The sequence below is a fragment of the Thunnus thynnus genome, chromosome 2 (genome assembly GCF_963924715.1).
Source record: "Thunnus thynnus chromosome 2, fThuThy2.1, whole genome shotgun sequence".
NCBI lineage: Eukaryota > Metazoa > Chordata > Actinopteri > Scombriformes > Scombridae > Thunnus > Thunnus thynnus.
This window is the reverse complement of record NC_089518.1, coordinates 13,980,823-14,090,852: the sequence shown is the minus strand read 5'-3', so window position 1 is coordinate 14,090,852 and position 110,030 is coordinate 13,980,823. Positions and strand designations below refer to the sequence as shown.

The following is a 110,030-nucleotide window of genomic DNA, read 5'->3' as shown; positions in this document are numbered from 1 at the left end:
ACGACAAATGAAAGAACTTTGTTTTTCTGCTGAAGAAGTATCTGTAACTTGGAGTAAAAGGGTTACCAAAGGAAAAAAAAAACTTTAGAGAGAAAGCTGCAAGTTTCATAGACCAAAGTGTTATCATAGACTGCAATGAAAGCACCCTCTCATCCCTCAAGTTCTTCTGGTACATACATCCAGAGTTCTGAGGATTATGGTTGAAGGAAGTGTGGGCGGGCTTTATGTTCTGAATTGATTTGTATAGCAAAGAATCTAGGGCAAAGTAAGAGTATAGTATATATGCCTAATCTGCAGCAACAAACCACGGTAATAGCTCACAGACACACACATGCACATACCCCAGTCTGCTGTGGAGGCAGTTGTTCCCAGCCACTGTTGAAGGTGAGAGTAATTACATAAAAACCTGGCAACAATGAGTTCTCTGCCTGCAAGGCGGGGGCAGGGCACTTTTTTCATATGCATAATGAACTGCCTCGCAGGCCCTCTGCTGATCAAACAAGTGTTTGATAGTGGCTTTGGTTTGAAAGAGGACTGAATATGTTTATTTGCATGTGGAGAAGTGAGTGACTTTGAGGTGGAGATCAGGCAGATTAGTGTTAACTGACAGAGACCTGTGCAAACAGACACTCCCCCTGCATACAAGCAGGGCAGCGGCACTTCCTCTGAGGACCAGTTAGGCTGAATACAACATCAGTCAGACCAGAGCATGGCAACCCCTGCTACTTTTCAGACATTGTTCTTTGTATGCCAGCCTCCTCCCCAAAGCCTGTCTCCTTTTTTTTTCATACATTTTGGCTCAATTAGTTCGGTGCATGTAAAGGCATGCACAGTGATAGCTGGCAAACAACATAAGAGATGAGAAATCTGATAACTGGTGTCATATTCTTCAAAGATATTTTCTTCGAATTTATTCAAGAAATTCCTTCAGAACCACATTCACAGCTAGAATGACTTTTGCGATGCATTTATGGGGAACTACTGAAACCCTGTGTGTACTGTAAAACATATGGAAACAGGTGTGAGGGGGTTTTCAACGGACTGTAAAACATATCAGGCAACAAAATCTCATCAAGAGATTCAATCTCAGTTCAGGCTGTGTTATGGTCTGTCACTGTAAACTTACTTTATAATGCCTTTTTTGTTGTTGTTTTTCTATTTCCAGTCTCCACCAGCCTGTGAAATAACTATACTGAACAGAAGCTATGAGCGCCAGCTTGGTCCACTTCATTGGGAAATACACTTATTCACTTTCTTGCCAAGAATTAAATGCAAATATCAATATTACTCTCAAATCTGTAGCCAGTTGGCCTATCTTAGCATCTAGACTGGAAAAAGGGGGAAGCAGCTAGCCCGCCTGTCTCTGAAGGTAACAAAATCTTCAATTTGGAGGTGCTGGTAGGCAGATTTTGTTACCGTCAAATAGAGCAAGGAAAGCTGTTTCCAGTCTTTATGCTGAACTAAGCTACCCGACTGCAGGTTGTAGTCTTCTATTTAACGCACAGATCTGAGAATGTTATTGATCTTCTCACCTAACTCCTCAAGAAAGAGAATAAGCATAATCTCCAAAATGTTCAGCTATTATTTTAACAAGGGATCACCAATCAAATCTACCTAAATCTGCAAGTAGAACATGATGCACATGTTCTCTACCATCACAATTTGACAGATATGAAACACTGAACACAACACTGTCAGATGTAAGGGAGAAGTAGTACAAGTAGCGGTGGCACCCATGGGCTGCAACGTGACTATAAAGGGAAGAGATTGTGTGGTTAAGAGGGATGTGAATAGTCTGGTGTCAGCTGGAAGCAAGGTTTTCGCCATGGTGACTTAGCAGCAGACTCTAATCTGCCACCTTCTTAATCCACACACTGCAAAGTGCTCTGATCATTTTAAAACACAGCAGAATTACAGAAGTGGGGGCAACTTTTCTTTCTGGACATTTTCAACCCACAAATGTGCAGACACACAAACAAATGTTTTCTGTTTATGTAGACAATATAGAAATTAAGAACTCAAGTAAGACTCAATTATTTGTTATATGTTATGTTAATATGACTCAATAAATTATTGCCACCTTTTGATGTTAATGTATGTAATTGCATGTGTAAGTGAGTGCATGCAAACCTGTGTGCCTGTGTGTGTGTGTGTGTGTCTGTGTGTGTGTGTGTGTGTGTGTGCCTGTGTGTCTGTGTGTAACCATGCACACGTTTATCATGTTGGTGGCATTTTCAGGGATGTTATGAAGGCAGTGACAGGATTGATGGTGAAGTGGAGAGAGCAAGCACAACAGGAGACTGTCTACATGTGTATATATTTTTGTGTGTGAGAGTTTACAGACAGTATAGGAGCTATAGAAGGATAGACAGAGGGAGAGGGATGATGATGGATCTGGCAGGGCTCATGAACACCGCTGAGAGAAAATGCCTGTGGTTCAAAGACACTCTCAGCAAACTTAACAAAGAAAAAAGAAGAGGGGGAGCACATGAAAGGAAACTACACAATCGACTGTCACATAAAGTTGGAAAAACATCCCGGCACTGCTGGCAGAATACACTGTATGCAGACATTTTATTGTTTTTACATAAACTCCATGCAATGGGCAGTGACAAAACAATAGCACATCTACTGCCAAAGATAATAAATAATACAGGGCATCTATTTATGAATGAAATTTTCACACCTTACACACTCGCAAAAGACAACACAAACTATGATAGCAGATGATATACACAAACCTTGTTTTCTATGCTTTATAACCATTTATTACTGATTAATAATAGTTCTTTAACCATTAATAAAACCAGCCATGACTTCTTATAAGCTATTTATTAAGTAGGGTGAAGTAGTGATAAATAATTATAATGCTAGCAGTCTAAATATCAGTCGCCAAGAATCTGATGGGCATTTGCAAAACAACAAGTGGTGGAAGAAGTATTCAGATCTTTGACTTAAGTAAATGTAGCAACACCACAATCTAAAAGTAATCCATTACAAGTATGTCCTGCATGCAAAATCTTACTTAAAATAAAAGTTAAATGTACCCAAAGTATGAAAAGTAAAAGTATTCATTATGCAGAAAAATGCACTTGTGAGTAGTGTATTATTGTATATTATTTGATTGGGTTATTATTACTGGTATATTAATGTATTATAAACAATTATGTATTTGACTATGCAAAACTAGTAACTAATGCTGTCAAATAAATGTAGCAGAGTGATATACAGTATATAATATTTACCTCTGAAATGTAGTGGAGTGGACATATTAATGCTGTTATGACGGCATAAAACTGAAACACTCAGGTAAAGATAAGTCTGTCAAAATTGTACTTGCCTGTTACACCAATGAAAGCAAAACACACTGTTCACAAGACAACCTGTGTTAGATTTTAAATCCAATCTATGAACAGATGCTGACAGCAGAAAAAATAACATGATACAGTCTGTTTTTGCATTTGGCTCGCACATAGTATCCAATTACTTGGTATCAGCATTTGCAATTCAAACTCTTTACCTTTAATAGTTGTAAAATACAAAGTAGCACACTGGTACTGTTTGTCAGCCTGCTTGTGTTTTTGCTGCTTAGGGTTTGGACACATTCTCTTTGGTCTTGCAAACATCCTTGCAGTTTTGTTTTTTTTTTCCCCCCTTGCGGCATCAAGTTAATATGAAAGGGCAGGGACAACACATAACATGTGTTAGTCTGCAGCGGTCCAAGTCAATGTCCCATTCTGCTCCCAGCTTGCTTTATGAAGTGACAGGACTGGAAGCAATTTGGGATAAGTACTGAGGAACAGTTGAGGGGATGATAAATGACTTTATTGTTGGGTTTTGCAACTGTATCTGATACCAGTGAGTGCATGTGTTCCTTTGAGTAATCAAGCTATAGCATGGCAAAAGAATCTCGTTTCGTGGACACTGGTGGCAGGCCAGATTGTCTGGTCCTGATAATAATAATGGGAGTGATGGCAGCAGCGCTTAATCTACACAGAGAAGGGGTCAGGACCCACTTATCTGGCCTGAGTGGAAAATAACGGACCGCTTAAAGGGCCAATCCGTGATTGCAGTATGACAAACCAGTTGAAACACTGTTGCTCCACCGCTGTCTTTGTTTACATACTGACTTACTGGCTTTGAGACATTTTCGCACACTGAAATGTATTTCTTGGGCTTTTGATGTAAGACTTGAGGCTTCTCGGGGTTTGTTTATATTCGTAAACTTGTCAACACTTAAAATAAAATGTATTTTTAGTTACGATAGGTTGGGAAAGTTTCCAAACAGAATTACTTCATTCTACATGTCAAAATGTGCAAGAACAGATGTGAGCAAAGCCAGGATTTACATGGCCACAAAAAACACTGTATTGTAGTCCATAAAACAGCTGTCAAAAGTGAGAGAGGCCAAAGCACCAGGCATGCCATTGCGTTCTGTGGTAAAGGGTGTTCCACAAAAGCATGCAAACTATGTGTCCACATATTTACCGCACAACACCTGCAATGTATGTTTATGAATACTCAAAATACAGTGTATCATAAGCAACAATGGCTGACATGGAAATGAAGAACTAAATTTAGCTCTCTGTTTGATCATTGCCTTGGGTCACGAACAACACTTTGAAGCAACATGGCTAGATTCACAAAACAACATAAAGACAAGCCTCTGTTCTTCTGGTCTTCAAAGGGGAGAGAAAGGAGCAACGCAGCAAACAACAAAATGTTCTATTAAGCAGGAAACACATGACTTGATGTAGATGGGGATTGAAATGATGAGTGGCGCCGCTGTAGTGTGCTGTGTAGAGTGCTGCTCTGGTTGCAGCCAGTACCATGAGTTTGCTCATGTTCTTAAAGAAATGTTTTGTTTGTATGATTAACATAGTTTTATGTTTATGTCCAAAAGATTTCCTCTAGTGCGGTGGTTCCCAACCTTCAAGTACCCCTTCAACCCCACCCTTCATATTCCAAATGTGTTCATTCCAATTGATTTTAACTAACATAACTACATTAAAGTGGATATTGTCATGATATTTTTTTCATAAAATGGAATTATTGGGTGACCTATAATTATTGGGTGAAATACGTTGTTTATCCATTACTTTCAGCTAATCATTTCAGTTGTCAGGTACTATAAACTAACTATTTCAAGTCTTTATCTATACTTTTGGGTAATTAGTATTGTTTATCCATTACTTTTAGCTAAATTTATTTCAACTGTTAAGCTATTAGTCAAGCATTTATCCTTTTAGCAGATTATTTCAACTGTTTATCTGTTAGTTAAGCTGTTTGTTCATATTTAGCAAATTCAACTGTTTATTCATTATTTTCAGCTACTATGTTTATCCTCTCTTTAACTATTTAAGCTATTTGTGCATTGCTTTTAGCTATATATTTTGCCTTTTCTTCCTGCTTGTTAATTAGTTTTCATGCAGTCCCTATGGCAACTTATGGCTTTAATGTGTTACAACTAACTCAGGTCAGCAGGAGGTTTGTCCTGTGTAGTCAGCTTCTTGTAGCTGGTAGCTTACAGGTTATTGCGATTATAAATATACTAACAATCAGCATCACACCGATTTGTAATTCTATTTGGATGTTTTCTCCCTAACACAAATATGACGAATTTTAAAATTAAATCATTATTTCAATTTTTCAAATTAGTTGAGCTACTCTACAGCACTCTTCCCTATAACCCTGCCAAGTGTAGAAGTAGCCCTGTTACAAGTACCCCTGGTTTGAAATCATGGCTCTAGCAGACAAGAAAATTAACTGAGCTGACTTTAAACTGGAAGCAGGAATGCATGTGCGCTGATTAAGTGTTGTTTAACCTTGTGGAATCAGTCTTCCTGGTCTGAAAGCGGCAAGAGGCTGGACGCAGGTCAGGAGAGGTCAGAGAGGACAGCGAGAGCTTCTTATGTGAGTCGGACACTTTTGAGGACCACTGCAAGGGGCACTGAGTCAGTTCATTGATATTCAAGGATTTGACCCGCTGACAACAGGGATGTCACTGAGGTTAAGACAGCCGTGCCTCTCCGTATTGTGTCGGGCCGAAAAGCCAGGGGGTCCCCCGGGCCCCCTGCCCCCCCTCTGCACGGTTGTCATGGTGAGCAAATCAGTCCGGCAGCACTATGTCACACTCATGTGGGTACATTCTCCCTTTCTTCCTCTCTTTCTTTTCTTTCTCTGACTTTCTATCGTGCTGCTTCACCGAGGGGGCTGCCAAAGAGAGCTTTCTGTCCGTTGACAATGCCTGGTGTGTCATGGACATCCCCATACATATACAGTGCAAAGAAGAGCAGGCTCTGAAAGTCCAATGGCTTCTCTTCCCAAAACACATGGCAACAGATATATTTCCTGTCTGTTGTGGGATTTGAGTGGGTGGATTGTGTTTTGTATCCAAGGACATGTCAAATCAGGTGGTGAATCCACGCTGTAGGTCATCAAGTCCAAATAACAACCAATCAAATTTCATCCCACAGCTGCAACAGTGAAGGACTGTTGCACCAGTTACGCCTACTGCCAAACAAGCTGGTGTCATGTGCTACTATTGTATCTTTACACTAGTCTGTTTAGACAACAGTAAAATAACCAGTGAGTAAAGCTCACTGATAAAAGTAAAAATCAATCAACAGAAATTAATTTGATTCACTCTCAGAACATACATTCTTCATAACCTGTACTTACCTTACTGTGTCTTCTAATGGAAAACAATTGACTGATGTTTGGCAGTGGGCCTCTGCGGTGTCTTGTTGTCACACAAATATGTTCCTAGAGCCAATGTCAAGGAGATTAGGCTGAAGGGAAAATTGCAGCTGTATTTAGCAGTAGAGCTGGCGAGTTGCTGCTCTCAGGTGATGGGGCATGTCTGTGCCTCACCCCATCTGAACCTGACGGCTGCTGCGGTTGGCGCTGTAATTACAAAGGTTAGGCATAAATCACAGAGCAAGAGGTGGGAGAGGTAGAGTGAGAGGGGGAGAGAAACAGAGAAAGTAGAGAAAGAGAGAGAGCGAGAGGGGGATAGAGAGAGACTAGTAGGCCCTGTGGCCTCGGGGCCAGGGGAGGCCCTGACACTCAGAAACACACTGTTCCCTCCTGAATACTCTCCCCCCTCTGTCCCTTCTTTTTCTTTCTTGCTTTTTCTAGGCTCTCCCACACAGACAAACACACACTTGTAGTCTGTCTCTTAGGGTTCACATCCTTCCTGTGGCTGTGGCAGTTGGACTGTACTGGGTATTTTACTGGTCCTGTGGGTTCCTGATTACACCACTCTCCTTCAAGCTGTACACATTAAAGCAGTAGGCACCAGACCACAGGAAATAATGGTTGTGACTGCTGATGTGGAGCTATGCCACTCTTCTTGTTTCCATCTCCCTCTGAAGGGAAAAGGCAAAACTCTCAATGCTGCTTTTCAACAAAATATGTTACAGCCAGTGACTGGTTTATTTGGGGAATCTCTTCTTAACATATTTGGAAAAACATGGTATACTGTGTACTGCTATCAGTGGTATATGGTGTTAGTATTAGACATATTAGTGGTCAGCAAGGTGTTATTCAATGATGAAATACATAGATGAATGATAAAAATGATTCTTTATTTAAATTAGTGGTTGTTTGCCACCCTTAATCAAAACCAGGAATTGATCCCACTAATGAGTATTGTCTATTTAGCCAAAGCATGATGTAGCTTATTATTCTGAGCTATAGAGCTCCATTGTTGTCCAGAAATGATTAAAAAACATAAATGTACTCCAACATTGCACTGTATGTTCCTTCATCACCATGAATACACACACTGTAGATTATTTTGAGTCAAACACCGTCCTGCTCCTGGAAAAGTAGTCCCCAAGTAGTCCCCAATGAATGCACTATTTACTCCAGTCCTGTCACTTCATAAAGCACTCTCTTTTTGTTTAAAGCAACTTTATATTTGTGAACTGTTTTTATGATTTACGTCTTTAATGAAAATGACTGGGGTTGAGACATATTGCTCTAGACAGGGGAGTGAAGTATTACAGTAAGAGACAGATGAGCGCATTGTTGGCCAGACTCAAACTAGATCCATTGCTGTTCATGTTGGTGCCTTAAACCGCTGTTCTAAGTATTTGAGCATACAAAACAATGTTAGATATGATTATCTTTAGCATGATAAAAAACAGATACATAGACAAAGACCTCTAATGAATACATCCCATAAAAGCAGCAAAAATGCTTGATCAGTCAATTACAGTGCATTAAAAATAATGTTTAGAGGAAGTCTTTGATCCTAAATGCTTCATTCTTTCCATAGGGGAAAAGGCTTTTCAAGATCCTTAAAAAATGAGGAAGAATGAAATACATCTTGATGTCATAGAAGCATACTGTACATAAACAATTACTGATGAAGTGAAGTAAGAAAATGTAATCTTCAGCCTGTCTGTGGTGTAAAATATCAATAAACATCGCTGTGATGTGTTTTTCCTCAAAGGGACTGCAATCAAACCCTAATATCCAGAGCTGTTATGTTTGGATATGGCTTTGTGGATAATTATAATATTTTAATTTGCTTGACATTAGATCTACAGTCTACAATAAACAACATGCAGTCAGTTGTTACTGAAGGACATGATATCAACTCCACAGAGAAGCTTCAAATGGGAGAAGCAATCTTTTCAGATTTCTCAGGTAGCTGCACATTTCCTATATATCGTCAAATCGTATATTACAAGCAATATCTTATGCTTGAGGGAAAACCTATAGCTTGTCACTACAAAATCCACTGTGTCTGAATCATTTCATCCTTTGAGCTGTGAAACAGTGTGAAATGCAGAGTCTGCAGCCAGCCGAATTAGGACATATGGAAATGAACATATCTCCGACGCAGCAATAAGCTCCATCTGTATCAGACAAAGATGTAGGCAAAGCACTCAAGGTTAATGCTCTTCATGTAAAGATAATGTTGTTCAGAAGACAATCAACACTTCTCATTGCGTTTAGAGCCAGCGACCAATAATATGACTTCCACTGATCCATAAATCATTACCAAGAAGCTTTTAACAGGTTCCAAGGACCATGGCTTACTTTTTAAATAAAATATAAACAAGGGAAAATATCAAACCCATTAATCTTTCATTAAGCTCGCCGGATAAAAAAGAATCGCTTAAAGTATCATTCGTTACCATCACTGCGAGTGCAAAAGCCCCCTGCCAACATCAAAGGCTTCTCAAAGAAACAGAGCGGGAGAGAGTCAGTTAGCTGAATTTGGCTGAGAACCAGCTTGTGGTTGGGTTTTAATTTCGACTGACTCATAATGGCACTGAGGAGGAAATGGGGACCCGATTTATAATGGTTTTTGTGGCATCAAGGCCTTTTGAGCAAACACTCACATAAACAATGTGCCGCCATTATTAAAAGAGAGGAGAGAATCAGACTGGATGTTGACAAAGGTTGAGAGCTCATCCTCATCTTGCACAAGTCTTTTGTGTAAAGATCAGAGGCTTTTCGTGGCCAAAGAATGGGGAGACTCCATTTCAAATACATATGCTACACACACACACACACACACACTTGTACAGCAGGAGGAGTGGTTGGCATGTTTGTGGGAGCTGTGTAACAGTACCGATCCTGCTGTGCTGTTTGGGTGGGGCCTCTTGGCACTGCAACTATCTTACAATTCTTGAATGGAGGATCATGGAATCATTTTAAAAAATTTATACGCAACATGTGGGAACATGTTGGAACATGTGGGAGCATGCAACATGTTGTTTTTATTAAACCATTAATTGGTTTGTTGTGGTTCATGACACATTCAACATACATGCAGGCCTACTATTGAACTGGCAATTGAAAGAGAGATAGGCCGCTGTTTACTTGAAAGAAAAACAAACGATGCTTTCGCTGACATCCTGTCTTCTCTCCATCAGCTCTCTTGCTGTCATTTGAAAGCACTAAAACAGCCTGGCAGTGATGCCAAGTAGGTTAATAACATGCAGTGGATTAAGGTTTTAGTATAGCTCTGCGCTGCTGCTTCTGCTGCTGCTGCTATATGAAGAACTAATTTACCAGAGAATAAAATATCCCAACATATTTTCCTAACCTGCATCCCTGTGCTGAACACTGTCAAAATACAGTGACGCATTCATTCCTGCCTACAGTACACAAAGCAAGCGAAAAAGCCTTCGATTGACTTCAGAGGCCCACTATATTACATGAGTTAGTCATGGCTCATACTGAATTAAACATGGGAAGAAGAGTTTCTTTTTATCTACAGCCAAAGTGCTAAATCTGACCACTGCAACCGATACTCGCCCACTTCAAATCCTCCCTTTGATAGTGAAGGCGTAGGAGCTTCAAATGTATCAGTTTGTCCTCATTTTTTAATGGGTTTCAGTCGCAAACACCGGTTGATGTTTGCAGCCGAAAACAAAATTATACAAAAGCACTCTGCTAAGTCGTTTCTGCCGTGTTCCCCGCAGAACAAACATGTCATAGTTACGTTTTGGTTATTCTCTCATATCTGTGTTTATTCTTTGTTTCATGCACAGGTAGATTTAATCAGCCAACAGCAGGGTGACAGTTTCCCTCCAATTCATCTCTGATAGGTGCAATAATAATTAAGGTGGACATGAAGAGACAGGCTCGCGTGGTCTCCCACTGTTCTTTGGAGTTGGATGATAGTTAGATAATGCTCTGTTCCGCTCAGAGATGTCACAGACGTGTGTTTTGGTTGTGCGAGACTCATCTTTGCTGGTGTGGAGTTGTGATATATTTGGACAAGCAGGGATGAAAGCCCAGGGTCCTGTGGCTAATGAGATACCGAGGCAGTGGGAATGATGGTTTTAATTACTGCCCAGGATTGGTCTAAAGGGGGCGATTGCTGAAGAGCATGCTGAGTGTCCTAGGTTGGGAGTTCAGCCCGATGCCAGTCATGCTGTGCCTGGCTGCCTTTGATGCTCACTCCCCTCTGCTTTATTCCCACATTGCGCTTATTAGATTCTTTGCTGCTGATGCTTCACTGCACCTTTGTTCAAACCAATGCTTCGGACAAAGAGAGGCATAACCACTGAGATTTCAACTTCAAACCCCCAGAAAGTTTCAGTGATGCAGAAGGCAACTTAATCTTTTTTTTTTTTTGGAAATTAAATCTGCAGCTCTCCCATTGTGTGGTGGCTCACTGGCACAGATGAGATGGATTGTGAGTTTGCTCGGAGGAGACGAGATATAATATTTATTGTTGAAGAGTCAAAAAATGCAGGAAATTACAGTCCAAGGATTAGTGTTTGACCATGTATGTCAACTAAAAACGAGTGCTAAAAATAGGAATTGCCTCTGAGATGATGAAAGCTGAATTGGGGGGAAGATTCCTTCCTCGCTGTCGTCTCACATTTCAAATCTACAGTAGATTTCAGATGCAGGCTGTGAGTCCTACATCTCCTCGGCTGCTCCCAGCAGGAGGGTGTTGCTACGTGTCTGCTCTCTGTTCTCCTGCAGCCCAGCTGTGGACCAACCCTTGTTGACTTTTCAGAGATCACATGGCATCCTCACTGAGGCTGGCTCCAAGGGGGCTCTGCCTCTGCAGGACTCTGCTACGGTCAGCATGGGCCTCCTCCACTTTCTCCTGCTGCCTTTACCCCCCCTTTCTAAAAAAAAAAAAGTCAGGTCAGCACTGGCTAATATTCAAATACACCAAACACACAACATTTTAAAAATTCTTTCCTTTCTCGCCATTACTTCCTCTAACTAGGAATCTGACACATTATTGACTTACTTTCTACCTTATCATCTGTGTCTGTTAAATCAAGTCTTTTTCTACACAGAATTCTTGTATCTGTCCATTTGAATAATCTTTAACAAGTCAAGGCCACCAGCCAAAGAAGGGCTTTTGTTATCAAACGAACAGGAAACCGTAGTGGCTAAATAAATGGAGCCTTAATGGAATATGTCCTTGGCACTCATGCTAGCAGGAAGTGTGGATAAAGGGTTGAATCATTTATGAAAAAAGAGTTCTGTGTTTTGAAAGCCATGGTGATGATGCATGGGAATTTGGTTTTATATATAGTAATTGTGGCATAATGTGTGTGTGTGTGTGTGTGTGGTGTGTGTGTGTGTGTGTGTGTGTGTGTAGGGGGGGGGGGGGGCTTTTGAAAGATTATTTTCATAGCTGTCTGATTTACTAGAGAGTGTAGATGAAAGACATGGAAGAGAAAGAAGGGATTGATCACAAGTGTGATTTAAAGCCTTGACATCACAAGTATATAGTGTTCTCTGTTCCAGGCTTAGCTCCCATTTAGGGTCACTGTGACTCACAAGCTCTAGTCATCTATCTGCACTATGTTACCCCGAGTTTCAGTTTCACCACGAACGACCTGGAGTCAATAGACCACACCCATTACTGTGAATAGTCATCAGTAAAACAACAAACATACAATCAATACCATAAGCTGAGGCAACATTACTTTACCACAGAGATAATTGAGTTCACGATAAATATTCTGTAACCAGGACTTAAAGGCATACTATACAGGATATTCCCTAAAAAAAACAAAACAATGTGTAGACTCATACAAAAATAATAAAGAATGCAAAGAATGCAACACACAAAATACACAGACAAATCCAGTTGCAAGCTCTTTGAGTTTATAAACAATCAAATCATATACAACTAAATATGTCAGTTTTGTACATATATAATAGTTAAAAAATAATAATAACTCAAAATCTGATAAATATCTGTCAGTCTTTTCATGTTTACATTGGGGGTGACGTTGGTGGGTGATGAGACCATCAAAGTTCATTCTTGAGCTTGGAAACAGAAGCTTGACAAAGACTCAACATCCACTTACTAGGTTTCAGTTGCATCCTGCGATCTTCCTTCCCAGATGGAGTTTGCTCAGTTGTCATGGAAATTATTCAGTTTTTATCTGATGCCAAAATTTTTGGCAGCTAATGTCTTATTTTTCTAAATGCACAACATTATTGACTTAAAAAACAAAAAAGTAGCAAAGTGTTATTACCTAAAGTGAGTACATTTACTTTCAATAATGCTTTTATTCTAAACCTTGTCAACAGTCTGGTAGTGGAGGCTATGATGCTTATGATGGATGGTCATATTGACTCTATTTCTTTTTTTCCACAATCATTTTCAGACATTAAATGCTGAGTTTAAAATGTAGTTAAATGTCCATCAGAGTCATAATCCTGCAGAAAAATCTTTGTCTCTTAAGTCTGAAAGTCTGCTGCAATTTAAACTTTTCCCAGTCTTTGGGGTTTTTGTTCTTTACTTTGGCTGAAGTAAATGTAGATATAATAATAATACAGTTTATTAATCATTCATGGCAACTTTTTATATATATAATGGTTTGTGGAAGAACACCATCTCTTAGGGTATTTTTCATTCAGAATCAGAGACTTCTTCTGATGGAGAACCGCTACCGCAAATAAAACTCAGTGATTCTGACACCAGCTGTGCTTCATTGCTAACAAAGCCAGTAACTATTGTGGCATTTTCTGTCTTCACTGTAAATAGTGCACTAGTTTGTTTTAGAGTCAACATACTGTATGCATGGTTTGCTTATTCTGCATGGGTTTAGAAACTCATGGTGCAAGTCAGTGTGTCTGTGTGTGTCTGTGTGTGTGTGATGCAGTGCCTGCATCATTTTAAGGGGGGAGCACACTGATGCAGAGCAGATTAGGTTCCACGGCAGGCAAAAGAATAATCTAATTTTCCTAACCCGCTTACTGATATCATGGCACGGTAGATCCTTATTATTCAGAATCCCCTCTTGTTCTGGTTTTGCAATCAGCAGTTCAAGCTTAATGGGGCCACTGTGATTTATGTAGAACGAAAGCTTTGATCCTGTTTTCTTTTTATCATTTCAAAACAGGAAGTGATGTGACATTGCTATGAATATCACGCAGAATACTACTGATACTGTGTATATAATTTTTTTTGATAAAGAAACATGCTCCTGACACAGACAGTGATGATGACACCACTGGTTGTGATGATAATAATGTAAATATGAAGGGTGTGCATTTTTGTAACAGTGCAGTCAGTTTGATACACTAACTGTGTTGCGTGTTTCCTTTCATCAGCTTTGGGCCTTACTACTATATCTCACAGAGCATGATTAGCGTAAGCGTGGAATCCACACCGCTGGGGGCTGCGGGGCAAGCTTGAAGCCTGAAGCGCATTCATCAACGTCCCTGGCAGGGTGCACCTTTCTCAGCCTCATACAGCTCAGCTTGCAGCCCTTTCCCTGGCCATGTTTCCTTCTTTCTCTTTCATTTCACTCTTTTTCAGTGGCCTTTGTTGTTTTTTAAGAGATAGCGTGGGTTTTTGTAGAATACGTTTCTTTTTTTTTTTTTATCAAACAGCTTTTACAGCTCTGGACTATTTGAGTCAGGTGCATATTGTTCAACTGTTTGACAATATATATTATGATGTTTTTGAAATGTTAAATTCCATCTGTAACTGTCCAGATGCTCATGTTTGTGTCTTATGGTGTAACTTTCCATTTTTACCCACAATCAGGAACTGATGACACTGATGTCCCTGCCTCTCTTCATCTCCCCTCAGTCTTCTTCCAGCAGGTAAACAGTGACTGAAGCAGGTCCTCCCAGACTGGTCCCTCAGGTCTGAATCTGTAATCACTCTTAGATCTCAGACATGAAAGACTTGCGTACATCTTCCTCAAAATGCCCTCTGAGGTGCCAAGTTCTGTTTCAAATGGTAGGATGCGGAGAGGAGAGGAAAAGTTTGAGAAGAAATAATAGCTTGTGATCAGCTGTGTCTTAAAAAGGATTCTTAGGAGAGATTTTTGAATTTGTGAAAGCATCCTTAACTCTTACACTTTTGAATCATTAATTTTTAATCACGGTCATAAGAGACACTTGATAAGAAAGTAAGTAATCAACCACAGACAGAAGGCGTTTGTGGAGCCATTCTTATCACTGTAGACATCAGTATCAAAGGGCAATGAGTAACAGCAGCATTAACCCATATCATTTACATTTCTTAATGAAAAATCATAGTTATTCTTTACTGCTATTCATACCATTGGCCTGAATCCATTTAGGCAATTATTTAGAGTCCCCTTCAGTCTCATTTCCTCAGTATTTCTACAATAGAAGAAAATAAGCATCAATAAATACCGTTTTGAAAATACTTTTTGTGTTGTCTTATGCTCACAAATTGAAAGTCATTGCCACCTTTCACTTTACCTCTACATTACTAATTAGAATCAATAGCATGAAGTTCAAATGACATTTTGGGAAATTTTGTCAATTTCAACACAAGCTAATGTAGGTTTTAGTAACCCAGACAGCCCCAGTCTGGATTTACAGGACAGGCTTTGCTGTCATCTAGTGGCCACAATTGATATTGCACAGTTTAAAAATGCACACACAACAATACATAGTTCAGCAGATCACTGCGCCCAAAAAAGTAGTTCTTAGACTTTTCTAATTACTTTGTTTTCCCACCACCCTTCACTAACATCGTCATTAGTTGAATTCTGAACAACTGCACATGTAGTAGATAACGATGCCTTATATAAGCCAATGAAGTGTTTGATGACAGTTTTAAAATAATTACAAGCGTAATAATTTTCTCAGTGAAGAGGCCTATATGTAAATTGCCGCATTTTTGTCGTACTTTTCATGGCGGATGCACCTGCGAGAAACTTTTTTCGTCCTGTAGAAAGTTACAAGAAAATCTTCTTCAAAAGTGAGTATGCCTGTTAAAATGTATACATCATATATGGCATTGTCAATTTATTTCAGGATTAATCTTGAATTCTTCAGATTCAAGTAGATGTAATCGAAATAACACCACTTTTCAGTCAGCCAGTTGGGTCGTATCTCTGTTAATTAACGTTAATTAGCTAAACTAACGTTAGCTGACACTCTACTAATAGAAAACACCGTAACGTGATTTTAGTGTGATAGTTTTATGCATCATTGTGTTATATCTGGCTAAAGATTATTTTTTAATTTGGCATCAACTTTTGATAGCGTGCTATCATTAATGTTAGCTAACGTTAGCGTGTTAGCAGGCGCCATCATGTCTGACCTTAACTTCAGTTACAGGACTTAAAGCTCTCTATTTGCGACTTTACAAGTTATTGTGTGAGTGTAACAGGCACCAAGTTATTTTAATAGCTTAAGTCTATGTTGGTAGAAAATTTAACGTCAGACAATCCCATCAAATAAATTGTTGTTTAAATAGTTGTTTTTTGGATTCATATATGTTGTTCTTAGTTTTATTTTTTCTATCTTTTAAATCCCGTTTGTTAAATTTCATATGTAAGTACATAGCTCCTATCTTTGTATAAATTATAGAATATGCTTTTAAAACAGGTGCACCGTTTGAGTCCGCCTGAAAATGACTGGTCGGGCACGAGCAAGATCACGAGGCAGAGCACGCGGTCAAGAGACTGCAGCACCTGGAGCGGTAAGGGAAGTGTGGTCATTGTCTGTCCACCGTTGCCTGTTTTAATATCCCACGCAATATTTAATTCAGTAATCCGGTCCGCCATTATTAAAAAGTGGTCGATGAATTTAAAAAAAAAATTGACATACTTGAACCGCTTGTTGTTTTTCAGGGGATAGTTTGGTTTCTCAGGTTTTGTAACATGTCTTTGAGATTTCCTTCACCATCTAATTCTAAAGTGGTGATGTAATTTCGTTTGTGGTGCTCAGCCATTAAAATACATTAAAAAGAAAGACTGTGTTCCTGCCATAAACTGTATGAAAATATGGACGTGGTTACCGTGACGTCACCCAATGGTTTCTGAGTAGCGGTTTTGAAGCATGGATGTATAAAGAGAACTGGATACAGGAACAGCGCCAGGCTTTGAAGCCAATTTTGACATAGCGGCCAAACCGTGTAATTACAACGTCACGTGATGCACACTGGCCCAAAAAGACTTTTTCCCATAGACTTACATTGTGAAAGAGACATCTGTAAATCAGTGGATACATTTTTCTGAGAGTCACAACCCCCGCGAAATGACTTTTCTCAATATCAGAATTAAATCCATTTGGTCCGATCACATTTCAGAAGCCTAGAAGAGCCGCATGATTGAATTGTTTTATCCCCATTCAAGATAGCCGGAGGGCTAAACCGGAAGTAGCCGACTCGGCCAGCTAAAGTCACTAGTGCGCATGCTCTATGGGCGATTTTTTTTTTTTTGGCTTCATGCGCCACTGAGCAACTTTCATAAGAATGAACGGGGCCCCGCCTCCGACGTTGTATCCGGTTCTCTTTATACATCCATGTTTTGAAGCTCAAAGTGAGCTGCCATCGCCATCTCGGCAGTACGTACGTGACTCTGCCTAACTCTCAGCCAATCAAAAATGGGCAAAGCATTTTAACATGGGGGTCTATGGGGATTGACTCGCTTTTGGAGCCAGCCTCAAGTGGCCATTCAAGGAACTGCGGTTTTTGCACTTCCGCATTGGCTTCATTTTTCAGCCCCGGAGGTTGCCACTTGGTTCCTGCTCCCGAGGGAAGTTGATCTTTCAGTTAACTTCAGTTATTTATTTACTTTTCATTGAAGAAATAGTTCCTATGAAAACTGTTAGGAGAGTTTCTGTATGACTCAGCTTTCTAAAGGTTGAATGACACAATGCCTGTTAACAATTTTTATTGTGAAATCTTACCCCCTAAAGATTTAGTATTCATAAATTCTCATAATGCTTATTGTTGCATGATGCTATCCAGATGTAATATGTATTAGATGAGCTGGCAGTGCCTGCTACTAGCTTTTATTTGAACATGCAATCCAGCTATCTTAAATAACAGGTTTACATAATTTTCCAGGTCCATCTTAAAACAATAGAGACATGCCCATATCTACTTAGACATTGTTATAGGTTTCTACCAAAGTACTTCTTTAGTATATGATTCCCTCTTTGTGCTTCTGTGGGCAGTGTTTTCTTGTTGAGCCACTGTGGAGGGATAGTAACACCAAGCAGGAATTTGCTTGTAAAAAAATAAGTATGAAAGATCTCAACTTGTTTTGTTTTGTAAGACTACTGAAGCTTCATATTAGCTTCAGCTGGACTTACGGAGTCATTTGTGCATGATTTGAATGTTACTGCCAGTATGGACTGAAGAAACCATTTCAGTGACCAATAACTCTTTCAATGTACATATGGGTTTGTAAGTATTGCATTAAGACCTGGAGGGAAAAAAAGTGAACCTATCCTTTAATCCATCTATGCCGCCATTCTGCTCTGAGGAGTAACAGCCGAAATACACCAGGCATGGGGGCTGTGCGACACATCTGCTGCAGCAGAGTGTTTCCATTATAATTAAACCAAGCTGCTACAATGACCACAGAAACATTGTGCTGTTAATCTCTTATTTTTACGTGGCTGGTCTTTTTTTCTCTCTCTCTCTCTCTCTCTCCCCGCACAGCTATGCGGCCCTCCAATAGGTAAAAATTACATAGAACTGTGGGGGGGGGGTTTTTGTTTTGTTTTGTTTTTTTTTTAAGTACAATCTGATTGTACCCGAATGATTAAAATAAATCCCCTATTGTAGCAGAGGTTGTGTGATGCAGCAGTGCAACCTATTAGGTTTTTTACATTGCACATTAAAATAAATCAATCACATCAATGTGTAGCCATGATCCTGTAGTTAAAATGATCTAGTTAATTAATTCAGTACCAGTTAATATAGCCTACACTTCCGAACCCTGCACAACTGCATTATTACTTTGCAAAATTCAATATGCACACAGTGAAGCTGATCATCTATGTGGAAAAATACTGGCAATGTAGCCAGCAGGAGGGATGCAAATGTGTTGGGAGTGGGAGAAATCTTCTTTGTATCCTTCGGCGTAATAAAAAGAGGGCAACCGCCTTCCTTCTATTTATAGTGGGAGCTGGTGAACAAAAATGGTGAAAATAACATAAGTAAACTATAAAGTACTCTGTCTTTTGCAGCCTCAAACTTCACAATGCTCAGTCAACTTTTTAAGTAACCTTAAGAGGCAATATGTCACGCACATAAGAAAATAAATGTACATTATAAATGTAGACAGGTCTTATTTTTGTAATAGTTTAAGTGACATAGTTTAACTGACCCATTTTTCGAAGTATCCTACAGAAAACTGACACGCTATGAAGACAGTTTGTGCAGCAGGTAAAACAACCCTGCTCCACCCTGCCTATGTGACACGTTGCGTCCACGCCTGGTGTATTTTGGCTGTAAGGAGGCTTGAGTGACGAAGCATTAGCAGAGACGCACACACCCCTTTATCTGCTTTATCTGCTGATTTGTTGGGGCAAAATGTAAATAGGCAGTTGAGCTCTGTCTGAAGAGTGTCTGGATAAAACCTCAAAAATTATTGGTGAGATACAGAAAATGAAATGGGTCACTTAAATTGACTTTCTTTCCATGAAAAGAATAGACTTTTTCCTCCAACCTAAAACTTGATTTCTCTTTTTTTATTCTTGTAGAGCCAGGCTCGAGAGCCAGCACCAGCCCCGCCCACAGAGGGAGAGCTGGTTGGTAGAGGGAGGCAGAAAGGGGCTCCAGGACCTTTTTCTGCAGAAGGTACAGTCTGACAGTTTTATGTTTGTTCTTAAAGGAAATTGATTTTCTTATGGCAAATGATTGTGGCTATGTCTTGCTTTTGAAAGTCTGTGTGGAAATGCAATTAAATATTTTCTGTACAACAGTACAGTTGACCATTACAAGGACTGCAGTGCAGAGGGGTTGGAAATTAAAATTTGGGATTTAAAAAAAACACAACACTGCACCCTCAACTGTGGGATGATGGGTTGATTTTACATGCCTGTTGTACCTTCTCAATCACTGTCCTATAATGTATTGCATTTTCCAATTTGAGTTTTTGCATTGAAATGTAAGCAAAGTGGTTCTGACTGTTTAGTTTTATTGTTACTTTAGCTCTTCTACAGATATCAGCTGGATTCCAACAGGTGAAACTGGGAGAAAGAGGTGGACGTCGTCGGGATTTTCATGATGCAGGGGTTAACACCAGGCAGGCTATGGAGCACGTCAAAGAATCAAAGTCTGGTCTGTCAACATTTTTAAGAATTCATGTATACCAACACATTCAGCCACTGCATATTTCATCATTGATGGAGAGGATTATAAACGACACTTTGAAATTGTTTCCGCACTTTTTCAGGAACTACTGGTTCTGCCATTCAGTTGTCAGCCAACTTCTTTCGCATCCTGTCCCGTCCTCAGTGGGTTCTGTATCAGTACCATGTGGACTTTAAACCCCCAATGGAGTCTCGCCGCCTGAGATCTGCTCTCCTCTTCCAGCATGAGGAAGCCCTTGGCTCAGCGCGGAGCTTTGATGGAGCTCTGCTGTTTCTGCCTCACAGATTGCACAGCAAGGTACATTTGGTTGCTACATTTTTGAATTTTGCTCTGCAGACATGTTTTCATGTCTTGTGCTGAAATATCTGCCCTTGTATTTAGGAGACTGTGCTACACAGCGAGACAAGAAATGGAGAGAAGGTTCAGATCACGGTCACCCTGACAAATGAACTGCCACCTACATCACCAGTATGCATCCAGTTTTACAACATCATATTCAGACGGTAAGTTTTCCAGTTGTCAGGTGTTAAAACAATAAGCAATAAGTTGTTGTGTGTTTATTTATTTATTGTTTTTTCCTCTTCATTTCTCCAGCATCTTGAGAATTCTCAACATGCAGCAGATTGGACGCAACTACTACAGCCCCAATGATCCCCTCAACATCCCACAGCACAGGTATATTGACTCGACTCACTATTGTTGCGTTTTATAAAGACGAATAACAGCTCTCTCGTGTATAAAGTATATTTTGGGATTTAAAAAATGTTATCTTCCACCAGTGCCCAAAAGAAACCTTGGCTTCTCAAATCAGTAAACTAATGGCAGGGTTTTAAATTAATAAGGTAAAACAACACATTTGCTTCACACTATTCTTCTAAGTGCATCCTCGACGTTGGAGTAATTGACTACATAGAATGAACACAGTTGAGTCACTCTCCTTCAACTTGAGCCTTTTTAAAAGTTTCTCCCCGGTCACTTAGTGTGATTGTTCAAAGCATGCCTTCACAGTAAATCCAAGGCCTTAAAAATATGATTTTTAAGATTTTATTTTAAAAACTAGGAAGCTGTATGTGCTCTTAAAATAAAACTTTGCCAACTTTTAATAAATTTGTTTAACTCCTGCTTCTGTAAATGTATACAATGTAAGAAAAGCAATATAAAATCTGATGGCTTGCTACCTACTCTCTTAGTAGTAGAAAATGAGATGTTAATCACTGTCCAGTGGGTTTTCTGTTCTTGAAAATAATGATGCTGGTGTTAAAAGGGTAAAGTGATGTTTTTAAACCCAGTGAGAAGCTTCAGCAGAGTTGTGGTAGCACAGGTGTGTGAAGCTGTGTTGATGGATGATCTTAAATGATGGAAAACAACTTTTTATCAGATGAGAGATGAAAAACGGGGAGCCTGTCCTTCTAAATATTTTATCCCAGACTGACCATCTGGCCAGGCTACACCACTACCATCTTGCAGTATGAGTCGTCCATCATGCTGTGTACAGACGTGAGCCACAAGGTGCTGCGTAGTGAGACGGTCCTTGACTTTATGGCCAACCTGAGGCACCAGTGTGGAAATCAGCGCTTCCCAGAGATCTGTGCTAAGGAGCTTATTGGACTCATAGTCCTCACTAAGTAAGATCCACATTTCACAGTTTTGAATTAATATGCAGAGGTCTTGAATCAGTATAATGCCTGGCTTGGATGTGATGTTTTGTCAGCCCAACATACCCTAATTTAATACCTGTGTCTTCTACTCCTCTCTCTGCTTCTCACATTCTTAGGTACAACAACAAAACCTACAGGATTGATGACATTGCATGGGATCACACTCCCAACAACACATTTAAGAGGGGAGACACCGACATCTCCTTCAAGAACTACTACAAGACTGTAGGTGTCATGCACACTAGTACTGGTGTAACTGGGACATTATTTGATGTAAACGTTCTTACCTCAACAGATGCATACTGACACTCCTGGCGCACAAATATAATGATTAACTGTTACGCTTTGTGTTCTCAGCAATATGGCCTGGACATCACTGACGGGAACCAGGTGCTTCTCATCAGCCATGTGAAGAAGCTCGGTCCTGCTGGAGGTCCTCCCCCCGGCCCGGCCATGCTCATCCCAGAGCTGTGCTACCTCACAGGTTACCAACTCGTTCTGCAGTTTGTGACTCTAAGACTCACATTTATGTCAACATTTAAAACACGCATTGGTTCACATATAGCATGCTTGTGTTTTAAATGTTATAGGTTATTAACAGGTATTATAACTCGCTGACTGAAAGAATCAAAATGACAGACACTGAAATCCCATGTGTGGTTACTGGTGACTGGTCTGTTTTTTTAAAGTGTTGTCCATGGTTAACTACAACTATACGTTGAAATTCGTCATATATTTAAATGATAACTTTGATGTGGTCGACAGGCTTGACCGATAAGATGCGAGCAGACTTCAACATCATGAAGGACTTGAGCACCCACACCAGACTGACCCCAGAGCAGAGGGAGGGACGCCTCAACAGATTTGTCACTAATATACAAAAGTAGGTGACAATCAATGCGTCTCTGACTTGTGTTTTTATCTGCGCACTCCTGACCAAAACATTCAAAAGCATCAGAAATGCTGCAAGCGCTGGTAGCACAGCTGATATCGTGTGGCCTTGAAAATCCTAATTACTTAACCTCCTGTTTAGCAGCTAAAAGGTTTTATGTTAACATTGACGTAACGATTCATTTCATTTTCCTGGTTATTTAAATACAGGTAATGTATGTAAGGGTTAACTGAAATGTCTGCAGCAATCATGAAGGTTTGGGCTCTTAACTGTGACCCTATTTGTACTCATCTCAGCAGCTTGTGTAATTAGTCTGTTTATATGCATAGAAGTTAAAACTGCAGGTTTAACAGGCAGCATAATCCAAGGCTTTGATTTTTAAATCCTGAGAAATTATTTCATAGGAATACTGATGCACAGGCAGAGTTGGACAAGTGGGGACTCAACTTTGATAAGCAACTCCTAAACCTGACTGGCAGAGTCCTCCCAGGGGAGAGGATTTTCCAGGGATCAAGATCGGTATAATACGCTTGTGGTTGCATTTATGTATTTTCACATTAATGTAATTTTATTTATATGATCTTAATTGAGCTATTAACATAATTTGTGTCACCTAGTACGAATACAACCCCTGGCAAGCCGACTGGTCGAAAGAGATGCGCGGGTTGCCTCTGATCAACTCTCCTCCACTGAATAACTGGCTCCTTTTTCACACCCGGCGTAACGGAAACGAAGCCCAGTCCCTCCTGCAAACCCTCAACAAAGTCTCGGGTCCACTCGGCATCCGCATACAAAGAGCCATGATGTGAGTGCAAGCATTCGAACAATATATCCTACAGTCCAAAAACAGGGTTTCTGTGACACCTTGTGATAAGAGAAAACTATTGCAGTCACACTGATGCCTGAAATTCTTAAATTTTGAGCATTTATCAGCATCATGGAAAATTTGTGAGCATGACAGTTATCACTAAAGTAATATGTGGGTATAGCAGAGTGTAGAACGCAGTTAAATATAACCTTGCAACACTTGGACAGCTTTTAAACATTAATTAGAATAAAGGCATTCAAATTTTCATTTTGAATTGGCTCTGGTCAAAGATATTTTTAGGATTTTGTTGACATTATAGTCAGTTAATTGTTTCCAAAGTAAGTTAGTTTTATTAATTTTTCATGGTGGTTATGTCATGTAACTATTGTGAGTTGTCTTTTTGATCAGGATTATGTATGACGATCACCAAGAGTCTCTCCTCAGAGCCCTGCAGCACAACGTTGGACCCCAAACACAGATGGTTGGTGACTAAATGTATATTAGATAAACAGAGAGGAGCAGGTCACAGTCACAAGATTGACTTTTGTGTTTTATTCAGTCAGTGCTGTGACATTTGTTGTGGGCCACGCAGCAAATTTACAATAAGAATAATGCAGTCACAAGTAAAATCTAGTAGCATTTAGTTGGATGTCGTCATGCTGCTGTTTGTGTGTTAGGTGGTGGTGGTCCTCCCCAGCAACAGGAAGGACAAGTACGACAGCGTTAAGAAGTATCTCTGTGTGGACTGCCCCACTCCCAGCCAGTGCGTGGTGTCCCGCACCCTCAGCCGACCTCAGGCACTCATGACTGTCGCTACCAAGATCGCTCTGCAGATGGCTTGCAAGATGGGAGGAGAGCTGTGGAGCGTGGAAATCCCTGCAAGTCACTCGCACACTAATGAATTTTACATTGAAGTTAAAAGTTGAGGTGTATTCTGGGAAAAGAAGGATTAAATCGTTCTGGGGTGGAGTAAACTGTCAGATGTTTCAGAGCAGATAAGAGCATGAACCTGTTACTGTGTAATGTTTCACAAATATTTGTCATGATTTTACATTTAAGCAAGACACTAAACAGGATGTTACAAGTCAGTGAATCAGTGGGCGTTTTTTTTGTTTGTTTGTTTTTTTTACCTTATACCTTCATAGAATTTCATCAGGTTGGGATAAAACCAAAAAAAGTCTACAAATGGGAAGTGCTGATGAATGTCGTTTGTGACAAAACTGGAAAACACTGCATTGATAACTTTTCACACCTCTGTGTGCAGCTCAAACAGCTGATGATTGTGGGCATTGACTGCTACCATGACACCACCGCTGGAAAGAGGTCCATCGGTGCACTAGTGGCCAGCCTCAACCAGAGCATGAGCAGGTCAGTATGTACAACAGGGGCAGCGAGCGTGTGTGATGAAGGGCTGAGTGTTAGCACAATTTCTTTCTATACATCAGTCTACAGTCTGAATAAAGTTGTACTCAACATCTAAACGTCTGCACTATAGAAGTTGTTGAGCACAATCAGCAAGTTGTAAATGTCACTTGTGTGATATTTCAATTTTATTTTATTTTCTTAAGGTGGTTCTCAAAGTGTGTGCTGCAGCACAAAGGTCAGGAAATCATGGATGGACTGAAGATGGCCTTGAGTGGCAAGTTTGAGTTTGTTTTTTTTAAGACTTGATTACATTTTTTTTTTAACTAAATGTTCTTAGATTGTGTATCAACAATCAGCAAATGTCAAAACCTCTGTATTTGTTTTACAGGTGCACTCAAAGACTACCTGAAGTTCAACAACTGCCTCCCTTCACGCATCATTGTGTACAGAGATGGAGTGGGAGACGGCCAGCTGCACAGCGTGGTCAACTATGAGGTTTCTCAGATTATGGACTCCATCAAGTCTATGGGCCATGACTACATGTGAGTTTTTCATGTCCAAACTTTTAACCTCTGAAAGCCTTTTTAAGCTGCTGTATGTAGAAAAAGGCAGTTAAATCTCCATCGAGTCACATGTATTTTAACACCTCCATGTCCTTTGATTTGTGAATTGAATGATGAGATAAAACATGTCTGATTGGCTTTTGTAGTCGCTGTGTTGTGGAGTCGCCAAAAGAGTTCACCAAAAGAACTGAAAGTGCGAGAGTTACACATTTCCAGTTTTTGATAAGCCTCCCCCCTCTGTTCAGGCCTAAACTGAGTGTGGTGGTGGTGAAGAAGCGCATCAGCAGCAGGTTCTTCGCCCACATCAATGGAAAGGTGTCCAACCCTCCACCAGGAACCATCGTCGACTCGGAGGTCACCCGCCCAGAGTGGTACGCTTTGTTCGCTGTTCCTGCATCTTTTTATTTATCGTTCCAAAGTAGATAACTTGCAACGTTCATTTGCCAGGTACGACTTCTACATCGTGAGCCAGGCTGTCCGCAGTGGAAGCGTCTCCCCGACCCACTACAATGTTGTGTACGACACCAGTGGACTGAAGCCTGATCACATGCAGCGGCTCACCTACAAGCTGTGCCACATGTACTACAACTGGCAGGTAGGCTGGCTTTGAAATCAGTTTGTTTCGTCCTGAATGGCATCATGAGGTTTCTTCACGGGTCTGTCAGTCTGAATATATGTAAATCTTGGAATTGAAAACTGGTATTACATGAGGTGTTATTAAATCTGATATTTAAGAATGCAGCAATAACTTGAAGTAGCTCTAGCATGTTAAAAGCTTAAATATTATTTAGTATCAATGTGTATAAAATTAATAACAATTTGAGTTGTACAAGAACCCTGGACTTACTCTAGTTTTTTTTCCCCCATATTTGCGTTTTTAGGGGATCATCCGAGTGCCTGCTCCCTGCCAGTATGCCCACAAGTTGGCCTTCCTTGTGGGTCAAAGCATCCACAGGGAGCCCAGTGTGCAACTGGATGACTTCCTCTTCTACCTATGAAGAGAGAGATGAGCAATTTGTTGGGCTCTGACTCTAAGGCGGGCTTGTAAAGAAGTGTATGTATGTAAAACTTTGTTATACAGGATATCTTCAGTTTAGATTATTGGAAGTTGTTTTGACAATTTCTCAAGTTTTTTTAAATTATTCTAGTATCTGGTTGAGTCAGTGAGCCCTGTGTATTAAGTTACGCAGTTTAAGATGTTCTAAATGGTATGTTATACATTTTGAGTCCAATGCAAGGACAAAGCCACATTTTTGAAGTCAAATGCTAGCACATATGCTAACATGATCAGTATGCACACTGTTGAAATAGACCTGAGATTTGTAATGTCAAGTGGGTGAAGATGTTCAGAAGTAATTGATCTGAGAGGAAGTCCACGTTCCTGAAAAGAGCATTACTTCAAAGAATACAAGCACTTATTGTATTGTCACATATATCTTGATTACCAATGTTGATGTTGGGTTTTGCCTTTTTTGAGTAAGAAAACATTTTTTTCATAAGGGAACCTAGAATCTTTGTTTACTTGTTTTATTATACCAGTGAGCCTCCTGGTGATTTGTAGACGATTCATAGCAGTGGTTGTCCTCTATAGGGGGAGTAATAACTTGCTGATATATTAGGTTTTTGTTAGTAAAAAGGCTCAGAAGAATCCAACATCTAGGTCCTAAAACTGTTGTTGCTGTGTTGCAAATGATTATATTAAACAATTTCTTTGTGTCGTATCATATTTTCTGTCTTTTTCTTAGTCAATCAGACATGCGAATGTTACAAAATATCAAATTTATTTAGTTTTTTTCTTTTTTAGAAAAGATTGCACATGCACACCCACACAATAATTTGTAACCATCAATATAGGCTGATAATTCTTATCATAAAGCTAGCACACAATTGCAGATTTTTAAACAATATGGTCTTCAAGACACCATGGGAAAAGCTTGCACTGTTTGATTATAAAGTTAAATGTACAAAAAAGGCAGTTTGAAAATCAAGTATAAACATTTAAAAACAATTTTACAAATGGACAAAGTACAAAAAGAGCAACAGTCACTCAAAATGAATAGAAGCAATGTCTGAGGATATGATCTATAAATAGGAAAAGATGTACATCAGTTTACCGCAGGTTAACGTGGCTGTTCAGCCACAAATTGTACAGAAAGTATTACAGAATGTTTTGCATACATTCTTTTTTGGCAGTTTCAGTTTAACTCGTGTGTTGTGTGTAGAAAAAATAGGCTAGATTTTTAAAATACATGAGAATGAAATGAGGGGGGGAAAAAACAGAACGGTGTGAGACGATAAAGGTGGACTGTTTCATTTCACGCACAAAGACGGACATCTGCACAATCCTTTTGGGCAGCTTTGAAAATACATTGGCTTTCAATTCATCATACATTCACTACTCTACATTTAAGGTGTAGATATATATTGATATACAGTACTTGTATCCTGCACCAACATAACTTGGGACACTCAACAGGCATCAATGACAGATTGGCTTGAATAAACATTTCAGATTGAGTAGATTTGGGGTTAGTAGGGGGGCAGCGTAGAGGTAGCCTTGTGTCTGATCGTTAACTACTGTGGAAAAAGTCAAACCTTTTAGTCTTCCTGTGAAGCCCAAAAGTGTTGCTTGTGAATCAAATGAGCTAACAGGACTTAATTTACTGATGCTATGTCACACAAATTAATTAGCGTCCATCTGTTTCTCTGTGTAGTACCTTCAACATTGTTTCCTTTTGTAGAGTAGTCATCGTTTTGAATCAAATGTGCATCAGTGTGGCAAAAACAGTGAACTCAAATAAAGTGCCTATATTTTCTCAGTCGCCCCAAAAATTGCTATGCAGGGAGGATTTTTGACCTTTTTTTTTTCATAAACTATTTGTTATTTTGGATGATGGACATTGTCACCACAGGAGTCTTGGAGGTTTATATGTAAGCTCTGGTCCTATGTAAAACACGACAGTCACACGATACCCTGCACATCACAAGTCAGGATTAACACCTGCAAACAGATCTTGTTTTTTTATGAAGTAACAACAGAAATGAATAGTCGGCATGGGACTGCACGCTCTACTGGACAAAGTACTAACCATTGTGCGATTATAAGGCAAATACATGGAGGTTGGATCTACGAGGCATTTCCATTCAGCTGGACAGAACAGGCTGATTTCACTGCAGAGACCCTGTAGTAAGTACAGTATGTGCTTGTTTTGGAGGTGTTGGACATGTTTGTTTGGGGCTTGGGTAGGGGGGGGGGGGGGGGGGACACTCGCCTCTATCGCAGTTGATGAAATAGGGCAGAAGAATAGCAATTAATTCTGCTGATTTGTCACAGTATTACCGCACAGCACATCAGCCACGCCGGTATTTATTAAAGTACTGCATGCTCCAGGTTCTACACTGAGCCAGTCGCACTCCATGCACTCTCGGGGCGGGGTCAGGAGGGAATGTGCTGAAGTAAAGCATGCAAACCTCATACCATTTATGTGACTGGCTGTTTATGAACGAGCTCAAGTTGAGGCCATCCAAGTCTTTTTTTTTTTTTCTTTTTTCTTTTCTTTTTTCCCCCCTCGGATTCAAAATGGACTCAAAGGTTTAACTGAGCCCTCAGTGCGTGAATGACATTCTGATTTCTGTATGCAGAGACACTGGTCAGACTCTGAGGCATGATGTAGTGTACTAAGTGCCATCAGACTGACCCCGGGCCCCGTCTCTGTCTACAGCAAAACTCCCATCATCTAGAGACTTGGAGGTAAAGATCCTCAGTACTACATCGGCCGACACCATGAGGTCTCGGGATCATAATATGAAATGTATTATTGAAAATATGTAGTTGATATGATTAAATAAATACAAATATTCTAGTATACAACAGATGTACAAGAATAAAGCATTTGCTAAGCTCACAAATGCCACCTGTCCACTGTATTCTTTTTTTTTTTTCTTTTTTTTTAAACACTACAAGGAAGCGGATGACACTCTCCAAGTATGTCGAGAAATTATTTTACAGCGCCAAGTCTTTGCAAAAGTTTCTTCCCTTTGGAGAGCAGTCCCTTTTTCTTTTTGGAGGAGTACATGTCCAGTGGGGCCCTGATGGGACTGCCGGGCCCCACGGTGGCAGGGCCAGAGCCAGGGATGTGTGGACGCACTGTGGGAGAGGCTGCTCTTCTGGGCGGACCCGATTTTTCCAATGGAACCTAATGGGAGACCCGTAAGGGACAGTTGAGGGTGTTAAAAAGCCAGCCAGCCGCCTGTCACACCTCAGTCACTACTCCCCCTTTTTTTTTTTCTTTCTCTTAAGTCCTTTCTGTCTCAGCAGGGCCACCATAGCTCTGAAGTCTACCTCCCTGGATGTTGTCCTGTGCACTCAGGTAATACATAACCCCTCCCCCTCCCCCTCCCCCTCCCCTCTCCCCCTCTGGCAGGTAGAAACAGCGTTTTATATGAAAGCTGCTATGAATAAGCTACAACACAGAATTTAAGCATGATTCACTCAAACATCAACTAACTTCCACATCAATGTAAGATGACAACATTTCCCAACAATGACTATCAAAGGCAGGGCAGTTCCTCTCACATAAACAGATACATTTGCATTTTGGGGACAAGTGGGACATATTTATATCACATTCACTTTCCTTCCTGTTATATATATATATATATATAGATATTTACTGATACAACTGGGTTACAGAGAAACTACTAGTCACTATTCCTTTTCTGTAATCATGAGCTAAAAGGCTCTTTAAAATTGCACTTTTGGGAAGACAGATGGTTAAAGATTCCATTTATGAGGCTGTATTTCTATATACAGTATGTGTGATTATAATCTATACGCCAGAACATGTAACATATCAAAAATCTTTCTGGTATTTTATTATGCTGAGTTTAAAGCGAGACTACGGCATGTAGCGTCTGAGAGAAGAAATAAAACATTCCTCTGTTCACAAGCTGAATTAATAAGAAACAAAACACACTGTTGCTAAATTCAATACACCAGAGGGTTTTGCTGCTACAGCCTTTCTTGGACTGGTATGACCAGTAGCTTGTGGTGGCTAATGTTAGAAAACTTTAGGTAAATATTGCTGTATGCGGGACATTACTGAGTCAGTTCACTGACTCGTCTCAACTTGTCCTACTGTTACAGTAGCTTATTATGTAGCCATTATAGCCACAATGTCCACAGTTCAGCAAAAACATTACCTAGTCTCACTTTAAATCAGTAATTTTGTTGACCTTGCTTCACAAAATTGGTGCTGATTTGAGCTGATTTTTGTCATTTCACGATCCTCAAAATGAGGAAAAACGTATTTTCTTACAGTTTCACAGTATTCCTTACATACAGAGAAAAAGTGTATCAGACAGAAACATTAACAAGGGTCCTAAATTTGGCTGGAGCAAAAAAAGCCAACTGACGTTAGAAATACTAAACCAAATGAACAAAATGTTGACACTTTTCTTTGGGTTTTTGCATAGAATTGGGAGGTTTTCTGTAATTCTTTACAGGATGCAGCATGTCATACTGCACTGAAAGTAGTCTAAATGTTAGCAGTGCTGTTTTTAATAATAGAGGGTAATTGTGCAACACTGGCCTTTTAGCTTACCATGAGTTACAGCAGGAGACTTATTTCAGGAGACGGACATTGTCATGTACAACACTCAGAGAAACAACTGAAGATACCATACTTTCTTGTCTAATGCATTGGCTGGGGTTACTGTCTCCTATCAACAAACAGCACTGAGTGTTTTGGTGAAACAAAGATTCCTAAAAACTACCTACAGGTATAGCAGCACTAAAGGAATGTCATATAAAGTATACATGTTGCATACCAGAAACTAAGGGTACCCATGTCATCTGCATTAGACGAGGGGAGCGTAATCTTGGTATCCTCAGTTGCTCACTTACGTGACGGAAACAGAGCCTTTAAGGTGTGAAATGAACACTCTTCTTCTGTTTTGCCAAGCGGGTGAGGAAAAGAAATAAAAAAATATGGTGATGGCATTTCAATAGTTTGCACTATGACAATGGCAAATCAGAACACAAGGAAAGAAATATCTGATGACACCTATTAATATTTAAACAATTGCATTATTTGTTAAACACAAAAATAACATCACATATTTACATTTTTTTAAATAATTACTTCTGAAATTATTCTCTGATGGCAACATAGGCTAAGTGACCTACTTTACAAGAAAGCAATATACAAAACAAGGCGTTCAGGAGCAGATACAAAAGTTGTACTACACTAGACTTATCTTTATATAAAATGTTCAGGAATTCATGCATCTGGACTATAGAACATGCTGAGCTACAGACTACATAGTTCATCTTTCAGTACATCAAAACTATTTACTCTATTAGAAATGATTTGAGATCATACACATAATATATTCATAAATCATCTGTTAGAATGCTAAATATGCATGTGCAAAAAGTGTTAACTGCTGTTTTTCCAAGACATGACAGAACAAGTAAAAAGTTACAGGAGCTTCTCCCCCCTCCATTTTACTCTCATTGAGAATGCTTTATGAATACAATATATCCATGTATTATACAATGCAGACCCCCCCACCCTTTTCACAGCAGTAAACATGAAAAATAAAAGTACCTCTGTCAAGTATTAGTCTTTAAGTTTCTCATATTTTTTTTCATAGATCTTAGACATCTATTTATTTACAGCATAAGTCAGAAATCCCATTGTACCAATGAGACACACACACACGCACAGACACGAAACTAAAGGAGATAGAGGGAACTGAAAAGAGTAAATGGATGACAGAGGGCTAGTACTGCGAAGGAGCATGTACCCTTTTGGTCTTTATCCGTGCTGGAGTGTCCTGGGGGTATCGAGATGGTGAGTCAGTGAGAAAAACCTCTACATCATCAGGCACTTCTTCTAGAAAGTTGGAAGGAACAAGTCCTTTGTGTCCATTGAGCTCGCCCTGAGGAACACACAAGGACAGTGAGACTCTGTCTGCCGTATTTAAATTGAAATGTTGCCCTCCAGTTGAACAAGTTGTCCTAATACTTTGAGAAGGCACCTCACGCTTTGAGAAGTTTCAAATGAAAGCTGCAATAGAGTTAAGAAGTGGGAGGATCTGCTGGTTCTGGAGGTATTTTCCACATTGTAATTATTTTTAATGATGGCTATAAAGCTGCTATAATTCATTTTATATTAACAATGAATCAAATGACTGTGTGAAAGGATCCACTCGTAGTGATGAATCTACAGATAATTATCACCTGCCCCATGCAGTTTGTCTTGGCTCTATGAAGCTCTTTCAGCCCATTGTCTTGGTGTTCCAACCCTAAAAGGGATAGTTTGTATTTTTTGAGGTGGGGTGCCAACCCAAATCTACTGCAGGTAATACACTGACTATGGATAAATGCCTCATACAACCCTACTTCAAAAAATGCGAACTATCCCTTTAACCTTACTGTTTTGATTCACTCAAAACACTCAGCGCTGTTTTCAGCAGCTTGCTAAAATCCTCTGATAAACATACTATACCCTACCTGTCCAGCACCAAACAAACAGCAGACAGACAAAATAATCGACTTGCTGGTGAACATAGAGGAGCTTGTAGCAGCTAAAGAAGCAGATATTTCCCCAAGGAGTTTGTGGAGACCAAAAACAGAGTCTGATGAATGCTAATTGTTGAACTGTTTCTGTTGGAAGTGTAAATAAGCAACTGTTTCCTTACAAGCCTGTCGTATCAACTTAAAAGCAGGGATGTATGAACCTGATGCACTAGTAGGAGTATCATTGCTGATACTGGCCAAATTAAGTGGAATCGGCCTAAAAACAGTTTATTTGTGAATACGCTGTCAACAGTCTTTTAAACTCTGATTAGATGTTTCACACTAAAATCCTCCTTAGAAATCATAGTTTACTTTTCTCCATAAATGTTTTTCTGCACAAGCTATACACCTTTGATTTTTTTATCAAAGAACCATATTTTTCTAAGATATTTCCTCTTCTTTTGAACTGTAAGTTGCCTACAAATGTCTATGTACAAAATTAAAGAGGCTTTTAAATCCAGAACCACTGTGAAATAACTCTTCCCACTCCACAACTCTATGGGTAAGTTTGTACAGATGTGTTTTTACGTAAAACTATGTTTAATACAACTGTAAGCATGCACTGTGAATGGTAATAACAGAATTGTTGGAAATAGAAATGTTTAGTACTTACATAGTAAAAGCCATCTTCATCTATTTCTCCAAAAACTGTGATGACATCACCGGCACAGAAAGTCAGTTCGGCCTGTCAAAGAAGAAAAGAGCCTTGAGATTCATTTGGCCTGTTGTACTTCTCTTGTTGTTTACAGCTGTTTAAGGGTGCAGAAGACTTTCCAAAACATCAAATTTACTGGGGTTTGATGAGTTTGAAATGCTGTGCTTCCTTCTCCAAATCAATGTGATGCATCTTAAACACGAGTGTCAATTCAGTCTCAGCAGACGGACTGTTGCAACTGTAAATGCATCAAATGTTGGAACTTTGAAGACAGGATTGCAACACACTGGGCACATCTCTCCTATGGGATTCTTGAGAACACACAAACCAAACATAGCATATGTACAGTATGTAGGAGACAGGTCGACACAAAGACCAAACCGAGGAGGGGAGATGCTAGCTCAGGCAATGCATGAGGGGCTGTATTCATAACCACCAGGGACAGAGGGCCGAGGCCCGTTATCCGAAGCCCACCTCCTCCCTCGCACTCCAACAAACGGGGGGGAGGAAACACACACAGAGCAGACAGTACCATACCCTCCTCACCCTCACTCACCTCCTCATTCAGTCTGTTGCCCTCATACTGTGTCGGTGGCAGTGCCAATAGAAAGTTGAGAGTAAGTGAAACCGGGTGGGGGTGGGGTTGGGGGGTGGAGGGGAGGGGGCAAAAAAAACAGCACGGGAAAGTACGTTCAATCCTCGCTTACACAATGCCAACTGTAACTCCTCATTCAGTCTGTTACCCTTATACTGTGTCGGTGACAGTGCCAAATGAAAGTTGAGAGTAAGTAAGTAAGTGAAACCGGGTGGAGGTGGGGTGTGGGGGGAAAAAAACAGCACGGTAAAGTACTTTCAATCCTTGCTTACACAAGTTACAAACTAACTCCTGATTCAAGTTCACCTGTGCACACACTGCCCTGAATCGAACTGAAAGGAATCAGGTGACATTCTGGGAAATTTGCTTTCTTGCCAAGAGTAAAATGAGAAAACTGTAATGTTTGTTAAAATATGAAGCTACAGGTAGGAGACTGATAAAGACTGGAAGCAGGGGAAAACCAGCACCTCAAAAATTCCCTTATAAACATGATATCTGTTGATAATCATTATATTTGTTTAATCCACACGAAAACTGAAGTGTAGAAACTCCCAATTTGTGGTTTTACAATGGTGTTATGTGCTGGACTGTTGCTAGCCAGGCTAGCTATTTCCCAATGTTACCACTCTGTCTCTAGGCTGTAGCTTCATATCCAATGGACAGGCATGAAAATTGGTATCGATCTTCTCATGTTACTCTCAGCAAGAGAGCAAATAAGCACATTTCTCAAAATGTTGAACTAATTCTAAGCTTACAAATTACAAATAGAAAGTCCTCACTGTAGTGCCTGTGCACCTCAAAATGTTTTGTGCTCTGACTGCTTTTATGCATTTATTACATAATGATGGTGACAAAATGGTCAAGACAAAGTGGATAGCTGGAGCTTATACAGGAGGACAGTACCTCTACATCAACGTTAGGGGAGCTCTCTCGTGGGTCATAGTCATACAGGGCCACCATTCTCCTCGTTGACATCGGGTGTTGACGCCCACTCCGCCTGTTCCTCTCTTGATGAGGAGAAGGGATCAAAAAATAGACATAAGAAAAGAGTAATCATTGGGAATAATGTAAAAAAACACTAAAGGATGTGATGACCAATGTCGCTACATAATAGCCTTGCAAGTTCAATGATCTTTGTGACCTGTGATCGTCTGGCTTGCATGTTCATGGTCGCGGATTGTAAAATACCAAGGGACATTAGCTACAAATAGTTTACAGACAGGGAAAGGATAGTGTGGAGTGAAAAAAAGCAGGGAAGATGAAGCAGAGAGCAGAAGGAAATCTCACTGGACACAGACCTCTCTTGGACTTTCGGGACCTGCGATTTATTGAGCGGCCATCTTTGAAACGGTCGCAGTTCACTTCACAGGAAAGCAGAAAAAAACATAATTAAGTGGGAAAGAGTTGAGGAAAGGAGAAATGTGTCAGTAAGAAAACAATTCAGTAGAGAATAAAGTTGGTCAGATAGACACAGATAGGGAATAAAAGGGCAAAGTAAAAAAAAAGGAAGTTGAGGGTAGGAAAATGATGTCTCACCTAACTTCTCCACAGGAGTGTTGAGTGGCAGGAAGCCCTGTTTGAGGAGCTGGCCCATCATCTCGTCATCCTCTGTTTGGATCTCGGAGACCATGTTACAAGGGATCAGGCCAACTCGGTCTCGGATTTCAGCTCTGTAGAAGCCATCCGTGTCTTTATTCCCAAACACCTAAAGGGACAACAAAGAGTCAGGGGAAGGACAGAAACCAGAAAACCTGCAACGATTGGCAAAGTTTTTTCTTTTCTAGTTTATTTTTTAGTCGATATCTAACATCCATCTGTATGTCTTAGTTGCGTCAAAGAGTCTTGCCACCACCTTGATGATCTGGCCCTCCTTGAAAGGCAGCTCCTCATCAGCAGCATCAGGGTTGGGAGACATGGACAGGGGGTCATAGTCAAACAGAGCCACAAACACACGGGTCATCTCCTCCAGCTCCGATTCCTCATAGTACTCCGGGGAGCGCCGTCCCCGCCCGTGCCTGCGTTCGCCATAGCCGTCTGAAACATAGAGGAGGCCTCTGCTGCTACTACCAGCCTTATACAGCCACGCTGGCTGTAGAGGCAATGAGAGCAGAAGATGTCTCTTTGTTAGAGCTGACAGGGGAGAGGGTGATGAGATGCATGTGTGAAAAAAGAGCCAGAGATCGAATGAAATAATTGCACTTGTAGTTTTAATCGGTTTTGCTTTGAAAACGATATTTTCGTTGTGTTCACGCACTAGAAGCAATGAATGCTTTTACAATATAGGCTCAGTCGTCATAGGACAGTAGGGTTCTTCGTTCACACATCTCTGCTTGCTGGGCGTGACAGTCACTAAACATCATAGAACACGGCACAACACAACACAGACAGGAAACACATGTCAAGCAGCTTTTGGGTGCAAGGGAAACTGAATGACTGTGCACATCAGGAGGAAACAAATAACACTGCACTATTGTTCATTGCTGTTTCACTGCCTTATCTCACAGAGGCTGATTAACATGCATGCTTTCCCGGGATCGGACACAATGAGGAGAGCATTCCTACATCAAATGCAGGTGTAATGTCATGCTTTTAGGCCACATCTGGAAACAATGTGCAACGAAAAAAGGGCAGAGGGGGCACGTTCCCGAGGGAGATAACACATCAAATGCCCCAGCAGTTCTTGGTAACGTAGATATCAGGGACAGTGAGGGGGACGGGATGAACCTGATATCAGTCCCCCATGCTTCTTATGGATCACCATGTTAAATGTTTCAATGGCAGAAAGTAGTAAGTCTGAATAGTGACTCAGGCGTATCGTGGCAAGCAACTGAAAATATGCTTTTTGGAAGGTAAAATGTGCTTTAACAGTGTAAAACTTGTGTTTGATTGTGATGGCAGCAGAGTTAATGAATGTGCAACCAAGTAATACCAACAAGGCAAGAATGCACTAACTCATCCAGTAATGTATCTTTCCTTCTCACTGTATTGTAAGCGGGTCATGCAAAAATTAAGGCGACTGGCCCGGAAAGGTGGGAGAAGGAAAAGAGGAGGTGGTGGAGAAGCTAAGGAATAGGAGGGTGGGCTAAGTTGCCGTGGAGTGGAAGAGTGGTCTGGATATGAAGTGGTGAATGGGAAGAGTGGGTGGGTTGGGGTTTCTTGGGATTGAAGGCGTAGGAGTACATACAGGGAAGGGATTTTCATTCTCCAGCAACGGGAAAAGTGGCCAGTCTTGTCTTCCCCCGTCAGCTTATTCAGCTAAGCTAAGCTAAGCTAAACAAAAGCAGCTAACTGTCCAGCAAAGAACAAAGACCACCATTGATATCACTGCATGTGTTCAAGAACGATTCTTGGCCTTTTCTGGCATTGTCAAGGTGAATTGTCATCTTGGAGAGAAGCTGCACCACATACCATATTGATCCTCTGAGGACATAGATCGCCATATCCTTCGCCGAGCTACACTGCCATAGTAAACATCCTCCTTGACGGGTGAGAGGTTCCCCTCACTCCCCTCACTGTTACTGTCCATGGTGATCTCTACAGAAGACACCAATCACAACGTTACGGTCAGAGATCCCCCGCACACACACTCTGCTCTACCCCATGGCCCATTCAATCATGCTGAGACAGTAGGATGATGAGGTTGCCCTGAGGTGGGGGGTGTACAAGGCAACAGGTTTCACTCTGGAGTCACTGGGTGTAAAACAGCAATGCTTGCACTGTTGTGGGGAGGTCAAATTGGGTGGTCATGTAAAACATGTTAACCCACAGTAAACACAGGCATAGGGGATAACTTTCCTGCAAAACTGCATGTGAACATTTGGCGAATCCAGCTCATGGGGATGGACAGCTACAGGGTGTGCAAACACCCCACAAAAAAAGGGTCTATGTGGTTGTTTAAGCTCTATGGAAGAGATGTACAGCTCGGCTCACATGGGTAAGGGATACACATGGTATAAATAGCACAAACATCAGTGGCCCTGCAGGTGGGGATGAGGCGTCTCCTCATGTGGTGACCTCACTAACCAATGGATGGGATGGGCCTTCGCTGAGGGGGGGTGCCGATGTGAACCGGCCTCCTCCCCGAGTGGTCCAGACGATCAGCGCTTCCATGAGACGGCGAGTTCCCAATGATCTTTAGAGTAAAAAACAACAAACAAGAGGTTAGAACTATACACTGCCTGCATTGTGAGGACAACTAAACATTTAAAATCATTTAAAAGAATCCCACATTCCTGTTAAAACAACTAAAACACCATAAGAGCAAATGATTGGCTTCCATTTGTACTTAGGGAGGCAAAATAATAGTAAAAAAAAAATCCATAAAACAATAAAGAAACCCAACAAACCATCAAAACAAGTAAATCAAACCAACCCCCAACACAACAACATGGACTGGGGGTTAGGGAGGGTCAGATGCTTAGCTAAAGACCATTTGTTTGGTTTGTTTTGTTCTGTGCATGTCAGCTCCTTGATGAGAAAAGGAAGCAAATGATGACACAAATGACATAAACGATGAATAAAGAATAGAAAGAAAGAGCAGATGAGAAGGAGAGTTCAAGTGGAAGGCTGAGTGTGAGAGAGAGAATGGACAAAGATGTGGTTAGCTGAGCAAAGCCATTACAGCCTCAGCCTGGGGCTTGTTATTATCAAAACATTTAATAAATGAGAAATGATGATGAACAAGAGAATTTTTTTTTTGCTGAAACAAGTAAAAGAGACAATCAAAGAGATGATGGACTAAATGAGTCACCACAGGCTGGAAAAGACTTAACCTTTGTATGTGAAGCAATGAGAGGTAAGAGATGCTGAAACAGAGCTCCAAGCACAAGGCGGAGCCATATGGATGCAGCTCTACAGGACGAGACATGAAGAACGACATATGAAACCGGCAGCTGGCAGGGAGAAGGCAAGGGAGAAGACAGGGGCAGCACATCCCCATGCATTGCACAGAGAAACTGCTGCAGCTGAGCTGCTGCTTTTCTTTAAATGGAACCTTTCCCCTCAAAGACATGAGAAGTCAAAACTTAGTTAAATGGCCTTTAGGTAATTAAAAGCTTTACTTTAAAAATCCACCTGACATTCGAAGTACAAGCAAAGTAATTCACACAAAATAAAACATCAAATCAGACCAACCATGAACGTGTGATAACTTGTCATCAAATTAAAAACAAAATGCCAAATGAAAGGAAGGGGGATAATCATAAAGAAAAACAGACAACATTAAGAAAACAGAATGGCTGCAGCTTGCTGATGGAAAGTACAGCAGAAAGTCTGAATCACACACCAGCGGCTGGTCCCGGTTGAGCCTGGACAAAGACTGGGCCCTAGCCTCCCTGTGGGGACTGTAATAGACCCTGTCCAGCTCGTTCAGCCTGCCCTCGCTCAGGGCCCCCTCCCTGGAGTAGTTTCGTGGCCTGGCCTCCCGAACAGGCCCAAAGTGCTCCCTGTTCCTAAAGTCACCCGTGTGTACTGACTTGGCTGCAGTCACTGGGACGTCAGAGAACTCCTCCTCCACGCTGCACTGGCGAGTTAGAGTTCTTTTACGGCCCATAGCCAGCGCCCGCCTTTCTACTGGGCCTTCACAGTGGATGATGCGCACAGGCCGCATGGGGCTCCCGTGCGTATAGTACCCTCGATGACCCCGGCCTAGAGAGCCTTCTTCCTCACTGCCACAGTCTAAACCGCTGTCAGGACTCTTGGTGTTCTGGCGGTTGGGTCGTATCAAGCCGCGGTCCTCTGCACTGTAGCAGTAGCGGCTGTCGGAGAAGCGAGGGAAGGAGCGCTGGCGCTGCAGATGGCGGGAGTTCTTGCTGGGGGTGAGATGGTTGTGCATGTGGGTGTCTGGGGGGTACATCCTCCGCTGAGTGTGTGGCGTTCCCGGTCGCCCGCCATCTTCGAAGCACAGGCGCTGACCCATGCTGTCCACACTGTCCGACTCCTCCTCAGCCACCTCAGGGATGCTGTGAAGACGCTTGCTTCGGAGTGACTTCTGCTTCACCACCTCCCTCTGGAGGTCCCAGCAGTCTCTTTCCTCAGCAAGGTCCTGACGCTTGTAATACGCCTTCAGTCATGACCAGGAGGCAATGTTCCCCATTTTTACAGTTCAGTTAGTCAGTTCAATTCAAAAGGTTCAGTTTAGATTTTTTTGAAGGGGAGGGGGGTTGAAAAGTTTTTCGAAGGTTTTAGAACAGGCAGGAAACAACACAGTATGTGAATAGAATAAATGGGGGGGGAAGACAAAATAAAGACAGAATTAGTTATTTGTGGCAATGTAGCAAGACATGCAGTCTCATTCCGTGAGGAGGAAATGGCATGCTCTGAACAGGAATCTGGCTAAAATATGGAGCGATAACTGATAAACTGAGCATGGGCACAGAGGTTAATTGTGGAAAAGGGAATTTTGCTCGTGAGAAATGAGAAATATCCAAACGAAAGTTTTGTCGGTGACAGGCGGTGTTAGTGCAACTGGTGAGGGTTAAATCAAAACATCAGTGCGGATGAAAACAATAAATGAATCTTTAAGAAGCCAGAAATTAACAATGTGAAGCTTGAATGAGCAGAAGAACCAATTACTAAGGATATATTAGGACACTTCTTTGCAACAATTTCACATTTTGCAACATACGCAGAACTTCCATCTATGTGCTCACAGGAAACAATAGCCAAAGCAAATTCATCTTTAACTATTCCACCCTGAGCAATACCTAATTCAAGCTTTTATATCATTACTATACATGCTTCAAAATACTAATTTTTTTACAGAAATATAAAGGGGGGTAGATGATGTGCAACAGTCATATACAAATATATGGTGATGACAAAAAGGAGATGCAGCATTGGTGTATTTAAAGTAAATACAAAGTAAATACACCAATGAATAGACCTCAGGAACACAACATTACTGCACAGGGAAATTTGCAGTGATTTTGTATTGACTTCTGATAGCAGGTCTACTACAATACAGAGGACCAATCAGCCACTTAACAGTACCTCTCACTCTCATAACAGATCGGCTTTACATCCACACATCCCCACTAACAGACCAAATGAAGACAGAATCATGTACTGACAATGTCAACATCTACATTGACAATAGAGAAAGTAAACATTAGGACATGACAGACATAAACAAAAGTGAATATTTCCATTTAAGTACTCACTTAAATGAGATTCCCATGTGCACTTAATATGCCATGACCCTTTGATACAGTAAATTTAATTTGAATATCACATTCTAATATTTGATTTTAACTTGTAACACTCCTTCGGTGCAGTATAAAGAACATTGAAATACAATACAAACCAGAAAAAACATTATGCTTCTAGTTTACAGGCTTCCCCTCTCGCATGCCATACAGGTATGTATACACAGCCATTCCTGTGAGCTTAGCCCTGAATGAATAAAGCAAGTGCTGGAGGGGCGGGGTGGAGGAGAAGGTTAGGGAGGGGAGGCTGATTCAGCTAACACAAAGCAGCTCAGCCGGGCAAAGCCACGATGGGCCTGCTTGTAGAGCCTGTGAGAGAGAGTAGGAACCTCTGCAGATGGCATGACCTTCCCTCCCTTCCTCCATCCCTCCATCTCCCCTCCCTCTCTTCCCCGCCTTCCTCTTTCCTCCCCCTGGCCACTACAGGCTGAAGGTGTGCGGTAGGTACCTTTAGAGTGTTGTGAGAGTTGATGCTGCGCCTGCGCCCCTCCTCCAGTTGCATCTCAGAGTAGAGATCTTCCTCGTCCTCCTCCATGATGTCGGACAAGTCTGAACCCCGGCTGCTCTCTGTGTGGTACTCCTCGCTGTGGCTGTAGTGGTGGTGATGGTGCTGAGAGAAAACAAGAGGGAGTTAAAGGCAGCAGAGTGTGGCCTCGAGTTCATAGTTTTATTTTATCTTTTCGTCTTGGGAACATCTTTGACACTGTCATGTCTGATTTTTCTTGAAGCTTTCAGTATGGATAAATAAGCAAATAGTTGATTTCCAGTCAAACCCAAAAAGTGACGCTCTCAAAAGTGTGTGTGTGTGTGTTTGTGTTGGTCAAAACTCCCTTACAGCTACACTATGTGCACTGAAATGTTGAAGTTCCAGTGATATGATTTTGCCCATGTATTACCGCTGACTCCTTAGAAACAAGTGATGCGCACACTGACTGGCTGAGCACAGCTTGTTGTGTTTTGTGGAAAGTACCTGTCTGCCCAGCTCCGAGCCTCTGAGGAACTCATCCACCGAGGCTCCTCTCCTCCTGGCATGCGGGGAGTCGTAGCCGTCCTCCTCCTCGTCAGAGTTGAGTGGATGCAGGGTGTTACCACGCTCACTGAAGATGTTCCTGTTCTCAACCTGATAAGAGACATGTATTTATGTTAGAATCGTAAAGGGGTCTGAATATGTTTGTGTAATATTTCTACAAATCCAATTTTCTGCAAACCAAGTGAAAAAATTGATATTTAATTAACAGTATGTTTAAATTTTCAACTTTTTGCCAATGTAGTTTTGTTTTCTAGAGACAAACAGTTATATCCTGAAACCAATAAATGTTGTGTTGATGGTTTTAAAAGGTATCAGATTTTCATATATAAGTGAAATGATCATGATTATTATCCTGACAGACACTTTCACTGTGAAAAATTATGTCGAGATGAGTAATGCTTTTTAATTCCTACGCACCCTGTTGCCTTCAGCGAACACTCTCTGGGCAGCTTCCCTGGCCATGGCCTTGGCGATGGTGTTGGGGATGGGGACTCCCTGAGGCTGCGGCAGGATCCTCTGAGGAGAGGGCGATCGCCGTGGCTGGAAGTGCGGTGGCTCCAGGTTGGGTCCGCGCATGGGAGGCAGCGGAGAGGGGGAGCGCTCCCAGGGCTTGCCTGGCCGCAGGCCCACCTCGTGCTCTTTGGTTTCTGGCTCTCTGGCACTTACGAGCGGTTTGGACTTGGGCATGGGGTGGCGCTGGAAATGAGGCTGGGGAAGAGGAGGTGGGTGGCAGACGGGCTGCGAGTGCGGCTGTGCATGGGGCAGCGTGTGGGGCTGTGCTCGAGGCAGAGGCTGCACCTGGGGCTGAGGGTGATTCGGGGGGTACGTAGATGGGTAAGGAGGATGGGTTTGTGTGTGTGCTGGGTGGGGCATAGGGTGGGGAGGTGCGGTGGTTCGGTGGGAGAGGCGTGGAGAGCCCAAGAGATTGTGCGGGATGATGGCCACTGGTGAGTCCTGGGACTCTCCTTGTGTTGATAACGTCCTTACAATGATTTCCCTGGCCTCCAGACACTGAATCCTGTTTAACTCCACCGTCACATAGTCTGCTGTGGGGTACAAGACCTCTGCTATCTGCATTCACAAAGGAACCAGACAGTCCTTACCAAAGGGCTATTCAGAATGTCAGCATGCACAAACACTTATTCTGTAACCCTACATCTACATTCACTGGTTGCTCTCATACCTATTAGCTGTAGATGAATACCTGTTTTCCTTAAAAACTATCATGACAGACAGATTCATAGTCTTGGAGATCTAACACATAAAATGAACATGTTTAAACTTTTAACTATGGCTCCCACTTCAGGCCTGTTAGAAAATGGTCAAATATTAATTTGTGGCAAACGCAATGACTCTCTGTGGAAATGGGATGTGGTGATGTAGCACAGTGGAGCCTTTTAAAAACTCTCTAAGTGAATTTATGTTTAATTCTCGTCCCTGGGGGCTGGATATCAACGTTATTTCATTTCTCCAGGAGATGGCAATAGAGCACTGCTCACAGAAGTCACCACTGAGGATGGCAAAGACAACCTTTTTTTTTTTTTTTTTTTTTTTAAAGACCTGTATTGCAAGACTTACAGAAAAATGAGTTGTTTTGACATTTTGGTACCTTTTGTCCCTTTGTGCAAACAGCATAGCCAATCACGCTGGCCCCATTGGAGGTCCCTGCAGGCGTCAGAGGCGGCGGCTTCCATCTGACCTGCAGGACCCCGGGCGTCTGACCACACTGGACCTGCACCTCCTGGGGAGGGAGAGGGGGCCCTGGGGAGCACAATACACACACTGAATAAGGAGAGAAAGAAAGAGTGGCTGAACAGTGGCTGAACCATTTCTGCCTATTTGATCAAAAAATAATGTGCTGACCTCAGTACAAAGCACATTCAATAACCTTTTCACAGTGGTATGGAATGAGGATATTCTCATGCGGTGGGAACTGTACTATATATCTTAAAGTATACAGCTTAACCTGGGGGTATCAACACAAATTGTATTTCAAACGCAATGTATAGTAAAAGGAATAACTTTAATACTATCTGGCAGAAAATGAATTTAAATTTATAACATTTCTACAAGCATTTCCACTTTTACTGCAATGAACAGCTGGTATGTGCTGTGATACAATGAGACAGTGACAGCTGATTGTAGCATTCACTCTATTTAAATATTGCAAATTTGCAGGATGATTTTGTTATATTTTCGCTCATCTCTGTGCAGATTCACGGTGCGTGTCCCGAGGTTCATTCATATGCATGCTGGGCGCAGTCAATAACGTTGGTTGAAAAAGCCACGTTTGCCAACATTCAGCCATCACTGTATGTACAGCAATATCCTGTTGCCAGATTCTTGCTGATAATATTCTATGGAGCATAAAAAAAAAAAAACAACAACAAAAAAAAAAACACAGTTTGCTTTTTCCACAATCTGTCCGTGCTGCCTGCATACTAAACAACAAACCCATCTGTGCAGTGCTGCTGCTCCCCTGCAGTCACACAGTGAGAGAGGCTGAGCAGATGCAGTCAGCAGTATCTCCGAGCTGCAATGTACAGCTGTGCACGTCTGAGAATTTGCATCAAATGCGATCTTAATCATATTTCTACGCCGTCCGTCAGCAGACAACACACAGAGTCTTGGAACAGCAGCGGTGACTGTTTGGAGATTTCCTCGTGTCATATTTAAAATATGCCCATCATAAAAAAAAGGACTCTGAGGACTGAAATGAGTGTTTAAATGAATATTTCAGTGCAGCTGCTTTTATTAATACTGGACACAAACGGCAAACAGGACAGGCAGGAAACTGGGGGCTGCCCCGTAGTGAGTAATCTTAATAAAAATGTATCGCTAGGAACTAATGAAGTCGCTTGTATGAAGAAAGCATGCAGAGTGTGAAAGCCTAATATAGAGCCTCCAGACACTGTCCTCCTTATTGACAACAGTCGTCCACCACAGATACTGAGACTATTTCAGACGCCTCTAATTAACATGTTCAATAGATGGATCATTTAATGAACTCTCAGCATGTGAGCTCGTCAGCTGCCAACAGAAAATGTCAATTCAAACTTCAGCCTCACTCCCTCTCTGTCCTCCCCCTCCCTCTCTCTCTCTCTCTGTCTTCCCTTCATTCCCTCTCTTTCACCCTTTTTTCTATTCATTATTCTATCATTTCTCTGCAGTGTCCTGTTTTTCTGTAATTTTAGAACTGCTGCCCTCAACGATACATGTGTCAGTTATATTTTATCTGCCAAACTACACTGTATCTATGCACTGTCTACCACAAGAATGACTCTCATTACATTCTCACTTTAAAAGATTTCCAATAGCAGGAGAGTCAGGCTGCAAGACCCAAGTTAGTGCTGGCAACAGCGGAGCGTCAACGAGCCCCCTCATGGGAGGTCAACGCTCACTATTTACACTAATTTGGCTTCGAAAGACTCTTGTTTCCAGAGTTATGTAGCTCTATTCTGTGAATGCTTCTTGGATGTTTTTCTCACTGCACTTGTCTTTTTTGGGTTTTTTTTGTTTCTACCATGCGTGTCTCTTATCGCAGTCATACACACAAATCCTTCGGGGCAATCTAAAAGTGGCTGAGGAAAAAAAAAAGAAAATGGCTGAGATGTTTGTCAGGTTTGTAAATGTAATGGGCCTGGAGCGTGTCGCTGGGTAAATAAATAGATTGCTGTGTGGGATGTAAATTATCAGATGGCTTTCATTGTGGATTATCAGATGACTTTGAGACAGAACAGAATATTAGACTACAAGAGTGGCAATCAGATTGGGGAGGGGGGGACTAGAGAACAACACCGCCTCTTTATCATAAATACAACTTTAACCGAAAATGTACATGTCTGGCTATATAAACAGACACTTCTACTAAAAGTCACTGAATTGCTGTCAAGGACATAATTTCCTCTGGGGAAGGGGGCGGCTTGTCCTCCTCACTTTTTTATCCTACACACTTTTCCAGTTTCGGATTGAAACTCACTAAAATCTCTCTAAACAGCGTCATCTGACTGTCCAGCTCTCAATATCCAGATGAGAGACCCTCTGAGTTCTTGATACACTCATCAGAGTCGTCTTCAGTTATTACAGTGAGCTCACAGCAATTACCTTTTACCACTTAGAATTATATAATTATGCTTACACCAGCAGAAAGTGCTGTGAAGTTTTTTTTTGCCCTGGGTTTTGCTTCTCAGGCAACATACAGCCTGTACTATGTTATTGGTGGAGGTTGATGGAGCAGTATGCAGCCTAAGAGGAAGACTGCAGACACTACTAAGGGCCGAAAAAAGTATGTCACCTTGACTGCACATTTTTCGGGGAAAAAAGAAATTTAATCTCTGTTTTCATTTACAATTGATATTTTCCAAAAAAAGATGATAGAATTGAATATCAATCATCAAAGATAAGGCAACAACACATAGTGCCTTTTGCAGTAAAGATGGAAATACAACATTGTTTATCATAAAGTCGAAGTCTCTATAAAGGAAACTAAATGTGATTATAGCATTAGTGCATTAATAATACAGCAATTTACATAGAATTTTCCTCTAATACCATTATTAAGGAAAGCACAATAACCAATTAAATTATAATTTGTATTTTTACTGGATTGATATAAATGCATATGAGGGAATTAGTATCAACCTTTTTTTGGTTGAAGAACATCTGACTTTATTGTGTGCCCTCCAACCAACAACCTTTCTTACTGTGTTAAATTGAACAGATAAAAGTCAAAATGTGACTAACGTTTTGGAGGCTGACCTGCAGGCTGAGTGCAGAACTCCACAGAGATTTCCCTCTTCTCCCTCTGGTCCATCGGAAGCTGCCAAGGCACCTGATGCGGCTGCGCCACAACCTTCACCTTGTAAACCGTCATGGGCTTCAGGTTTAAAAACTTGTACTTGTAGCCCCCAGCCTTGACCATGTCGTACTCTGCACCGTTGAGGAAGATGGTGTGACTGTAGTTGCTGTTGCTGGGCATCCAAGAGAGCTCAGCAGACGCCTGTGTGATGCTGTCCACACGCAGGTAGTAAGGTGCCACCACCACGTCCTTTCCCACGAGCAGAGTGCACCGGAGCTCGTCTGACGGGCCCCGGTCTGTGATGCTCTGCACCGAGATCCGGTAGGTGTTTGTGGCTAGATTGAGCTTCTCAATAAGAGACTTTGTCCTGCCCCCGTAGGGGACACTCATGCGCACCTCCTTATCTACCAAGACATTGTAGCCACTGATGGAGCCCCAGCCAGGTGGGACCACAGGAGGATCCCAGCCAATAATCACACTCTTGGCCAGTTGTTTAATCAGGTTGATGCGGCGGGGATAAGGCACAATGTCTTCACCGACCTCGTCAATGCTGACATCCAAAGTTCCTGTCCCATTGCTGGAGGAGCCCAGGAGGTCCATGCCCAAGCTGCTGGTGCTTAGACAGTCTAGTTTACTGTCCGACAGCAGGCTGCTTATGCCTGTCCCAATTCCCGTGCTGACCCCCAGTCTCTGAGTCCCCAGGCTACTGTGGTTGAGGTAGCCAGGTTCTTTAGCCACTGTGTCCCTGTGTTGGACGGAGGGTGTCTCCTCATCTTGGACAAAATCCACAAAATTGGAGGGGACAAGCCCCCGCTGTCCATCCAGCAGCTCTCCTGAGAAATTAAAGGGAGAAGAGATAGTTGGCAATGTGGTGATATTTGAAGAAGAGAGAAATGATAAGGGATGCCAGACCTTCGTAAAAGCCATCCTCATCCATTGTTCCGTAAACGTAGAGGTACTTCCCTGCCACCAGGGGGAGCTCTGCCTCAGGATGCTCATTCGGCCCGTCATAAGGATTGTAACTACAGCAAAAAAACATGAACGATTTGGCTGTCAGTGTTATATTTTACACATGTTTTTTAAAAAAATATTACATTTAATTTTTTATGTCAAACACTGCCATCCCCTAATATGTATATCAAGGAAAAAACTATGTTCTGATTTTAAAATATGAAGTTTGTATCAATGGCTTTTTATTTATTTACTTAGGTTTTTTAAGTAAGAGAGAGAGCTGAGGACCATGTGGGTTGAAAGCTCTGGCCCTGTTTCACACATTTGTGCTCTGAGGATTCCAATTATTTTTTGTGCTGACAGGTAATTTTCTTTAGATATGGAAACACTGAATCATCTTTAAGACCACAACTTAACGCTCTGTGAGAGAAAGCAAATAATCTCAGCAAGACCTGTCCATCACTTGTCCACACTGAGCGGCCAGTTCATTTTAAAGAGGTAGTTCAGGATTTTTGGCCACCTCTCTTGTTGACCATTGCCCTCTCTTGGGACATTCAACTGTTTCACTTTGATTTGAGGGGTTTCTGCATTGTTAGCACAAGGCTCCTGGTAGCACTTACTATGCATTTAAGCCACTTAATATATTTCTAAAGTGAGTGAAACACTTTAAATCTATTAAAAATTATGGAAATAGGACTCAGAAAAAAGAGCTTGATGCTATGCTGTGAACAGTGGGTGAATAATACAATGTGTGTTTATTATATAGGATACACACCTGTACCGCGCAATGCACAGACGAACCTTTCCTGTGAACCTCGGTTTCGACCTGGTGGTTGAGCTGAGCTCTTTGTCCATCTAGAGAAGGCAAATAAAGCACAAATATCTAATTTTCAACATCAAATGCTTCTTCTCTGTCTTTTCATTTGGACCTTCACCTTACAGTAAGAAAACCAGAGAAGTAAGCTTTCTAAGTTTAAATGATCTTGTGGAGGAAGAGGCTACTGAACTCATTTGAACGTTTTGTATAAAAATGCCAAGATGTTAAGAGACAAAGTGCAAAAGTGCAGGTAGTGAACTAGGGTATCACTAGTTTTCAAAAAAAAAAAAAAAAAAAGAAATACAAAATTCATATTTCATTTGTTTCAATTTGTCATCTCCTGCACACTAAAAATATTTTGCACCAGTCATCAGTCTCAAATATTCAGCTTGAATGGGTAAAACCAGGAGGCGTCATGCATTACTGCTGGGTGGATTTTCTCTTGTTCAACCCAAACACATTACTTAGATTAAAATGAAGCAGCTTTTTTTTTTCAAAATTGTTACAAAGGATTTTATTTAGGTAAACAGGGCAGAATAAAGCATCATTACACAGTTCAGATAGTCTTGCCTTACGCAGCTTCAAGTTTATTACAACCCATTTTGCTCTATATACACAATTACTCTAAGGGTGTCATACAAAGAGTAAATGGAGAAATGTGCCAAGCGGGAGCCATGTGAGATACAAACGGACACTATCAGATACCTCAGAGAGGAAAGCCCGTGCTGGGCTGCTGGCTCGACTGCGAGTGAGGAATGTTGGCTTGACAGAGAGGAGCTCGGGTTTGTCTGCGCTGATCTGGAGTGGTCGAATGAACTCAGATATCAAAGATCTGCTGGTTGGAGCCTCATTGCCTGCGGAACAAACAAAGCTTCTTGTCAAATCCTCACATGAGAATATAACAGAACTAATAGACAAATAAAATCATATTAGAAGTTAAGAGTTCCTCAACTAAACCATCAAATATTTCCAATTCAGAAAGAGATAAAGAGGAGAAAAAAACATACTTGACATTCATATATTAAACAATCTACACTGCTTCAAAAACCATAAAAAACACTTGAAACTTTCAGATACTGTATAATTGATGCATGTTGTAGAATATTTTAATCATTTGAAAGGTTCCTCTATTTGAATAAATGTATTTTTTACAAACATATATATTAAGCAGGCATAATTTACGTACATATCTTACAGTACTATATTCTGCAGTCTGTAATTATTTGTAACCATACGAAATAAATTAAAACGTCATACTGTAGCAAGAGCTGAACAATACATACTACTGTAATTAATGAAGCATTTGTGTATTTTCAAAAACAAACAGAGAACAAGTTTTGCCAGCTAAAGGCTATTTCTCACTATGATTGATTATTTCATTAACAGTTAGTGTTTACTACAATTTCAGTCAGAAACTTTGCCTCTCAGACCTCTAATTTCTGCTGTGGTGTTTTCACCTGATTATAAGTTACCAACACCATCACAGCAAACTGACTCTTCTCCCAGCAGCCCCCGCATGACGGTAATTACGCATTTATTCAATTGCACAACTCTCTGCTAACAGTGGGCTACTGTACATCAAGTAAAATGCTCTTTTATTTGTTCAATTATGTTTATTCAGTCCGAAATGAGATCTCAGCCACTTGAAAATGTGACCCCTTATGTTATGTAACACTTGTCTTATATTAATATTTATGGTTTGTTTGCTATATTCTTATACTGAATGCCCTGAACATACTGTAAAATGATATTATGGTAAAAATTCAAATGATCAGCATCAATTAGAACCAACACGCACCTTTTCCTATGGGGGCAGCCAGTCCATTAAGGAGCTGGGATAGGGATTTGTTGGGTGACCCAGGAGATTCACATAAAGTTAAGGGTTCAGTGCTGAGGATATCAAACTTCCCAGCCTGGAGCCGGAACTTCTCCAGCTCTTTTGACAGGAGGTTGAACTGTTCACTCTGAGTCCGACATTTCTCCTCCAGCTCGCGGACTTTGGCCTGATGAAGGTGGGGGAGGAGAGTAACGGAGAGAGGAGTGAGAGAGACAGACAGACAGACAGATAGGGAGAGACAGGATGAGGGAAACAAAGGAAAACAACAGAAGAGAAAATAAGAAAACCACAGGATGCAGGACTCAGTATTCTGCACACAAAAATACACGAGCACACACATATGTACAGTAGGTACGTATATGATGCTATACGTCAACTGTCTACACACAAATAGAATATGGAATGAGATTTACTGTAGGGTGTGGATCAGTCATCACAGAGAAAAACATCCTGAAATTAACGTAGCTACTACTGACAGTTCACTATATAAAACACATGCACGTCTACAGCTAATACTAATAACTCTGCAACTAAAGAAGCTCCGACGCAGTATGCATACCCAAACCACACCGTGTTTTCAGAGCAGGAAACTTCTACAGTAACACTGTAAAACATACTTGTTTGGGCAGGTGTAATGGAAATTCCAGGTGCTAGAGCAGGATTTCTTCACTTGAATAATGGTTTGTCAACAACAACTCCTCAATCTGAACCAGAGATACTCTGAAGGTCACTGCAGCTACCATGGAATTTTTTTTTTTTTAACACCGCCCAACACAGAGTAATGCAATGCCGCTACTACAGTACTTTCTATGCTGCTCTGTTAAAACACTTCCATGCACATGTTGCTTCACATAAACATGCTGTTAGCAAAGGAGCGACGGAGGAATTCCTGCATTCGTCAACTAGAGTTAGTGTATTGACACAAAGAGGAATTAGTTGTAATAGCATCATACGGCTTTGTATCGTACGACGAGTAGAACACATGCTGGATAACATGTAGTACATGCAATGAAAAAGGATCACATTCATCACTCTTTGGCTATGTGATCCTTTGATAATAAATTACAGTGTTATATATAGTCAGAAAACTACTGTAAATTGTATGTAATCAACATAAAAATATAATACCTAATACCTATGTAATCTAGATGAAAGACTTAAAAGCATTTAACTCTACCTACAATAAAAAAAACTTTTCAGTGCAATTTGTTGATAAAACTGACGAAATACATTTCCTGCATTCATTTATTCTTGTCTGGTGCTGTAATTGTTATGTATGTAAAAAATATGTTTTTAACAACTTTAGAAAATCTATAAAGTTACATTTGCACACGGCATCGTGTTGATGGGCTTTGATTATGTGGAATTGGCCCCAGGCAGGCAGCTGTCTGTAATTGAAGTCGATGCATATTGTAGAAACTGTATTTTATGAGTCGAATCTTTTCATCAATTGTTCAGCAAGTGTAGCTGAATTTTTCTTTATGATCAAATGAGAGACCTCCACTTTATGCTGTCAGTCACGTTCAAGCCTGTCAAAAAGGCCTCCCACTCATGAGTTTGCTTCGATGGAAAATGGAAACAGAGCTGAGTGGGTAGTAAAGCCCGATGAAAGATCGGTCTGAAGCAGCTCTGAATAGCTCTGAAAACCAAAAAGCAAAGGCTTCACATCAGATTAGCTCTTAATTGATGTATGCTTCATGTTACCTTTTGAGTATCATTTGTATATTTATTATCTTCATCCTCAATACAAGACTTAGATCGGGATGAATAATTCTGTTTGCAATGCGGCGTTACATCATCTTACCTCCAGTACATGAGGGTACTGTACACCCTATTGACTATACTGGGAAAGGTGTAAAAATAAATATCAAGTAAATAAATAAAAACAATTCTGAAATACCTGCATGCTGTCCAAGTGGTTCTGTATAAGCATAAACACACACCCATACAGTGAAAAGAGATGTAGGAAAGAAATAAAGCACAATTACACATGTGATCACTCATACACATCTTGAAAGAAAAGCACTCTTTAAACTACCCTCTGCTTTGACACTCGCGCACATGAATCACTTTACTACAATGCTAATAGGAAGATGAAATAATAGAAAGATAATGAGCATGTGTGATTCAGGCTATTTACACAACTCTGTTCTGTTTAAAAGTGTACTGCATAAGTCAATTTAACAGTATTGTGAGAGGAAATTCATATATTCAGCCAAGGATTTATATTTTGATGCATGAAAACTTTAAAAAAAAGAGCACAGTGGGGTCAAAAACAGCAGGAAATGGCTTTAGGTATACATAGGTCTGCCCCGGGGGCTGACTAGTCTGTTTTCTTCCAGCAGCAGCCACATAAACACACTCACTCCATCCCCCTACCCCCCCCACCCTCCCCTCCCACCCTCCCACCCCCAGAGTCCAGACGCTCACCTCTAACAGATGGACAGCGCCTTCATGTTCCTTTTTAGCCTCAACCTGAGCCTGGGAAACACAGGGTGCAGTGCTTCAGTTCAGTTTCATTTATGTCGCAGTTTAGTTGCAGTTTAAAATACCAAAGAAAGGGTGAAAACGGTTGAAAAGAAAGCCACTGTTTCTGTTTGCACTCCTCTGATGTTTTGAAACTTATCAGCAAATTCTTTCTTTTCCCTGTATTTAATACTCCCAGTGCCTTGGTCTTTGCAGAAGTATATTCTTGCTTTACCACAGACAGCACAAGGAACAACGTTGCAGCTTTTCTTACACCATTTTCACCTTTTACTGTATATTTTATGTTTTTTTTCAGCCTAATTAATTGTCAAAACAATTAGTTACATGAAACAATTATGGGCATGCAAGACAGTTCATACAGTATAATTGAGAATGCATTTGTAAGTTAGTTTAGTACACTCACCTGAGAAGAAAAGAGCATTTGCCTGAGAGCCTCTAAACCAGGGGTCTCTCTAAACCAAGACCCCCACATGTTTAGATTTTATTGTTATATCTGGCACACAAATGTATCATTTCCTTCCCATCTTGATTTCCCCCAGTCTTTTATTTTAGAGGAATAATTTAGTTTTCTAGCAAAGTTGAAAGAGGCTCTTAATTCACATTTGTAAATGCAACGTTTAGCTGAAACATTTAAGCCAACAGCACTTAATGACCGACAGCACTCTACAAGCAGATAACAGTATTCTCCAGCAAATACGATGTCAAACGGCATTCCTCTACAAAAAATGTAGAGCAGTATAACGGGTACGAGGGGGAAGAAAGGAAGAGACAAGGTGCTCGGCCTTGGAGTATATACGTTTTTTTCTTTCCTCAGTATTCTCAAACTCAGCTGGAATCTGATTTACTGTATGTAAACTGACAATGCAATCCCACATACTTCGTACTTCCACTGAAACCAGTGCTAACATATATTTGTGGCTGCAGTACATTGCAGTGCAGGTCTCTTTATATAGTGGTAACTTCCAAGTAAATAGTCAGAGAAACAGTGTTTCCTGCATTATTTTTGACTAAGGTTCTCTGCAAACAAAAATGATCTTAAACAAAATTTATGTTCCATCAATAATAAATTAATAAATCTAGTGCATTCAAGGGGAATAAGGTTTGTGCATTATAGAACAACTCAACTGTATAGAAACATAGCATAATAATTTTTCTTTTGGGAACTAGGAACATCTGTTGAGAAAAACAAGTGTTCCACATGAATATGAAGAGCATCTGTGGACTTTACAATTTCATAAATCTACTTTGCAGGCAATTAATTTAGGAGAATGCAGAGAGCAGCCAGTGTCTGAAGGAAGATAAGGCAGTAATGAGCTTCTGCTAATGAGAGAAAAAGCTGAGAACCCTGCCTGTGAAAGGCTGACTGTGAAGTTAGAGCAACACTGCAGCAACAGCAACACTGGGGTACACACACAAACTGTTTTTGGAGAAGGCATTGGTGACAATTCTTATCACGTTCACACTATCAGCAATCTCAGACATTGCCGGGCTTGCTTTGACATTACAGTCAGCTCCAGCGCACAGAGGAGGAAGCCCGACCATCAAATGGCCTCGGCCAGCATTTTTTGTTTGAGCAAGCCTCTAAAAAGTGTCATATCTACTCTGGGATTTGAATGTTTGATTTGCTCGCTTGTAACAAACAAGAGGAGTGTTCCTGAAAAGTTGAGCACTCAGGGTTTGGAGAGTGATAGACAGCTGAAGGATGGGGTTAAGTGGATCCAATCCAATCCAATCCACTTTATTTATACAGCACGATGGATAGCTCTAGTAGTGCCAGTGATGAAAATGTTGAGAAAGGTGAGTGCCACAGCCTATGGAGAGTGCTACTCTCTGCTGTGCTCTTAATAATAAAGTCTTTGAGTTGACTTTCACCTTTGTTGGACTTGTATGTATCGCACCGATGCCCGACAAAAAGCTCTTTGACCCGTGACACAGGCACAGGCTGGGCAAACAAGAAAGCCTGACCCTCTGGTGCTGTTAGTGTTATGTAACCTGAGTTCCCTTACCTTCTGAAGAAGGTCAATCTCCTGCTGCTTTGCATTGAGTACAGCCAAGGCCTGCTCATGCTCCAACTCTAGCTGCTGCCTCCGCTCCGCAGCCTCGCGCATATGCTGTCCGCAGGGGGTGCAGGGGTGGAGAGCCGGGGAGGGAGGATTGTGGGGTGGGGGGGCATAAAGAGGGCTGCTGTTAGTGGAACTAAAATCCAACGGCACGGAGCCAACACAAAATGCATCTCCAGTCTTCTACTCCACATTCAAGAGACAACACAGGTGTTACATGTGCACACACACACATCACACACACAGAGGCTGGTTAACAGTGTACTGACCTTTAAACCCTTTAAAGACATAAACTATGCCACAGCAAATGCCATGTGGCAACAGTTTATGTCAAATGATCTACGGCAGAGATCAGGTCAAATTTTGCACAAAAGGTGCTTATGGATGAGGACTAGAGATGCTTTGCTGTGTGAACAAAAAAAACTACATCAATCCACAGTCAGGTTTGCTGCCCCCTTTAGGTAACATAATACCTGTTAGAAGTCTTGTTACTGGGACTGTTTGAAAAGCTGTCCTCAGCGATGTTGTCTTTGCATGATCAATACAGGGTTTTAAGTTACATGAAAAGGGTGAGCAAACTCTGCAGCGTGCTCACTTATCTGTGGTCATCCATAACAACAAAAGAAGCCATACAATACAAGGGACTGAATGCTTGGCTCTTCATAACACAATATGCCTGTGTCATCCAGTCACATCACTGTTCCCACTATATGTGAATATTTGCGACACTGTAAGGTGAAAGAAGCAAATGACATTTTCATGCCAATAAAAATTAAGGTCTAGGATAGGTAATGTCATCGAACTTGTAGGTGACATTATCATCGCGAGGGGTGACCCAGTCTCTCTATCGTCTCTTCCTCCCCCTCCTGTCGTCATCAAGCCAAACTCTTTGTCCTGCCTCATGCAAAAAATCACATTCCACAGTGCTGTGGTCTTATAGCCAGGTGACCATTCGTATGTCTGGTAAGCAGCCCACGGATAAAGGGAAAGATAAGCACAGCCACTGAGGTGGACAGAAAGCATTCAGAATGGGACTGAACAGGACTGCTCCCTAACAGATAGACGTAGCAGTGATACCTTATAATTCTAGCAGGGGGGAGTGGGGAAGGTGGGAAGGGACAGACCAGGGAGGGTGGGAAAACATGAAAGGGTGGAATAGGAAGGGAAAGGGGAAGGGCAGACTGCTCCAAGCTTCTACTCTTTCACAGCTCCTGGTCAGACCTCCCAACACGACACTGGAAGGCAACAGACATGTCAGGGACATTAGACAGTATAGCGGAAGATAACCAGATGGAGGCAGTGTAGCACAGGTAGGGGAAGGGCACTGGCAAAGGGTTAGGCTCCGTAAAAACACCTGAATTAGGGTCCCGGGATAGACGTACTACCAGAAATGCACACAGTACTGACAGGAAGTGGGGTCATGCCTGCCCTTGGAGCCGGGTTCCTCACCTTGAGCACCTGCTCTAGGTTCTCCAGTTTGCCTTGGAGCTGGTTCCTCTCCCACAGGGCTAAATCTCTCTCCTGCGTCACAGCACCAAGGGTCTCTTTGAGCTGGGCATACTCAGACTTCACCTGTGCAGACAGAACATGCAAGGAGCAAAGAGCCTGAGTTTGAGAGTGTAGCTTCTCTACTGTTTGTTTTCCTTGGGTCAAAACCAGGGTGTTTCATCAGTAGTATTTTTAATTTGGTTTCCACACCGCTACCAAATATCCAGTATCTGTCTTAAGATAACTGGGACAATTTTTACCCTTTTTAGGAATATTGGCATGTCCATGTCTTTCTTTGTAGGTATGAGAGGTCATTCCCTAATTCCAGTGTTTTAGGTCTCCTGTGCTGCCCATTTTTTCAAATTCTTCAACTTTAATCACAAGTTTAATGAGCCAAAACTCTAAAATTTCCACCCCTCAGTGTGATAAAATGGTGAGATATGGAGTTCACCCTACAAACCTGAAGAGAATGTGGGCACAGAAAATGGATAAATGGATATATTTACTGCTACCTTTCTCTTTATAACAAGCTGTTATGTTTTGTTTTGGATCTACCTTAGTGTATGTGTTCTTTTGCTGTTTAAAGATATTAAAGGTGCTCTGTGGAGTTTTTCTAGCAAACAAAGTTCAGTTTACATTCAGTGTTTTTCACCAAAAGGAACAGTGTGTTTCTTTAAGGCCAAACAAATGTCTTGAATGCATTTAAACTTGCATTGTTTACATGCAGTCTGCTTCTTTCCTGCATTTTGCTTGTGTCTGCTGATTGACTGCCTGTCAATCAGTGGAATATTATGACACCATTAGCAGGAATATGTATTGCATCATGTTTGTGTTATCAAAACTTTGGTCCATAGCACTACTAGCAGTCAAAGCTACAAAGAGTACCTTTAAGGCTGGCTCAAAATCTGTGCCACCATTACCCAATAAGACCATGTTAGCAATGATAAAACCCGTTTCATGAGCTTTACATTAAATGCATCACTGCCGACTATAATTGCAACAGTGTACTCACTACAGGGTGTGCTGGGCAAAAGACAATGTACCAAAATGATACATGAGCTAATTAGCACAGACCAAAAATGACTTTATTCACATTAAGGAACTGATGATGGAATAGAGAGTGTTAAGTGTCTGCATCTTTCAAAAATAACTACTAGTTAGGTGAGTTAAGTTAGGTTAGTTGGTTATGTAGTGACTTTAAAAGTTGTATAGCCAGCTGCCTTTTATAATTAAATAGCTGTGTTATTTTAAATGAAACAATACAGACAGATTAACTAGTGACCACAATATCCACACACTTGCAGCAGTTCATTTGGCCCAATCCAATGACACCACAAAGCTTCATAACTGACTATAAAGTTGAATCAACTCTTTAAAAGCTTTATAAAGGTAGAACGGTTGCACTGGATTGTATTCCATTATACAGCTGTTCCAATTTTTCTGGTATTCAGTGTACATTTTAAGCACCATACTGTAAAAAAACGATTTGCTTTAATGCCACCCAAAGCATTCCAAGCATTTAAGACAGGCAGAAATTGTTACAAGCCAGACAGACGTCGGAGCTGTCTGGTTTCGGTGATAAAAGCCTTTAAATAATATAATAATGTAAGGGTAACATAATTCACTCACTACCATGGCTGTAGACCAAAACAGTAATAAATTATTCATGCTTCATTGTTAACCAAACACTAAGCATTCAATTGAATGAAGCAGACGTACATTATATTATTATAAACTGCTATTATGAATAATATCTGAAAAATGTTTCTATTTTTTCTTATTGTTCATATTCTGTCTCCCCACTCACAGACCAGTTGTATCATTATTTCAATCAGCCTTTGAAAGGCCCCTAATTGGCAACAAGGTGATTGGTTCCTGCAGCCATAATGTGGTAAAGTCTCATCCTCAGAGCAGCCATGAATGACTAATGATTCCTAGAGGAGGGCGTTTCAACAAACACCAGCAAAGCAAAACACAAACAGAAACCAGTGAGTCTGTATCTGAATGGCCCGCCTCCACACAGTAAAAACTATGCGCATGGATAGCAGTGATTGTCAGACCTAATGTAGACAGATCGAACGAAACTATATTGGATTCAGCAGAAGCAGGTCAATAGACTATAATGGGCAGAGGGAGATGCCATTTGCAGCCCCTCCTAGTTCATTCAGAGACGATATGGATCAGAACATGGGGGTGTAAGCGAGGGCTAATATCCGCATTGCCCTGCAGAGTGCTGCTCTCATATCCGTCAGCGTGATAACAGTTCAGGATAGCTGCACCGAGAGCCACCCCAGTCCTGATAAGACATCAATAACCAGCATCCCAGCCCTTCTTCAACCCCAACAGCAACTACCTGCCAATCAACTCCTTCAGGAAATTGCTTTCCTGTCCATAGAGAGACCTGGTGCTCTTTGTTTGTTGATCTACTTCGCAGTGGTGTTATCAGCTCAGAAGACTTTTGAGGTCTTCGGGCTAAAAGGAAGGTGATGGTGTTTTTATAGAATTGGAGGCTCTTTTGCTTGCATTGATATGCCGGAAACTGGAAAAACGCCTCCATCTATATGCTATCCAAGGGCAGTTTTAGCAATGTTTGACTTTTTTACGTTTTACATCTGATATACAGTAATGCTAATGTAAAGATGCCAGTCTATGAAACAAGACTTAGTCTGCAGCCATGCTAACTGCTCTGTGAGGCTGTACAGCAGTGTTTGAGCTAAATGCTAACACTAGCATGAAAACATACTCACAATGCTAACAGGCTAATGTGCAGCTAGTACTAAAAACAACAAACAACAAACTGCAATTACAAACTACATAGGTTGATGGGAATTTAGTTTTGCAGGTATTTGGTCATGAACCCAAGTATTAGACAAAGTCCAATTCTGATCTGTTGATGGCAATAGAGGAAAACTTCACCAAAGTTATTACATTTTATCCTGAGGGGGAAATTATCATTACCATATTTCTTGCCAGTCCATCCAATAGTTGCAAAGACTTTTCACTCAAAACAACAGATGTCAACCTCACTGTGGTGCTAGAGGATCACCAAAGTCACTGGGATTCATCTTCTGGCCATCATGAATGTTGTTACAAAATTCCATAGCAATCCATCCAGTAGTCGATTAGATATTTCAGTCTGGACCAAAGTCAGAGGACTGACCAACTGGCCAACCAACAATGTCATCCAAAGAGCCATGCTGCTGGCATGCTTAAAAACTGGTGATTTAGCACAGATATGACACAGCTTAAAACCTGCAAAAACATGTGCAGATGGAGTGCCAGTGAGATGTGTATGCAGTCAAGACATCAAAACCACAGCCTCGTTGTCTCTTACCTTCTCATACTCAGATGCCTTGTGGCTATTGCTGAACAACTGGAGGCTCAAGTGCTTGTTCTCCTGGAGAAAATCTTGAAGCTCATTCTCCTAGGCAAAAGAGGCAGAAAGAAAACAGCGTTTAGAGCCAAAGAAGTCACCATGATAAGACCAGAGCACAGCACTCAAACCCAGCGTGTTGTTAGTGATAGCCTGTGCATTATTCATCTGAGGAGACAGCTCGAGGTTCTCTGGTATGTTCTAGAAAGCATGCCATTTTAGCAGCATGAAAGCCGCCACTACAGCGGAACAATAATATTAGCTATAATATAGGCTCAGTGTATTTAACATACTGGAATGGTTGTAATCAGAAGTCACGAAAATGTTCCTCTTTACCACTTTCTGTGAGTGGATGTAAATCAAACATTCATTCTGATAACCTCCTTACCACACACACACACACACACACACACACACACAGCCCTCAATCCCTTCTCTTTCCCACCAAGTGTATTGAGCTGGAGGGGGGGGGGGGGGGGGGGGGGATCCTTCATTGCAGAGGAGGAAAACTTAATTACATTCAATCAACAGTCGTGAGGCATGCCGTGGATGCAATTTGCAGTGTCAAATGGAGAGTTCTCTGATGTGCAATTCACTGCAGCTACGGCAGCATGTAGGCCAAGTGTTGTTCTTATGGGAAGCCAAGAAACCTACTGGCTCATGCATGATACATTTACAGTAAATACAGTGGTTCTTAATGGCCCGTGCTCCTGTTCTCTTATGTTTTACTTATGAAGGTTGCTTCAGTGGGCAAATGGAGACAGGAGTAAACATAGAAAACTAACATGCATGCAATTGTAAACTTGTTAAGAGACTAGAGAAATTTTAAGCAATTTTCCTTTTCCCCACTGATGCTCTTAAAGCATTATAACTCAGCGTGAGTTGTCTGGCAGAAATGCACAACAAATTAGAAAAAATGATGGCAGTGCTAGTCAGGGCAATATGCTATTTTCATGAAAGACAATTTGAAATGTAATAACTGGAAGAGCACAGGTGTAAATAATAACATTAATGATGGCTGAATTCCATTTAGTGGCTTTGGTTTCACGGTCACTGTATTGTGCATGCTAGCTCGCCGTCACAATGTCATGGCTTACTGGGACACTTGAATAAAACAGATCCATCATTAATGTTATTAGTAACACCTGTGTTTCTCTTACAATAAATGTCTGCTGTGAAACCGGCCTATTGTTTGCGATGAACTCAAGTGTACCTTTTAATTGTTTATGATGTCACCAATTGATTGTAAATTTGCTATTGGGTGGTGTATGTATATATGCAGTACATAAAGATGTATTTGACACTTGTGTGGTCAGAACATTGGTGATAATTAAATAAATCAAGGGGATAAAAAACTAACTATAAACTACATATCATTATTTCACTTTGTACAATAATATATATGACTAGGTTTCCCACTACAGGTACTACTACAAAAAATAATAGCAATAAAACAACAATACATTATGATATGGACCTCTGATATGGCTCAAACATGAACAAAATGTGCATACACACACCACAGAGGATGCATACTGTCAAGGACAAGCAGTCATAAGTAAACAACAGCCTGAAGACAGAACCAAAGTCACATCTGAGATCTGCTGCTTTTCCATTAATTTCATTTCTGTCACATCCAAAGAATTATTGGCATTTCAACCTGCATCAACTGTACCCATTTTAATGCTTCCCGTACAAGCACTAGATTGCATTGACATTCCTATTCATATCCATTGATCCTTCAATTAAGAGCTAATGTGGGCTGGCTAAGCCTCCAGGTGTTCATTCTGAAGGACAAACAGCCACTGAAAAAAAACAGAAGGCCTGCGTTTTACTGTATATACACTGACAGAATCAATCAGCTAAAGTACTTTTTGAAATTCAAGCCTGTTGTTGATTTAAGCATTTCAACATGACTGCCATCCTCATTTGAAATCCTTTTTGCAATTTGGATCCGACAACACGCGCATGATGATGCACACCAAATTGTCTTGAACACAGAGAATCAGCTGTGTCTTTGTCCTGCATTGTTGATGTGTTAACGCTTTAAACAGATCAGCATACGTCATAATCCCTTGGCAAGACACATTTTTACGGAGAGAGCCTGTGTGCCCAATGATGAAGAGAATTCCATGCAGAATACATTGTGGCCTATATTGAGCTGTCTCCAACATTATTCAGCTGAAAACCGGAGATTTTCCTGCTGAGGGGAGATTTGCAATTTGAGATTTGAATGATGCAAACAATAGGACATAAACAACATAATACAAGTGAAAAATCTGTGTCAATAGATTATTTCTGTTCATTTAAAAGGTACCCTGTGGAGTTTTTTTGTGTAAAACAAACAAAAGATACACCACAGGATATCTTTAAGGAAATAATTTCTAAAGATTAATAGTACACCTGATGTTAATAGAGACACATGCATGCACATACAAGCTGCCGACAAAAGCAAAGCCATATGTTATGATGTTACCATATCAACTGTATGTCAGGAGCAAGTGTAAGTGACAGAAACAGGCGGGTCACTTTGGCTATCACATTGCAAAGGCCATGTATTTGACCATTATGAATGTGTAATAATAAACTGGAAATTCTTTTAAATGTGTTCTATTCATTCCTGATGAACCAGGGTCGTTTCATGTATAACACACAGAGCGCTTTGAAACAAAATAATTAAGCCGATCTAGTGCAGAGTACCTGAGTTACTCCTCTGTATGAAAGCAGTGCAGAGGCAGCTGTATGTTTTGTCCAGACACGGTCTGACTCAGCCTGGTATGCCGGAGCTGTGCGTTTAATTTTCGACAAGCCTGATAGATGAATCAGCCGTGCCATTTAACACATGAGCAAAGCAAACATTTCACCCACTTACTCTCTGTTCTGTAAACTCAGCTAGTGTAAGCAGCATCAAATTGCTCTTGTTCAGTATAGACAACAACCAGCCAATCACTACTGTACTGTAGACATAGTATATACAGTATATATGGTAGTATTTCATTTTATGTACATTTGTGGACCGGCAAAATGCCTAAAATGTAATTCAACTGTTTTTAATTGTGCAGTGAATTGAACTCACATCAGATGCACAGTGCACTATAGAGTATGAGTACATGGTGTATTTCTCTTACACATGACTTGTCCTTTGCATCACCTTAAACAGTACACACCGGTGTTTCCCTCCAGCACTACAAAATGTGGTGTACATGAATGAACAAGCATACAGTACAAAACCATCTCAAAGGGCTGCAAAACATCTAAAATACTAATACATGTTGGAATTACCAACATTAAGAGAAAAGAGTCAATCTTGAAATTGAATTCTGACATTGGCTCATACAATGCATGCCATGTGCCCGAGTAACAAGAGCTGCCAATCACACTTTTGACAGAAGGTGTTTGTGTTTACAAACAGCTCATAATGAAAGCCAAGCTGACCACAGAGGCACTTCACACCAGCTATTGAGCTCAATTTGAGAGCATAGCGACACAGTCCGGTTCCTGGACTTGTTGAGTTTGTCTGTTGTCTGCCTCAGCATTGATCTCACTGTGTAACAAGTTTTTACTTGTTTTTTTGTTCCTGGGTAGTAAGTGTTATTTCCTAATTTGCTTATGCCTAAAAAGTATAAAAAATGGCTATTATTCCCTTCAAACTTTGCTTTTGTGACCAGGACAGTGATATTTTGAAATGTACCTATTTCCAATGGGAAAACAGTCGAATTTGCAGATTTTCATTCACATAAAGTCAGAAAAAACAACATATGAATCAGCAGATTTGATGATGGGAGACTATATTTGGAGGCTGATTCATGAAAGTCATTTACAGTGTAATTGTAAACCTTGAAAAACACGTCATTCTTTGTGGTCACTTTTGTATAATTTTAGTATAAATACATGTACTATTTTGATTCATGTTGTTTTTCTGACTTTATGTGAATGAAAATGTGCAAATTCGCCCATTTTCTCACTGGAAATAGATTAATTTCAAAAGGTCACAAAAGCAAAGTCTGAAGGGAATAACAGCCATTATCTATACTTTTTAAGCACAAGCAATTAGGAAATAACACTTTCTAACCAGGAACAAAAAATTGTGTTACATGGTGTCTTGTGATACATATTCGAGAGACACTGGCAAAGCTGATGCTTGTCGCCATGGTAACAGGGTAGCACAGTCATACTCAGCTGATGGTCTGTAGTTATACACTCGATACCCAGGAAGGTGGAGGTGCCAGATGGCTATGCCTGTGTTTACTGTCATTCACACACTCACTCAGACTATGTGTTTATATACATGACAGCTGAAGTCACTCTGAGGAGACAAGGAATTAACACCAGCTGGAATTTCAACACTTGGTAAGAAAAATCTATGTATATTCCTGTATAGGCTGTCAGTGTTTGGTGAATAGATTGTTAAAAATCCACCGGCAGAGCAGTTGCACCGAGCAGCCTATTCTGTATGTGCACTCTTTACTTTAACCTGAGACGGAGAGGATTAAGAAGGAGAAAAACAGAGGAGAGAGAGAGAGAGAGGTAAGCCAGTTTAGACCAAACAGGGAGTGACATTACTGTCAACTCACCATCCCCTCACAATAGTGCTCATTGGTCTTGTCTGTGTTTGCCTCTGTTCTCAGGGCTCAGTGCGGGAGGAGATAAGAGCTGTGCTGCAGTCTGTGGAGACCAGCCCGCCGTTTCAGCACGCCATTTGGGGACAGTTTGTCCTTTGGGTAGCTTCCCCCCGGACTCAGCAGGCTGACAATGGGCGAGGAGGGAAGTGCTGCTGTGGGCAGGGAATGTGAGAGAAGGGCAGCAAAGAAAACAGTCCTAATGGAGTGTTTATTTGGGGCAGAGAGCCACACACAAAGACAGCTCATCTAAAGAAGTGGGCTTGGGGGCATGAGGGAATGAATTCAAATGGTCTAGGACCAAACAGTGCCATTTGAATTACTGCTAAATCCCTCCAGCTCCTGCCTTTCATAGGAAAAATCTCAGTCCAGGACACCTGCGCTACTCGGTGCTGACTTCTGCTCCTACAGGTTACAAACATGTATCATTTTTACACAAAGCTAAACTTCCAACTTTCACAATCATACAGCACCCTGTGTTGTTCTTCCTGCCTCCCAAACCACAGACCGTAGGCTCTGTATAAATCTCTACACTTACATATTCTCTAAAATTCTAGTCAATTCAACTAAAATTAAACTCAACATCTTGCTGCCGAGCCCCTTGGGGACCCCACTTTGAGAACCACTACTGGAACATCATAGCAGCAATATGTCATTCTCTCTCAGAATAAACTATAACAGAAGCTGTGTGCTGAGCAGACCTCTCCATCTCAGTGTAATATAATAATAATATAAAAAATTGATTTGTCATTCTGCTCAGTGGGACTCCCATAACTGTAATAGTAAAACCCCTAAGATCAGAACCATTCACTTTATTTATGCTGTGATTTACTTCTCTGATGTGCTCCTGCTGTGAGAGACTGATAGAGCCTGATGACTCTTGTCTCTGACTAAAGTAATACAACAACACAGGGCAATAATTGCTGCTGTTACCTGAGCTTACAAGCCTGATTCTGACAACAAACCCTCCACTCAGCAGCACCAAAGTTGACAGTCTTTCATGATCTGCTACTCAGAGGGGATCCAATTGAAATGTCAACATAGGGCTATTTCCCTATTTTGGGGTAGAAATGAGTTTGACTTACAGGATTACATTGCATACACTGCACATACATGTATATTTCATAATTTCAAGCAAATTATCCTCTTTTCTTTACAGAATGACAGAATACGCTGTCACTGATCAGCACTTAACTTTAGTTTATTTTAAGCCAAAACTATACAAATGTGAAGTCAGATATTTCAGAACAGCTACAGTAAATATGAGTATACTGTATCTGTGTCCTGTGGAGTTTCTACTGTAAATAAACACAATTTTGTCTATATTCAGTATCATTAAAGCCTTATAAACATGTTACATACATTTCCTGCCACATAAAATATTTTCAATTATTTGTTTTTTTGTTGTTGTTTTTTTGTGTGAAACTTGTATTGTTTACAAGAGATATACCCCCTTGTCAAAACATTGTTCTGCTGCACTACTAGTGGCCAAAAGCTCCACAGGAAACATCTAACTAGAGGCATACTGGTTGATTAGTCTACAGTTCTGATAATCAGCAACATCACTCAAAGGGACATCTGAAAGTGAAGCAAACCTGTGCAAACAGTGCAAACATACAGAGAAAATATTTCTATGATTCAAACCCAGGACACTGAGGACCCAAATGCTAAAAAGTCAAGATTAGACATGTAATCAAGAACTTTTTTTTTGCTTTTCCACTTCATCTTTTTTTTTTCCCTTTTCTTTGCCTTTTGTCCTGAATCAAGGCCACTCCAGCAGGCAGAATGACATTTCTGGACCATTGTAGGAAAAAGTCCTTGAAGAGGCACTAAACACCATCTGAAAATATAACACTTGTCTAACACATCTCTGATCCTCTTTTTACATGTAGAACACACATAGTGTGCTGTATACTTAGAGAACAGTGTTGCACAGAGCTCCATGAACTGCACACCAAAGAAACCAATATAGCCACAGCCTGAGGGCAGCACTTTCAATGTGCACATTGTTTGTATACTGTACATAGCGGCACTACTTTATTTCTTCACAACAAAAAGAGAAAATAATGCCACAAAGTGTAGCTCTCATTCTCAAATGCATTCACGCTAACAAGAAAATCTACACAGAGACACTGTATATTACAGTTAACTGCTCCCATTTTTCAATTTCAGTCATCACCACCTGTGAACCAAGCTATCATTACAGTAGACCGCCACTCATTTTCTCAGGGGACATTTGTGCATGATGATAGTGAGCAAGGCTCTCAGATACAAATCAATTGTAGCCTCAGTCCTTTCACTCAGAGGCCAAGGTATATTTTTGGAGCACTTACCAAAGTCTGACATGTTTGATTCTTTTTCTTCACCTCTGCCTCAAGTGCTTCACACTCCTTCCTTCTGGTGCTGATCTCAGTCTCCTGGGGAGAGAAGAAAGCAGAGGGCGGCTGCTATGGTTTGTCAGGAACAGAAGCTTCCTGAGAGAACTCAGTGAAACTAGGCAGGGAGAGAGAGAGAGCTGGAGCATTTCATTATTCAGCAGTATTTAGGCGTGTGGGCGTATGTGTGTGAACATGTGTGCGTTCATGTGTATATGTATGTGTGTGCGCAGACAGAGAGAGATTTTCAGAGATTATCTATCAGATATTACAAAACGTTTTTGTTGTCAGAAAACAGATAGGAGGCTGGGATTCTAAAGTTCAAATGTTGGGAGGATGTAGGGTGTGGTCTTCTAGGAATAATTTGATGAAAGAGATCAAACAAAGTCTGCCTTTAATCAGTCTGGTCACTCTTGAATTAACAAGGCAAGGGCTTACTAGCAGCTCTGTGCTAGCGGCTCCATAAGGCTGTAATAATGCTGCATTCCATGCAAGTTGGAGGTTGGAAATTTGATAATTAGCACTACACACAGCACAACACATGAATATCTGTACAAAATTTAATAGCAATCCATCCAAAAGTGACCAAAGTGCCCAATCATTGAATGGATCCCTTGACAACACTGCTAGCATGGCAAAAAACATCAACTAACAACTAAAAGCCTTGCCTTGGATGTCTCTTGTTTCCCCATTTTTCACATATTTTTATTGTCATTTGTCCATTTTTTTACAGCAGAAGTTTCTACTCATCATAGCAGGAAAATCTCAGGTGCTACTAATAACAATAAGCCATACCACTGAAACAACTAGCATGCACATTATCAGCACCCTGTCACTGATAAAGTAAAAATACAGACGAAGTAAATGGAATGCAAACGTCATGTTAGTTACACGTGTGCTTTCTCTGCTGTCACATGTCAAAAAGTTTACTGTTTGAGAGGTTTATTCACTCTCCCATTTAAATGAAATATAATCTCAACAGACCAAACTTTAATTCTTTAATAATGTATCCTCATGTACAATACACCATATAAACTGTATATTGCATTCTCTATCATCAGTCATAGTCAGTATCTAGCTGACACCTAATATTCTCTTCCGACATTTTTGAATGCCTGTTATGTTTCCATCAAGCTGCCATTTAACTGAGCTGACAGCTGAATGCTGCGTTAGCTGGAAATACAATGAAAAGAAGTTCACCTCTTTTCACAGTGTGCGATTAGAGCCACAACATGACTCAAATCTGACTTGTTTAGTCTATCAGTGTTGTTCAGAGAAATCATCATCATTGGCTTCTCACTAGGAGCAGAAAGCTAGATATGGGATATCCCCATCAAAGCTGCCTGGGTGTTCAATCATGCTCTGAAGATGTCTTATCACATTGAGATTGTTAACAAAAGTTAACACTTTTTTGGCAAGTTTGGATGCATTCACTAGTGTAGGTTAATCCAACTTATACAGAAATACACACCTTCTTTATGGGCATCAATTTCAAGTATAAACCACCACTGTACTGCTTTTACAGTTCAAAATACATGAAAGTACATCACCAACCAGATCCTCTGCACATGAATATACAAGGAACATTGTTGCTATGGATGGGAGTGAAAGTGCAGCTGGATGTTCCAAGATTAGCGTATAGAATTAAACAGAATTTTATGTGTGTCTACCAGCGTGCACACACGCACTATGGCACTGTAGCATGGCACCACGTGTCCCTGAGCAAGACTAAAATAAGCACCATCGGAGAGCCCACAGCACATAATACATACTGTGTGTGAAAAATGCGTGAATGTGCATTTCATCGTACCAATGCTCACAGCTTGGTTGGATTTTGAATATATATTGGAATCCATTCAAATGGAAGACAGTTTTACTTTGCTACATCTGCTGGTTCCCCTCTTGACCTCTAAGTGGTGACAATAATTAATAAGACAGTGAGCAATAACGTCAGAGAACTGAACAAGCAGAAGGAGGAAGAACAAGCTTTGACCCTTTCCTGATCTGTAACCTTGTGGCGTTTCACCCCAAGCAAGTGACAGTTGTCATGATTAAATCTTTGACCCCTTATCTGTCGTAGCTTGTCCAACAGTGATCCTGCTCAGTCGTATGTATGTGTACATTTGCTTTACACATGCTTTTATCATTTTGAGAGCCAAAGCACTCACAAGGACAGAAAAGGGTGGAAAATAAATCTCCTGGTAAGTACAGTAATTAAATTTAGGATGGAGAGTAAAGATAAAGGTATGTTTAATGTTATGATTTAGAATTTAATTTATGCTTAAGGATCTCAAAATATTGTTTTAAAATGGTGGTTTGTTTAAAGTAAAGATAAGAGTAAGGGTTGAGCATGAAATTAATAACATTAAAGGGTACATATTATGCATATTTCCAGGTCTATATTTTAATCTGGGGCTCTGCTGGAATATCTTTTCTATGATTTACAGTTAAAAAAAACTCCTTATTTAATTCATGCTGACCCTTTATGCAGTCCCTCAGTTCAGCCTCTGTCTGAAACAGGCCGTTTAAGCTCTTGTCTCTTTAAGGCCCCATCCTGAGTAGCCCATTCTGTTCTACTGGCCAGCTTTTGGAAGCTGCCCCTCTGCAGATATCTGCTAGCTGTGGAGGCTATGTCAACAAACCATGAAACAAACTATAGTGGTAGGATTTCATTACTTTTTCTCGGTCTTTACTCGAAGACCTAGCTTCTCAAATCCATCCATACATATTCAAATTGAAAAATATGCAAGTGGACAAAGCAAACAACACATAGAAAAACCTTGGCAACACCCATAGCAACAAAGGCTACGGAAAACACAGCCGTTTATGGGCACAAGTGACTAGACGACATCAGCTCATCAGCAAGGTAGAAAAAAACGCTGCAAATGTAGCGTTCAGAGCAGGTTAAAGCCCTGGATTTGGACTTGCAGGGAGCAGTTCTTCATACATTAACCTTGAGTTTTGGAACTTTGACCATGTTTAGCATAGATATCCAACATCATAACAGTATATAAATGATAGAAAATCACAAAATGCACAATATGTCCCCTTTAAGGTAAGGCTTTTCAACAATGTAATCGAGTAAAATTCTTAGTTGAGTTAAATTAAATTTAACTCAAGTTAACTGAGTTAAATTAAATTTAACTCAACCAAAAGTTGCAAAAGAGAGAATTTGAGCTTAGAATCGCTACTGAAAAAAGAGACACTGCTGAAAAACAAAACAAAGACACAGGTCAGTCAGTCTGGTTTCTTGTTATACAGTCAAAGAAGAGTAAAATGTGAAAAAATAGAAAATGATTGAAAAAAATTGGAAATGTTAAAAAAAAAAACATATAAAAAATATAAAGCACACTACCATGATTTCCTTTCAGTGAATCACACAAAGCCTCCGCAGACAGCTTGCCAGCTCCCATGTGGGCTGGTATCTAATGTGTACAGTTTTCAGAAGCAGACGGCTACGACGTCGCACTAACATGCACGATGAATATTTCACTTGCGCACGGAAACACACACACACACACACACACACACACACACACAGCTCTCAGGCTTGCTGAGGCCCATTTGTTTGGAACACATTTGCCAATGTTCAATTAAAAATCCCTCTGATAAAAGATTCAAATGGCTGCCATTGTGAGTAATGAGCTCCTGTATAAGTGAAGAGGCGTTTACTGCACAGCACATGAAGACAGATGAGAAAGACCATCCCCTTAGGCTGGATCTAGCACTCGTGCCTCAGTGACACTAATGCAAATGCATGCACGACGAAGGTGCATCCACAGCGATCTATACTGCCTCCATGTCTCTTATACAGTGTATGCAGCAGGAGTTTCACATTCTGTTTAATAGCAGAACATCTTTAAAAATCAATGACTTGACAACTTTTTTCCCAGGTTAGTGAGTGGTACAAGCTCTCCAAAAACAGTTATGGTTTTACTTTAGGTTGTGGCAAGATTCACAAATGTAAAATGTAAAACTTATCTATTAGAACTTGTGATTGCTGTCTGAGAACTTGAGAACTAAATCATTGACAAATTAATAAATAATAAAATAATCATTGTTTGTAGCTTTACATATCTCGCTTGTCCAACTTTCAACATTTCACTCTTTCTAGATTAAAAGTCATCAGAGTTATTACAATTTATCCTGAGATGAGCACGCCAAAATATCACAGTGACGCTTCAGGAAAAGTCAGGGGATCACCAAAGTCAGTAAGATTAATTCTCTGGGGATCATGAATTTCTGTACAAAATTTCATGGCAATCCATCATATAGTTGTTGAGATATTTTAGTCTGGACCAATGTGGACAGACATACCTAGAGCGATGCCGCTAGCGTAGCTTAATAACAGAATGATGATGCCAATACATAATGTACATCCTAAATTTCCCTCGGTACCAATAAAGTCAATAAAGTTTCTATCTATATTTCTATCTATGTATACTTCTTCCAGTAGCTCTTTTGCTGAAAGCGACTTCCCCAGTTTTCCTTTTTCTTTCAATTAAACACAATCTCTAAATCAATACTAATATTGAATAAAATCCAGTCTTGACAACTTATTACTATTTACTGTACTAGCACTGATTCAAACTACAAAGCCTCAGCTGTGAGCTCTGAACACACTGGTCTTGGTGTTCAGCACCATGGACAGTTCCCCTGGGACGACAACAGTAGTATGTGGTATATATATACATACAACTTCCACTATTTTTGTTGTTGCTGACTCTCTAATGTGACTTCAATGCACAGCAACATCTTGATGAAATGAGGTTCAGATACTATTATTTCAGCACTAACTAATTAACACAGGAGGCTTTCCCCATCCTATTCTCAGCGTTCGGTCTTCTGATCTTTTGTAGTTGGGAAAGCTCTGTGCATAATCTCTGGCGAGCAGGGGTAACCTCATTACTCTCTCTCTCTCTGTCTTTCATCCCTTGTTGTGTTGAATATGCATGGTGCGTAATGATGGCTAATAATCCTGCCTATGGCTGAGCAAAAAAAAAAAAAACTGCCAACGTTTTCTACCAGAGGCCAATTCTATGCAAACAGCAGATATCTGATGGAGATATCAAATATAGACAGACATTCACAGGCGTAAGACTTGCTCCAGGATGTGTTTTAAAGCAGCCTATGTTCTTCTTGCTAAATCTTTTAGGTTAACTTCACATCTAATTATGACTATGAATGCTTATCCTCTAAAAAATATATGCAGTCACACAGCATGCTACAACTCAGCTGAGCTATAATAAAACTGATGTGAAAACTGCCACCCAAAAGAAAAAGCACTTCACTTTTTACCGGGAGTAGTTACGCTCAAAAACAAACAGTACGTAAGCTCAGGCTGTGGCACATACTGTAGCTTTACAGCTAATTTGTTGCCTCTCAAAATGTCAGTGGTGCTGTCTAAGATACTGTGTGTGTATATATATATATATATATATATATATATATATATATATGTGTATTGTCCAGAGACACTTTTTTCTCGTTATAATGTGTGTTTGTTTCTTTTCTCCAGCCGAGCTGCAGCTACTGGAAAGGCCTTTAGGCTGACAGAAAGGCTAACAATGTTGAGTGTTAGCAAACCATTGTCTTGTCGAGGTCTTTAAGAGAGGATTCCCCTTAGTTACTATCATGAGACCACCAGCTTCCCAGCAGTACTGTTTGTAGTTGCTGACTATACTGCACATACTGCTGGCCCAGACACGCAGTAATCTAGTCCAGCATAGCAAACCCCTGTGATTTCAAATCATTGGAAATGGCAGAGTAAGTTACATAACCCCTACAGCTTAAGTCTGTGTGCGCAGGCACAGATGCTTGCACTCCACTAATACTGTACTCGTCTGCCGCCTGCAAGTGTGTATCTGTGTGTGTGTGTGTGTGTGTGTGTGTGTGTATGCTCAGCAACATGCAGACTGACTGCTGAATCACAGATTTACAGGAAAAACAAGTGTAACTCCCAGAGGTCAACAAGTACATCCATCCACACACACATGCAGACACACACACACACACACACACGCACGCACACACACACACGCATAAAGGACAAAAGAAATGACACACAGATCAAAGAGGAGAAGGGTAATGAGTGAGGTGAGAGGAAAAAAAAGACTGATGGTGAATGGATGTATGATCATGAGAGAGATACGTGAAGGCAGCGAGGCCCTTGATAGGAATGCAAATGAAAAGGAAGGGAGAATGGGCAAAATGAAAAATTGGATGGAGGCAGGATTTACCGTCTAAGCTCCTCAGCTCTGCAGCATTTTGTCCCGGGTATAAGACCTCAGCGAGGCATCCTCTATCAGGCATATTAAACATCATGCAGCAGTGGCAAAAGGAGTAGCCTAGTCTAGATTCCACTTCCTCTCCTCCTTTCTCTCTCTCTCTTTTTTTTTCTTTCACACTCTCTCTATCTCCCCACCACGAACCACGAGTCTCAGCACGCTGCAGAATCAAAAATGAAACTGCCACTATCGCCGGGGTCTGACCTCTCTGAGCCACCGAACGCTACGCTACCTGCATGCTGATGTCTTATGAGTCTAACACACTACTGAAGAGCACATAGGGCGGAGGAGGAGAAGAAGAGAAGAAGGGGAAATACTGTAGAGACAGCAGGGGAGGTGAGGGAGGGAGCTGATCATGAATGAAAGATCAAGAAGAAAAACAAATAAAAGAACAGGAAGAGGAACTATCCTGCTACTATCAAAGGCCTGTACAATAAAGAGTGATGAAAGGGGAGTGACGGGAAGCAGAACGAAAAGGATGAACTATAATAAAATGTAGGGCTGTAGGAATAAGGGGCTAATTTTAAAAGAGCAGGCTCAATGTGTATGAGAGTCTCTGGGGAGAGGACGGTAAATCTGATAATCCCCCTGCATGAATACCAAGATGTCAGATGAGACTTTTACCTTGATAATAGAAACTAAACAATGACTCGTGAAGCCACAAGAGTCTCCTACAGGGATGAAGGAAGGTGTTATGCATTGCTGTGATATCTATTCATCTGCCTGTGTGACACATGACAATGCTGGATTCAATAATGCAGCGTGATATAGAGAGAAACTACAGTATGATCGGAGAATAAACAGGTTTTATTTTTGTGTTTTGGCAGCTGAAACCATTTCGCTGACTAAAAGTCCACAGAGAACATCTGATGATTACTGCTGCAACCAAGCAAATGCTGGAAGCCCACTGCTGTTGCCCACTCAGACACAGAGGCTTACTCATCCCCAGCTGGATTTTCTGGCCAGGATTCTGCAGACTGTCATTCAGTTCACATGGTAACCTTCATCTCTCATAGCAGAGCAGTAAACGCCTCTTAACAAAAGACAGTTCACATAAAAACCTGTATGACCAAAACATGAACAAAGTACAAGAGTTTGGGCGGGAAATTATGTTCTTTATATAGACTGTAAATTTGGGGATTGACTCCCTGCATCAAGACAAAGTGATGTTGTTGTTCCATTTTATCAGAGATTGCAGAATAATAGTGCAATAGAGATCCACAGAAGTGCAGAGGATGACTTAGTCACATAGATACACACAAAAGCTTAATTCTCTTGAACAAGAAACATAACATGACAGGTGAATATGCACTTATCCCATTTGACTCTCCTTCCGAACATCTATACCCCATTTACACTTGGCTATAAAATGCCATCTGTATGTGGGTAAGGAAAAACAGTGAAGGTGTAAATGCACTCAGAACGCATTGTGATCGGAATGCGATCGGATCGGCCGGACGCATTTGGAGGTGGTCAGACTCGCATTGTGATCGGATCTCAGCCAGGTGTAAATGCAATCTGCACAGCATGACAACATTCATGAGAAATAAAGTAAGTTGAAAAGTACCTAGCTCCTCCTCTTCCTGCCAGCTAAAGGAAGCCCCACAATAGCTACAATCATCCGCCAGGTCCGCCTGTAACTAATTTACATATTGTGATCCAAGCATAATGGGGGTACAATTGAGAAGACATTTTAATACCAGCTGTAAATGAAAAGACCTATGGATCAGATGTCATTATCCAGAATTTATCCAGATACAGATTACATGTCCATACCAGGTGTATATGGGGCCCTACATTTAAGTCTCTCAAGGAATATTTGATCATTGAAAGAATTATTGCAAATGTTCCCACTCACTGTAATATTTCTGCAAAAAAAATGTCAAATTCCCACAACTTTTTCCACTGAATGCCATTTTCTACAAAACAATCTTTTATTCAAAATATGTAATTAACCCAGGTTAAATAAAATCAATACTCAACCTCAATAATCCAACTTCCTTGCCTACATCTGACTTTTTTCACAGGTAGGACTTTCTCCACCAAACACTTCACATTTTTCCCCACAGCTTTGCAATTTCTGAACATTTCCACAATTTCATCTTTCTGACAAAAAAATCTGCAAATTGTATTCCAATTTCATTTGGGGCTGAAATCACAATGAGGTATCCTGTTGGGACTGAGATTTCAGAGAGTAAACATCCCAGCAAGCATTTAATATGAATGCAGGTTGTGATATCCAGGTCATAGTTTACTAGGCTACAGAGCTAGACTATCAGCTTGCATTCACATTAGATTCTAAGTGCTGTTAAACTTATTATAGACATAGTCATATCAACTTCAATTCAAGATAAAAATGTTTACATATTATATTGGAAAAAGGCTATAGCGTTGCTTGAATAAATGCTGCAAACCATTCAAGAGACATGTGTAGTATCACGCCTCATGGCCGGCTCATTCTCATTAGAGCGGCCAGTAGCCGTGCAGGTAGACGAGCTGCTGAGATGATGGACCGCTCTCTGAACCGTCAGGACAGAGTGTTCAACCCTCAGGAGGCAGTGTCAACACTGGTAACTGAGCAGGGGAGCAAACACAGGAGAACAAATGAAGACTCACTAATATGAAACTGTACACACAGGAAATCCAGGTACTTGACGGCCGCAGCAAACTCATTATCCGCAGTAGAGGCCTCTGTTTATTCATTTTAGCAGCCATGGACACACTCACAGAGAGAACAAGTTGGCATTAACAGCCTGCAATTAGGTTGCTCATATGAAATCATTACTTTAGACTGCCCATAGATGTAGGGCATCAGTTTATCTTGGTTCATATTCTCTTTGTGAATATGGATCTACTGGTTCATCTGTGAGCATCAAAACAACTCAAAGACACTCTACACAACAAATCATTTCAAACCATTTCACACTGTAAAAAAATAATATGGAGCCATGTTGAAAGCTTCAGTACATTATTCTACAAGATGTTTTTAGCAATCATTACCTGAAGGTTAATGGCAAGTGTCGCACAAAATAAATATAAATAAAGCAGTTAGGTTAGACCAAATAGCAGTTGATCTGGCCACATGTGTCTGGAATGCAATGATTTTATAACATAGTCTTGCAGGTATTTAAACTCATTTTTTTTCCTGTTTAATAATATATATGCCATATAAATCACATAATATTTAGCGGTAAAAGATACATAGCATTTCATTTATCTTCTTATTTGGCACAGACAGACAGAAGACAAACTCCACCAGACAAATCTGAAAACAGCAATGCCTCGGCAAAAACGAGTTAAAGGAGCAGCCATCTTTCCCTTCATGCTGTCATGACTTTGCCAGAATCACTCACTCCTCTTCTATGGGGAGTTGTGCTCTCACATCTGCGTCCCTCTCCGTCAGAAGCCAACAGAGAAAGAGAATCTCGTAAACCTGCCATGATCAAATTAATTCACATCGAACCAGGCTGCCTGTTTGTCTGCACACTTGGGCCCCAACCAGATAAGCTGATTATAACACAAAATATTACATGCTGTCCTATTTGTTCTGATCCAGTGTTATCCCAATGTCCCTGCTGATGCAAAATCACTGACCTATGAAATGTCAAGGTAGACTAAGATGGATAATTACGAGCTATACAGTGATCCTTCAGATCAAAACTAGTGCAGCCTTTGGCCCAGAAAGGATTGTTTATCATTAGCTGTGACAATTATGTCCAGTAATTTCACCAACACCTATCATTTATGAAATGATTCAGGAGTCACAGCAGCACAGGGACTCCCTCTTTCACCCACCGGATTACCAGCTGTGCTCTACTGTATCAGATAGCAATAACACGTCAGTACTGATGCTGTTCTCACATCGTGATTCATAGCATGACGGCAGCAGACTTTGAAGTACAGTCTGCAGTATCTACCAAAAGCTCTGGTGGTACATCCCCTTTCTTTGCCTCAGTTTAAAAGGCATATTCAACAAAATGTAATGATAAACTCTTACTTATTCTACACTGGCTGCTGCTAATTTAACCGTCTTCCTGCCCCACACAGAGAGAGTTCAGACTGTTTTAGGCAAAGGGGCTGTCACCAGCTGAGGTGGCTTGTCTCCCGCTTTGATCCTGAGCCAGAGCCACAGACATATGCTGCTCCATCCTGCAGGGAGGAGCTGTACTGGTTGCAGAGAGAACAGCTCTCCATTCCCTTTCCATTCATTAACTACATTTCAACAGCTGGTGACCAATTAGTTTGCTCTCCAGATTGCAAAGCCAATATAATGAGTACACCTTAACTTTCATATCCTTTGTCAAAGGGGGAAAAAACTTAATTTTGGCAAAATATAGCGTGTACAAAGCTGCTGGTAAACCGTTAGAGCTGGCTGTTACAACACAGGAGTTTTCCTGTTTAATTTAGGTGGAGATGAAACAGATCCTTGCCTTTTCTAACCTGAGTTTCAGCACTAAGCTTTCACATCCCTCCCTTTAGTCCGACGCTTGCCAAGAGCTGCTGTCAGCCTGACCCCGCAGATGTGTCCATTAATGGCTCCTTAATGCCAGAGAAAGCGGAAAATGGAGAGGAAGGTCGTAGGTAGGCCTGGTGTCGAGGATCATCTGGCTGCGACTTAGAAAAGGCTTTCTGTGTGTGAGTTGATTATTATGAGGTGTCAGACTTGGCTTTTGGCCTTAGAAAAAACAGACAGTGAGGAGTTTTCAACATTAGGGTGTGGGTGAAGGGATCCTGTGTCCAGTAATGGAAGACAGGTGGTGCCCAGGAGGAGATAAAGAGTGAGGCTTTCACCCCACAGGAGTCTGGCACAATCGCACAAGAAACAGACGCCTTTGCCTCCCATCTGGGAGACACTCTCTAACCATCACTGCCAATTTACAGGACACTCAATTACTGGTCATTACCTGAGTAGCAACACAGGACCTGCTGCCCACAACAGCAAGTGCCAAATCATACAAGTGGTCAGATAATGCAAGCAACAGATACACACACATTCCATTCAGCTCTATTATTATCACAGTGTTTGCAATGGACGCTGTGGGGAAAGCATAACAACAAAACAGGCAAGAAGGCGAATTAAAAATAGATCAGTTACTTTCATTGTGCTGTCAAGGACATTTTGATGAATGAATTGATCAGCAGCATTATATAATAATTAGATCAACAGTTAAAGCGCATAAAAATAATTCTAATATGAAAAGTAGTATTTCAACTCATTTTATATCAACATAAATGCTTGTGGAATTTAGTTAATGGAGCAAAACATACATGTATGAGTAACAGAAAATCTACCTGCAAATTTTCACAGACATTTTGGTCATACAGACATAGTAGCACAAATAAGGAGGCGTCCCTGCTGAGGCTCAATTGAAAACAAATTACTTATCTTTACAGCAGAGAGCCCCATAACTCCAGGGTAAATGAGGACTGCAAATCTGAAACTAATTTTGTTTCAGTCTGCAACTCCCCAGAAGCCACAGTGAAGTAAATTTCGCAATCAGCGCACCTTTCCTGGTAAACTAAATTTAACAGATATCAGGATCTCACAGACATTCTGCACAAAGGTGTCACTTTTAGTCCAACTAAATAAGTTAAGATTGATATGAGGAGCTAAAGCCTGCTGTGCACGGCCAACACCACACCAGAGAGTGAGGCGGTCGTGCGAGAGCGAGAGTCTGGCATTAGCATATAAACAACAGCCTGGAGTAGATGGCTGCGGCTGCACAAGGCTCAATTGTCAATATGCTCGCTGGTCCTCATCCAGGGATCAGAAAGGGGCTGTCAGGATTTTGATTCCTGCACATAGGGGAGAGGATAAACAGCAGAAAAACAATACTCCAACCTGTCAATCATTGGACTCTCCATTTCTAATACTTGAAACTCCAATTTGAGTATTCAGCAGGACAAAAAAAAAAAGAACTCCAATTTTGCTTTTGCTTTGGAAAAATTGACTCTGAAGTGTCCAAAACAGATAGGTGGGCGAATGGAGGCGGAATGGAGACATAGAGAGCTAGTCTAATGTCTACATGACAATAACAGTCGTAATGGACTTTTTTGTTTTCCTAGGTTTAATTGACTGCAATGCACTGGATTTTTACAGGCAGAGAGATTAATTATGAAAGTTATTAGAAGAAGAAAAACATCTCGTCTCAGGTCAATTTAGGACTGAGATGCAAATACTGACTCTTATGTGAATGGCCACCCAAAAAAAGGTGACAAGATATACCTGGAGACCGCCAGACAGAGTAGACGTGATTAAGAGCAGCCAAGAATGTGTGTGTGTGTGTGTGTGTGTGTGTGAGAGAGAGAGAGAGAGAGAGAGAAAGAGAGTGTGAGAGGGTCAACACAACTCCTCTGACATTCTGTTTCATTCAATTAAAACTCTGAGCTACTTCAAATATCTGTATCAGGCTCATTTACCACCTTAATGGAGTCTCAGCTGTGTGTTGATATGCAAGGTTCAGCTAGTGTGAGATGTCACAGCAGACATCCTCTCCACACACAAGTGGACTTAAATGGAACATAATGTGCTTTTAATTTCTAGAACATAATTTGCTTGTAATTTCTCTCTACAAACTCCATGGGTATTATAATATGTGTTGCTTATATTGCACAGAATATGCTTCAGTCAGTATTTACTACTCAGACAAAAGCAATTTAACTTTTTAGGAAAAACGCTTATTTGCTTCCTTGCTGAAAGTTAGATGAAGAAGATGGATGCCATTCTCATATCTGGCCCTTAAATATAAAGCTACAGCCAGCAGCGGATTAGTTGATCTTACCACAGGGGGAAACAGCTAGCCTGGCTTTGCTTCTCTTTGTAAAACTTGTTGTTAGTACACTTTGGTTTATGTACAAATTAAACAAAACAAGATACAATGTGTTAATTACTAAGCTTAAGACATGCTGGTTGGTGGGTTTTTGTTTTGGTTTTTTTTAACTTTTGGACAGAGTCAGACTAGCTGTTTTTTCTGTTTCCAGTCTTTAAGCTAAACTAAGCTAAGCTAAGCTAAATGGTTAGCTAGCTTCATATGGTGTAGTCAAGAGAGTGGTATTGATCTGTCTGTCTATAAGGAAGTGAATAAACAGCTATCTCTTTGAAAATGTAACAAAATTTAAATGTGACTGAAGTGTAAAAATGATAATTTGCTGTTTTATTTAGGAAGTGCCAGACTATTTATTAGCTGGAAGCAGATGTTAGGTGAAAGACAATCCAGTTGTTTCCTGTCTTTATGCTAAGCTAACTGGCTGCTGGCTGCTTGCCTTCTATTTAACAGACAGACATGTATTAATCTTCCCAACTCTCCACTAGAAAGCGAAGAAGTGTTAAAATGTCAAACTACTTAACAACTAAATACGTCTTCCACTGCTTTTGCAGTATTTGTATTATCTACACCAGCTCACCAATCTGACTCGTAAATGTACGCCTACAGTACACTTATGAAGCTACATTATATACTGAGGTAGTGAGAATACACAAAATCTTAAACTCATCTGTTTACATGGCCAACAGGAAAAACATCAAACAGACATACAATGAATCTGCCTGGGTACTGTGTGAATGTTTATCATGAGAATATTTCAATGATCTGCATGTTACACTTTATCGTTATCAGTCGATGGCACATTAAGAATTCAAGGCACATTCAAGTCTCTATTAAACCTGCCAAGAAGCACTGTGCAATATGGCAGATCAAACAATTAGTGGAGTACTGCAGACTGTGCCCATTCGAGGTCCAACACTTCTGAAAGTACAACCTTCTACTTTGCATTAAGATGAGGAAGAGCGCACAGGAAGCCCACTGACAACAAAGGACAGATCATCCTCTCCTCTTCCGCTGGCCCCCACTGACCTGCCTTCACACTCCAGTACACCAAGAGAGAACCACGCTGCATGCCAACGGCAATCCACAGCTTTTACTGAAACCCTAAAACACAGACTGCTGTAATTTGGTACACACAAATCAGTGCACCACGCATTCTCCTTTACCTTGAAAAATATGAACTAAGAAGGGAACTAAGAGAGGGGTCAGGGCAGAACAGAAAGACAGACAAGGAGACAAAAACAGGAGGGAAAGAGTAGATGAGAGGGAGAGTGATTGGTAGCTGGCTGCGATTCTGGCCCGGTGGCCCCGCGGCTGATGCAAAGGGTTGCGTAATGGCTCTGCATGCAGTGTGAAGCAAAGCAAACAGGGCTTCAGCACATGTAGCTGAAGAGACCACTCAAGCCTTCTGGGGAAGGGAAGTTATTTCAGTGCGCACATACACAGGATGAGACAGCCGTGTTTTGACACAGTGCGCTAAAAATAGCACATTCTTAATAGAAAAAAACTGAGTGCCAGTCAAATCCTGCCTGGCACGAGGGGGAGAGATAAAACATTTCTTCCAAAGACAGTCCTGAGAGCTAAACTAGAGGGCATGGTAAATAAGAGGATAGCGACCCATTGCGGGGCAAACCACTCTGAATCTGAAACCGCTCACATCTCACTGTGATCGTGATCCCACCTGACACGCATGCGTCGCACAAGCCCTCGCAGCTGCAATCACATACAATAAATGAACTAAAGCAATTAAGAATCAGCATGAGCAACTTTGCAGATCTGTTACGTAATTACGCCTGTGGGGCCGTGTGTTAGGAGATGGCGGCAGACAGGCCTGTTGTGTTTTCAGCTGCACATATATGGCCATTAATCACGCTCGGTCTCTTTGCTCTTTTTCTATTTCCAGAGAAGCAGAAGCCTGAGGGTAACGGACCTACGGCACTGCAGCACGTGCAGGCCGGACTTCAGCATCACTGCAAATGTCACACAATGTTAGCTCCCTCACTGGAGGGCAGCCTACGGTGAGAGGATCACGAGGAAACCTATAAATGGCACCTTTGCACCCAATACTTTATGGATGCAGTGTTTAGTAATTCTGATCTGATGTGATACTCAACTCCTGTAGAAATAATGAAGCCTCAAATTGTGCTTTTTTGCCATTCAGGGTTTGGCTTCTCTTTTTTAGAGGTATTAAATGCATCTAATGAATGTAAATGCTCTCCTGAAGCCCCTTAGTTGAAGGTAAGAGAACAAGTTGCCCGAATAAATGCAAAATACACTCAAGGGTTTAGCAGTGCAAAAACACCAGCTGCATTTCCACCCTGCAGGAAACCATGGAGAATACTGATGAGTACAGGTATTTCTGTAAACAGACAGGTAGAGCAGGACACATGAACAAGTATTGTGTGTGCGTCTATGTGTGTGTGTGAGAGAGAGAGCTACATACATAAAGGGACATCTCTCTCTCTCTCTCTCTCTCTCTCTCTCTGTCTCTCTCTCTCTCTCTCTCTCTCTCTCTCTCTCTCTCTCTCTCTCTCCGGTGCATGAGAGGAGATTTCTGCAGGGTGTGTTGGAGTGTGAGTCATCATCAGTGCAGAGAGAGAAAGAGGGGAGAGGCATTCTTTAAGTGGAAGACGGTGCTTATGGCAGCAATGCAGCAAGGAAATACTGTGCGCCCTATCTCACATGAGCATGGTTAAAATACACCACAGTTATCAAACAACAGCAGGTAAAGGACTCCTCGCTGGTAAAATGTACATGCAGTTAAAGTGTTATGCAACAAGAAGTCAGCACAACAGCTCCTATGTAGCATACTAATTGATCAGGGGCATTAGACACTACTGGGTTGGGCCAAAGCCTAAGCTTAATGTTTGAATAATGATGAGTGACTTTCCATTGTAGTCATGTTACAGCCCCTGCTCACACAATTGTAGTTTATAAGGTATGAAATGTTATAAAGTATAGGGTTAATGTAAAATAACACAAATTCAATAAATTACTCAATTATTCAATACATTATTCATTTTTTAGAGCTGAAACAATTAGTCAATGGACAGAAAATGTATCTGCAACAATAATTATTTTATCATTTCCATCAATTATTAAGTGAAAACTCACTTGATAAACTGGAACCTGAAAAAAAAACTCTCTGGTTTTAACTTTTCCAATGTGAGGATTTTTCGCTTTTCCCTGTTTTCTATTATTGTAAACAGATCATCTTTGGGTTTCAGGTCTGATCTTTAGAACTGATCTGACAACGCGAGACATTTCAAGATACCATCTTGGACCTGTCTCGGACAATTTTCACTATTAGACTGTTAGGTGGACTAATCAAAAACAATTAATAAGTCAGCTCTAGTCATTTTTATAACTACAGTAGTACAAAAAGGCACAACATTTCTTTAAAATATATCAGAGCTAAGTGGTGTAATCTTGCTCCCTTAAAGTCCATTTATACTGTAACCAAATCCAGTCTCTACTGTAGAGATCTGCCCATTTTTAAGTAATGATGCTAGTTTCTAGAAATTTCCAGAAACGTTCAGAACATTCTTGAAGGACAGCACTGGACGGAGGTAAAGCCACTGGCAGAGTTTCTCAAAGGCTTTAAAAAACATGGAAAAACATGGTGGTGCAACATCGCGGGCTCCGCGGAAGAGGACCCGCTCCCTGTGTAGATATAAATGGCTCATTCTAAAGTAATAAAAACACGACAATTCTTATTTTCAGGTGATTATACACTAAATAAAACCATTTCCATTTCTGCCAAGTCCGTTCCACTAGATGCCACTAAATTCTACACACTGCACCTTTAAGTAAAAAATAAGACTTAAAGTCCAAACATTATTCTAAATTACTTGCTAAAATAAGCGCTTGTCATCAATGAAAAGTTGAATTCTACAAGGAATAATTATTTTGGTACAGACGAGTTTAACACCAGTAGAATCCCAGTAGTTAATTTTGTGTTATGAAAGAGTGAACACTCAAAAAACAGTTATGTCAGGAAAAGTCAGGAAAGGAAACAGACTGGCCTCCATTGGGCTTGTGAAAAACATCAAACAAGCAGAATTTAATTCATTGGGCTGAACTTTCCCCTGACCCCCTGAATTTACTCACCCACATCATATAAAGGTTACCTTTTTTCTAAGCACTCTCACTAGCTCAGCCTTACCTTCTCCCACACAGAGACGGTGCAAGACTGAAAGACTAATTCCCTCATATCCAGACGAGAAGCAGGTAACAAACAGCAAGTTTCGGTCTCCAGATGTCTGTCCGGACCGTAGTGATGGAGAGACAGACAGAGCTGTCTTCACAGAATTCTGAAACCGCAGCATAAGTCTGCAACCTGATCCTGAAGTTCAGTTGAAGTCCATGGTGCTATCTAAGCCTGCCGATTAAATTACAGCACACTGCCAAAGCTCCAGTCGCCCAATAACACACCATCAAAGACTGACACAGTAAATTAATATGAACTCAAGGCCAGTGTAACAACTTCATGTACTACAGGACAGTGTATTCATGCAGCAATGATAGGAAAGCCTATCCTGAAAATGTTAACAGGTATTCTTTGACTCCCAGACATTTTCTGATCTGTTTTTTTACTCTCTATGAGGGTGCAAGTTAAATATTCAGTCCCTGAGAAGTGGCTCAGTGCTCGGTAAGACCTGTGTCAGACTACGCTTTGAGTACAATTGGATACAGCAGTGAGAGTGGAAGACTGGCTCCTTGCTATCTTTTCTGGATGCTGATAAAATATACAAAATACAGTATACAGTAGGGTATGTTTATTCGCTCCGTGCTTTCACTCTAATCAGGACATTCACAGGACTTTCCCACTGATGCAGAGGGGATCCTGAGCTGGTTCTCATTTCACCAGAAATCCTTGAGATACCTAAGACATCAGCTAAAAAAAAAAGTCTGAAGGAGAAGGAGAGAAGGAGAGAGATGCAATCTAAGCAAGTGACCCAGAAGACAACCTTTTCCTGGTGAACTCATTGGACAAAAAGTCATGTCAGCAGTGTGAGTCATCCCACGTCGGCCTGTCAGGACCATTTGCCTCTCACACTCATCCCAAAGTACCTACTAAGAACAAAAACCTCATACAGGCATCATCTCAAATGCAGCAAGTAGGAGGAGAGTAAACTTAACAGTCAACAACCCGCTCTGAGAAAAAAAAACACGTCTAACCACTGAACAAAACGCTCTGATGAACAGCATTACCGACTGAGACAAAGGAAGCAAGAGAGGGTTATAGCAGGATACAATGATACAATAGCTCCAGACAAACACAGCTCATCCCAACTCTTCTGACACTGTGAGTGGCCAGCTTATCAGTCAGCTCCTCTGTCTGTATGAGAAACGCTGGCAGCCATCGTTGGCCTTTAATTCCACCCAGGCACTGATCTAATTAAGGGGCACTAGACTGAGCACAATTGCCCACCTCCTGATTATTTACAACTACACAAAGATTTAAAAACAAAGCCGGTTTCATGTTCAACAAATAATGCATATTTATGAAATGAGAGCCAAATAACAAAAGGCATACATTTTTAAAGGGGCATTCAACTATTTTTCACATGAAGATCTGTCAACATGTCATGATAGTTGTACGATGCCTTCTGTGGCTCTGGATGGAGCTTTTTAAAGTCTGAAAAATAACCCTGATGATGTCATAGTGATGTCATCTGGCTTGAGACCTTAGAGTACAAATTTGTAATAGAAAGCCTGTGTCAGAAAGTTGGGGTTGGAGTTTGAAAGATGTGAGTATTTACCAGGCAGGGAGGGTCTTACAAAAGACACTACTGAGTTGCATTATGGGAATTGAGGGATCCAGTGTTTTGTTGGGCTGGAGCTTTACTAACGACTGAAAGTCAGGATATCTCGCCCTCTACTGCTTCAGTTTTGACCATTGTGCTTTTAATCTCTCTCTCTTGTGAGTCCTCCAACTTAATGATAGTGCAATGCTAAATTGCTCACTGAGCACAAAACAAATGCCAAAGAGTGCACTGCATTGTTGGAGCTACAACCATTATCTAAACCTCAGCATGTCACACCACAACTAAATAAATGGATACACAATACTGCGGTTAAAGTAAACACAATAAAACAGGTTTTATTGTGTTTAGTCATGAACTGTCCCTTTAAACTACTCTTGCACTTGACAGTGCAGCCTGGGGACTTCAGTGACAGGCATTGTAATTAGCCACTACATAATGGGAATGACTTTATTAAGCTCCTGCTGGGTCAGAAACAGATTTAGGTTACCAAAACACATGTGCTACCAATTATTCTTCTTTTAATCAGGTACCATTATTTCATGCTAGTTTTCTTTTTCTTTAGCTGCATCATTGCATAAGTGCACAAATGATACACAAAGTCAGACCTCTCTTTAGGAGAGCAGGTATCAATATTTATGGACTGACTGAGTCAATAAATACCAGTGGCCAGTCCAAAAATCAGTACATGCCTGCTACGTATTTTAATCTCCCTATGAAGGTCACATTACTCCAACAACGCCTGAGAGGGCGAGGCGCACGCACACTCAACTAAATTAGCCAGCAGCTTTTGCATACACACCACCCTGACCCTGCCCTAGTTCCGGGCCCGTCGCTAGGAGGGGCATTGGGGTGCAATGTCACCCCCAAGGCACATCTCCTGCCCCCCCACACACACATACCCACCCATCTATGCCATGTTGTACCCTCCATCTGACAAAATTAATTTTCTAATAAAAAGAAAAAATATGTGTGTTCTGCATTGCATTGCATTTGCATGGGGGCGGGGTCATCACTGTACATTTACTGCCAGATTGACAACTTACTACCTAACGACAACTAACGTTAAAAGTAAAGTTAAGCTTTGCTGTCTGCTTCATTTTGACTCATTTTAAAAAAGACGAGAGAGAAAGAGCAGCAGTGGTCGAGCGAGCTGGAGAGTGAATGAAGAGAGGGAGCGCTGGTAGCGAGAATGCCAGTGAATCAGATCAATAAAACGTTATTTTTTGATTGTTTCACAGCGGTTACTTTCCGGAGGACAAATGAACACGCCCACACCTTCGCTCAACCCTGCAGCTGAATGCCGCACCGCCTGATTTGGTCTCTGCTCTGCTCACATTCACCGTCACTTTTCTGACGCTCGCTCTCTCACTTAACCACTTTCCTGGGCAACAACACAAACGTTGACTCGCGTTTCGAAACAGCGCTGCTCAGAGTCGCCCAAACGCTATTGATTTTCGAATGAATGGATATTTGGCGTTATTTTTGGCATTTAAAAAATATTTTTTGGCCTGGCAGGGGTTCTCCTTGGCCTGTACAATTGTAGGGGAAACACTGAAACCTGTTTTGGTACAAAATTTAATTTTCAGGAAGACCAGTAACCATCAAACATCTCACACATAACTGCGAAATTAATGGTGACCCACAAGGTTAAAGCTTAAGCTTGCCACTCAAAGAATTTTGGGAGCTAGCATTAATAAAAAGTACGTATGGTGATGATGGATACAGTTTACGAAAATGGCTTAATGTTAAAGCAAATTCAACCAACAAAAATAAAGAGATGTCCAGCTTTGAAACAAAAGAAAGACAGGTTGTTGTGGGAGGAGGAGGGGACGAAATCATGAAGAAGGCCAAGCTAACATTAACGTTAGCCATGCAGCTGGAGCTCAGCCATTGTCAACAGTTCACAGGGGATCGGGTGTGACTGTCATTGGACCACAACCCTGGCCGTTTGTTTCAGAACAAGAGTTGCTCTTTTGTGTCATTGTGGTACCAGACTTGTGAACGGCTGGAATACAGTGTAAAGGCAGTTAATGTTAGCTAACGTCAGCTACGTTAGCTAACATTAACTGGCTTACTAATCTAACTTAAGAATGTTGTCCTTTACAAAATGCCATGAGTTATGTTTGTTTGGAGTCTTGCTATCGAGAATTTATCCGTTTTTCAGGTTCTAGCATGCATCCATGCTACAGCCAAGTGGTGCGCTGCCAAAACATTCTGGGTGTCACAGTTGGTAGGAGATTTGAATGCTAAAGATACAACTGAGGTTTCCTCCGTCAAGACAGGGCAAACCACTGATTTATCACAGTTTTGCAGCATTTTCGCCTTACTGAATTCCATTTGTGGGTTGTACATGGAATTTGTCGTCGTATTCTTTCTAATAAATAAGAGAGCAGCCCATGTCCCAGACTGTAGCAGTACATTTATGCCCGACACAGAATTAAATAAAGATTTTTTTTAAAAATTGTGTACAGATGGATCACTGTCTGCATTAAATATATTAAACATTCAAAATTCATTCCCAGTGTTGAGGAATGTCTTCACTGACCACCGTCAGTCCATGCACGCAAGGCGCAGCTGGTGCAGTTGGCCTTTGACAGAGACCTCACATGCAAATGCCTGAATGAATGGAAGGACAAGGTCCTCAGGACAGAGATTCCACACCGAGACATGTCGCCTGCAGCTCTTCTAACAGTGAGTCCAGTGGTTTAGAAAACTGTAGGTGGTGAGTGTCGCAGAGTGCGTTTAGAAACTCCGCTGTGAGGCCGAGTTCACCGAGCTGTGGAATAAGGCCAACAATGCTCACGCTGCTCAGGACAGTTGGATTACAAACACATTTAAACTCGTTATGTTATGTTGTGGTATTTTGGTGATATTAGCCAGCTTTTGCTTAAGCTACATTCTTGTTAATTAAGTTTGTACTAGTAAATGCTTATGCTACACTGTGATGCGCTCTGACGCATCAAATCTGTAATGTGTTTTTGTAATAAAGCGCGAGTTGTTAAGCATTATCTTAATATGAGGCGTTCTCTTGTCACATAGTGGTATGGCATTTTTAACCTGTAAAAATATATGTTTTCAACCACGTTTAAATCTGGCCCCCCTGTGGAAACTGAAGCGGGCCTGCCTAATTCAACTAATGTCACTGAAACACATACTATGTTAAATAGTGTAAAAACAGAGAGCACTCACCAGCCATGAATGGATTATAAAAGCCATCAAGTGGGAGATGCTCAAGCTGCACCTAAATAGGCTGAGTTTTCAGGGTTTAGTCCTGTGTAACTCATGTACATTATAGATGAGGCAGAGGAGAAGGGGAGTGTTCAGTGGAGCACTATCAGTTACCAGAAGGCCAATCTAAATCTCCACCATCATGACTAACCTCTATTTTGGAGCCACAGGGGTGACACAGCAACAAGCTCAGCCTCCCCTGCAGGCTGCTGTAAACTTAGGCACAAAACTCTGGCCTCCACGGAGCTGCACAGAAAGAGAAAGTAAAAAAAAACTGACTGTGTTCTCATTTCTAAAACTGAGGGACTGCCAAAGTGATTGCTGCCATCATATGAATTTGTCACTTTGCTAACAGGGCTTATGAAAGTTAGATGAACATTTTACGATCTTGTTAAAACCGGTTACATTATTAAAAGGGCACATTCATCCTGCGAGGCGAGAAAGAGAGCCTGTAGCAGATTGAAATTTTAATAAGCTCAATGCAGTTGCTAGAGATTGAGAAACTTGGCAGAGATTTAGCTTTGAAATCCTGAATATGGGCATGAGATGATTTAGCCTCATTGTATCATGCATGCACTCAAGCGGGTCAAAAGACAGAGGATTCTGCAAACCTGTGATAAACCCATTAACCAGCTTAGTTTCATACACTTCCCGCAGCATTTAATCTGTGATATGAAGCAATGTTTCTACTGCTATTTTTAATGTAGTCCCTTTTACTTTGGCATCATAAAGCACTATCAGGACTGTATATATTTTTATTTTAGAGGTCTATTCCTGAACTTGAAAGTAGCCACATTATCTCAAATCTGTATTTTTTTTTTGGAGTGTCAGTGGGGGGTTTTCCCTACATGGTGCCACACTGCTGCTGAATAAATACAGAGAGTAGTGTGATGTTAAAGCCCATGGCCATCATGACAGGCCAGACTGTAGATGAAGGTGGCTGGTGTCAGCAGGCTTGGAAACACCTGACCCTGGAAGAGACTGGAGAGGACTCTGCCTCTCTCTGCTATCCGTGATAAGGCTGCGATAAACGTTATCTCAGCATCATAAGTGTACCGTAATCTGGTAAGGTAAAGGCCCGCCCTTCGGCTACATACAGGACTGTGTGTATGTATTTTTGTGTGTGTGTGTGTGTGTGCCTTTGTCTGTTTACGCGCTGGCACCAGATACCCTGAGTGTTAAATTATGCCATGCATCCCGCCAGCTCCTTGCAGACCTGTTACAGCAGAGAAGCAATGGGCCTTGTTCCAATAGCAACACAGTCTTACAGTTTACATACAAGGCTCGTATCTCAGATAGAAAATGAGACGAGAGTCAGATCCATGTCTACTGTTCATGAGTGATGATACATTATGCTTTGTGTGTTCACTCTGTGGTTGATATTTGATTTGATGAAATTCAAATGAATAAATCACAATCTCAAGTATTTCTAAAGTTAAAAATACAAAACAGTCAACATTTACATTCATTTTTACTTGCTTTTCCTTTTATTTATAATAATTGAAAGCTGAATTGAGTACTTTTTGGTTCCTTTTGGGGTTGTAAGACAAAGCTGCTTTCTTTGTCACAAAAATGGGGGTGGGGGGTGGGGGGGTAGTCTTTAGAGTGCAGGCTTTACTATCACATCATGAGGTAAAAATAACACCTGGGCAACATCAGATTTGGATGCTGTTCATATCTGCTTTTACCTAAATAATGTATTCATATTCATTTATTTATTATTTATTTGTTTGTTTTTGAAATTATTTGAAAAAACAATCACTAGATTATTTGATATTCCCAATAATCACCGCAGGTCCAGCAACAACAGATGTGACAGAAAAATGGAAAAGTGAAAAAAAAATGAACCCACAAAAATATTCTCCACTCTTACTGTAGATTTTCACACATACTGCACAATGTTAGGTAATGTTAGCTGTCTATTCAGCTGTGCCTGGCATCAGTGCAGTAAAGCGTTGGGCTTGCTACTAAAGTCATAAAGAAAGACATACAGTAGATGTCAAGGAAGAACTTGGTTGAGCCCTGTGTGTCGGTAAGACAATGGCTGATAACTAGTCAGCCCACTGGAGAAGCAGAAAAGGCTGCAGAGTGAATGGTGTGTAGTAAAAGCAGTGTGTTGTCCTGGGTCAGCCAGCAGCATCTGAGCGTTAATAAGGGGGGTAATTGAATTAGAGGATCAGTGGAGGCCTGTAGTGTGGGCGCCACGCGGCTCTAATTTCATTATAAGTGATGTAAACATGAGGTTGGCCCCTAGCACAGGGGCCTCCCACATCAATACATGCACAAACACACATATAAAAATACACATGCAAAAATAAGACACTCACACGTGGCAATCAATTTACAACACCTGTTTGTTTCACGCAACATCCTGTCACAACACAGAGATTTCTACCTGTGTGTCAGTGTGAGTTTGTACTAATAAAGTAATAATAATGGATCGGCGGGGGAGCAGCATTATGTGGCACATGAAACACAGGAACACAGTGTTTGTGCAGCGTCAGCTACTGAATGTATTTGGAGTATTATTATATCTGATGCAGCGTGGTGTTACAGTTTAGCTCTGTTGCCTCACAGCGAGAAGGGGACTGATTGTCAGTCCTGGTCCTTTCTGAGTGAAATGAATGTATTCTACCCCAGACCTCTTAATATTAATAAACTAGAATAAATGATAAACCTGGGCAGTGACGGTGGTGTAGGAGAGACTGCATGAGACATGCAGAATATTTTTAGTTCTGTTTGTTTAGAGGAACATGATGGGTACGCCACAGTCTATGATATCTATACTGAGAAGTGACTGTGACTTTTTCCAATCTGTGTGATGCATATTCATGATCAACACTCAAATGTGCCTCGGCCTGATGATTCACTTGACCATCAAACTGAGCACAGCCTGAGCAAACCCGTAGGCCTGACTGTAGGCCTCCTCCAAGTCATGAATAGTTATGAGGGCAGGAGTTAACCAAGGAGAAACTGTTCACATCCCTAATAAGTCTTGCCCCTTGTCATCATGGCTGAGACACTCCAGAGACAGATGGGTAATGGTTCACATCCTCGGCTTATCAATATGCTGATGGGTCATTCAGAGCACAGGAGGAAAACAGAGGGATAAAGAGACGGGAATAATCTGAAATGCACAGAAATGACTCGTCAATCTCGTAACACCAAAAACATCACACATCCCATTACTCCATCAGGCAGTAAATCTTCTCCACTTTAAACAGCACATCTTCATGCAACTCACATCTGTCAAACGCTCAATGCTGAAAAATGCTCAAACGCTCGCTTTGACCAGCGTTTGACGGATGCGCCTGTTTTGTTTTTTGACACCCTAGAAAGTCTGCCAATTTACCTCAAGAGTTTACCCCTTGCAGAAGAGCTGGATGAAAACATGGGTAAAGACTTTAAAGACATTCAAAGTCTACAGCCATTCCTGTCAGGTTTTCAGGATAATTTAAAGCAAGACTGTAACTTTTGATTTTGCTGATACAACCTTACTTGTTCTGGTATGACCATTAGCATGTGGTGGCTGAAGTTCGCTAATGTTAGCAAACTCTAGATAGATATTACTGTATTAAAGGACATTACTGAGGCATTTTACTGACATGTTAACTCTGCTCTACTTGTGCAACTGTAACACTAAATTTACCATTATTACATAACTATCACATTTGGCCACAGTGGCCGCTGTTCAGCAAAAGATGTATACTGAAGTATCGCTTTGAAGAAGCAGAAGGCTTGGAGGAAAATAAATGTGTTGATTGGTTGAAACTTTCTATTCTGTTGGTTTGAATGCATTGATTTCACAACAGTATGAGTAGGTTAATGCCAAAAACATGACTGACATGTTATATCTAAATGTGACTAAAGTATAAGGCCAGACTTTAATTATCTCACTGTGACCATTTTTTCCAGAATTGCACTGTAAATGCGTAATGCAGTGTGTAGGCAGGAAAGTGACATGTCCCTTAATCTCAAATCCTCCTGCAGTCATACAATAAAAAGTCCTGTAACAGACGAAAACGTTATGTAAATGTCAGCTTTTGCAGAGTAACATCTATAAGTCAGTATCTGTAAAATTCTCTCTCTAGCACAAATCCGCAATCCTAAAAGAGGACAAGCAACAAAGGTAACAAAAAGGGTACAAAATCTCTAGGGCAAAGTTAAAAAATGTCACTTTTATCAAGCTCGCTCACAGGAATACACACATGCTGCGTGAGACGGAAAGATGTAACGCCCGCAGACAGCTGTGTACACAAGGAAGACACCTTAACCAGGGTGCGTCTGCGGTTAGTTGATTGCATCTCCATCATAAGATAACAGAGCTGCAGGCTAATGGTGCTTGCTGAGGAAGTGCCTCATGCTCTGTCAGTTTTTCATTACCACTTCACACAGTCTTACATAGGATCATGCAGTACTGGTAATTACTGATGGTATGCCAATCTTTCAGGATCCATAATCGGCTGTTTTTCCACTTCAGGGAATTAACAACACCACCTCCAACCCACCCATCCCTCTCTCCAATACCCTTGTTCTTCCCAGTCCAGTTCTCTGTTGACTGAGCGCTTCAAAACGCCAGCTTAATGACAAAATAGGACGCACGCAGACTTCAAAAGCACTCGTTTCCAAGCAACCACCACAGGTACGACAGAAGAGCTTTTGGATAACCAGACCTCATTCATGAATGTTATAATTATCAGCAGACACATCAAACGTTCTGTTGATTCACTGCCAAAAGCATGTGAAGGCATACACGCACTCATGTTCTTTCCACTGACTTATGACAACATCTTTAGGGAACTTGATTAATAAAAGTTTGATTAAACTAATTAATTCCAGTTTTGAAATATATGTTATTATTCACATTTAGTCTCTTTTAAAAATGCTGCTGCACATGACTGAGGAGGCAGGCGAGCCCTTAAGAAATGTTGACAAGCTAATTATCAAGTAGCCCTGTCACAAGCAGGCGGAGACTTTAAAAATAAAGTTCACACCACCCTCATTATGCAAACAGTCAGTATTGCTAACCTCGCACCCCTATACACTACAGCTCGCGGACTTTAACACGAGAAGGCCACACTCTCCGTGCGTGAGACAAGAAGGTTTGAGGGTTGTGAAAGCCATGTGAGAACGTGTGTTTCTGTAGTGCAGCGTGAATGCAAACCATCCGAACCGAAAGCAGAAAACATGAAAAGAGAAAGTCAATACAGACGTCGACTCTGTCAGCGCTGTTTGTTAGTTTCTTGTGTTACCATTTCTGCCAATATAACTCCTCTCTCTTCACTCCATTAGGAAATATCAGTTACATTAACTGTTAATTAACACGCAGGAAGAAGCTGCAAACAACAAAGCTTCAGTTTATGCTTCCGCCAAAAGATGTCAACCATAATGTCACCCTCTGTGAAAACAACAGTCTGGTGCTGAGGACACACAGGAGAGAAAGCCAGCAGCCCCACACATACACACACACACACACACACACACACACACACACACACACACGACTCATCCCCTCAGCACACGCACCACACTGAGGTTTAATCGATGCAGCTCATTCATATTGAACCACAGACGTCAGGGGAAGCCGGGGGAATTACAAGCAGCCTCCGCTGTGAGAATGCAGCCTGGAGGAAGCCTGAGGAAGACGAAGCCAGTTTCATTCTGGAAACCCGCTGTTTACTGTCCACAGCATTGCAACAACATGGCTACTGGGTGTCCCCACACCACAGGAGACAACACTACAACAGTGTTTAAACCAGATCGTTGACATCAGTGTGCTAAATTTGGGGGATATTTAAACATTACTGAATCTTTAAGAATGATAACATACACTTAAAAACTATCCATGTGACACTCGTAGATTGGTACCATCAGCATTCACGTGCAAAAAATATTCATATTTAGATAGATTCATATTTTACTGCATTCATAAATATGAAAAATGATATATCATGAAGTCACAACAATGCAGCAAGGTTTCATTTTGGATTAGCTGCCATATAGATTGATTGATTTTATACCAACATCCTTGCACTACAAACGCACCAAAAAGTTTGTTGACTCATGTAACAGACAGTTATGTGAGCAAAAAGTAATATAATAATCAAATAAACACTCAAACAAAGTATTCATAAGGAAAATATGGATGATTTAGTGTCAAAATTTCAAAACATACGCTAACGTATGCTAGGTTGGCAAACAGGCCAGTTTCCCAAAATCTCACTTTAGGTTTGGTGTCCTGCTCAAGCAGGGATGAGGAAATGTCACAGGCCCAAGTTCATGACTTGTCTCCTGACTTTTCCCTGACATGATCAGTAATCATGAAATACTGAGTAAACTGCAACTTTGACCCCAATTAATCCAAACGATGATTCCAAACGAAGGAGGGGGTAAGCAAGTTCAGTTCATTTCAAAATTAAACCAGTAACCAAAGGAAATAAAAAAAATCATGGTTCACAAGTTCACAATCCAAAGCAGAGAGAAGAACATGAAAGCTACACAACACTGCTAAAAGCAAATGCCTTAACAGCAGCCTCCTACTGCTCCTAATGACCCGTGCCCAGTGCAGCATCAACAAGCTTTTATCTCCCTTTCACACAGAGAACTCACCAGTAACTTCTGCTTTAGCCTTTGGTGGCTCAGGGTTTGCGGGCTGAGTCTCAGAGCTCCGCTGTTGTCCTCTAGAAGACGAAAGCTATCCAAACGCTGTATGCCTGGGAGCTGCAGTGGCAGAATTTCATTCCTCAGCTGTGGGGGAGTGAAACGGAAAAGTTGCAGTCATTTGAAGCATTTCAGCCAAATGAATACAGTAATAATAGTGCATTTCCTCAATTGCAAGTTATCGATATAACAGTGTCATTTTTACAATTTCATTGCACAGTTTTTGACTAACTTGAATTCAAATAATTGCTATTAAGTCTCACTGGTGATGAAATCTGCTAGCACTCTGTATGTGTAGGTGAGTGGCCGCTCAGAGCCAGCAGGTGGTCTGAGTGGAAAAACAGCTAACAGTGACACTCATGCAGCACAAGGAGAGTGTGTTCTCCTTCACGCGTTCAGTTTGAAAACAGAAAGAAAAGTGAAGTATCTACTGGACTACGTGCTGTCTGCATTGAGCACATGTGTGCAAATCAGTAAAAAAAAAGAGCCACACATAATAAAACAAGAAGGTGATTGTTTTCTTAATGGATGAGCTGTAAAATCAAATTAAAGTTGTCATGTGTTGTGCTTGTTAATCTTTACATGTCACAAGACGTCATGATTGGTATAATGGTCAACTAGATGCTTCACATAGTTCTGTTTATGCACATTTCCAGTCCTGAAAACAACCAAGCAAGATTTGGCCTAGTGTATCAATGAAAAATAACACTCACGCACTCATTCAACCAGATACTTACAAACCCACACAAGTATAAGATGCCAACAAGGTAAAATAACATCCTCTCTCCATGTTCAACCACTTAGCCAGCAATGCTGATAGCACTACCTAAACTGCTTGTTATTGCCAAGCTAGTGGAGCTGGCTGGAAATAATAATGCCCTGTTTTAAATTATTCATGGCTCCAGTCAGGTGGAACCAGATGCTGCTTTTGTGTCATAGAGGGAGAGCTGTAACTCGACTCAAGCATGGAAGGCCATCTATGTATGGGGGTAAAGACTGCATGGAACAAGCGTGGACGCTGCTGGGCTACAAACAAAACACAGGATGTCATGACACTCGCTTGGCTGTTACCATGTGACATTTTCCTGCAACTGTTCAGACCGAGGACGGCGGTTCAGCAGGTTGGTCCATATGGGGGCTGAAGCCTGAGGCGCTCCTTGCGGTTCACCCGCCCTGTGTTGGTGTCGCTTTGTACCCCACCCTGACATTTGTGGCCATGGCCAGAAGATGACCTTTTTTGTCCATGCCATGCTTTAGTGCTGAATACTAATGCTATGGTGCTGTGTGCCCGCCACTCATGGGAACAAGCAGTGCTATTTTTAGCTACATGTCCCCAGCTGCACATCTCCAACCCGGGGCCAATGGGCAATTAGTGTTTGTTTCTCATGGCAGGAGGCAGTGCCGTAATCTCCCTAACACAAACAGACATCTGGACACAGGACGTCTCTGTCCTGCCCCGTACCCCTACCGCAAGGCACGACTCCTAAAGCAATGCAGACCCTTCATCCATCTCAACCTTCATAGGAGCTCCAAAGCTCTTCTGTCTAGCATCAGTTGCCATTCCCCCGTGGAACTCTATGACTTATTCATCTCCTCATACAATAACTCGTGATCTTGGATGAAAATGAAATCATCTTGCATTTAAATATAAGCAAAAGTGACACCTTGATAAGTTCAAACAAAGTTGCCTTGTTTGTCAATGGGTCCATCAATTGATCCACATACGGCTTTTATATTTATAGAGCTGCAATTAACAAGTATTTTCATTATCAGTTGCTATCTGCCAATTATTCTCTCAGTCTATTGATGTAACAGTTTATTGTTTGTTCTATGAAGTGTCAAAAAATGGGAAAATTTTCTGAAGCCCAAGGCCAACAGCCCAATATTCAATTCACAATAATAATAATAATAATAAATCAGAGGAAAACAACAAATCCTCACATTTGAGACACTGGAACTAGGCGATGTTCAGCAATTTTGCTTGAAAAATGACCTAAATGATTAATCAATTCAATCAAAAGAGTTGCTGAATAATATTCTTTTGATCGACTAATCGATTCATTTACAAAATGTTTGAGCTCTAGTTATGTAGAAATGCCATTCAAAACATTTCATCACTGTGTAGATGACTGGCTTGCTCAGACACGCACATAGGATTTGAGTTAACAACATTTCAGGACAATATGAGCTTGTTATTTGTTTTAATTGTCGGGGCCGAGGGTTGACTTTCAGTTTTCACCCATATTAGGACTAATATTCATGCAGGCATTTCCAATTAAGGAGAATTAGACACCATTTATTATTTCAGCGTACAGGCATTTGCACAAACTCATGTCGGGCTGTAGCCCTAGATTGTCAGCATCTCTAAGATACTACACTACATTATGATATATTTGCCTGAACAGGTATAATAAGTCAGTTTAGGAGTCTGTATGTCATGACTGCCTCTTTAATTCATTTTAGTCAGGGCAAAGCTAATTCAATCCACCTTATTACAGCTTCTTCATGCAATTACCCTGTGCCCCTGTTCATTGATGGGCCAGGATGGAGGCAGTGGATTGGACAGGAGGCTTACCAACCCCACAGAGACCTATAACATAGAACAATGTAGCGTGCCCTATCACACAGTTAACAAAGATGAATCACTGCAAAAAAGGAATCATTGTGCTACAGCACCCACTGCAGAGCCGAGCTTTTTTTCTAGTAATCCACTGTGAAATTCTACTTGATCGGGACATTAGAATCAATTACATCCCCACATAAACACAAAGCATTAACTCCAGAGCACATTAGCATTCCATTAATCATTGTCAACATTAAAAGTGGTGTAGAAACAGCAAGTGTGCCTTGAACTGACTGCCACGGTGTGCCTGTAGCTCTGCCTGCCAATAATATGCTATCAAAGAGTTTGCAATTAACCTCCAACATGGTGGACAATACACACAGAAGAGCCTGTCCGTGTGAAGGACACGAACATTGGAAGTGGTGTTCAACAAACACCTCATACATCAGAGGATCCGGCTCCTCAAGTTGTCGACAGTATAGTGAATCAAATGGAGCACAGGCCAGGGTTCACATCAGTCTGTCTCATGAAGAAAAGATCAGAGGGAATCAGCCAGTGTGGGTTAAATAAACTTATGAGAGGTTAAACTGAGCATGCTGCATGATAGCATCACACATGATTTTGCTTTAAAAAAAAAAAAAACACGAATGCAGTGTGTACAAAACAGACACAGTAGGCAAAACCTGCAAGCAGAAAGGCAGAGACAGAGAGAATGACCGAGATTGAACCTGTGGAGATAAGCTTTTTTATTACAAAGCAAATCCTGACAAATAATCATCGTTGCCTGTGGATTTTGTCAAGATCCACATAATCATCCCAAGCCCCCGCCCTCAGACATGATCGTCCACCTTTCAGAACAGATCCAAACAGATCCAAACAGCCCTCCATCTCTCTGAGCTGACCACAAACACAGACTTACTGACTTACCGACTCCAGGAGAACCAGTTAAATATCTCATAATTATGCTTCATGTGTGCTATCTTCAAACTCACAATGATGACTGTTTGAACTTTTTAAGTTGCGTTAGTCAAGCCTGACTAGTGCTAACCAAAATCATGTTGGTGTGCAAGAAAGATGCCCAACAACAAACCACTACAACTAACTTTGAGGCGGATCATCTAATCTCGTGCTCTTTACGCCAGATCAGTGTTGTCCATCTGACTGAGTGGACAGCCCTGATCAACTCCAGGAACAATCAATTATGAATGCAGTCAGATCCCTGAGGTGATTACCGGCTACTCTCCTCTGACCTCCAGCACAGTCAGCAGCCAGTTCCTCCCGGACGTCTGAGTCCGACTACAGCAGTCAGTCAAACTGCCGACATGACGACAGCTGGCACAGCATATCAATTTACATTACGTTTGAGCTGTGAGAGCTATGGCGTAAAACAAACATATGCTGTATGTAAACATACACATGCATATAACTATGTGAAGATACAAACCATTACACACACATTCATCTACAGACAGATGCAAGTGGATACACACATAAGAACATGTGCACAAATACTGTATACTGAACGTGCGTGTAAAGAGGATCAAGTGTAGAGGCATTACACACCAGGGCTTAGAAAGCACAAACATCTACATAAATCTGCTCTCACATGAAAATGCCCTCAGGATACAAAAGAGAGAGGGCGGTGAACCCATGCTTGCTTTGTCATGCATGGGATAGTCCAACAATCAGACCAAGTGATGCGGCTGATGACAATGATAATGCACTTTCACTCTGCTGTCACCAAGTCTCACAGAGCCATCTTTACAGAGATTTCCCAGTGAAGATGGTGTTATGTAACAGCAGCCGTGGACCCTGCTGTTCATATCACTAATGCCTCACACTGTGGCGGGGTCACGTGCTTTATCCAGGCCACATCCAGGCGCCAGCAGCAGCAGTGTTCCAGCTGTTACTACAGCCTAGCTTCAGTCACTCAGGACCACGCTGAGCCACGCTCCTCTCACACTAAGCGGCTATGTTCAGCACCTCAGCCCTTCTCTTTCTACTTTGGTCTCTCCAACAGCAGCATCGGAGGCCATGCTTTATACGAACACATCTTATAGTATGCAAATCATCTACCAAGAAATGTCCACCTTACACATACATGTACAGGAGAAACAGATGAACCTTTTGGCATAATGTTAGGGCATAGCATTGTTGTGAAATATATTTTGTCCAGTTTTGTTGTGGATTACCAGCTGTGTATGCCATCTACATTGCCCAGAAGGTTGCTAACTGCATGATTATGTAATGATCTGTTGCAAACTCTGACGATACATGTTGTGGGACACAGCCATATAGAGTTAATGAATTTTATATAGACTTAAACAGACCAGCTTCAAAGGGATTTGGTAATTACTCTTGGCATTAGCACCACCACAAACACTTGAGGTTTATTTTTTTCTAAGAACTTACAGTGTTTGTTTTAACCTGCCTCATAGTTTCAGTTGACTGACACATCAGCATGGCGAATATTATCATATTATCTAAGGTTAGTGCAGATATGTCAGTATCAGCAGGTAAGACGGTATCAGTGAACAAGGACCAAGAAAACACAGTACAGAAATTACAAAGATATGTTTTTTATTTAGAAACTTTCTAAATTTCTATAATATAGTTTGTGCCCCAGAGAGCACTGATAATTTCATGTTTTTTACTTTAAAGCTGCTCTCATGAATCATTTTATATTAAAGATTAAGATATTATTATTATTATTAGGATCAAAAGACTACTTGTATGCGTAAAGGGATCACTTGTAGTGATGAAGAGAATTTTCACCTGACTCCGAAGTTCTATCACCAATACAGAGCATTTCAGCATCTTTCGGATCATTGTTTTGAGACAGATGTTTCTGGCAGGAGTTGCTGGGGACCAAAGTGGAGCTAGAAGAAGAGTGAATATTGGAGTTACATTCACCAAAAGGCCAGAAACACGACTGCAACATAATGCTAATTTTGCTCCGTGTCTGGATGTGTAAAAAACATCTACTTGCTATGTCAAGGTTGTGTTTAAAGTTCATTTCTGTGGCCCCCAAGTGGCAAAAAAAAAAATATTGAGGGTTTAAATGTCCTGCTCGTTACAGATTTTAATTGATCCTTATCAAAAATAAATGTTTTTAGGTTAAAGAACAAAAATAAGGTAATATACATTTATCGTTATTTTTCAAATGCCGGTCAGTCTACTACATATACCAAATGGGCAAAACACCAGATGGATTCCATATGGCATAAAATCAGTAAGCAGATGTTTTTAAATTCAGATTAAGTACTTTTCTATCACTGAAAACAAAATGTCTGAACTCCCAGTGAGGTAAAACCCCGCTCATTTGGTGCTACGCAAAGGAGGAAATAAACAGAATTTTATGCAAATATTATTTGACCCAGTTCTGGATTTAAGAAATACACAACAGTACTCTTTCCCCCTCCTTGAACTCCCCCCTTCACCACCACCATCCTACCAACTCCATCCTTCCATCCCTTCTCTTGCAATCAACTCATTGCAGAGCGAACAATTTTAAGTTAGAAATATGAATACCCGTCCCCGGTGCATTGTGAAGATAAAAGTCGCTTGCTGGCAGCTCAGGGATAACCAGTAAAATGATGAATGACCATGCTTGCTTGTCAAGGTGGGCAGGAGGCGCTACAGTATGAATGGGAGTTTGTCGTCAGAGTACTCTCTCATGTCTGAGGTGCGGGTCGAGACTGACAGCCCTAATTATGGAAGCTCTTCAAATGAGTGACCTTGGGAGGCGACAGAAACATCCATACCTGTGCACTCGTGCACGCTCACGCATACACACACAGTACACACGCAGACAACATATTCTCTCACAGTCACAGTTCAGCCTTCAATGTTTATTCCCACTCCCACCCTCTTCTCTCATGACTGCCACCTATAGGATCATGTCTCATTGCAAAATGCTGCTCAGTGTTGGAGCTAATGACACAACATTTAGAAACACACTTACCTCCTTTTCATATCTATTCATGCCTACTACAACCTATAGTGTCAAATTATAATGCACAAACACACACTCAATGACACCTTTTATTATATGAAAAAAACACCAATCATATCAGCTGTTATCTTAGCAGCCTTGCACTGATATTAGTCTACTGGTGAGGAATTATCTGCACAAATACAACCATTTAGCATTCATATCTCCAATTCATTAATACAACTTCATTAACCCCAATGACACATCTCTGCATGTAGACTTTACAGAAAGTGCCTTCCGATGCCTATCCCCGACAGGCATGGCAGTGACAACCGGAACCAACGTCAACCCCAAAAATCATGTTATATCACCCACAGACAATAAACAGACTGCTCTCGCTACGCTGACTAAACTATTCTGTGAAAACACACTGCAGCATGTTTTCAATTAGGACAAGGAACTCAAACAATATACAAATATGGAGTGAATCCTTACTGCATGCAAATTATGTGCAGTGTCCTCTGGCTCCTCTCAGTGCTGTCAGACCTGGATATTCTGCACTCCTGTGCAGAACAGCTCAAAACAGGCTGATGCATCCCTTGAGAAATACATATAACGGTACGGAGCTACATGTGCACGATAGACAGAAGAGTATATTTCAGTTATGTTAGCCGCCAAGAGTCTAAGACACTGAGATCAACCTTATCCCCCCAGCAGCAGCAGTAGCAGCACAGGGATCCTGCTGCAGAGGCAGCACAACAATCCCTGGCTCAGAAAAACACACACGGCTTGACAGCAGACAGTAGACGGTACAGTACCTTGGCAGCAGCGGTTAAAGAACCAATGCAGTGGCAGGTGTTTCCTTTTGGGTCGGAAGGACAGATCAGCCAGCAGCAGGACCAGGACGATGTCTATGGCAGCTCTGTAGCATAAAATGGTTCATCAATTGCTCGGCAGAAAGAGGCACAGCCAGGCAGCACAGGGGGAGAGAGAGAGAGACAGCCAGCGAGCATCATTCAGCTCACACTACCGTGGCTGTGCAGCAGAGCACGCACATCAACACGCCCCCTTTCTCTCTCTCTCTCTCTCTCTCTCTCACTTTCTCTCTCTCTCACACACACACACACACACACTTAGTCACACACACACAGGCACGCAGGGGTGCAGAGGCAGTGCAGTGCGCAGCGGCACTGAGCAGCGCTCCCTCTCCAGGATGTCTTTCGTCTTCCTTAATCAGAATTGGTCATTCTCTGTCTTATTCTCAGCAGTCACACACAATCCTGTCAATAAACCCCTCCAGTGCTGCGTTCCTCTGTACCGCCTGCCCACCTAACCACCACTGATGAGCAGCCATGATTGAAGCTGGCAAGGTCATGTGAGGTTCTCTGGCGTCCCCCTTGGTCTTTCCTCTCAGTTTTGTTGCACTGCTTCTAAGCTGTTTTCTTTTTTTTTTGCAAGCTGATACAGAGACTCTGCCTTGCCTCGTCATGGGTCATTATGCCACAGAGGCTCCCCGGAGGCTCAGCTTGACAAACCCTCACTCACTGAACGGTGGGCCAGACCAATCAGCTATCACAAACCGCAGCAACGCCACTGCCATCCAATCACAGATCAGGAAATCAAGTGCAGAAGGGTATTAAAGGAGATTATTTGGGCCATCCTGGGGCTTTTTTTTTTTTACTGTAGGGAGATGTGGAGGAGAGCAGCACAGCATGTGCGGTGAGGCTGCCCTCTGTGGCTGACAGCGGCGCTGCACTCTGTTGTGGGAAAAGGAGAGAGAGGAGGAGCAGGGCCCAAAACAGATATGCTCTCCTTAGCGTGGATGCCTAGCAACCACAACAGCTCCTTACCTCTGTTTAGAGCCTTCCCTCCCCCTCCAACGGGACCCTCTCTGCAATCCCAATTGGGAGCTTATATCACAGTGGCCGTTTAACAGTCAAGGCACCGCTACATCACACACGATTGATGTCAAATGTTCCCGCCCATGTCCTCTACCTGGTGTGTAAACACAAAAGGGGGAGGTGCTGAGCTCTGACAATGAGCAGGAAGCACACCTGATGTTTTCACTATAACATCAGCTGCTATAGGCGACTGCACTGTACATTATATGTCCTCTAGGGCCACCAGTAAATTCACCATAACACAGCAGGATAAAAAAGTAGTACCCCAAGCATTAAACTTCTTTGATCATTTTGACAAGAAATCTATGTTCAAATATCTGTTTTTATCCTATAATTTATGAATGCAGATGTAATGAATGACCTTCAAATGTCTGCGTAATTGCTCCATAAGAGAAAATGATGCAGTCTTGTATTTCTAAGTCTGTTGTATTTGCCCTCCTATGACACTTCAAAGCTGCACAGTTTAAAATAGATACAAGCTTTTAAAGTTCAGGTCAACTGGGAAAGACACAAGACTGACAGATCATTTTAATAAAAAATCATTTCCAGTTAACATCAAGCTGCAAATTATGTCGGAGCTAAGTGGGATCAAGGCACTGTCTGAATCTTTACAAGACAGGAGAGTGCTTTATAGCGTGCATCAGCTAGCTGTGCCGCTGCTGGTTTTGTGTGAGTTTATTTTTTTTTTTTTTAATAATGATTCACAGGACGCCTGCCTACCTTAGAATGTTAAAGGGAACCAAACCTGTTCAGACAGCTGTCAAAGGATGTCAGAAGGCAGAAGAGGAGCTCCAGGCCTGCCTTAACTCAGCTGACTGAGACACGTTTGGAGGTGTGAACAACTGTTTTGACATCCCCTTTTGTGAAGGCTTCTGCATATTAATAAAAAAAAGAAAACAGTGTGAGGTGCAACAACAATAACACGAAGAGCTAAAGCAGCTTATATGTTAAGGAATATGGAATAGAAAAGACATATTTTGTGGATGAGTACTGAAGCAGTCAGATGATATTTCCATGTAGACAGGAAATTTTCAATCTCATGACCAGGCAAGCCTTCATTGTTAATTTCACAATATAACGATAACCAAAACCCTGGATAATATTGACTCTCAAGCCATTACATTCATTTTATACCAATATTAATGCCCAAGAGAAATTTGTATAACATTTAATGTTCAAGACTTAATAAGAAGCTATGACTTTAACTCAAAGTTAAAGGTGGGCTACCCTGTGGAGTTTTTGACTACTAGTAGTTTTTTTTTTTAATTTTTTATCTCGCGTGCACCACCAAAACATGCAGACAGCAGGATTCACATCAAGCCTTTGGTTTCAAGTTCCACTGACTGACAGTTGGTGGCGGTAACGTGCCAACAGTTGTAGCAAAGCACCTACAAATGTAGTGAAGAAAAAGACTGCTCACAAGCAAGCATGGATGTAAACAATGCATGATTTAAAATATTTAAATATTTAAATATCTCAGCTTTGCAATGTTTTATGAGGACATGCATTCAACACATTTGTTACACCTCAAGGATACACAGACACTGGATGTAAACATGACGTTTTGTTTGTTTACCAGAAGACTTTACAGGGCACCATTAAAGTTTGGGAAAAGGATAAAGGGGTTAAGGTTTTTAAAAAAACTCAGCTATTCTTTCATATCAGCACTGTGTGGGTGTGGTTTGATCAGATTTGATTGACAGATGTCTTGCAACAGACATTAACAGTCCTGCCCACTTCAAGTATATGAGGGTAAACCTCTGCTATTCTCATTAAAAGTGCCTGAAATGGCTGCAAGCTCTCCACTCATAAAGTTCCTACATTTAAATGACTGCCACCCTTCAATCAAGCTCTTTAAGTTTTTTAAACAGATACAATAAGACCCACTAAGATGTCTGTCAATTTTGTGTGCCGATAACAACCTTGAACACTTTAAAGACAGTAGAGATAAAGACTGACTTTCACAAGAACCCACAAAGAACTTTCTACCTGGAAAATACCAGATGCTACTGCAAACATTGCGGGATTTAATCAAATACATCAAACTACACGATGTGTCACAACATACTTGTGTCAAATTCTACAGACCTGTCACTGAAAACATCCCTTCATGTATCATCCATCACAGCATGGTTTGACTTTGTATCCTTTAACTATGAGGACAGTCACTTACTCTCCATACCAGCCCCAAATCCAAAGCAGGGAAAAGCACCAAGTACCCAGTTTACATAACACAGTACACTCTTGATGATGGTTCATCATTGGCTGCAACAGTCAGCACCGCAGCAGTTTCCTTCCCACAGCTGTGTCCTCAAACAAACCTGTCGAAAATCCATCACCCAGTACCTGCATCCCCAAGCAGGTTCAAATACCGTCACAAACACACACACAATACAAATACACACATCACTAAGGGATCACATACTGGCCGGTAATCTGCACATGGACAATCATAAGCTACTCGGCTATTTACCAACCCAGCTGCATATTGTACATCTGCAAAATCACTGCATTTCACTCTGATTCTTCTTGTTTTGTTTGTACAACAGCAGCAATTTCAAATCACTTCTGCTCTCTTAATTGTGAATCTACTGACTAACTAACTACACACTACACACTACAATACGTTCAATACCGCGACCATTACCGTTAAGAAAAATGTTCTTTAAAAGTGTATTGTGTTTAGCGTATACGAATCCCTTTGACATTCATATTTTTTACCCTGCCCATAGTATGTCATATTATGGTTACAAAGTTACTTAAAAACTAACAATATTTCTAAATAAATAACTAGATTTGCCAAAAGTATAAAAATACATGTTTGGATGCGGGTATGTACAATTACAAACCAATGCCAAACATCTAGCACACAAATGCAGTTAATCTGTTGATATATTGCATATTTTAAGACTTATTTAATTAAATACATGTTACATAATGGCATGTTGGGTAATCTCTTTATAAACAAGCAAGTACGACTTACAGTAAATAAGGCACTACGATACCTCATGCATTTAGTAGCTGCATCAGCTGCATAGGAAATGAAAATACAACCACTGAGTGCCACATATGGTTGCATCTGTTAATGATGAGCCTTGAGAGTAAAGAGCCTTGGCTGAGGAGTGCACGATGAGGTCAGATTATGGCTGCAGGCATCAACAAGTGCTGATCCTGCTAGTGTCCAGACACGACTGAATCAAAGCTTATTCATCGAAAGCTTTACAACCGACACGCAGGCAAACAGCACATCACGCTCACCTTATCTGTGCCTCTCATCCGGCTGTTCTTCTTCGCTGTGGCTAACCTTTGTCTCTGGCTGCACACGACCTCCCTCTGAGACTGTTTCAGGAGTTTCTCCACCTGGCAAGTCTTCTGGCAACCCATTGTCCCCTGGGATATAAAAACAGACATCAAGTTAAGCCACGCATCAATCACATTGCATCTCACTAATATGTTTCCTGTCGGTTACAAGCAAGAGCCTACCATGACAGACCAGTTTGCATGCTTCCCCCAACGCTTGTCATGGTCGGCAGTGCCGGATGATGTCATGACTCCAGCATGTTCAGATTATAAATATCTGTATTCAGCGGAGTTACATAATAAGGGATGTTGGATTATTGCCAGGACACACAGACAGAAAAGACTGCACAGCTGCCACAAGAAATACATGAAAATACAAAACTATAATTACATTTTTCATTGTTTAAAAAAAGCAGAAAAGAGCTGCATGTGGGATATTTACTGTACTGTATTCTTAAAATGTATTTCTTCTAAAGGGAACTCATTTCATTTTATTTGTTGTTCATAAGATTAAATAATTGGATTGCTGAGTGGAAGTGATGATGTTTAGACAAGTAAACAGGTTCAAATGTCACCATAAATCATAAAATGTAGGCTTGATTTTTGTTAAGTGTACAAAACATTCTAATACAAAGCTACAGTTGAAGAAAAAAAATGGTTTGCATGCTGAATTATTATGTTTAAACACAAGAGGACATTTAAATTGTCAGCATAATTGGACTTGCTTACAATGCAAGTTTTCTTTCATGTTTAATTGATGATACAGTGATTCACTGTAGCTGTAGGCTATGATAACACTACAACATTCCACAAGTACACAGTATGTTTGTTGAATATTTTATTAACACCCACCTCTGATGCAGACAAGCAGGCTGCAGCAGAAGTGAGGCTGTCTGGTCATCAGTTACAGTAACTTTCTCTCCTGGGTCATCAAAGCCAGCATGTTCAAAAACCACTGCAAGACTATTAGCTTCTGGCTTTTCTTTCCCTGTCAGCTTCAATTCCAGTTAGACGAGTACTCTACTACCCTGCATTTCAATATCATCCCTTTGAGGGCAGAGACATCTCTTACATCGTACACACGCAGTCACAAGTGATTCTTTCAGCCCTCAAATGCCGCTTCAACACAGAACAAGAATCGTGACGCTGCTGCGTCATCTTGCGTGACTGTCTTCCCTTTCTTCTCATTGGTTAGATGGACCTTTACGTTTGTTGAGCAATTTTTAGTATATGAAGGCCTAGGAGGTTAAAGATGCTCATACGCTGGCATACTGTAAACATAATACATACAGCCTCCACTTCGAAGAAAAACACAGTCAAACTGGCCCCCACGTTGTTTTGCCATGCGTGTATATACACGACATTATGGTAAGAATGCGACGTTCCGGTGAACGTGATTTCACATTCAGTCTGTCAGCCAGTCTGTCATTAATTAATAAATAAATAAAACAAAATGAATAAACATTAAAAAATAAATAAAATGAATAATGATATAAAAATAATTATAACTACCACCTGCAAACAGTATTTCAGAGAGCTTGCGTCTGTTGTCAATAGGTGGCGCTATGACTATGACTCAATATTGGCCTGTAGATGTGCTCAGGCCTGCACTCTTATCAAATATGTCAAGTTTGGGGCAGACTGGACAATGGTGAAGGTCTTTTTTTATCTTTACACTTTGCTGGCAAATTTGGGATTGATCTAACTGACCTGCTAGGAGAAGTTCATTGAAGCATGCAGCCTGTAAATTGCGCAAAATTCACTGACATTGCACTTACTTACTTACTATGCCTGACACTGCTGGAGAAGGCTATAGGCTGTCGACAAAGGACCTCCAAAGTTCTCGGTCACTAGCTTTCTTTTCTATCTGATACCAGGTGTTTCCCAGTCTCGATGTCTGCCTGTCTTGATGTCTTTTCCTCTTCCCTTGAGGGTTCCATGTCAGAGCTTGTCTGGTGGTGTTTGACACTGGTTTTTGTAGTGTGTGCTCGATCCATCTCCATCTTCTTTCAATCTCTTCTGCTGCTGGTAATTGTTGTGTCCTCATCCACAGATCATTATTGCTGATCTTGTCTGGCCAGTGGATATTAAGATTTCTTCTTAGACAGTTTTTGATAAAAGTTTGCACTTTATTGAATGTGTTTGTATTGTGAATTCTCCAGGTCTCGGTGCCATAAACCAGCACAGAGATTTTAATTTTTTTCGTTGCTGTATCACTCTAGAGTGCCAGATGTTCTTGAGCTGTAAAAAGACTGCCCTTGCCTTGCCTATTCTTGCATTGACATCTGCTTCTGTACTTACCTGTTTGTCAAGTAGCTATTGGACTCTTGAAGCCTGCTGCCTTC

General features: G+C 41.1%; 2 protein-coding genes and 1 long non-coding RNA gene across 13 annotated transcripts; 1 reads left to right on the top strand and 2 right to left on the bottom strand.

The window, feature by feature from the left end:
• Positions 1-9,119: 9,119 nt before the first annotated feature.
• LOC137193429 (uncharacterized) lies at positions 9,120-15,398 on the bottom strand. Of its 2 annotated transcripts, none has more exons than XR_010930824.1 (3): positions 15,030-15,398; positions 14,497-14,692; positions 9,120-11,612 (listed from the first exon to the last, which is right to left on the bottom strand). It is a non-coding gene; the product is annotated as an uncharacterized lncRNA (long non-coding RNA). The 2 variants fall into 2 exon arrangements; XR_010930825.1 differs by having other exon boundaries at positions 14,501-14,692.
• Positions 15,399-15,593: 195 nt separating this feature from the next.
• On the top strand, positions 15,594-27,068 carry piwil1 (piwi-like RNA-mediated gene silencing 1). The gene is made up of 21 exons (XM_067604656.1): positions 15,594-15,700; positions 16,333-16,426; positions 19,444-19,540; positions 19,895-20,023; positions 20,139-20,353; positions 20,438-20,559; positions 20,651-20,731; positions 21,484-21,681; positions 21,831-21,939; positions 22,072-22,198; positions 22,480-22,597; positions 23,011-23,125; positions 23,224-23,411; positions 23,823-23,895; positions 24,092-24,292; positions 24,679-24,782; positions 24,983-25,053; positions 25,168-25,321; positions 25,588-25,713; positions 25,790-25,937; positions 26,224-27,068. The coding sequence occupies exons 2-21, from the start codon at positions 16,358-16,360 to the stop codon at positions 26,338-26,340; spliced, it is 2,562 nt and encodes an 853-aa protein (XP_067460757.1). The 5' UTR covers positions 15,594-15,700; positions 16,333-16,357; the 3' UTR covers positions 26,341-27,068.
• A 334-nt stretch (positions 27,069-27,402) lies between these two features.
• On the bottom strand, positions 27,403-108,976 carry rimbp2b (RIMS binding protein 2b). Of its 10 annotated transcripts, XM_067604629.1 has the most exons (29): positions 108,538-108,976; positions 107,869-107,962; positions 107,644-107,775; positions 95,937-96,074; positions 67,176-67,259; positions 60,185-60,274; positions 56,812-56,934; positions 55,309-55,413; positions 53,246-53,296; positions 52,716-52,736; positions 50,777-50,981; positions 49,684-49,832; positions 48,937-49,016; positions 48,123-48,232; positions 47,171-48,043; positions 44,022-44,173; positions 42,830-43,483; positions 42,353-42,502; positions 41,831-41,992; positions 39,462-40,238; positions 38,201-38,309; positions 37,586-37,711; positions 36,030-36,211; positions 35,714-35,882; positions 35,476-35,538; positions 35,081-35,184; positions 33,541-33,612; positions 32,153-32,287; positions 27,403-29,538 (listed from the first exon to the last, which is right to left on the bottom strand). In XM_067604629.1, the coding sequence occupies exons 2-29, from the start codon at positions 107,932-107,934 to the stop codon at positions 29,341-29,343; spliced, it is 5,280 nt and encodes a 1,759-aa protein (XP_067460730.1). In that variant the 5' UTR covers positions 107,935-107,962; positions 108,538-108,976; the 3' UTR covers positions 27,403-29,340. The 10 variants fall into 10 exon arrangements, with proteins under 10 accessions (XP_067460730.1, XP_067460714.1, XP_067460715.1 ...); XM_067604613.1 differs by lacking the exon at positions 39,462-40,238 and having other exon boundaries at positions 47,156-48,043; positions 108,538-108,968; XM_067604614.1 differs by lacking the exon at positions 39,462-40,238 and having other exon boundaries at positions 108,538-108,967.
• Between the last annotated feature and the right edge of the window lie 1,054 nt (positions 108,977-110,030).

Coding starts and splice junctions, on each gene's coding strand:
- piwil1 (XM_067604656.1), top strand. CDS start 16,358: ATGACTGGTCGGGCACGAGCAAGATCACGAGGCAGAGCACGCGGTCAA. Junction 19,541..19,894: donor AGGACCTTTTTCTGCAGAAG/GTACAGTCTGAC, acceptor TTGTTACTTTAG/CTCTTCTACAGATATCAGCT. Junction 25,322..25,587: donor TCTATGGGCCATGACTACAT/GTGAGTTTTTCA, acceptor CCCTCTGTTCAG/GCCTAAACTGAGTGTGGTGG.
- rimbp2b (XM_067604629.1), bottom strand. CDS start 107,934: ATGACATCATCCGGCACTGCCGACCATGACAAGCGTTGGGGGAAGCAT. Junction 48,044..48,122: donor TGAGGATGGCTTTTACGAAG/GTCTGGCATCCC, acceptor TTAATTTCTCAG/GAGAGCTGCTGGATGGACAG. Junction 36,212..37,585: donor GTCCTCAGAGGATCAATATG/GTATGTGGTGCA, acceptor TCTATGTTTCAG/ACGGCTATGGCGAACGCAGG.